This window comes from Lutjanus erythropterus, chromosome 16 (assembly GCF_056507025.1).
Source record: "Lutjanus erythropterus isolate fLutEry1 chromosome 16, fLutEry1.hap2, whole genome shotgun sequence".
NCBI classification, from domain to species: domain Eukaryota; kingdom Metazoa; phylum Chordata; class Actinopteri; order Lutjaniformes; family Lutjanidae; genus Lutjanus; species Lutjanus erythropterus.
Genome location: NC_139332.1, coordinates 35,345,080 through 35,477,132, shown reverse-complemented (window position 1 = coordinate 35,477,132; position 132,053 = coordinate 35,345,080). Strand labels below are relative to the sequence as shown.

General features: G+C 40.2%; 4 protein-coding genes across 10 annotated transcripts in view; all 4 read left to right on the top strand.

Annotated features, from left to right (window-relative positions):
• Positions 1-16,507: 16,507 nt before the first annotated feature.
• On the top strand, positions 16,508-58,136 carry carmil1 (capping protein regulator and myosin 1 linker 1). 3 transcript variants are annotated; one of them, XM_084738683.1, is made up of 38 exons: positions 16,508-16,927; positions 23,607-23,704; positions 32,540-32,590; positions 39,837-39,896; positions 41,383-41,504; positions 41,622-41,719; positions 41,802-41,872; positions 42,299-42,372; positions 42,620-42,695; positions 42,929-43,017; positions 43,219-43,313; positions 44,256-44,342; positions 44,438-44,541; positions 44,857-44,934; positions 45,725-45,801; positions 46,174-46,278; positions 46,520-46,589; positions 46,700-46,781; positions 46,862-46,961; positions 47,688-47,742; positions 47,908-48,080; positions 48,425-48,493; positions 48,832-48,925; positions 49,062-49,160; positions 49,255-49,383; positions 49,502-49,624; positions 49,737-49,912; positions 51,052-51,139; positions 51,245-51,391; positions 51,521-51,587; positions 51,720-51,976; positions 52,195-52,310; positions 52,560-53,052; positions 54,022-54,064; positions 54,164-54,340; positions 54,495-54,635; positions 56,219-56,374; positions 57,384-58,136. In XM_084738683.1, exons 1-38 carry the CDS (start codon positions 16,888-16,890, stop codon positions 57,506-57,508), a joined length of 4,305 nt encoding a protein of 1,434 aa, XP_084594809.1. In that variant the 5' UTR covers positions 16,508-16,887; the 3' UTR covers positions 57,509-58,136. The 3 variants fall into 3 exon arrangements, with proteins under 3 accessions (XP_084594809.1, XP_084594811.1, XP_084594812.1); XM_084738685.1 differs by having other exon boundaries at positions 16,509-16,927; positions 54,167-54,340; XM_084738686.1 differs by lacking the exons at positions 16,508-16,927; positions 23,607-23,704; positions 32,540-32,590; positions 39,837-39,896 and having other exon boundaries at positions 41,379-41,504; positions 41,618-41,719.
• Positions 58,137-59,960: 1,824 nt separating this feature from the next.
• LOC146313542 (secretagogin-like) lies at positions 59,961-67,466 on the top strand. Of its 2 annotated transcripts, XM_084739114.1 has the most exons (11): positions 59,961-60,085; positions 61,810-61,880; positions 62,152-62,247; positions 63,280-63,369; positions 63,658-63,714; positions 64,881-64,958; positions 65,051-65,106; positions 65,208-65,253; positions 65,420-65,479; positions 65,606-65,674; positions 66,931-67,466. In XM_084739114.1, exons 1-11 carry the CDS (start codon positions 60,016-60,018, stop codon positions 67,054-67,056), a joined length of 819 nt encoding a protein of 272 aa, XP_084595240.1. In that variant the 5' UTR covers positions 59,961-60,015; the 3' UTR covers positions 67,057-67,466. The 2 variants fall into 2 exon arrangements, with proteins under 2 accessions (XP_084595240.1, XP_084595241.1); XM_084739115.1 differs by lacking the exon at positions 64,881-64,958.
• A 425-nt stretch (positions 67,467-67,891) lies between these two features.
• LOC146313541 (uncharacterized) lies at positions 67,892-71,936 on the top strand. The gene is made up of 3 exons (XM_084739491.1): positions 67,892-67,970; positions 69,262-71,783; positions 71,866-71,936. Exons 1-2 carry the CDS (start codon positions 67,892-67,894, stop codon positions 71,781-71,783), a joined length of 2,601 nt encoding a protein of 866 aa, XP_084595617.1. The 3' UTR covers positions 71,866-71,936.
• A 6,280-nt stretch (positions 71,937-78,216) lies between these two features.
• LOC146313540 (protein MTSS 1-like) overlaps positions 78,217-132,053 on the top strand; it is an 82,768-nt gene continuing 28,931 nt past the window's right edge. For 2 of the 4 annotated variants that reach the window (XM_084738958.1, XM_084738955.1), the window contains exons 1-7: positions 78,221-78,626; positions 89,053-89,114; positions 92,260-92,333; positions 120,498-120,582; positions 122,905-122,996; positions 123,896-123,970; positions 124,302-124,313. In XM_084738958.1, coding sequence (XP_084595084.1) covers positions 78,555-78,626; positions 89,053-89,114; positions 92,260-92,333; positions 120,498-120,582; positions 122,905-122,996; positions 123,896-123,970; positions 124,302-124,313 — 472 coding nt within the window. In that variant the 5' untranslated portion in view covers positions 78,221-78,554. Of the gene's footprint in view, positions 78,627-89,052; positions 89,115-92,259; positions 92,334-120,497; positions 120,583-122,904; positions 122,997-123,895; positions 123,971-124,301; positions 124,314-132,053 lie in introns of all 4 variants that reach the window. The other 2 variants (XM_084738959.1, XM_084738956.1) reach the window with 2 other exon arrangements.

Here is a 132,053-nt window from a genome sequence, read left to right as displayed (position 1 = left end):
GGGTCTTGTGGTCGTAAAAGTAATTGACATAGCATTGGAAAAGCCTAGGAATCATTTAAAATCAGTATTACAGTGTTATTAAATACTCAATTCTGATTGGTGAATTGCAGCTTTCTAAGGTCTGTTACTTCTGTATAGCTGACCATTGCTTTTTTCATAATTTTTTACCTTAATATCTTTGTGTCAAATGTTGCATTTCTTTTATAAGCAGAAAGATGAGCGTGTCATTATCACTTTGCAAAATCAATCAAAATCAAGGGGCCATTTCATTCTCATTTACGTAGCATGCACTATGACACTATGATTATGACTAAGTATATTTGTGCAAACAATAGACTTAGCAAACTTTTAATGAGCTGTAATGTCATAATAAATGTACATGTCCCTCTGGTGACACACAAGAGACGTCAGCGGTTGCTGAAATAAAAGTCACAAACAACAAACATGCAAATTAATATAAACTTAGATGTACTGGAAACTTACTGTGACTGATTAGAACACAAACTTCAACCACACAAACCTGGAGACTGAACGGATGTCACTGTGTTCTAACAAACAAGGTTTGATTCAGAAAATAAGTTACTATTTATAAGCATTCAAATACAAGGACAACATTACGTACTCTAGTCACAAACAGATGGTTTTCCCATGAAAACCACAGGACACATGGAGCACGGAAACATGTAAAGCAGGTCTGTCCTCCATCTCACCTGTAGATATGATCAATGTCATGTTTTATTTTTTGTTCCTACAAGAAACTGCATAACCAGAAAGGCAGTAGTAAAAGAAATAATATGAAAACCAACCTTCATCACTCTGCCAATATTTCCGCATCTTCTCACTGATATAATAGGTTTGTCTGTGCTTTTTCAAAACTTCACAGTGCTGCTTCATAATAAAAGCTTCTAGATGACAAAATAACAAGGGACTTTTCTCATGCAGAATTTATAGGAAAATAAAACTTTAATTCACCAAAATTTTACAGCCACTTGACAGCCCCATTATAAAAGAGATACCTGCAAAATGTTATGGTAAGACACACAAAATAGCCACAAAGGCACAAAATGATCTCAAAGAAACACAAAATTAATACAAAGAGACTGTGAAGAGACTCAGAATAACTACAGTCTGGTAGTAGGAGCAGGAGGCCCTTTATATGTCTGTTCCCAGGGGCTCACTGTCTCATGATCTGTCCATGCCAAGCTGTTGGTGGGTTATGGTGCACAACTCACTGTAATCTGTAAATCAAAAATTTCAAACACTTCTTTGAACTGAAGCACAATGGAAAAGTCATGTTTCACAACAGTTTACCCTTCAAGCCAAGTCAACAGACACATGACAGCAGATGTTTATCAGATGCCTGGGACTCTCCACCAGCCAGTAGTACTGATGAAGCCATATGGAGGAGTTGCACAACATTTGACAACAATACTTACACAGCAAGTACAGTTGTTTTTTTTTAATTAAGTTTATCTGGTTCATTGGAGTTCACCCTCTGAGGCATTTATGTGTAGCTTGATTTACTTGGTTTGGACCAGATAAGATAAAATAAGGTCTTGTCAGATCTTGTCTGGACATGCAAAGTCTTGTCAGGGCATGTAAGGTCTTGTCAGATCTTGTCTGGACACGCAAAGTCTTGTCAGGGCATGTAAGGTCTTGTCAGGTCTTGTTAGGTAGGATAAGGTAAGATATAACTGTCAATGTGCCTAAACATACATGTGTAATGTACCAAATGTTCATTCACTTCGTTCAGTCATACAGACTGTTTATATGCATGTGCAATATATCATGCAAATAAAATATGGATTTATTCTGCAAAATGTCAGTGAAATAAAGATTTAAATAGCAACTCTATTTCATACATGTGCAATATGTCAGTGAAGTGTAGACTGTTCAGGTCAACCACTGTAGCTTGGTCAGTGCCCCTCTAGTGTTACTTTGTGATTTGTTGTTGTCAGGTGATGTCATATAAAGAGCAAGGAAATCTGCACATGAAGGTAGGACTGGTCAGGCAAACACTGGACTTTCACCCAGTGGGTTGTACACCGATCAAGCATAACATTATGACCACCTGCCTAATATTGTGTTGGCCCCCTTTTGCTGTCAAAACAGCCCTGACCCGTCGAGGCATAGACTCCACTAGACCCCTGAAGGTGTGCTGTGGCATCTGGCACCAAGATGTTAGCATCAGATCCTTTAAGTCCTGTAAATTGCATTTGGATTGAGATCTGAGGAATATGGAGGCCAAGTCAACACCTCAGACTCATTGTTGTGCTCCTCAAACCATTCCTGATCCATTTTTGCTTTGTGGCACGGAGCATTATCCTGCTGAAAGAGGCCACAGCCATCAGGGAATACTGTTTCCATGAAAGGGTGTACATGGTCTGCAACAATGTTTAGGTCGGTGGTACGATGGTAGGACCCAAGGTTTCCCAGCAGAACATTGCCCAAAGCATCACACTGCCTCTGCTGGCTTTCCTTCTTCCCATAGTGCATCCTGGTGCCATGTGTTCCCCAGGTAAGGGACGCGCATGCACCCGGCCATCCACGTGATGTAAAAGAAAACTTGATTCATCAGACCAGGCCACCTTCTTCCATTGCTCCGTGGTCCAGTTCTGATGCTCAGGTGCCAATTGTTGGCGCTTTCGGTGGTGAACAGGAGTCAGCATGGGCATCCTGACTGGTCTGTGGCTATGCAGCCCCATACGCAACAAACTGTGATGCACTGTGTATTCTGACACCTTTCTATCAGAACCAGCATTAACTTCTTCAGCAGTTTGAGCAACAGTAGCTCGTCTGTTGGATCGGACCACATGGGCCAACCTTCGCTCCCCATGTGCATCAATGAGCCTTGACCGCTCACGACCCTGTCGGCGGTTCACCGTTCCTTCCTTGGACCACTTTTGATAGATACTGACCACTGCAGACCAGGAACACCCCACAAGAGCTGCAGTTTTGGGGATGCTCTGACCCAGTCGTCTAGCCATCACAATTTGGCCCTTGTCAAACTCGCTCAAATCCTTATGCTTGTCTATTTTTCCTGCGTCTAACACATCAACTTTGAGGACAAAATGTTCACTTGCTGCTTAATATGTCCCACCCACTAACAGGTGCCATGATGAAGAGATAATCAGTGTTATTCACTTATTCACTGTGTCAGAATTGTATAGGGCAGTGTTTCCCAATCCTGTCCTCAGGTCCCACTGACCTGCATGTTTTAGCTGTTTCACTGGTCCAAAACACCTGATTCAAATGATCAGGCTTCTGCAGAGGCTTGAAGATGAGCTGATTATTTAAATCAGGTGGCAGGGTCCTGTGCACCAGGACTGGGAAACATTGGTACAGGGTTTGATGTTTCTGCTTACGCTGAAGTGTCCGTTAGCAAGTCATAGAAGAGCGCCATCAAGACTTTGGTTCTCTATAAGCACCACTCAGGAGACAGTTCTGCATACAGCATGTGTAAATTTAATGGTATTTTAACCTGTCTGACTCTGTATGGAGGCCTCTCCTTCCTGCAGCCTGGTGGGCGGAGTCAGGTCATCAGGGAGATTCAGCTCACCTGGTCTGGCTATAAGGAAGAAGACCTGTGGCTGGTTCACCATGTGTTTGTATAAAGAAACCACACATGCATGGAAACATGCTGATGCCCCCTCTTTCTAGTATTCTTAGTTTGGTCTACACCACAATAACAATGTTGAGACAACCTAAATGAATTGAACCAAAAGGGTAAATTCCCCAGAGTTTATTTGATCAAGTGAGGCAGGGCACTTGGGCCAGATTGCTTAAAAGCTCCTTTCGTAAACCGCAAGCAAACTCTAGCTTCCTAAATGTGGTGCCTCTGAATATTATATTCCTCATACAACATTTTCCTGAAAAAACAATGACTCATATAAACACAGTGCCTTGCTACAAAAACGATCTGCATTGTGCTGCATTGTGCAACTCTCAACAAAGATGAGAAGAAAGCCAGATGGCTCACTCGTTCATTACTTCCATGCAGTGTGTTACTTATTTTGTCATCGCAGATGTATTCAAAAATCCCAAAAACTCCAAGGCACCCTCTTTCACAACATTTAAAATGCATTTATCGTCACAGTGTAGTCATATTAGACCACAAACTTTGATACATTTCTGCATCAAGTCTTTGTTGGGGTGATGCTGAATGTGTCAGAGTTTGTTTTAAGGTCTAACATGACAATATTATGGCAGTAAAGGTTTTTTTAAAAGCACTTTTTTGTGATTTTTGAGTTCACACGTGTCCCTATCCAAAGAGCCCCTCAGACAAATGCATTTTGAGTCCAGGAGGCGCTCCTGGCCTAATGTTTTTCCAGCGACTGCTTTATGTGTCCCACTGTCAAGCGGCTCTTCCATTACAGCAGTGACACATCGTGTCCGTCAGTCTCTGAGTCTGCTGGTTGTGTCACAAAGGGAAACCAAAATCTGTGATAATAATAATTGACCCTTCACTAAGCCCCGCCTCCAAACAGCAACTGTCCAAACACAGGTTAGCAACCATAACTAGAATTGACAAACTTTCCATTTCTCTGCATGTTGAAGGTGTGCAGGAGGCTCCGAGAAGAGCAACTGTCTGGACGGTGATGTCTTTTTTATAGTCTCTCAAAAATGTGAAACACGAGAGCACACGTGTGTGGAATGGATTAAACTCTGTCTTTATCTGCTCTAACATAAGCTGTGAACATTAGTATGTCCGACTAACTAACACTAGCTTGCTAGCTGCAGCAACTTTACCTCCAGACAAACTTGTTAGATACCACAGCATCTGTGTTTGCTGTGTGGGGGTTTGAGGAGGAGGATGTGGGCTGATGCAGAATCAAACTGGGACGACGACAATGCATCTCTCTCCAGCTCGCTGTTTCATGTCTAAGCAGAGTTAGCTTAGCTCTTATCCCGCCTCTCTTCCATGATCACGATCCAGCTGCTCTGGCTGGGTGACCGATCTCAAAGTCTGCTGCACTGATCGAGTCCCTGCGCTTCCTTTTCCCACATTAATTAGTGAATTTCTGTCATCTATCACATAGATATACCTGCTGTATTTCACCATCTGACCAGTGTTTGCTAAGTTAGCTTAAGCCTCAGTGTTTTTGCGTAAATGTTATATCATGTACGCAGCTGTTTGCTAACTTTAATACACTTTCACAGGGTTCTTGTTTTAAAACGTGTCAGATGGAAACATTAAAACATCAGTTTTAGACTTCTCAGCAGACTCAAGTTGAGTCATCTCTAGGCATACATCAGTCAGCTACACTTATGAAATCTGCTTGTGAGTCATTATTTTATCCGACAAAATCCACTGTCATCAGCTAGAAATGAGAGGCTGTTTTTGTTTAAGTCTCTAAGGACTCAAATACCTCACGTTTCAACGATGACTCCAAATTTCGATGTTAAATCTGCCAGTGTTATCACTGTAAGCTGCATAAAGGCAGTGTGAGAATGGGAAGTTTGGCAGGCTTAGCAACTAAGGAGGGCGGTGCTTACCGAAGGGTCAGTTAGACTGACGATTTTGGACTTCAGTAACTGATGAATGTACCTTTTAGGATGACAATATTAATGATCTTCAAATTAGTGACAGATTTAGTTGTGGTAGTGGCCAGAAATAGATCAGTTTCAGTTAAATGTTCAGTTTATTTAACATATTAAAATAATACAAAATAAAATATATAAGCAACCAAAACATGAGATCATCACTAACATATAAGCAACAACTGTGCAACTAAAATAATACTATTCCTGTTCAGAGGAGATAGGAGGAAGTTTCTTTTCTAGTCCTGCTCCTCTCACACTTCATACACTGATAACAGAAAAATAAAAGTTCAATCTACAGCCATATATATATATATATATACATATATATATATATATATATATATATATATATATATATATATATATGTAGGTATGCAAGATTTTCAGGGACAAAGTTTCTGTCTGTTAATATTCTTCATCCACATCTGACGAACATCGTGGCCCTGTGTACGCTCAGTGAACCTCTGTAGAGCGTTTGGTCTCAGACAGTGGCACTATTCATGAATTTAAGGCTTGTGTGTTTTGCATCTTGTTTTTTTTCCACAGCTGAGGATTGACACGACTGTTGGAGCAGCCGACCTGTCAAAAGTAACTTAAAAAAAAGTAAAGCTAAAAATAGAAAATTGTAATGGCAGCAATGGCAGCTGGTTAACCTCTGCTAACCTCGGATTCGTCTGTGAGACTTTGTGTTTGCCTGCTCTGAGGTTTCTGTGGCTATATGTTAAATACTCCAGGAAAAAATTGTGAGAACACCTTGAGGCATTTTAGAACAAAAACTAAAACCCTGAAGAAGGGAACCGGCATCCAAAATGATCAGAGTTATGAGCCTGCAGCCTTACACACCTTTCTTTTATATCTACTTGTGAGCCAACACCTCACAACAATAGATCTTCCTTTTTTCCAGTAGAACTGAAACTACCTGCAGAAAAACCAAATATGTGCAGTAACGTCCTCCCAAACTTGCTCATGCTGCTGTCTCTTTTTAAATATATCTACTTTTTTTTATATATTTTGCTCATATCTGTCATTCATGAGTCAAGAGGAAAATTAATACTCTTATCTTCTCGGTTGAGGCCAGTGTGGTAAAACGGTAACAGAGTCTGCCATTGTGTTCTCACAGCTGCATAAAGAACATGCAAACATGATAAGGACCCAGGGAGCGCAGTCAGATACATGTTAATAATCCGATAGTGTTCTGTTGAAGAGCCTGTGTGTGTCAATGCTGCATTCTGTTTGCAGCAGCTGCAAGTGTCACCATGATTAGGAACCCAATTTTTTTTGTTTTTTTTGGTTTATAGTCAAATGGAAACTGAACTTTCAACTGAAGCTGAATGTTTGGCTTTCTGGTTGGTTTTATTAGATAACTATTCATGCAAACAAGCATGTTAAATATAGATGCATTTGCTTACATTTCTTTAATGGTTAACAGCGCTGTCTTACACAGCTTGTGTGCTGCATATCAGACATAAACCCTGGGTCAAACGTTATCAGAGCTGCAGATAAGCAGATAGCAGATGAAAGCAGATAGGAAGTCAGTGTTTGCGATGTGTTGTTGGCTCAGGCTGACACACTGGCAGGTGTAAAAAATGAGTTCCAACTTGTGCAACTGTCAAATTCACTGGAAATTTAAAGAGTCACTTGGCCATCAGGCACAGACAATAGAGAATGTCATCATGAGGACATTGTTATTTTGTGAGTTAAATGTGAGTTGCACAGTGAATCAGCCGCTGACCTAATCACAGATATGGCACAGTGATGTGTTATAATGATGCTGCATGGTAGCTCCACAGTAGCTGAGGTTTAGTTTAAGTAAAACATCCTGCCAGTCAATGCTTTCTTCATATTCAGCAGCAGCTGTAGTCATCTTGAAAAGATTCCAGTGGTCACTCAGTTTCACAGTGAAAACAGTATTGTGGGCTACATACAAAATTCCAAATAGTTTAGCTTTGTTGCATGAGACTTTATTTGCTTATGCACTACCAATATAACAAACCCAAACTTCAAGTTTAAACAGAATCCAGATAATTTGCAGATGTGTACAGTAGACCTCAAATTTCACTGAAACAATCATGATGCAGAGGGATGGTTTTGATGTTTTAGCAATGTTTACAATGACCCAGTTTCCACTGAACTGAAGCAAAACACGACAGCAAAAGATTAAACTTACGACTTGTGTTGTCACAATACTAGGGAGAAAAAACTGACACAGCCAGAATTCTTGTCTTTCCAGGGCTGAGCACTGTGGAGAGAAGTCTGGCTCCAAGCCAGGGCCATTTCTAGCTTTTTAGAAACTAAAGTGGGGGGATTCCCAACCCTCTAAAGTGGTCCATGGGCATGCATTTAGCATTTCAGGCATTGCATCTCGAGAACTTTAAACGGAAAGGAGATTAGAACCATGAAAAGAAATTCAGAAAACAGCTCACACATCCAAAAACGAGAAGTACTGGGTGCTGGACAGAAATGCAAATATAAAGGTATAAATGAGCAGCCTGTGTTGTGCAGACTCAGTTTTATATTTTTAGATCAGTGGAAAAACATTAATTTAGTCTCGGATTCAAATCACAGTTCTCAAGCTGACCCCAGCAATTTAAATGTAGAAAATGCTAATAAATGGGAATAAAGAAAATGATGAAACCTTACTGCAGGTTTACAGAATCTGCAGTGTAACATCTGCCAACCACAGAACAAATAATAATAAACTAATTATATATAAAAAAATATCCCACGTAGCTGCTAGCATACACAGTGACGTGACATGTAACTTAATAAAGTTTCCCAGCTGATCTCTGGACAGTCTTCCTTTGAATGGCAGTGGGGTTTGAGGGCCCCATAAACCTGTAGGTAACCCTTGACACAAAGATACAGTGAAATAGATGTCAGTTTGGAGACTTTAAATTGGACTTAAGTTAGTCAGTCAGGAGGGTTAGAGGAAGAGATGGCCTGCAGCACTAAAGAGGAATTCTATTTATTAAAGGCAGGTTGGAATTTACTGTGATCGTATGAGGCTGCAGATGTTCCAGACTAACACAGAACAGACCTGTGATTCTGACTGTCTGATACTGAGCGTACTTTTCCTTTCATTTTATGATTTATTTTGCAAAACAGAAAGTGCAGATGGGTTTCATTTTGCCTCCATGAAAGTTTCACCAGATTAAAACAAAAGAGAAAGAACGTACTGTTGCCAACAACCCAGATTTCTGAAGCAGTGATGAGGCAGCGCAGCTTCGAGTGCAAAACGTCCCCATTGAAAGTGTTGATTCATGGGGGCTGTTGGCAGAACATCTAGAAAAGATAAGATATAGTCGGTACCTTTATGCAAGAAAAATGTTCCCAGTATGTGTCAGTTTTCTTGTCTGTCTGATAACTATGGCACTAAAGCCCTGAGGTGATTAGCTCAGCATGAAGGCAGGCGCATTGCTGAGATGTACAGTGCCTCCCACTGACTGTAAATAAAGATGGACGCCACGGCTCCACTTCCTTCCACTGTGCAGAAATTAAGCCATAATATCCCAGACCATTTGGAGCCAGAGTCTGTGCAGCAGGAATCACGGTTGGAGCCGTGATTTCCCGCCCACAAAGCCGGCCGACTCGATGGCGAGCAGAGCTCAGCTGTCAATCATGACATGAAACCCCATTGAATAACTGATTAAAACCAAACTGATGAGAAAAATGAACACTTGAACAAACATCAGCGTGATAAGAACTATCTAAAATGACAGAAACATTTATTTGACATATACCTGAAAGCCTTTCAGGTGGTTCTGCCCAGAACCCAACATAAAGAGGTGTACCTCAAAACATCCGTCAAGCTTCCACCCATATCAGAGGTTCTACAGAGAACCTTCTACAGGTGTTATGATACCACCCATAAGTCTTTCTTAGGGTTCTGTCCTGAAGCTTTACACTTTTTAAGGGTGCCAACAAGAACCAAGAATTCTTATATTCCAGTGGTTTCATCTAGAACCCACATAAATTATATTCCAAGAGTTTCATCTGGAAGCGATTCAGTACATTCTAACAAAAGCCCTCTTACATTTCAGTGGTTTAATCTAGAACGCAGCTGGGAGATTAAACCAAACATCCGATTTTAAGTTAATAAATTTGGTTTCGAAGCAGCAGCACAGCATGAAACAAGGTTAAAGAATTTTCCAGTGAAACTGACTCTCTGACAGTGGAAGAGTGACTTTATTCATCTGTGTCAGAGGGCAGACAAAGCGTGTTTGTTAACCTTTGCATGGAGAAACACTGATTCATATTATGTCAGCACATTATGTCACAAACAGCTTGGGGATCACAGGTTTTTTGTCAAGGACTAGATGCAGATTATTGTGAAATGAACTTGTCAACCACGTTCTACATTTTAAAAACATTTTTATTTGTCCATGTTTCTGTGAAAGAAAAGACATTTCAGTTGATCGTTACAGTTTCTGTTAAATAGGCATAATTTCAGTTAATTGTTCTTATGCCTAAAAGTAAATTATGTTACTGAATTACGCTCTTTTTGTACTCAAGGTGCTCCACCTTCCTAAACTTCATCTTTCTGTCTTTAGTGTCTATAGTTGATTGTACATTCACAATGCCCACTTGAAGAAAAGGTACAAATGTCACATAGAGGACTGCTGTCTGAGGAGATAAGCTTAAGCTTGAATGATATGTTTGTACTCCTGACACTTTACAATAATTAATTTTTGTTCTTCACCAGTGAAGTACGCCACTCAACTGTCAGACCTCTCCATGTTTTACGATTGAACAGATGCTGTAAAACGCCTTCCCTTTAATGTGGACACAGTGATAACTAGATTAGAATAACTTGGACTGACTTACCGAGGTGATAACCAGCCTCGTGTGACCACTTATCCTTGATTGCCTTTGTTAGGTTCAGTGAAGCCAGATCACCTAAAGATACCCTGAGTATGTTGAACCTGCTTTGTAGTACAGGCCCCTGCTTTCAGAAACCTGGATAAGATCTTAACTCCAGTTTTGAGAAGCCTGGATATACTATCTGACCTGGAGTTCTTTGATTAAGGATCCTGTGGCAGTTAAACACCTGATACAGGTTTCTGAAGCATCTCATAGTGACGAGATGATGAGAAATTAAGACAACTGCAGGCAGATGATCAGAAACATGAATACAGAGATATGAATAACTAGGTTTTTCATGTTCTATATGTGTGTCATATTCCAAATATAATCAAAAATAGGACAAGGCTCAAAACCTGGATACTACTGCACATGGAAAGATGGATAGATTTGATCGATTTTTCTTTTTTGTTGTTGTTTTCTTAGATTTTCTGTGGTCTGACTCTTATGTTTAGATTCAAAATCATAATCAGTTGTTGCATTTTCATTTGTTCCAGTGTATAAGTGAGGGAGACCCTTGTAGAGAGCCTTGTAGATTTTTGGCCTCCCTTGCATATTCTTATTATTTATATTTTTGCTTGTCTTTTTTTAAATATGTGCTAAATAAATCAAATCTGTTTTAAGTAGCTTTTTTCGTCAGCACTATGCACATGAATGATTTGTGAGTGAGCGGTGCCTTTAAAAGGAATCCCTTTGAGGATGAACGCCCTGTTGCCAACAGAAGTCTGAATCCAGCTGCAGACACGTAGAAACAGCTGCGGAGGTCAGCTGGGGTTATTTCAGCACCTTGGACAGACTGTCTCCCACCAAACCCACAATCTAACTAAATACTGTAATCTAGAATTTTTTAATTAACAGTTCAGACTTTGCAGTTCACATTTTTTCCCAACAAACTAGGAAAGATGCTTGTCTGAAGTAAGATAGGACTGTGGCTCCACCTTTGGGCAACTTAAGCACTGCAACTTTTAAGGTAAATTGAGGATTAACAAGGTAAAATTGCCAGAGAATCGCAAAAGCATTTAAAATATATGTAAAAAAAAAAAAAAATATTTAATCATTATTTATTCTGGGCTCATCACATCAGAAATGTTTTTCTGAACACAAAATCATGACAGAATCTCAAGGAGTGACTTCTAATTTGGACAAATACTGTAACTTTCCCTTTCTATGACTTCACTGACCTCTTGCACCAATTTATTTTTTTCAAATGTGTGTCAGAGGACTCACTCTATTTCTGCATGTGTTCATATTGAAATTAATATCTATATCCACATAAGCAGGAACATTAATATGCATATATCTGACTACTTTGGAGTTTGTTGCAAACTTGCAATTAATAACAGAAGTCAATGAAGGTCATCAAAAGCAGTTAAATAACAGGGGACCTGATACTTGATCCTTGTAGGACGCCTTTATCATAATTTCAAGGGTTTTTTTAAAAAACAAAATATTGTCATCAGCAGTATGAAGAGATCTAAAACAGTGCAGCAGAACAACAACAACAAAAGCATTTGCAGCAGTAATTGTACAATGACAGCGCCTGTGGCTGAAGGAGATTTTTTTTCCTCCAGAAAGGAGGAATAGTGGTGAATATAAACCTGACGTGCATATAATAAAAAATAAATATAATTGTCCTGGGTCAAAATATACACTGAGACAATATGTTTGGTTCAGGACTAAATCCAGGTCCATTAAACCAGCAGCTGGTCTACTGACTGTACCAGTTTGAGTGCTGGTATCAACACTGATGGCTGTTTGTCTCCCTCTAGTGACTGAATCAGATTGACACACTGAATGTCAACTGCTGCAAGACAGCATGAGAGCAAACTTTCATTATGACAACATATTAAAGCCCTGACTATACTAGTGGAATAAGTTGACAGATCAGTGAAATAATCAAACTTTTCACCGCATACATTTACTAAAGCTACAGATTTGGCCCATAATGAAGAAAACTGCCCTTTTTTATATATAGATTTTCATCTTAATCTCATATCAAACATATGTGACTTAGGATATATTATATATTATTTTTCATGTTGTAATTCGTCAATGTGCAGCCAATCAGAGATACTTTGTACAACTGTACATTATATTTCTGGGTAGATTAGTTAGTATCATACTGGATCATAGCATAAAATGATGACTCCTTTGTTAAAAAAAAATAAATAAATAAAAACTGACTATTTAAAGTGCCTTCACTTAGTCCAGGATGGTATAGAGACATTTTTCTTATTGCGATATGTGATATATTGTGGCGTGGAAGTACAAAGCGTCATAAAATGCAAATATTCAATTAAAATTCAAATATGTCAAACCTACTGCACAGTACTTATTTACCTTTCACCGCTGCCTTCACTACAAATCAGAAACTTCTCACAACATTTTTGAGACTGAACAAACATGTTAAATTTTCACCTCGAGAGAGCAGAGCTGGTTACTTGGCTGTAAACCTTCTTCATTCCTCACGCCTGCACACATTAATACACAAACTCATTTGGTTCCCCACAATTAGTATATTTCAACAAATCTTGTGAACATTTTGATTTTCACTCGGGTCCGACCGATATAGCTGCCTATATCAGCATCTGCACATATGCTGTCTGATATACGCCTGTGTGCTTTATAGGCAGGATTTAACAGAGGACATAGAGGACTTTCAACATGTACCGACTGCATCTGTATGAGTCATATCATCGATGAGTGATGAGTCGGGAATGAGACTGGTTTGGGAGTCAATCACCTCATTCTGTCAAATCTTAGAACTGTTCCTTTATTTTAATCCACATGCACTTTAAAAATAGAGAGGGTGCAATAATCTTATTGAGTGTATGATTAAAGTCAGTTTAATCCAACAACAATAGTTACAGATTCCTGACAGATCATGTCAAAATCAAATTTTCCCAAAAGGTTTGAATTCCAGAGAAATTATTCATGTTAGGTTAGGGTTAGGGTTAGTCAGTCTGTCTGTGATTTGACAGATGTACAACAGGACACTACAGACAGCGCTGTCAGTCTTTGTGATATCAACGCTCACCTCACCTCTACAGTTCTTTGGAACTCGAGTCACACTAACGGTAACATAACAAACTTTATGTGCCCAGTGCACACCAAAGTCCAAGCCAAAAATCTCAAGCTACACCTGTATTCACATCTGTGCAAAACAGCATAAAAACAACAGTTTCTGTTGACTAATGCTAAATAACAGGACGGCTTTATTACTCATGAAATATTTATCAACAAAACAATTGAAGAATTCATTAAAAACTGTAAAATTACATAAGCAGTGCAACACCGAGTCAAACCAAACAGGTAACAAATTAGAAATGAATTATGAAGCAAAAAAGATGAAGAGACATTGGATGTATGAAGTCCAAGGGCATGTCTGGACTTGCCTTACAGTGCAGCATGTGTGAAGAAGACATAATGAGACAAAAAAAAGTATGTAAAAGATGCAACAAGTCTGAGTAGGACATAACAATATGAAAAACAACGTAAAAGACATAAAATGGCATAAGACCAAAAAGATGCAATCAGACTAAATAAGATAACAATACAAAAACTAAAGACATAAAAAGACAAAAAACCAGAAGACATTCAATGAAAAACGACAAAACGAGACAAAAAACTATGTAAGAGACACCAACAAGACAAAAACAACCTAACAAAACAAAAAATGCTGTAAAAGACCCAACAAGACGAAAACCTATCAAGATGAAAGATCAAGAGGTTCAGTAGCTTTGCACAGAAACAATCAGTAGAAATGTCTTTTAGAGGACGACTTTCTGCTTTTATACTTCGTGTGCAATTCAGAGCCTGTACTCTTTTACTTTTACTGCAGTAAAGAAGTTGGATCAGTACTTCTACATTTACCAGAGTCTTTTACACACAACTATCTGTGCTTCTCAAATTATCTCATTTTTAGTGGGCTTATTTCAAAACTTAAGAGTTTGACTTAAAACTCAAAAAAATAAATAAATAGAGCAGATAGATGCCTTTAAATCATGAGTTTGTATATAAATACATGGAAAAATATAAAGAGAACCACGAGTGTGTCACACCTGCAGCAGGTTACTCACAGCACAATCCAAATGATCCATCTGCTCCTGAAAATTCTGGAGATTCTTGTCTTGTCTTTTTTAACAAAATACTATAAAATACCAAATGACCAAATGTAGCTCCACATGTGACCTCCAGTAGATGCACTCCAGTCATGTTCCATAAAAAATAACATCTGAGGATTCAGATGTCTCCCTGACCTGTAGTCACACGTCTGCATCACGTCTGCATTATCAAGTTGTGTTACTGTAGCTGCAGCTCCGCCTGTCTGTGTGTCTGTCTGTGTATCAGGAGGGCGGCGCTCTGCTCTCACCACTCACTCTCTTAGCTTTATGTATTATGATGTGGCACTGATGCAAGAACCGATGGAGTGAGACAGAAAGCAGTGAAACAGAAAGTATGTGAGACAGAAGTAGCATCATATGGGGGTGAAGTTAGGATGATTCTAAGGGCCCGTGGCTGATGGAAGCCCTAAAAATACTAGAGCATTAGTTTTTTTGGGTTTTTTTTCCAATATTTATTCATTGATTCCATTTTGACTCCTTTGATTTCAGCTTCTTAAATGTGAATATTTTCTTACGTGAACAGAGCTTCCTCTGCTCAGCCAGTCTCAAGGATCAGGTGCTGGTCGGCCGCAGGAGCATCTCGGATAAAATCACCAACATAAAGCACCTGAGTCTGTTATTTTATTAAGAGCGCTCTTAATAAGATCACAGTAATTCAGGTCAATGTGTGGTGCTTTATGTTGGTGAATATTTTCTTGTTTCTTTACTCCTCTCTGACAGTAAACTGAATGTTACTGGGTTTTGGAAATTTCAGGATATTGTCTTGGATTTTGGGAAACACTGATCAACAATTTTCAAAATGTTCTAACATTTTACAGAATAAACAGTAAATTAATTAATGGAGAAAATGGTCAACTGATTCATAGTTAATGAAAATATTTGTTTGACCAAAGACTTTGAAAAGTAGGACCAAACATGCGAAGCATGCGTACATCTGTGTGCTCCACATGTTTGGATCTGTTCCTCAAGTGACAAGACTGTGACAGGATTACTTAATCAGTTCATCATGTTTTTAAGAACATTTGATCACAAAGTAGTCTAGATGGTACACACTGATTTTTAAGTTATGTTGAAATCAAGTTTTGAAGATTTGTACAATGTTTTGCTCAGCTGAGAAAATCAAATGTCTGCAAACATTTTGTGTTTGAGTTTGTCTTTTTCACAACCGCAGCACTCTTCACAACAACAACAACAACAACAACAACAACAACAACAACACAGTTTGTTTAAGATTTATCACTGTCCTCTTAGTCTGTTTTGTTTTACAGGTTTGAAACCTTGTAAATGATTATCTGAAATCTGTTGCACAGATGCAGTCTGTGTAGCTAACATTAGCGGTTTGTGTGTGTAGCTAACATTAGCGGTTTGTGTGTGTAGCTAACATTAGCGGTTTGTCTGTGTAGCTAACATTAGCAGTTTGTCTGTGTAGCTAACATTAGTGTTTAGTCTGTGCTATTAATGTTAGCAGTTGGGCAGTGTAGCTAACATTAGCAGTTGTTCCTTGGTGCTAACGTTAGCGGTTGCTATGTGTAGCTAACATTAGCACTTGGTCTTGGCTGAAACTAACCATAAAACCCACTTTTTTAAAACCTTCTTTCCCATAACATTTTCAACAAATAATGTCTAATTTCAAATGGTTACTAATGACACGAGACATTTTCCTGTTTGGGGAAAAATTGGAATTATATGGATTAAAATTGTAATCCTGCTAATAATCCAGATTGATACTAAACGTATCTGCTTTTCTGTAACTGTAAAATGGAATATAGTTACCTTGTATTGTATCCTGATTACGTAATCTTGTTTCACGTTACTCCCCAGGCCTCGTTACAGTGTACCACTGTACACCCAGACAATTAGTTACACTACGCTGTAATGAGTGTATCTGACCACCAGGTGTCGCAGTTCTCCAATTTTTCTCAGCAAAAACAAACTTTTTTTGTTTTTTCCTCTGGAGTTGTGAAGGAGAGGAGGGATCACTGAACTGAGGAGTGTGTGTGAGTGAAGAAATGTGTTTCATGATTTGTTGTCAAACACACACTGACTGTCTTGACTTTAGGATCATCCTGAAACCGCTTATAATCACATTTAACACCCGTCCGGACACTTATAACCAGTGTAATGCGGCGGTAACGTGTGTGCACAGACATGTAGGAATGGATACAGACAGTAACAGTTAGTTCAGCAGCTGGGTGTCGACAGGTAACCGACGTTAACTGAACTAAACGGGACTACACCTTCACCTTCACCGTGTTGTGTCGCTCCCTCCGGAGGAAACAGCGGCTTCTCTCCTCGGGTCTCCCCGCTCCAAGTGTCCTCCCCACCGGACTGCACCTCGGTGTTCACCTCGGCAGGAGAAATGTCGGAGGAAAAGACGGATATTCCCAACGAACTATTCGGTAAAAAATAACTTTAACTAGTTTTTGTTTAACCCAACTAGTCTAAGTAACTAATTTAAGAAGTTAGTTAAACTTTTGTATCGAGTAAAATAAACGTCTTTTACTGTAGAAAATCACTGAAAACTCGAGATGAACTCATTAATCACTCAACCTCTATTATAAGACACAGTTAATACTTAAAAACATGATTAAATTATCACAAAGTCACTTTTAATGTTAAACTACAAGTAAATTTAGGAATATGATGCATCGAAATTAAATTTATAGACACTTTAAAAAGAATAGAGACACATTTGAGGTTTAAATGCCATAAAATCATCATTCCTTATTAAACTAAATAATTTCTCATTAGAAGATTGTAGAAATGTTAAAATGATACGACAAAAGGTAAAAACTACCATAAAGTTAAATTAAATATGTATACTAGCTATCTGCAGGAACTACTGACTATTATAGGAGCATACTAGTGATTTTTCCTTGTATTAACTGCTGAAACGATCTTTTTTTTTTCTACATTTCTGTCGCAGTATTTCAGTAAAAAGCTAGTCTGTTTCTATATATAACCAGTTAAACAACACAGTTTCTCGACTGAATATTACAAAAGACCCAAAGTGATACCACAGAAGAAAAATAACTACTATAAAGTTCAATAAAGTGTATATACTAGTCTTTTGCACACTATCTTGGCTATTATAGGAACATACTAGTGATTTTTCCCTGTCTTAACTGGTGAAACTATCATGTTTTTCTGTCTTTCTGTTGGAGTATTTCAGTAAAAAGTCAGGTCTGTTTTCATGCCCTGAGGGCTAGGCTGGCTACCTGAGAGTTTCTCCTCTGCCACCACTTCCTTATCTGAAGTGGGGGGGAGAGAGAAAGCTCTGGGAGAGGGGTGTGTCCCTGTGAAATTCCTTTGGATTGTGAGATATTATCAACACAGACTGCCTGGATGACTGAGTGTCAAAAAGAAACTGTAAATCACTGCAATTATGCCGGAGAAAGTAGCCTAAACTGTTGACTTTGAATTAAACATGGCACTGACTGCTGAAAGTCTGTGCATTCTTGGTGAGTTAAAGGGATAGTTGGGATTTTTTACAGGGGGTTGTATGACGTACGTAGCCATATTAACTACAGTAGATGGCAGCTGACACGCTCCTAGTTTGTAAAAGCAGGACTACCAGTGTAGAAAGTTAAGTGACGTGCTACTGTAGACAGGGTCAACAGCAAAATATATTTTAGATGAGGGGTGTTCCTGGTCACTAATTAAACTGAAATATTATTTTAGACTAGTTGACTAGTCTAAAGGCAAGAAAACACAAGAAAATTGTTAAAATTGAGCATAATTTATCAACCAATATTGTTAAACATTGACCAAAAAATAGAGCCATTTGAAACTGTTAATCACATTCTTCAATAACGCAGTCGTCAGCGTTGGGTTAACTTTTCAGACTGAGTGGGATCACAGCATCTGTAAACATCTGGAGCTGACGTTAGCTGCCACACAGTGTGGCTAACATTAGCAGCCTGCTCTCCTTGAACGTGGTCACACATTGCTTTGTTCAAGTGATTGTATGCCAGTTTATTCTGGCACAGAATAAATATAACTTTATTTTCGTTTTTTAGATCAAAATACAGGCGAACCTTGTTGTTTTATGAGCTGTCATCTGTCCCGCTTTGCAGAATACATCCTGGCCACTGGGGTATTTGCACAGTGAGAAAGAGGGAGCTGCTGTCTGCTGGAGCTGCAGTGCCCGTTAGATGCGGGTAGCTGTGTAACATGTTAGAGCCAACAGTTAACTGGTGTTGTACATTGATAAAAATATTAATAATTAGAATAACCAACTAGTATTTCCGGTCCCAGCCAGCGAGGGTGGCAACGTTTAATCAACAAGACGATTAGTTGCACGCCTCTCCCACTATTTCATACACTTCAAAAAAAAAAGTTTGAGTGTGCACTACATTTAGAATATTTTCACCACTTAATCTTGCTACCAAGCATTACTTTCAGCAGCAAACCAGACTCCTTTGGCAAAATCAGTAATTTTACCTCACAGAACAAAGGCATTGCCTGTCTACTGCTGCCTTGATGTGTTAGTTTGCATGTGTTATTGTGTGATTTTGGTGTTTTAACAGGTTAGCTAGGATTCACCAAAGTCACCCAGTAAGAGAAAGAGTAATTTTACCCAACAGAATATGGGGGTTGCTGGTCTACTGATTTTACAAGAGGAGTCTGGTGGCTTTGGAGAGATATTTGGCTCATATTAACGGTGATTTTCCCATCAGAAGAGTCTGTCTGACAGTAAGGTAAAGCAGTGAAAATATTATAAATATAACAAACACTTGAACTGATATTCATATTTTAGGTGTCTAAAATACATTTCGTGGCTGACCCTGTCCTCAGCAGGACATTGCTTAGCTTCCTACACTGGTACTCCTGCTGCTTCTCCAAACTGTCAGCCATCATCTGTTACTGGTAACACACTGACTGTGGATAAGAACCTCCTCATACAACCACACTTCCAAAAAATCCAAACAATCCCTTTAAGGCTACACTGACGTTTGAATTCAATTGACTTGAAGGGTGATATTTTTGGACTTGGTATTTTGGGCCGATGCGTTGATATTTGACTCTTTTAATGGACCCAGTAGGTAAAATACCTGTGTAGCTTGATGAAAGAGCCCTGAAAACTTCCTTTAAAGGTAAAAGAAAGGGCCTGTTGGTTTAATTGGGCTCCTGTGTTCACACAGACTACTTTTTATCAGCCTGTCATTAGGAATCAGAAGTGAGCTGAGCTCTGCTGGGTGGCGGCGGTGGGGCTGACTCACAACCCCGTGCTCTCTGTTACAGTGTCTGCAGCCCGGTCTCACGCTGTATGTCACTGGACTGACTGATGAATGGGGCTTTTTGTTGCCAGCTCCTGCTGTTGGTTTTAATAGGACAGACCGACCTGACGGTGCTCATCAGCAGCGTGTGGAAACTAAAGGAAGAGGTTATCAGGGCTCGGAGGCCCAAGCTGAGAATGAAAAGTGAGGATGGTCAGAGAGGGGCGTGTCTTTGAGTCTGACCTTTGGCAGATATTGAACAAAGGGCCAGAGACTCAACAGTGACATGCCAAAGCAAAGTGATTTATTATTATTATTATTTGATAAAGGTCAGCAATGATAAAGCCAACACGCAAGATTTAAACAATCTGTTACAGATACCAATAGAGCTTCAACGATGAATCGATTATTACATTAATCACTGACTGTTTTGATAATTGATTAATCTTTTTCACCATTTTATGACATTTTAAAACAAACAGCGATTAGCCGATTAATCGAGAAAATGGATTGATTGACTAGGAAAATAATCGTTAGTTGTAGCCTGAGATATCAGTCATAAGTCCCAAGAGCCCGAGGTGACATCTTTAAATTACAGCAGCAACTAATGATTAGTTTAGTTGTAAATTAATCTGCTGCTGATCCTGTTCCAGGGCTTTTTCTGGCTCAAAATGAGGCTGAGGTGTTGCCATCCTCGCCACGTGCTCATCACCTGGGTCAAGCAAACATTTTTTATCAGCAACATATTGTAAGAGATCTAATATTTATGATGGAAGGAAATGACACTTATGACATTATTAAGCATCAAAGCAGTTTAAAAAATAAAGTGTCCTGTTACATATCTGATTTTTATGGCAGTTAAAAACAAATAATGCGTGTTATTTAAAAGATGCAAGTGCTGTGCGATTAATCGGATTCTCATCTTCATCACAGTATCAACAGTCTTGATAAATATATTGCAAAAAAAATAATTTCATATATATATATAAAGTGGATTGAAAGGAAAAAAGTAGTGAACTATTTTGATGATCGATAAAGCGTTTCATTCATGCAGTTTCATTTTTCAAACATAAATGTCAAATATTTGCTGGTTCCAACTTCTTAAATGTGAAAATTTGCTGCTTTTCTAAATAAAGAGTTTTGGACTGTTGGTTGGACAAAACTTAGAAATGTCACTTTCGGCTCTGGGAAAATCTGATGAACTTTTTCAAAAAATTTTCACATTTGATGGATAAAATTATTAATTGAGAAAGGTTAATCAATAACGACAAGTACCTGTTACTTACAGGCCCGATACACACGCCATGCATTCACACCATTTGGCCAATCAGATTAATTTTTGACTGCGAGGTTAGTTAGTACGACATCTCAGGGAGGAAGGAGAAAAAAAGGGAGAGGGAAACGTGGTGAAAAAACAGCATTTAATATTTCACCCAGTTAAATCAAATGGAAAGTGGTTGAGCAGTCATAAAAGAGGAACAGACTTTTGTTAATATTGAACATGTCGCAGGCTATAGCTGAAGTAATTATCCGGTTGGGAACTCCTTGTTTTTACATGAGTGAGTTGGACGGAGGGAGAGGTCCATGTGTTTCTGATCAGCCTGCACGCTGCTGCTTCGTGCTGTAATGTTTTCATCCTCCTCATGACCTCATCATGTGTCTGGGCACATAGAGAGGAGGAGGAGGAGGAGGAGGAAGAGGAGGAGGGCGGCATGATGTCATGAAGGCGGGCCCGAGCTCTCATTAATGCTCTGTCTCTCTGCCCTGCACACACACACTCACACTCTTAAGTTCTATATTTTACCTCCATTTTAATGCGCTCTCGTTTTCCATCTCTCCTTCTCTCTGTCTCTTACCTCATCCTCATGACTCTCATTTCTTCACCCTCCTCTTCTTTCTTTTTTTACGGTCCCTGGGTTTTCCCACCCCTGCTTCAAAAAGTGAAAAAACAGCTGAGGTAAACCTCCACCTGACCATTAGCTCAGAGTAAAAACTGAGATAAATGAGTGAAGGAAGAATCAAATCTGTCAGGGCAGAAATACAGAATGTTTAAAGTTTCATGTTAGTATTTCTGTGTGAAACGGGGGGATATCCCAACAATACAAGAGGCTGCACAATGTAAGAAACTCTACGGACTGTAGACTTTACTTTTCAGGCTCTAATTTCTGGACAATACAGAGGATTTACAGTTCTATGTCAAACTGAGGAACAACAGATATTTCCAGTTAATAATGTGTGAGTCAGTGTAATCAACATCAGCAGGTTCATTTGTTTTTTTTGTTTTCTTTGGAACTGCTTTTCTTTTCTTTTAACAGTTACAGACTCATGCCCAAAGACACAACAAGGCCATAAATGTCTTTAGGAGACAGCCTGTGAGTTTCAGCGTCCCCTCAATGTCCAAACATAGTTCCAGTAAGTAGGAATGAATAATAATTTCTGTCCATGAGCCCAAAAAACCCCCCAGATAAATACACAGGAACAAAAAATAACATGTTTGTTCACACTTATATTAGGGGCAAAGAAAAAAAGAAGTAAATAAACAAGTGAAAAAAACTACATAAAAATAATAAAATAAAATAAAAATAAGAAAAAACAACAGTAATGAAAGAAAAAGAAGGAAAGAAAAACCCACACGTTGTTACACTTTCATTAGCTCATCAGAATTTGAGAATTTGGGTTTTTTCATGTTTTATCAGTGGACACATTTTTAAACATGAAACGTTGTTGTGTTTTCTTTAATTTGTCTCCCTGCTGTAGAAGTCTGTCGTCAAACATGATTTTGGTTCTTTACAGCACAATGACATCTAAAACGTTTGGAGAATGTATACATATATATATAATTATGTCATTTACCAGCTGTACTGTGCTGGAAAACCTTGAAAAGTGCTTGAATTTGACTTTGGAAAAAATGAAGGAGCCCCTGTGCGTATTAATTAAAAAAATTCAATATCATAACAACTAACATCCAGAAGCTGAAAAAAGCATTTTATACTAAATTAAAGTGAGCAGTAGAAGACCTACCAGCTCATAATAATGATGACTGTTGTCATGGTAACTGAAATATGGTTGTTGTGTGAAGGAATTTTAGCCTGTGATGATTTATGTTAAATCAACAGCATAATATGTCGTGTTAGTGCTGTTTTTTTGTTTTTTTGTTTGTTTGTTTTGTTTCTTTTTGGCAAACATATATTGCATATGTAAAAATCCTTAAAGAAATTATTATTTATAATTAAAATTTTTACCCAGAAGGTTTTTTGGTAGTACATGTTTTGTCCCAATTCTCAAAAATGGCAACTGCTGAGTGGTCATAAGAAAGATACGTACTTGCTGTACACAGTTTTCCTAAGTAAAAAAAACATTTTGGAAATCCCCAGATTTCCATCTCATCTCACTGTTAATGTTTGTTGTTTTTGTTCCCAGTGCAATAATAGAAATTCATTTTAATACCATTCTGAGGAACAAGTACACCAACCTACTGTAAAGAGCAGCCAGAAATAATTACCCTCATTAAACTGGGAAAAGGCTGGTTGTTTATATAGATCTATACTAATCAACAAAAGTAAACATGCCCCCGTTTTAAGGCAACAGGAAACTCCACATCATTTCCACTTTAATTAACCCCCATGGTTAGAATAAGAGGCGTGGCGACCAGTTCTGTTTCTGGTGCAGCCAGCTGAGTTCTGCAGGAATGTTAAGCGGGACTGAAACGGTCCCTCAGGCGATCAAATCTGCCATCTGGAGCTCCTGTACCTGTTGTTGTGTAATGTGCTGTGATTTGATCCATCCAGCTGTTGTGGTGTTAATTGTCGGGTGTCGTGTGACCTTGTTTCCACCCCCACCCCCCCTCTGTCTGTTGCAGAGAGCGTGCGGGAGGCGGTGGGCCGGAGGGTGAAGCTCACCCTGAGGCGCAAAGTCCAGCTGGAGGTCAAAGGTGACAAGGTGGAGAACAGAGTGCTGGTGAGTGACAGATGTGCTCTTCTTTTTCAAAATGAAGCAAATCAGAGGTGTGGACTCGAGTCACATGACTCAGCCAACTTGATGACTTCAGACTCGACTTTAGCACCAATAACACGTGACGTCACTTGGGCTTGAGCCTTTTGCAGGACTCACTGTTAACACTTACCCAGAAAATCTTTTTATTAGTGGTCATTAAAGAACAACAAAGACTAAAATTAATTTTCATTTTTAATCTAAGGCTGTAACTCATATAAAATGTCAGAAAATAGTGAAAAATCCTAGTGTTTTTTCTCAGGCCAACATGATGCCAGGAATGTATTCAGATTATTATGACAATAAAACATAGAAAAATCAGAAATTTCCATATAATAAGAGGCTGAAAACTGTGTTTTCTGCCATTGTACATGAAAAATTACTTAAAAGATTAATGCATGATCGAAGAAGTTAGATGGTTTAATTCTTTTTCCAGCACTTTCCTGATCAAAACACTCATTTCAGAACGCAAAAAGTGTGGGTCAAAAATTACAGATGGAGACAAAACAACTTCAAACTTTGTTCGACATTTGAAGTTGCATGAAGAACAGTAAGTCAAGGCTAGTATAGTTAGCAAACTAATGTTTAGCTAGTGTTAGTGTTAGTAACAGCTAAGTAGCTTTGTAAGTCAAGGCTAGAAACTGTTTCTCAAAAAAGAATCATGAGGAAATAGGCAGCCAATGGCAATGTTTGAAATACAGTCATTCATTCATTCATTCATTCATTCATTCATTCATCCTGTGACTCAGACTGGTTCATTTGTTACCTGAATAAATAATTTAGTTGCTCCTCAAGGGAAAAGAAATCTGGGACGCGGCAGTGGTGTGGGCGTGTTGCTGCAGGTACAGGTGAGAAAGTCAAAATGAGACAGGAAGTGAAGTTTTATCAGTTGAGATATCAGACTCCACAGAACAGAGTGTGCTTATTTGATTTGGATATGCTGAGAATTATCACTGCTTCTCTGCTCTCAGCTACTTAAATGTGAATGTTTTTAGGTTCTTTTACTCTGTTATGACAGTAAACTGAATATTTTTAGGTTGTGGACAAAACAAGACATTTCAGGACGTCATCTTGGGCTTTAGAAAACACTGATCAACATTTTTCACCATTTTCTCACATTTTATGGACCAAACAACTAATCGATTAATGAAAAAAAAATATTAATCAACAATGAAAACAATCATTAGTTGCAGCTTCAGAGCTCAGCGTTGTTTCCTGGAGGCTTGATGGATCCCAACTAGTCCAGAGACATACAGTAAAGCTCAGTCCTGCACAACAAATTTAATTTCATATAAAAGTAAAATCAATAGGATTTATCCTGAGCTGTTTGCAAAATGCACCAGAAAGATACTTGATTGCTGATTTTGGTTCCCAAGACGTCAAATACAGATGTTTTGGGTTGGTACAGCGTCCCAAGCAGCAAAATAATGAGGAAAAAAAAGGAAATACAGGCAGAGAGCTGCAGGGTCTCTGCAGATACAGTCACCAGCACACACTGCTAGTGAGTCATAAGTGATGATTGAAAAGGACAAAGTTTTGGGGGGTTTTTTGTTTTGTTTTTTTTAAGACAATGTTGCATATTCTGCCTGTAAAGAGGTTTGTTTTCTCTAAAACAACTTGTGAAGAATGTTCTGCAGAAGGACAGCAGTATTCGAGTTTGTGGTCGACCCGCAGAAAGGCTGCATGTGGTTGTTAAATATTTTGAGTGACTGCGGTTACAGTAGCTCAGTCTGAGAGGAGCTGCTGCTGCTGTGAGTCATGATCTGATGGTCAGTGTCTGTCTGTGTGTGCAAACACAAAACAAACTGACAAATCAGAGTTTTCACTGAGTTTTGAACCTGCTGCAGGTGTTTTCTCACATACTTGCTGTTGTTGTTGTTGCCTTTACTGCCCTCCCGACTCGTCGCCTGATGCTTCTGGGGTAGAAGCAGTCCGCCCCGCCCTCAGTCTCCCACTGGATTATAGATGTGCTGTTATAACAATTCTGTTACAATGAGGAGATGTTTTTTGACATTTTTGACGAATCTTCCACACAAGTGCAGGAATAAATAATGGCACACACCAGGATATTAGGGCTGTATATCAGCAAGAATAAAAAATGCTCCATCATATGTATAAAATCTGAGTTAAAAAAGTTTACTTTATTATGCAATCAGAACATTTGTATTTGTAACATCCAGCATCATAGCACGACTTTTTGTGCAATCTGAGAAAAGGAAAGATATGTTCTGACTTCCTGTTTCACTTTACATTGTTACATTAAAGTCAAATGTCTGAAGATGGATTACATCACTGCCACAAACACAGTACAGTGTTTTTAGGCTCTGCACGCTGCAGGGCTGAGGACAGAACGAGGCATTTGAGGACATCACCTTGAACTTTTGGAAACTGTGATCAACATTTTTCACCATTATCTGACATGTTACGGACCAAACAACTGAAAGATTAATCAAGAAAATAATCGATTATGAAAATATGTTAGTTGCAGCCCTACTATACTTTAAGCTGAACAGCACTTTATAACTCTGTCAGTTGTCTGTCGATGTGAAGTTCAGCTGGATATCCTGAAAACAAAAACCCACTGCTCTGAAAATACACTCTGGTCTCACTGCCTGCCAAACTCCATTGACATTTTGTTCAGTTTAACCGTAATAAACTTCTCCCTGCTCCTTCTAAAAGATTATTAATGATTCCTTACGACTCAGAGACAGACACTTACTCATTACACATTAATTTGAACTCTAATTAACATGAAACAGGCAAACTAAACCACAAGTTACAGCCCCAGTAGAAATTTTAAAGGGGGGCACTGCAGCTGTGGTGTTGTTGTAAGAGAAGTGAGTATTTCAACTTCTCTTAATCTCAGACGACATCTAATCGTGATTTTATGATTTATTACAGTAAATATATTACAGATTTCTCCTTTAAGTACGTCATTATTTTGTGACATCCCTTATTAAACATGGCTTTTGATATCCAGGCCTGGATGTGCTGCTTCTGCTTGACCTTTCATTTTAACTCAAATGCTTTTCATTTCTCATTTTCACTTCTTGTTATTGAGTGCATTAAATTATAGACACATTCAGAGATATGCATGTATCTATAGTTGTTGTTCCTTCCTCTATAAAGTGGACCAAGTTTAACTTTACAAGTCACAGCAAAGAGTTTTAATGATATTTTAAAGTGTGGTTGTATTAGATACATATTCAGCGTATTGACGTATTGCACAGTATAAAGGAACATTACACCTGAGTAAGTAACATTGTGTAGAATGTAATTAAATACAGAATGCAAGGATTTGCAAAACCTTTTCAGCCTTTATTCAACTGAATTCAGATAAAAGACGAAGTATTAAATGCTCATACTGATTAACCTTATAGTTTTTTTTTATAAATATACACTCATTCTGAATTTGATGCCTGCAACATGTTCCAAAAAACCTGTGACAGGAACATATTTACTGCTGTGATGCATCAACTTTTCTTTTAACAACACTCAGCCAGTGTTTATTAACTTAGGACACTAACTGTTGAAGTTGCAGGCAGGTCAGTCTAGTGTGTCTTGGCATCGTCTCGTAAGCAGGGACGTCTCTGAAAAAGACGTCTGGATGGCAGCATAAGTCGCTCCAAACCCTTACGTGTTAATGGTCAAATTCAGGAAAACATTTGCAAATCATTGCATTCTGTTTTTAGTCATGTTATACACAGTGTCCCAACTGTTTTGAAGTCCAATATAATATATTTTCACTGCTTTGCTTTGCAGTCAGACAGCTTTTTCCTACGGGAAACGACTATAACAGCTACGGATGTAAAGTGCAAAATAGTTTGCAGACAGAGGTAGGGATGAAATAATAATCTGTTTCAAGATTTCAAGAAGGCAATTAGTAATATTGTTTCAGATTTTAATTATCATAATAGCTGTGTTTTATTACCACACTTTGGAGGGCTCATTTATTTGTCATTTCCACATACAGAGTACATGGAAACAAAATTGTGTCAGAAAATGCTGAAAAATGTCTTACAGTGTTCCTTAAAGCTCAACCTGACGTCCTCAAGTGTCTTGTTTTGTCCACAACTCAAAGATACTCAGTTTACTGTCAGAGAGGAGCAAAGAAACCAGAAAATATTCACATTTAAGAAGCTAAAAATCAGAGAATGTTCAACTCAAACAGTTTAATTAATTATCAAAATAGTGATTATAAGTAGCGATTAATTTTATAACTGATTAATAACCAATGAATATTTGCAGGTCTGATACAGAATATAGAAATATAAAAATATAGAAAAGTCGCAGCCCACTGGTCCAAGAGGGGTGCGACAGACGTTACAACATACATTAAAACAAAAACCAGCAGATCATTTCAAATCATTAAAAGGTTTTTAATATAAAACTGAAATCATTTCAGCTTGTGTGAGAAAACTCTGATCATATTGATAACCAGGATAGTTTTGGTCACTATAATCATGAAATGAAATTTTCACACCGTTTCATATGTAGACAGAGGTTTTCACAATCACAGTGAATCTGGAAGCTTTCCAGATCTGAACTTCCAACTAATGCTTCAACTTTATCTCTCCTCTGTGTTCTTTGTGTGTGAATCATGAACAACAGAACGCACTGAGTCAGACTTACTGTACTGAAGCAGGAAGTGATGTGTAAACGTGGGCTGATCACTTGACTTTTCAGGGTCCTGCCAAGACGAGAATCATCCTGTTAGACTAAAATTTTTAATGTAATTTCAACACAACATTGCAGATGTAATTGAATATATTTATGTACATCTTCCATGAGTTGTTCTAAGACACTGCAGTGCATACTGAGGCACAGAGTTGAGAAAGAGTTGGGTGTTTCTGTGGCAGGTATCTGGTTTCATGTAACTGCAGGTATGTGAACTCACCTCAGCTCTCTGTGTGTGAGTGTCTGCATAAAACTTATTTCTTAAAAAAAAAAGGGCTTATACACGTCTGCTTGTACTCTTTACAGCAACACACTCCACCATCCTGACCGCCTTAAACCAGGAAGTGCATTAAAGACATTTTATGTTTCATTTTTTCACATTTCTCTCCCTTTGACCACATACCACAACTCTGCAGAATGATACTGCAACTCCTGTCAGGACTTGACTGAACCCACACACAGCCACGGGGTGTTGGGACACACACACACACACACACACACACACACACACACACACACACACACACACACACACACACACACACACACACACACACACACACACACACCACATTCCACAGCTGTACACCAGCAGATTAGAAACCCATGCTGTAATTTCTTGAAATGAGGCAAAACACGCTAAATGCTTCATGGTAATGTTTCAGGCAGATTTGTTTTCATTTGTTTAAAGAAAATTAAGAGCAGATTGTTTCCTGAAACACATCACAAGAAAAATAAGCCAGTGAGTCTGGGAGGCAAACCGCATCTCTGAGCCAAAAACAAGAGCAAACTCAGCTGACACCTTCTTTAAATTAAAGAAAAGAGATTTATCCTGATGTGGCCCTGTTTATCTGATCCAAGCAGCAAAAACCACACCTGAGTGAAAAAAAAAGCTAGAGATGAAGCACCTAAACAGAGGGAGAGAAAAGACCCAAATAACACTGTTTCAGGCTAATAGGTCTAATAGTTTGAATGTTTATTTTTATTTCAAATATTTGTGGGTTGTTGAGAAACAGAACTTTGATATCATATTTGCGTTTTACTCTTAAAGTCCACGTCTCCAGAGGCTTTAAATAAGATGTCAGTTCTTGGATTATGACTGTGTTTTCAGCAGTTTTTCCTGCTGTGATAAGTCACGTCCAGTCTGAGGAACTAAAGAGAGTCAAACTGTTTCATCCCTGTTTGAAATACTCCCACGCTTACATGACCGCGGTGAGTCTTGCTCTCTGCAGCTTGTTCTGTGGGTGAATCCATGCTCTGACCAGGTGCAACAGTCCATCACAACGTGTCAATGCATCATATGCAAAATCGACGTATTTTCATAATTGATGACGTTGATTATGTTGATTAATTGCCCCAGCCCTAAAACAAAACAAAACATAACATATGCATCACATGTTGTGAGACTTGTAGTGATGTGTGTGTAGTGTGTATGCACTGCGCTTGATAGTGCACCTCTAATGTTCTTTATTTTAAAATGCATTATCAAATTGTCATCCTGCCATTTACCGATCACCATTTCCTGACTGTATCTTGTATCTTGATTATGCAATCCCATTACAGGCAAACCTGTACACAAACCTTCTACACAACGTTCGTGATTCCACCTGCAGCTTTGCAGCATGTCTCAGAAGCGTCTCTCTGCTCCGCTCCCCTTCAAATATACACAGAGTCTATTTTTGACAGATGCGATGTCAACGTACACAGAGCAGATCGAGCGGGCAGGAAGTCAGACACAAATACACCAAAGAGAATCCAGACCCAGACCCAAAAACCTGTGCAGAATCACAATCGTGAAACTACACAGCCTTCTTATTCATGATAGAAGCACAAAAATTGAGGAAAGTCAGCTTCTGGAACGCTGCTGGTGTTCTTGCATCAAAACCGTGGCACAGACGTCCCATGCCCCGTGGAATCAGTGTGTCAGTTGTGACAAATTTCAAGTTGTGACAGCGAACACTTTCATGCAAATGTACTGAACAACAGAATACTCACTTTTATGTCTGAATGCATCCAACAACGGTTTGGCAATACTGGAGCTCTGTATAATTGCCCTTCCAGTGGATTTCAGTCTGTACAACCACATCCAGTTATCAAGCAACCTCAGACTGTGATTAGACTACAGCGTTAGATTTGAAATCTGACTCCTGCTGCTCTGAGCTGTGACTCTGCGGCTGCTGTTGAATGGAGCAGACACTCAGTTTGTAATTGCAGTGTCCATCGTATGATTAGGTATTTATAACTTGCTTAGATGGTGGAGGCAGCGGGCGAGTCATGTAACCAGTGTATGCCCAAACACCGGTAGCAGCTCCTACCACAGCAAGCCTACCAGCAGTGCATCATTTCTCTCATCCATCTGTTTTCTATTACATCGTCTGCCTATGTGGACTCACCTGCTCACTCACACGAATTAACCTGCACTCACATCTGTAAAACACCTGAACCAGGACTTCTGCAGACTTTATAAACTGAAAACAGGTTGTTCAGATTCCTCTCAGGCGGCTTTATATCTGAGACTCCTGTCAGACAGAGAGGCCCTGGTGTCTGATTGGTTAGAAATGACCTGGAGTGGGCGCCCCTATAGCTCAGTCGGTAGGGTGTGCGCACCATGTATTGAGGCTGTTAGTCCTCTGCAGCGGCCGCCGGTTCAAATCCTGCTTGCGGCTCATTTGCTGCATGTCATCCCCTCTCTCTTCACCCCCCTTTCCTGTCATACCTTCAGCTGTCACTATCAATAAAGGCAAAAAAGCCCAAAAAATATCCTTAAAAAAAAAAAAAAAGAAATGACCTGGAGTGACCTCTGTCCTCTGCAGAGAGTTACTGTACAAACCACAGCTGACTCAGCCTCCTGTTAACTGCTGCTCAGGTCACCTCCATCCGCGCCCCTCTTCCTCTTTCTTAAAATCTCAATTCAGTGAAAACATGCCGACATGGACGGTTTAACTCGCACCGTCTCAAACCATAACTCAAACAAACGCAGCGTGCACTTGAGTCGAAAGTAAGGTACTAATTTTGTCAGTTAGAAACAGACTGGCATGAGTTGACCGTGCAGCCAAAATGTGCACTCAGTCTCTGCCAGGACAGAAGTTCAACACGTGGTGGAGGATAACATATAGTATTATCCCAGTCGCAGAAAAACCTCTCCAGAGGCCTCGGCCAGCTGTTCTCAAAGTGAAGCTATTTGCATGTGAAACCTTCTGACCTCACTGCCTTTCAGTCTGGCTGTAAAAATGCATAGTTTTTTAAAATGTCTTCAAACCCATTGAATCCCAGGGATAAAATATTGTCTTTATATTACAATGTCTTATAGACACAAAGGCATGACTCTCATTTTATCAAGAACGTACAGATTTATTATCAATGCTGTTTTCTATTCAACAAAAAATTAGCTAAGATGGCGACTGGAATCAGCCAGTTTTTTTGGCTTGATTGGCCGTGATCAGAGACCAACAAGTGTCAAATATATGTGATTATCTGCCAGTCAGATTTACACACGTGTGTAACACGATGGTTCATATCGCACGCAGAACAACACAGACAGGAACGTCACAGCCACATTCAGCAGTGCTGGTCACAGCCGTGCACTCACATGCTCACATGTTGTTGATGCAGGTGCAGTTTCAACTTAAAGGTTCGGTGTTTACAAAAAAAGCATTAGAGCTTTCGTTTATACAAAAATTATAATCAGGATCCCACCAGGAACATTTTTATATCCTGAGGGGGGATTAATATTCTTCCTGAAAAGGAGACATTTTCTATCCAAGAAAAGAAGCTCCTTTTCCTGGGAATCCTGGTAAATCACCTGTTTTTTAAGGTATGATTTCAGCTACTGCCAGTACACGTTGGTCATATTAAGTTAAGTAAATTACATATGAACAATAATCTAAAATATTGGAAAATACTGATCTTTTTTGATCACTAAAAGCAGATTTTGCAGATAAATAATTGAATAAGGAGGGGAAACTAATGAACTACTGATGTGTAGCAACACTACACAGCTCAATATAAAAGTTTTCAATGTGTATGAGTCACAACGTCAAGTCTCAAGTCAATCGAGTCTCAAGTGAAAGCCTCAGAGGCTCCAGTCTGTCTCTCTGTCTCATGTGTCTCTGTCTCTGTCCTCAGGCCCTGGCATCACATCGAGCCTATCTGCTGACAGCACGGGTGCCCTCCAAGGTTAGTAAAGCTTTGAGTGTGTGTGTGTGTGTGTGTGTGTGTGTGTAAAGCTATAAAAAGTGACTTTTTGTTAATTTCCACACGTTAACTCGTCTGTCATATCTGTTCCTCTCATCCTCTGGCTTTCCCGTTTCTTTTCATTCTCACTTCTGCTCATTCCACCTCTTCCTCTTCCTCATTCCCTCTCTACACCTGATCTTCATCTTCATTCTTTGTCCTCTCATCCAGAAAGAAGAGTTTCTGTGTCTGTGTCCCTGATCTGTATGTTTCTACTCTCCTCTCTTATCAGTCCCTCCCTCCTCCTCGTCTTTCTCCTTCTTGGGAATGTTTCTTATTTGGTCATTACAGACGTGCTGCTGCTTGTTCCTCCAGTAGTTTGAGTGGAGTAGTTTGTTGTTTTCCAGTTTTTTCTTGTTTTAAATTCTGCATAGAGCCCACAACAAGTCCAGACACTTTAACTCTCTCTCTCTCTCTCACACACACACACACACACACACACACACACACACACACACACACACACAGGTAGAATGAGGTGAGGAGCTCTGGTCAAATATTACTCAACTACAAGTAAAAGTTGCTCAGGCAAAATCTTACTCCAGTTAAAGTACTAGAGTACTTGCTTTTAAACATACTGAAGTATTCAAAAGTACAAATTACAAAGTACATTTTCTAACATCAGTACATTGCTGTATTGTTTTCATGATGCGTTTACAGAACCTTGTAACTCTCTGAAACCACCTAATGATGCTCTGACCTGTTTGTAGAACCACTCTGCTACACAAAGCCTGTAGAAACACCTATAAAAACTTCAGCATGGAAATACAATCAAAAACAAAAAGGACAGCTGTTGTAATTTTCTGATGTAACTGTATTGAAATCACAGCATATAATTAGACTGAAGCCGACTGTAAGGATTTCTCCAAGTCTGTTAAAGAACTGAGATTTCTGTCTGGTTTCGGGGGCAGTATTTACATTAATTATGTGGTATTATTCACCCCAATAAAAACATTAAATCCTACCTGGAATTATTTCTCTTTTTCTGATTCTAATAACATCTTGAGATTTAATTTTATCTTTAGTCACCATTACCAAGAAAGGGGGTAGAGAGAGAGGGGATGACATGCAGCAAATGGGCTGCAGGTGGGAATTGAACCGGCAGCCGCTGCAGAGGACTGACAGCCTCAATACATGGTGCACACACCCCACCAACTGAGCTATAGGGGCACCCAGAATATGCAAAACACAGTACCTGGTTTCATAGGACTATACGATATAATATCGAGGAATTTGCCCAACCCTGTACCCGACCCCTGTCTGATGGTGTCAAATTGTAAAGTTTGCATCACTAACTCAGTATATTTTAAAATGTAAGTACATTTATTGCTAAATTTTCATGTCATTTGATTGTTAAAATGTGAGGTGGTGTTATCGTTTATTCTTTTCTTATTGTGAACAAATCCCACGATAAAACCAAAACCAGTGATGTGAGTCCGTCTCTTAGTACCTTTAGATTAATAAATATATAATTATGAATTAATGAAGGAACGTGTGTGGAGGAAGAAGATATATCAGACTTTTCAAGGGATTTGTTCACAATAAAAATATAGCATATCGACAGACTTCAGCCTTTTGACCTCCCTTTTGTTCTCACGATGCTTTTTCCTTTTGCTCTTCATGAGTGCACATTAGTGCTGCGACTGCATTAATCCTGCACTTCTCCTTCCCAGTTCTCTATTTATCTGACTGGATATCGTAGTATCTCTTTCCCCTTCTCTCTCCCGCTCGCTCTCTCTCTGTGTCTCTCTACCCACCATATGGAGACATCTGATAGTTTTACCCACAATGCAGCTGTGAGAACACAGCCTGTGGGAAAGGAAAACAGAGAGAGGAAGAAAAGTTCAACCTGGAGGGCGACAGACGGACAGAGAAAAAAAAAATGCATCGAAACAGTAACAAAAAGTAAAGATAAACTATGAAGAGTGTTTTAATAAGAGTAGTGAGTTTTTTTCCAGAACAAAAACACTTTAGAGTAACTTCTGTCATATTTTTACGGGGTGATTTTTAGAATGGGCTCGCGATTTCAAGTTATAGATGAGCAAACTTCAGATAAAACTAATCACAAGCACCTCAGATTATCAGTCAAAAATCAATTTTCACTGAAGCCTGAACTCCTGAACTTCCTAGTCTTCAGGTTTATGAACTGCTGTAGACATTATGGGGCACCAGAGTCGAGTATTATTAAAAGAGAAGTAAACCCATGGTTAAACACAGTTCTAAAATTACTGATGCTCTTTCCTTTTTCTCAGCCTCTCTCTGGTAACCCTCCAGGGTTTTTTTTGGCTTCTTCCTAATGAGTGTGTGAATCAGACTGGTCACCAGACAACAATGAATAAGTGGAAAAGTGTGATGCAGAGTTAAAACTGGGCTCTGGAGTTTGTTGACATTGAAACTAAGTTTGGATGTTGTACAGTGGGGTTGGGACAGGGCGTCCCCCGTCCTGCGAAGAGTCTCTGAGCAAAAACAGAATCAAAACACATCGTGATCTCTTCCATCTTGGCATCATTTCCTGGCAGCGTCGTATGATAATAGTCATTTTAATTTTTTTTTAAAGGTACAACCATCTCAGCTCTGGACTGACCCCTTGTGGCAGTGAAAAGTAACTGCTGAGCCACATCGCAAAACAATAGAAGAAAGTTTGAAAGGCTGGGATAAGAAGACGATGGTTGTGATTGGTTCTGAATGATGAGGGAAAACAAGTCTGAATTGTTTGCTTAACCCCAAATTATACTTTCTGCATCTCTGTGGCCACCAGGGTTGATGCGACAAAAAAATTCTCTGTCTATGTCTTAGTTCTTTGCAGACCACCTGTGTGTGTGCATCCCAAAATTTATGACTGTGTGTACCGATAAATGTTTTAAATTATTTATAATTTTGTGCTGTTTTGACTGAGTTTAAGCACCAGAATGATTTTGCCTCTTTGTGGAATATCCCTCAGGTGCACTTTACAAATAAAACATACTTTGTTAGAATTTTTGTAATCCTGAGGCTTTCTGATAAGGTCACAGAGACACAGAGTACAGTTTTGTTCTCACCTGAACAAGTTGCCTTTGATTTTTAATGAATTATACAAAAAAACTTTTGAAACTTTCACAGTCTCATTGCAGAAAACACCTAAATTCATGGCAACCTGCGTCATAATTTTGTTTTGGAAAATTTGCCAGGAAATAAGCCTGCAACAATTAAAAAGAAGGCTGTGAAATCCTGGAGGGACCTTTATTTATTTTTATTTCAGGCATCTAACCAAAAACTTTGAGACAAAGGAAACGAAAGTGCTAATATGCCAACTCCTTTGCAGGTTTTTGGACTCATTCCTGCAGGAATCTGTAGGAAGAATGATTGTTTAACTTTAACTGTTCAAGTCTGTGAGTTCATCTACCATCCTACAGTATGTTTAAAATAGTTTGAGGTAATAAATACACTTCAAAAACAGCGAAACTCGTGCATGAAACCGAGATAACCTCTGAATAAAATCTGCTGAACTCGCTCTGCCAGCTGACCCCTGATCTGTTGTTCCAGAGCGGGCCAGTGGTTTGTCTAACTGTGTGTGTGTGTGTGTGTGTGTGTGTGTGTGTGTGTGTGTGTGTGTGTGTGTGTGTGTGTGTGTGTGAGCGAAACAGAGGGTGGTTTGTTCCTCAGTGTCCCGGCAGAGAGAGGCAGCAGAGGGAGAAAAAAAAAGACAATGGAGGAATTTAACAGCTGGCAAGGAAAGGAGGGGAGGGGGCACTGTGTCTCTGTGCCCCTCGTCCTCTTTTCCTCTCTTTCTCTTTCATTCTCTTCCTGTTACTTTAATTTTCTCACTTACATTTCTTATTATTTTTCTGTTTCACCCTCACATTTTCTCCATATCTCTCTCTCTTTATCTTTCTCCCACCTTTGTCGTCTCTTTCTGTCTTCTTTTACTTTTTTATCCTGTTCTTACATTGTGACTCTTAATTTTATCTGTAATCTTTTATTCCTCCCCTCTTGTGATCCATCTTTCACTTTCTTTTTAATAATTCCCCCTCCCTCCGCTGCCTCTGTCTCTGTTTTTCTCCCTCTTTTCCTCCCTTTCACTTGCTTTCTTGGCAGCGAGTTAAGAATCCACTTTTATTTTTACTTTTTGTCTCTCTGGACTCAAAGGGAAGTGTGTGTGTGTGTGTGTGTGTGTGTGTGAGGTTGGGACTCTGCTCCAGACATTTGTTCTGCAGACTATTTGTAGCTGTGTGTTTTTACATTCCTATTGTCTATGTGATTTTTTTCCTATCCCCGGGGTTCGTTCGAGCTCTTAAAGTAAGAATGTCCAGCTTCATATCAACATATATCTCAGTTTCTGATGCATTTAATAAAAAGGACTCTGATCTGCACAGGCAGATCTCAGCCTTCGTCTGACATGGAGAAGCATTGGAGGGATTTCTGATCAAAGTATTATTGATAATATGTACCGAAGATCTTTACATTAAAGTGTGTAAAGTCAGTGCTCTGCTAAGGAAGACTAGTTTCCACATGGAGGTCATTGTGATACAGTCAGCTATCTTCTTGTCTTAAGTTGCAAAACTCCAAAACAAGTTGGAGCCTGACGAGCATCAGCTCAGTCAACCTGAACAGTGTTCTACTTAACTAGCTGGCAGCAGGCTGATTCAGCAAAGATGTTAATGTTAAAGGGACTGTTTGTTTGGGATTTTTGAAGTGTGGTTGTATGGGATACTTACATAGTCAGTGTTTTACCTACAGTAGATGGCGGTCGACACGCCCCCAGTTTGGGAAAAAGCAGGAAAGCCAGTGTAGGAAGCTAAGCAACGTGCTGCCGTGGACAGGGGCAGTAAAAACATGCGTTTTAGACAGCTGTAAGCTTTATTTAGAATATTTTCATCTCTTTACTGTGCCTTCAGACAGACTTTTCTGACAGGAAACCACTGTTATATAAGCTAAATATTGCTCTCTTCATTGGCAAAAACAGTCATTTTACCTCGCTGCTGGTCTACTACTGCTTCGATCTGTTCGTTTGTTTGTGTGGCTTTCATGAATCCAAACTAACCCTTTCACTTCTTTTTAAACCCACGAGTATCTGTACCTCTACGTCAGTAAAGAATGTGTGTACTGGTGTCGTCACAATACTGGAATTTCACATTTTGGAACATTGTCTTGAAAAGTTTTTACTCAATACCATTTTCAACACCAGGGGAAAAATTTACTCATACAGAATTTTAAAATACTTGTTTGTACTTTTGCCACTTCGGACAGCATGTCAGAAGTCGGGTCATGCAACTGCATTATTCTGTACTTTATAGCACAATTTATATTTAATCCAAGCCAGTAACAGTTATAGATCAGATTTGCTGTCATCTAGGATGGAGAAGCATTTTAACATGCAGAGAAAAAAAAAGGTGACTGAGGGCATTTAGACAAAAGTTCACAGCCGGATGACTGAGAGTTATAGTCCAGGTCCCAAAATGAACTTTTTCACCACCTTCTCAAAACCCTCACAAATAAGCGCTAACATCGTTCCACAGCGACGGCGCTGACAAGGCCGCCTGCCGTGTTGGATGGGGTTGAGGTCAGGGTTCTGCACAGGCCAGGCAAGTTCTCTTCATCAAACTGGGAACGCCATTTTTTTAAGCAGCTTTGTGCACGGGGGCATTGTCATTGTTGTTGAAACAGGAAAAGGCAAAACACAAAGTGTTGCCACAAAAGGAAGCACACTATTATCTAAAGGATCGTGAAGTCTGTTGTAGCATTAAGCATAAGAAACAGACCAAAAGTGCACAGAAATCTGTTTTTATCCACAAACACTCTGACATTCACACTGTATTTTGTATTTTAGATGTTGTGGCCATTCACATGTGCTAATAAAGCAGTCATGGCTGGCTGAGACCTTCAGCTCCCATCTGTTAAATTCAGTTGTTGTGCTGAAAAACAGCTGTGGACTCAAACATCTAATCTCTATCACATGTCATCCTCCTCTCTCTCTGTCTGCCTCTCCAATTTTTATTTCCTCCTTCTGCTTTGATCTGTGCAGTGAAGCCATGAACCTCGAAATCTAATCAAAAATTGTGGCTCAGTGGACAAATTATGGAAACTTCCTATTTTATGCCTGAGATAGAAAGACAGAAGGTTAAAAGATAGAAAGTCTAAGATAGGTTTTTGTTTTCTCAATTTGGTATTAAAGAAGCAAACAACATCAGGAGTTTTACTTTATCTTACTTCATCCTATCTTGTATCTCAGATTAGGAAATCCTAAATACTCAATTCAGCATCGCTTATCAACTGTTATGTCTGTTACCTAGCAACAAACAGTGCCTTTCTCAACTCACTGAGCTGAAACATACAACCCCAGTTCCATAAAAGCTGGGATGTTGTGTAAAACATCAATAAAAAACATGTCCATGTGGTGTTTTTCGTGTGTTACAAGACACATCAGGAGCAAAACAAGCAGTAAAACCACGTCTGAGCATTTCTTGCTTTGTGACTCCAGTGAGCAAGAGCAGTCTCAAAAAAAAAAAACCTCAGGAACCAATGCTTTTAACCAGGGGGGCGGTGCTATGTATATCGTTAGTGACGATGCCCCGCCCTCAGGAGAAGTGGGATGTAGCTGGTTACCGTGATTAGCGAGCAAATTAGCAAAGATTTTCCCAACAAAAACGTGCGAGTCACAACGTTGAGGCAGGCAGCCATGTTAGATTTTGCACTTAGACGCCGGCTGCTGATGATCCACTGATGATCCACCAGAGGGCAGAAGACACGTCTCAGATTACATAGAACAGTTTTTTCAGGAAAGTATTGATCATATTGATGTTGCAGAGGTCTCAGAAACTCATGTATCAAGTTTGATGATCAAATGGCGTTAAAGGGTTAAAAGAAGACGACTGAAGTCTGTGCAGACACTTAATGAGGGATTTCTCACACTGTTTGTGTTTGGTGAACATTTCCTGGGAAAATCCTTCCAGTTCTCAGGACGAGGCAAATGAACCAGTTTAGGTTTTTTTTTTCCTGAGAAGTTTTCATATTGTGGTAAAAATCTGTTCTCCTTTGGGACTCATAACTTTCCATTTGTGATTTCTTGAAACAAAACATCACAAAAACCCAACAGGAAGTTTGTGTGTTCTCCCAAATCTCAACATGTTGTAATGCACCTATAAATGAGATGTTGAAATAATGTCTTTACTGTTGCGTTTCACAGTCTGTCTCCTCTGGATTATTATTTTAGGTTGAACACTCATTCAGCTACTTGGATATCCAGGGAATCAGCAGCAACAAGCCCACGCAGGTACACAAACACACACAAACACACACACTGAAGGCAGTAATGCACAACAAGAGTTGCATTATTGTTTATTACATTTATGACATACAAACACACCTGACCACACCTGAAGTGCAGCTTTAAAGTTACACACACACAGATAAGAAAACCACTGACGTCTTTCAACACCTCCTACGTCTCAGGGAGGATAAGGAGGACGCTGAAGACTGATTTACTGACTAATGTTGTGCACAAGTGTTCAAGGAGTTGGCTTTTTGATACACATTCAAACAAAATGTGTAAAATATTAACCAGGTTGGAGAAGCAGCAGGAGTACTTGTGTAGGAAGCTAAACAATGTATTGCTGTGGACAGGGTCAAAAGCAAAATGTATTTTAGTCTAGTTTAAGTGTACGCTATATTTAGAATATCTGGCGTGGGAACACCTTGGAATCCTCTTGGAGGAACTGGAAAGACAGACTTCTGGAATACCCTGCTTAGCCAAGGTGACCTGACCCTGGATAATCATAAGAAAATGGATGGATGGATGAATATATGTAGAATATTTTCACTGTTATATCCCTGTAGGTCAGACCAGGGAAAAATGCGTCCAGATGCAGCCCGCTTAAAGGTTTCATGTGACCCTCAGGCCCATCATGGAAATACCAAAAATTAAAAGTCTAGCAAAGACAGTCAATAATACTTTGCTTACCATTAAACCATTATCAGACCTTTATTTTGAAAGGGGTCAGATGGTAATGATAATTTAACTTTATCTTTTATATTAAACTATCTTCAGTGCTGCACATCCGTGTTGTTTATGTTGTTGTTCTTCTACTTTTGGTGCCACTATTGTTGCAGCCTGTATGCAGCCTGCAGGGCACACTGTAAAAAAATCAAGTTTTGGTCTAAATTATCCCACAATTCATCACATGGCAAGTCAGAAAGGACGACCAACAGTAGAAGTCCCCCATGCATAACACTTCTGACCATTTCATTATGAGAGATTTGGTCATGATTTGGATCACATATGATTTGTGTCTCGTCAAAGCCACCAGATTACTTTGACAAAACCAGTAACTTTACCTCACAGAACACAGGAGTTGTTGCTCTGCTGCTGCAGATATCTGTAGAGTCAGATTTGTAGGCCAGAGCATCTCTTCAGAACTACACTACTTCATGATGCTCATAATAATGCCACTACTTCTGTCTTCTTTCTGTCTCCTCCAAACATCTGCTGCAGGTAATACATTCAATATGAATAAGTACCTCATACACACTCACAAAATTGGAAGGTTTAAAGATTCAAACACTGTTATCGTCTCTGTTTCTCCTTCATGGTGGACGTCTTTTAAAACAAGTCAAATCAATAAGGATTCTTGGTTTCAGCTTCGCTCACCTGCTCGCTTTATTTCCTGGAAATCACAATGACTGTTTGGATGCATTTAATCCCCTCAGCAGCAGTTTGAGTCGTCCGTCTCACGTTCTCTTGTGTGTGTCGCCCCCTGCAGTTGGTGTTGGAGTACGAACGCGGTCCATGGAACCTCCGGCTGGGCTCGGTGGAGGAAGTGGACGAGGTGATCGCTCACATCGGCAACTGTCTGCACCGGATCTGCCCCGCCGGCTCGCCTGTGTAGGTACCACCGAGAGGAGAAGGCATCCGGTTTGCCTGCCTGAGATTTGGATGAAGTTTTAATGTTTCTCTTGTTTCTTCTTCACCCCTCTTTCTCCTCCTCTGTCCGTAAGGAAGGAAGGTGATGAAGAAGTTGAGTCTGAAGCCTCCAGAGAGGACGGCGGCTCTGCAGGCCATCTGGGACGAACAGGGCGCGATGGATCTGGGACCCTGCGGTAAATCTGCCTCAAACTGTGAAAAATAGATCCCGCCAAATATTCACAGTGTCTGTATTTAAGTTGTTTTGGCTTTTTACAGGCGGTTTCTCTCATCAGTACTGGTGTGTGTGTGATTACCTGGGTCTGCCGTACAGAGAGGAGGTCCAGTGGGTCGGTGCTGTTTTTGTTTTCTTTCCATTTCCTCTTTTCTTCAGATACTTTATTCTGTTTCCTTTAGTAAGCTTTATCTGCTTTCATACACTGTTTCTGACTCTCTTCAGGGGCTTATTCTTCTTTTTACCACACTTAATACAACTCAATTTTGTTTGTTTTATTTGTTTTTCTGCTTCTTGTTTTATCCTCCACTTCTTCATCTACCACTTCTGTTTTTTTTTCTACTTATGTTTCTTTTTTGTTTTTCGTCTTTCTTCTCCTGCTGCTTCTTCGTCATGTTGCACCTCCTCTTCTTTTCAAGCTGCACCAGTTTGCGTCTCCCCTGTGTGTGTCTTTGCTTCTCTGCTGCTGTTGAGTTAAGCTCTGTGCTGTACCTGAACGCACCATCATGAAGCCGTGTCCTCTCTCGTTCGCCTCCTCCAGGACGTGGACACCATCTATCTCACTCAGGACACCAGAGAGCTCAACCTGCAGGACTTCATCCACCTGGAGAACAGGTCTGCGCAGCGCTCAGCGGGTTCATCACGTATAGTTTGTGTGACTTTGACCGCCAGAATTTCACGGGGGGTTGCAAGTAGTGCAAATTTAAAGATTTTGAGTTGAAGCTGAGCTGAGAAAGTTTTGGATTTGACATTACTTAGTAACATAAATGTTTAGTTCATTATTGTTATTATGACTCCACAGAACGTACTGCGTGTCTGACATCTGCATTTGAAAGATTTTTCTTTTCTTTTTCTCCTGCAGGGATCTGGTGGCGATCATCGCAGCTCTGGAGCACAACCAGTGGTTCACTAAACTCTCCACCAAAGACTACAAACTGGTAACAGTCACACAAACAGCTTTACACCAGATTGTCTGTTTTGTTTTCTTTTTATTTTTGACAAAAACAGTAGAAGTCAAGTCATATGGGCAGGCAGGAAGGAAAAAAATCATCTGTCGTGTTAAAAATCACCAGCAGGACATTAAACATGAAACTAATTCTGTTATTGCTTCTTTGAAATCTCACTGAGATCAAATGAAATGAAATGAAAAGCTGGTGTGTGTTTGTGTCAGTCGACAGACGTGTGCGACCAGATCCTCAGAGTGGTGTCTCGATCCAGCCGGCTGGAGGAGCTGGTCCTGGACAACGCTGGACTGAGAAGGTCAGAGGTCAACTTAAAGATCGAATGATACCTGATTGAACTCTTACAGTCAGCTGATCGGGACATTTTTATTGTTTTATTTCTTCTTATCTGATTCCCAATACAAATAAAAGTAAATAAACTGTTTAGAGATCATCAGGTTTGTGTTTTACCAGCTGAAGCTGCTCGCCGACTTTGACACTTTGTGTTTCTCCTCCTCAGTGATTTTGCTCAGAAACTGGCCGGCGCTCTGTCACACAACCCCGCCTCCACGCTGCACACACTCAACCTGAGCAACAACTCACTGGAGGACAAAGGTTAAAACATCTGCCCACACACACACACACACACACACACACACACACACACACACACACACACACACATCCTGTACACCAGGCCTATTGAACTGGCGTCACGTTGGCTGAATTCAGCCCTTTGATCATTCTTGAATACAGGGAAAAAGTGTATTGGTGTGATTTTTTTAAATTACCTGCCAAAACTTTTAAGTTTATGCGTGTTAATGTTGTTTATTAGAAGATTGTTGTCTTAATTAATAGGCTAATAAGTCCATCCATTGCTTATGTCTGTTGTTAAGCACAGAGACTTATTATTTTAAGAAGTTTGAACTAATCTAATCTAACTAATTAATTTGTTCTAATCATGAAAACTAATAAAGTAAAATAAATATAAAACACTTGCTCCTTATCACTTTACTTTTTCAAACCTTTTTTAAAAAAGTAATTGAGTCAGCCTGTTTTGGTGTCCAAATATGTCCTTAAAAGAAAAGGATGTTCCTCTTGATACGGCACATTAAAGATTTGTATTCATTTTTAATGTTTGCAAAATATTTTATTCTCATTCACATCCATTTTACTAAAGTTAGACATGAACAAAAAGTTCTTGTTGGAGAATTTGCACTAAAATGATCTCTGATGGTTTCAAATGTGGCTGAAACGGGCAGATACTCACAGAGGGCTCTCAGGTGAAGTCACGCGCCCTCTGGTGGCCATCTGTCCTTTGATGTTTGATTCAGATAAGGAAAAACGTCCCCATAAAAACATTTTAACAGGGAAGAAAAGGAAGAAACCTCATGAAGATCAAAAGAGGAGGGATCTTTCTACCAAGATGGACAGACTGTGTCCTGCAGAAACATAATTTTATGAGTTTCAAACAAACTAGTGAGAGGAGGAGGAGGAGGAGGAGGAAGAGGAGGAGAAGAGAGACATCCCTGATTGGATGTGTGTCTCATTCTGCAGGTGTTTCTGCTCTCAGTGCTCAACTCGCCAAACTGCCCATGGGTCTGAAGCACCTGAACCTGTCCAGGACCTCCATGTCTCCTAAAGGTGAACACACAGAGAAAACAAATATGTAATAATACTTCTTGGTTGTCCTAAATATTATTTTTTCAAGACACAGTGTTTGTCTTTTTCTTCCGCAGGAGTGAACAGCCTCTGTCAGGCTCTCTGTGCCAACCCGGCCGTCGCCTCCACCCTCACACACCTCGAGCTGTCGGGAAACTCGCTCAGAGGAGACGACCTGCAGGTACGCAGAAAAATCCGACCTCAAGACTAACTCTGAAACCCCACAATTTATCAAAGCTTTTCAGAAAACACCGGACAGAATTATAGATAAAGATATTAAGACAAAAATTGTGATTTTATAATAAACTTTATTTGCACAGCACCTTTCATAGAAGAGGTGTAACTGTGTTCTATGATGAAATGAAGAGACGAGAATAAAATCCAGTCTCCTTGAAATGCAGCGAAAAAGGATGCACAAGTTTTTCAGTGTGAAAATGATTAAATGACAGTTGTGATGGGTTTGTGTGGATTTCTAATGTGTGTTTTTTCTGTACAGAACCTGCACAGCTTCCTGAGTCACCCAAACTGTCTGGAGACTCTGGACCTGTCCAACAGTGACTGCTCTCTGGAGCAGGTAAGCTGATTGATTGATTGCTTGCTTGCTTGCTTTCATTTTTGTGTCATGTACACAAAGTGCCCGACCTTCATGTCTGTACGAGACACCAGAAGTTTAGTTGCAGCGTTCAAACATTTTGCTTCATTACAAAATTCATTAATTAATTTGTTAATTTGTTAATTCACTCAACCACGGCCTCTGTGAAGGAGGAATTCAGATTTACAGTTCAGTCTTAAACAAAATATTCTGCTTTCTTGGGAATTCTGCCACAAGAAAAGGTTCCCTTCCTAAAGCACGACTCAAGTTTCTCACATCATCCAGCCAGAGATAATCAACGTAAAGACAGCAAACAGCATTTCAGTAAAAAGTTCGTCCCTTACGTCCTCGTAAACGGGACAAAACAAAGCCTGTCCTCTTCTGGTGTGGCGTTAAACCTGATGGTCTCTGGGGTTAATGGTAATTCCACAGCAGCTCCTGAACGCAGCTGTGCACACAGGGATCTTTGTCTTCTGTTTAAATTAATCTTCACATTTACACTATATTCTTTATAAGGCAGCAAGTGCATAATTTTTCTTTAGATCACATCTCAACAGAAAAACATTTTGCTCTTAATCTCCTGAACATCACAAAGTAATCAGGTGTAAATCAGCTCTCACTTTTGAAAGTAAAGTAAATAAAACTATGTTTATATTCCTCACAGTGATGGTCTGCATGTTCTGTCAGAGGTTCGTTTGAGTCGATTTTAGTTTTGTGGAGGATTTTTTTTTCTTTTTTTTCAGTCTCTAAAGTTCAGTTTTGTGTTTTTTAGGTGTGTTCGTCTCTGCTCAGAGGATCTTTGAAGCATCTTTCTGTCCTCAACATGTCGAAGACAGTTTTCTCTCACAGGTCAGATATTAAACTCACAGTATATCCAAATGAAACAGGAAATTACATTTGAACTTGTCACAAACCATTTTCAACACGTGGAAATTCATGATTTTTATTACTAATGAAAAAGGAATTACTGATTTACTTTGACGAGTCAGAATGTTATGTCTGCATGTTAAAATCTGTTTGTCAAAATAGAAACACAGATATCATAAATAAATATTTTCACTTGTGAAAACTACTAGTGAGTCCTGCCATGTTAAACAGGCTCGCCATAATATACCAACATTTAAAAAATGTCAGTATTAAAAATAGTTTAAATGTCGTCCTGAATGTATTTCTGCTCTCTGCCGTGTTGATTTTATCGTGTCTGTCCTCACATTCTCACAGGAAGTGTAAAGAAATCCCTCCGTCCTTTAAGCAGTTCTTCAGCTGTGCTCAGGCTCTGAGTTCAGTCAGTCTGTCAGGAACCAGACTGCCAGTGGACGCGCTCAAGTAAGAAAATATCCAACGAAACATGAATTATTTTACTGAGACACACAGCAGTGCTGCTAAGGATTATTTTCATTATGGAATAATTTGTTGATGCTGATGCTAACTTCTCAGTGATGGAGAAAGAGTTGATGTGCATTTTTTTTTTTTTACTTTTTGTGAGGGGAAACGTGTTAAACGATTATTAATCATACCAGATGTGTAAGTGGTTGTTAAATTGTCAGTGTGATGATTCTCTCTGCAGAGCGCTGTTGTTGGGACTCGGCTGCAACCCAAACCTCAGTGACGTGTCTCTGGACCTCAGCTGCTGTGAGGTAAATCCTCGACACGCTGTTTAAACGCACTTTAACGCTGCTTAAAGTCATACAAAGGTAGAAAATGAAGGAAATATTTATACTGAGATCCGATCCTCTTGTGCTCTCAGCTGCGTTCAGCGGGCTCTCAGATCCTGGAGGGTTGTGTCGCTGAGATTCCCAACATCACCAGTCTGGACATTTCTGACAACGGTGAGGACCGTTTACTTTTGAATCATGTATGATGATGGATATGTACTGACACTGAATCGCTTCTGTGCTGCTTTGCTCAGGTCTGGACATGGATCTGACCACCCTGCTGGTCTGGCTCGCCAAGAACCGCTCCATCAGACACCTGTCACTGGGAAAAAACTTCAACAACATCAAGTCCAAGTGGGTGAAACACTGGCAGCAAAATACTCTTCATGGAAAATACATATGTTTATTATTAATAATGAATGTAATTATCAATAAAATCAGTTAGCATGCTAACCAGCTAGCTTCAGCCCAGCCTGTCTCATAATGCTGCTGCGTCTCAAGAGGCAGTAGTCCGATAGCACAGCTCAGGCCTCCTCCTGCAGTTTCACTTTCCCAATTTTTAAGTCTAATAAATCAGCAAAATGACAAGAAAGGAAATATTTTTTACACTACTCTCATCATTTTTAAAGTCAGCCTTTTGTCTGTATAGTTTGACTTCCATCAGCTCCCCGTTTCCCTTCCAAACCTTAACTTTTTTGAGGATATCTCTGTAAAGACAGTGCCGCTTCTCAATGTCGTAAATTAGTCTCTTGACGCCCGTATTGCCTGCTGACTGAAGAGGTAACAGAAACGCCAAGAACGGCAGCGTCCATTTTGACCAAAGAAAATCATATGGTGGAAAAGTAAGTGTGCAAAACTTGGCAAACATGGAACCAGGCTGAGCATTTTGTCAAACAAGTGACACAGAGAGCATGTGAGGAAAAACTGAAATAATCTGACGTTCGCCTGCTCGTTCATTTGCCTTTGCTCACAGAAAACTAAAACCGTATACCTTCTGAATTCAGTATTCTCTCATGAGCTTAAGAATTTGACAGTTTTGCATTTCTGACATATCGCTAATCTACTTTGTTTTTTTTTTAGGAATGTGGCTCAGGTTCTGGACAACCTGGTTCACATGATCCAAGAGGAGGACTCAGTGAGTGAATCTTTAAAACATCACATCATGTCTAAATATTTTTATTTTAAGGTCTTGTCATTCATACCAGTCTATTTTTTTGTGTCTGCAAAGTTTATTTTTCTTCACACTTTAGTTAAAATGATCCAGTAAACAACCTGCCTGTAAAAATCTTCTCTCCTGCAGACGCTGACCTCGCTGTCCCTGGCTGACTCCAAGCTGAAGGCCGACCTGTCCATCGTCCTCAACGCTCTGGGCAGCAACACGTCTCTGACCAAACTGGACATCAGTGGAAACGGCATGGGAGACATGGGGGCCAAGATGCTGGCCAAGGCCCTGCAGATCAACACCAAACTCAGGTGAGCAAAGAAACAGGATCATGGGGTGGAAGGAGGACTAAAATAAAAAGTGTGAGCTGATTTAAAGCATAAACAAGCCAAAAGTAGGAATGCTGAGCCTTATATGAATAAAATAAAAAAAGAATCAGCAGGTGCTCCCCCTGCAGGTCAGAGACGATCTTAAAAGTAGTGATGGTCTTTTCCTTTTTAAAAAGTTTCTCACAGCTTTAAGGAAGTAGAGCAAACTCTTTTATTCAAATGGTTTCTGTGTTTGTTTTGATTTTCTTCTTGGTTTTTCTCTGTGTGTGTGTGTATATGTGTGTGTGTGTGTGTGTGTGTGTGTGTGTGTGTGTGTGTGTGTGCAGGACAGTAGTGTGGGACAGAAACAACGTCAGTCCTCAGGGTCTGCAGGACGTCGCTGCTGCTTTGGAGAAGTAAGTATGAAGCAGTCTGTCAAAGAAAAATGTCTCATTTGAACAAAATCAGAGTAAAAGAAACGCCGCCCTGAATTTATACGCCTATTTTGGAAAAACATGGCATTTAAACAACTCTGAAATTATGCAAAAAAATTTTGGTGAGTGACTTCCCAAGTTGCTGTCTGATGACATCATATGCACAGAAACATGGCAAAGAAGATAAAATTTTATAAATTCACATGCTGCATATTCAGTTTTTGTGAATTCAAATTGTCAAATGATTTTCCAACTCGAGAAATGGGATCATCTGAGGAGAACATAAGTCATATTAATTGATTGTTTTGTCTTCCTGTCAGGAACTACACCATTCGTTTCATGCCCGTCCCCATCATGGACGCTGCTCAGGCACTGAAGGGGAGTCCAGAGAAGACAGAGGACGCCTTACTGAAGGTTGTTGGCCTATTTTGTTTTTTTTTTTAAAACAGCTCAATGTAGATGCATCCATAGAATCCAAATATCACTCTACAGTCTCCACTGTGTTGTTTTGAGAGTATTAAAATGTGACCTGAAAGTAACTGTTTTGCAGATGGAGCAGTACCTGCTGAGGAACCACGAGACGCGTAAATACCTCCAGGAGCAGGCGTACAGGCTGCAGCAGGGAATCGTCACCACAACCACACAACAGGCAGGACAGCAACACACACACACACACACACACACAGAGAGACACACACCATATTACTGTTGGTTGTCTGACCTCTGACCTCTGTGTGATGCAGATGATGGACATGATGTGCGTGAAGGTTCAGGACCACCTGAACTCTCTGAGGTTCTCAGAGACAAACGTGGTCCAGGAGGACATGAAGGTGGCCGAGAACCTCATGAAAGACGCCAGAAACTCCAAGACAGTAAGAAGACATGACTTACTGAAACAAGACTGAGTTTAACACCTCGATCCAGCAACTAGGCACACGCACGAGTGTAAAATCAGCTCCTTGATCTCTGTGATCTCTCACTTTCCTCCAGCTGCTCCCCAACCTGTACCACCTGAGGGGTGGGGGGTCCAAGGGAGCGTGTGTCGGAGCGATTCAGGACAAACTGGAGTCGATGGCTGGAGAAGTGGCCAGAGTGATGGACGAACAGCTGCAGGTACTGAGCGGCTGTTTCTACCTCTTCTTTCTGAACACTGTTGGATGTCATCTTATATGTGTGATTATCTGTTAAACCTGGAGGTCAAACTGTGTTAACTCACCCTCTGCAGACGATGCTGGTGTCCATGGTGGACGCCGCTGAGGGTCTGTGTCCTCATGTGATGAAGAGGAGCAGCCTTCGCCAGGAGCTGCTGAAGGCCGGAGCTGGAAGGATGACCGTCCCACGCAGCTTCATCACCACCACGCTGCTGGAGCAGTCCGGGGTCGACATCATCAACAAGATCAGGTCTGATCTGCCGTGGATTTGCACAATTAATCAAATATTAATCTCGATCGATTTCAGCTTACCATAATAAAATTAACATGATCGATTGTGAGATTGATTTTTTTAAATGCATGCTCTGCTCATAGAAAACTCAGCTGCATATCAAATCAAATGCTTCTTAAACTAATAGCGAGCCACAGTGCAGCAGCAGGCCGTGCAAAATGTCCTGGATGTTGCAGCCGCAGAAGTTAAATCTTTGAATCCTCGTCCCGGTCCAGCATCGACTCAGACATGCAGAGCAGTGATGCTGCGCAGCACTTTGTCATATGATTGCAGCATAAAGTGGAAGTGAAATCTGTTTTTTTTTTCAACATTGGCGAAAAATAATCTTATTCTTGCTAGCTTATCTTAAGCTTCATCAGGTCTTTAGTTACTGAGTTGTGAAGTCTTGCCCCAATTTTACGGTTATCAGGAACTCCATGACGGGTATTTCCAGGAGAACAAGTCCAGTATTTATCAGAGTTACTGCAGCTGATGTGTGATTTTAAGGTATTAAATACATTTTTCCTCCAGATGTCTGTCATGTGCCTCCATAACAATTTGGTTTTCTGTGACGCCTGTGTACTAATTCTAATTGTACAACCTGAATGTGGGCGATGGCGGTGATGAGGAGACATCTTCACCTAAAAAGCGACCATTGGAGGATTCCAGAAAACGTTGGGCGTCTTTACAACAGGTCAAAAAATTAAACAAAGAGTCTTTGGGTTTTGGACTGTTGGTCCAACAAAAGAAGCACAACGTCACTCTGGGCTCTGTGAAACTGTGATGAGCATTTTTCACAATTTTTGACACTTTACAGACTAAATGTTTTATCAATTAAAATAAAAAATGTTAATTATAGAAGTTTATACTACATTCTGAGGTACTTTTTAAAAAGATGCAACATGGAGGCTCATAATACAAGACAAAAAAGTGAGGGATATTAATGTTCAGAGAAATATTGGTTCCCAAATTACCTTTGAGAAACTGGCGTCAGGCCCACAGTGGACAGAGACTCTAAAGTCAGGACCTGCGTCTGAGTCACAAAAACTAGTGTGATTTTATGTTCTGTGTCGTGTTTTATTTATTTCTGTGTGTTTTGTTTCTTCTGTGTGAAACAGTGAAGTGAAGCTGAGCATGGCCTCATTTCTGTCTGATCGCATCGTGGACGAGATCCTGGAGTCTCTGTCCAGATCACAGCACACTCTGGTCAGTGTCAGTGTCTGTCTCTCTGTCCGTCTGTCTGTCTGTGTTCTTGTCTATTTTTGTGTTGTTCATTCATCCCTCTCTCCCCCTCCCTCCTCCCGTCTCCAGGCCGACCACCTGATCAGGAAGTCTCAGCCTCTGCTGCGTCACGACCCGCAGATGGAGACAGAGGTTCTAGATGAGGTGGTTCTGCAGCCAGAGAACCACAACCAGGACCAGAAACATGCAGGGCTGGAGGACATGGACACCTGCATGGTTAGAAAAAACAAAACAACACAAACTCTTACACCAGTCACTAAATATCTAAAAATGGGTCATGAAAAGTCTGAACAGACAGGGGGACTTTCTAAAGTCTTGTTCTTTTTAAATTTATTTTCTCATTAGATGACTCCTAAATCCAAAAGGAAGAGTATTCTGGTGAGGATGCTGCGGCCCGTCTCTGTGGCGTTTGGTGAGTGATGGAAATCTCAAAGTTTACTTCGTTCCTGTGCACGATATGATTTTATATGATGTGATAAATAGTGTAATGACCTATGAGAATGGTAATTTTCCTGCACGTCTTTGTCTTCTGTTTGTCCAACAGAGATGGAGTTCGACCTGGACAAGGCTCTGGAGGAGGTTCCTATCCACGTTGAGGACCCCCCTCTTCCTCCTCCTCCTGTTTCACAGCCATCAGACAGAATGTCTGCCTACTGTGGAGACCTCCCCCCTCCCCCGACTCCACTGGACACAAAGCCCGTCTGTCTGGGCGAGCTGCCACCTGTGGAGCATGTGACGCTGGAGCATCGCACCAAATTCAGACCGAAACCGAAGAAGAGGACAAAACCCAGCAGAGCACCTGTAGGTCTCCGTCAGGGTGCAAATCATCCCAAAATGATTAATTAAATTAATTTGAGTCCTCAGCAGTGGGTTTGATTCCAGTCTGCGGTCCTTAACTGCATGTCTTCCACCCTCTCATCCTATTTCTTGTCTACCTCTAAGGTGTCCTGTGAAAAAAGTCTAATAAACCCGGGAAAAAATGTGTATATCACTCTTTATTCCTGCCGTTTGTCTTTCAGCGGGAGGCCACCCACAGTGTGGCACCACAAGAGACAGAGCAGAACAGCATCATGGGAAAGCTGGACGAGGGCCTGGAGGACTTCTTCTCCAAGAAAGTTATTAAACTCAGCTTCAAGTGAGAGTCATTCTTAACACAAAAACTGTTTTCTGCAGTTTCTTAAAGAAGAAGGGCACACAGCAACAACATACCTGTTCTTCTATGTCATTTGTGTAAAAAACAACTTTGTAAAATAGATAAACAGTTTGAGTCGTCAGTTGTGTGTCATTAGTATAGAATAGTAACTAAGGAAAACCTTTGAGCTTTGAGTAAGTATGTTGTTTTCTAATTATTTCTGTGTAATTCTTTATTTTTAAATGTTTCTAGACTTCCCTCTGTGAGAGGTTCGTCCCCTAACACGCAAGAAGCAGCAGATAAAAAACGTGAATCCAGGAAGAGCGGTTTCTTTAACCTCATCAAATCGCGGACGTCCCGTTCAGAGAAGAGCCACGGAGCTGCCTCTATCACTCCACCCCAGCCTTCCCCCGCCACCGCTGCTCCTCCCACTTCCACTATTAGCCCAGTGACTGAGGAAATACCACCAACATCCCCCGCTCTGCCCGCGAAAAACCCCAGCACTGCGGCGGAGCCCCATCAGGAGCTCCACAGGGCTCCGTCCTCGGACCACGCAGAGTCTGAGGTGGAGGCCCCTCCGACTGCCGCTGAACCTGCTGAGGAGGAGAAGAAGGAGGAGGAGAACGTGGAGAAGGAGACTGTGGAGAAGAAGGAGAACCCCCACATCCCCCGTCATATTGGGGTTCCTGTGATGGGCATGGACCTGCTGGCTGAGATGAAGGCCAGACAGGAGAAGATGAAGAAGGTGGGCGGAGCCAATGGGTCAACACTATCAACATGCAAATATGTTGGTGTCAGTGACATATGTAGAAATGGACAGCATGAGAAATCCCCAAACGTGAAGCCACTTTTGCTTTAAAGCATCTCAGGTGCCCCCTGGTGGCTGGTTGCAGTATAGGTCAGAAATTCTGCCTCTCCAGTGTTAATATATAGGACACAGGCCAAAACATAACATGTTTCTCAGAGATGGTGTCAGAGACAAACCAGCTTTTGTGCAGCAGCAGTGCTAATGCTAGCTGAGCTAAACGTAAGCGTAAATGTGCTGCAGTTTTAATATCCACTAAAACCAATAGGAAAACAGTCGGGGGCTTAAGAACATGCCAATGCCAAGTTCAGCAAATTTAAAGCACCATCATACAGTTTGAATAGCTTTTCAATCCTAATATTTTGGTGTCTTCTCTGTCATTTCCACACAAATCTAACAAGAGTGGTGCTGCCATTTTAGAGTTTGCCGTCCTAACTTTGGATTTTTAACTTAGGAAGTTTTTAATTAATTAATAGTATATAATTTATCCTAAGTTAAGATTTTTATTATAAATGCAGTTGGGAAACATGTTTCTGTAATACCAAAAACATGAAATGTCGTCCTAAACTGAGATAAAATAGGATTTCACACTGTAATGTTCTGTGACGTGGCTCCAGGCTTTTCAGCCTTTTAGAACAAGCGAGGACATTTAAAAAAAAACACAATTAGCCAAATAAGAGGAGTCCTTTATTACCATGATGTAAATTTCAGAACAAATTCACAGCACAGCAACCAGAGACATAAACTTAAAGCAAGAAACAACCATCACACTTTGAAATAGGTTTTTGAATAACTAATTAATTAACAAGAATTACAGTTAAGTGCTGATGATAACTGCACTGAATTAAATTGAGAAGAATATGTGACATTTCCTTTATTATAATGAAAACTTTGTCTCTTTGTTTACAGTCTGAGTCACTGTCTGTGTTGGACAAGGTGGACAGTGACAAAGGTGAGTTTCTGTAATATTGTATGTTTGATTATTTACAAGGATAAATGTTGCAGTTTCATTATATGAATCTTGAGTTGGACGTCCCTCCTGTTGCTCCAGCAGACGCTGATGAGTCCAAACCAGAGCCGGCTCCCAGGTCAAAACCACCCACCATCACCCCCAAACCTCCCCCGCAGGCCACCAAACCCCTGCTGGGGCCCCGCAACTCTGGGCCCCTCAGTCCCACCAGTCCAACCAGTCCAACCAGTCCCAGGCCCAGCAGCACCTACGTCCTCGGTATAGAAAAACCATCAGTTGCTCTCAGATTCTTTGGTGTCAGCTGTGTGGCATCAGACAGACATGAGCAGCTTTTATTGTTCCAGATATCTTTTAATCATTTGAACTGAAAATCAATCCATTCCGATCCATTTTATTGATATCTGTTTCCCAGATGACTCTGCCGAGGCTTCAGCAGGAAGCTCGCCTGCCAAAGGTCCACTTCCTGCTCCTCGCCTGAAGAGGGCGCCATCAGAGCAGGAGAGAGAGAGCACCAGCAGCAACCCTGCTGCAGGACCGCCGTCTCCTCCGGACGGTGGGTGTCTAGTTAAACACTGGCTCATTTAAAAGGGCCGATCATTTTATATGCTGGAACATTTTTAGTAGGCGAGTTTTGAGCATTGATATGAATCCTTCTGGTTTCCTCCCAAGTCCTGGTTTTATCTCTCTGTATCAGTCCCAACAACACAGAACAGTTGCTCTTCAGTCTGATATTGTCTGTAAATGTTCAACAGTAATATTGATTATTTCCTACAATTCATGTTGAGGCGATTCTGATCCCAAGAATGATTAATTACTTAATCGTTTAGTCTATAAAATGTCACAATTTGGGAAAAAGGTTCATCACAGTTTCCCAGAATCCAAAGTGATGTCTTCAAATTGCTTCTTTTGACCCACAAACAGTCCAAAACCCAAAGAATTTTCCAAAGATCTTCTCTCGTATATGACAAATCTTTGACATTTTGCTCTAAAAAAACATCATTATTTATGTGACACACAGTAAGCATGGGAGAGACTCGAGTGGTCTGTCCATTATTGTACGATTTCTTCTGTAACTCTGTGTTGACGTGTTAAAGCACAATGAACTAAAAACAAACTGGTTCGCAGCAGCAGATTTTTAAAAACGGTGGCTGAAATAAAATGCCCCGAGTTCTGGACTAATCAGAAATGTTTAGCACTGCAAGCCCCACCCCCAAAGTTCTTGTACGTTTGGAAAGTGCTACCCTGAAGCGGGGACATTAGGGTTTCAAACCCTGGTCCCTCCCTCAGAGGTTCCTGATCCCCAGAGAAAGTTCCTGCAATAGAAACACAGCTTTAGCCACATTTAGCTTAGCATTCCAGTATTGCACTGAGAACACAACAATTCTGTTATTGCATTATTCCACCTGTTTTATATACAAATTAAAAAACCCAAAACAAAAAGACAAAGGGAAGATGCATCTGCAAAGAATTTACAAGCACTGAGAGGATGAAAACACAGAGGTTTGGTTGCCGGGATATTTCCCTCTTAGCTTTTCTGTTCTGTCTAAATGATGAAGGCTGCATGACTCAGCGCTCAGAATGAGCTCAAAATATAACACTCAATTTAACAGGTGACAGTTTGTTTAATGAATGCTCTCAAGGCCATATTTGACGCCTCCACACACCAGACACAGTACATCTGAAGTAAAGGTCCTAGTCTGTACTTGACATCTGTGTCTGTGTGTCTGTGTGTGTGTGTGTGTGTGTGTGTGTGTGTGTGTGTGTGTGTGTGTGTGATGTTGTAGTTTAACGCTTGACTTGTGTAATTAACGTTCACAGGAACTCTATTTTTCCTTAAAGCAGAGTTTCTTGTATATAATTAAAAAGGCGAGTTGTCTTTTGTGGTTTTTGTCCACAAAATAAAATAGACAAGAAGAAAAGGTCATTTACTCATTTCAAGACGTGTTCATTACACGCTTCACGCTGACAAACTGTGACTAAGTCTATTTTCGGTTTATAAATTGTTAAGAATGTCCTCCACAAAGTCACAGGGAACAAACTGTTTAGAATAAAGTCTTAACTGTTGGATGACATATTTCTTAAGGATGTTGGCGTGACAGTTTTTTGTTTTTTTTTTTGTTTCGTCTTTGCCTGCAGTTGAGTCTCCCGTCGACGGCGATGCATTCGAGCCACCCAGTCCAGCGGTTGAACCCGGCGCTGGTGGCAGACAGTGGTCGTCTCTGAAGAGTTCAGCCAGTCCTCCTGCTGCGAGGGAGGACGACCGAGAGCGGGCCAAGTCCCTCCCCGCCTACGGTCAGATATCTCTTATGTTACTTTATATACTTGTGATGTTACAGTTGGATCATTAGTACTCCACTTTGAAAATCAGGCCAGTTTCATCCTACATTTGAAAATACGAGTACGGGCAGAGAAAGAAAGACAACAGCTGTGATTAACTAGTTTTAAAATCATCTTAAAGGGATCGTTGGTTCACCTGCAGTTTGGAGAAGTAGCAGGAGTACCGGTGTAGGAAGCTAAGCGATGTCCTGCAGTGGACAGGGTCAGCAGTAAAATGTATTTTAGACACCTAAATCTTGAGTTAACACGTACATTATATTTCAGATATTTTCACTGCTTTACCTTATTTTCAGACAACCTTTTCTGACAGGAAACCGCTGTTACAGGCCAAATATCGCTCTCTCCAGAGCCACCAGACTTCCTTGACAAAAACAGTAATAAAAAACATGAAAGTGGACGTACAGAAGTGCATTATTTGAGACACTGCAAATATTCTCATTAAGCTCTTATGGCTAAAGAAAATGAATATTTGTGCTGTTTGTTGGTAGCAGGAGCTGTGGACACGTCACTGGTGCTTCTTAAGTCGCCGCTAGCACTCAGTTCACTGTCAACATAGAAATATTCAGTTGCAGTCTCTACATTTTACCTCTGCTTGCTGTCCTGTCACCACAGTTCAGCTCGTAACTGTTGGTAATCATGGATGACGTATGCATGACTGACACTACCTAACAGGTGAAATGTGAAATGTGGCATTAACTTTTGTGCATGAATCTCTCCTCTGCAGATTGTTGACTCATTGGTTTGTTTGCGAGTGTCACAAACTGCAGTAGAAACTCCAGATGAGATGCATATTCTCAGTGTGCTGTGTACATGTCCAATGAATGCTCCTAAAACCTAAAACATATGTGTGAGGAATATCCAAACAGAATGTGCAGAATATTGTCATATTCAGAATAAGAGTTAAAAAGCATGTGTATCTGTTTTAGTCCATGTTTCATGTTTTATTTTCTGTCTCTCTCTTCAGTGAGCCCTCCATCTCTGGCAGAAACAGATCTGAGTCCAGCTGAGGAGGAGGCTCAGTCTCCAGTCCCTGATCTCAAGTCTGACAGCAAGTCAGAGGACGAGTCCGACGACACTCCTTCAGTCTGATACCAACGACGTGTTTACAGCCCATCAGATCCTGCTCGACTGTCGGAGGTCGATCACACACATACAGTCAGAAGCAGAGACAGTGGACGGATGATTTCTTTTTCTTTGTTTTTATAATTCCTGATGAGAGGAGTGGAGTAAAGTATTTTGTCCTGACCGTGGGTCACTCCCAGCTGTCCAGTCAAACGGACGCCCCGACAGCTCCATTAACGTCTCTGCGAGCAGCTCTAATAGGACCATAAAGAGCAGAGCAGATGGGTTTTATCTGGTGCAGAGACAATCTGTTGTTACTTAGATAACCAGGTCCAGCTATAAAAAGCTCTGTTAGTCCAAATCACTGAGGAGAATGAGTTTAAGTCGGTCCAGACTGAAGCAGTTTGCTTTTATTCTGTTTCTGTTCTGCAGGTTAAAACTGTAGCCGGGAAGTCAGTGACCTTTACCAGATATGAGCCTGTGAGTTTTTTAATCATTCAAACATTTCCCACAAATTAGATGATGCTAAAATAATCAGCGAGAGAGTGGAAGAGGAGCGAGAAAGTGTCAGAAATCAAAGAGAATTCAATCTCTCAGCTGCTGCAGCTTCAGTTAAAACATAAAGACTCAAACTGATACACGTTTTATTTTACCAAAACTGTCTTTAAGTTAAACTGCTGAAGGTTTTAGTCCATTTCGAGGAAATAGAGATGATATGGAACCTCACCCTTTGGAAGTGGCTGTATGATAACAAAAAAATAGATATAAGAAGTTTAAAGGGATAGTTCAAATTATGTAAAGGGAAATTTGTGTGAGTTACTTCTCCATAGTCGGTGTGTCACCTACAGTAGGCAGCGGTCGACATGGTCAGCAGCAACACATATTTCAGCCAAATAAAAAAGACCCACCTAAAAAAAAGAGACCATGTATTTAGAATTTTATTTTCTTATTATTATTTTTAACAAAAAACTGTGCAAATCCAACAGACTCCTGTGACAAAATCAGCAACTTAACCTCTCAGAGCTCAGGAGCTGCAGGTCTGCCGCTGCCTCGATTGATTTGATTGTTTGTGTTAATGTGTGATTTTGGGGTTTCAAATTTTCCTTTTTATTTTTATTTTTGTTTATTTTTTTCACCAGTTTACCTCACTGTCAGACAGCCTTTTCCAACTGGAGATTGACACTGTTAAAGCCACATTTTGCTCTCTCTCGCTCAACCAAACTCCTTATGCCTCACAGAAAACAGGAGGTGCTGCTCTACTGCTGCCTGGATCTGTTCGTTTGTTTTATTATGTGATTTTGGTGAATCTGAATTAACCTTTCAAAGTACCAGAGTTACACAATAACACAAACAAACTCACAGATCGAGGCAGCAGTAGACCAGGAACTCCTGTTTTCTGTGAGGTAAAGTTACTGTTTTTTTCAGTGGAGTCTGGTTGGTTTGGACAGAGTGATAAATGCCTTATATAAAGTTGGTTTCCCATCAGAAAAGGCTGTTTAACAGCAAGATAAAGTCATAAAAATATTCTAAATATAGTGCACACTTAAATTGATTTTTTTTAAATACATGTTGCTGCTGACCCCGTCCACAGCAGTACGTTGCTCAGCTTCCTACACCGGTTCTCCTGCTATTTTTCCAAACTGTGGGCGTGTCTACTGTAGGAAATACACTGACTATGGTGAAGCACCTCATACAAACACTTCAAATAATCTGAACTGTTCCTTTATGGTGATTAAATATCATGAGTCAGGGTTTCCAGTGAAATGATTTCTGCCAAAAGCTAAAACCTGCAATAAAATACTGTAGTTTTCTTTCCACAGATGGTTTTTGTGTCATAATGTCTCCTGTTAGATGATCAGCTGTTAATATAAAAAATAACCTGTAACTCCGCTCATCAACACTGCTGCTGTATCCTCATCATATCACATGGCTTCTTCTTCATGGCTACAAACTGATGTTTTATGTATTGGTGTAAATATGTAAATATGTACTAACATTCCTCTGAGTTTAAGGTTCTGTTTATAAAATAAATGGGGTTTATTATATCAGTTATATATTGTATTATTATGAGCAGAAAATCTGATTTATTATCAATGAAACGTGCTGTTGAATCTGCATGGATTTATGATACGTGGTGATGGTTTTCATTTTATTGGGAAATATTTTCTTTTTAAAAATTTTAAAATGTATGCCAGTGGACCTACACGCCTGGAAGTGTGACATAAAGCTGTCGAATATTTCTGTATTTGTATGTTTATACCAATAAATACTCTTTTATTGTTCAGACTCTCCTCCTCCTCCTCCTCCTCCTCCTCCTCCTCCTCTGGTTCTTCCTCCTCCCTCCTTCATATACAAGCTGCCGTGTCCCTCTTTTGTCTCATTTCACTGAACTCAGGAGACGCCTGGAGGTGAAATCAGACTAAATTAAATTTCAGTGGATAACAGATCATTTCTCTCGAGAGGAAGAAGCTTTTTTTTCCTTGTCTTCCTGTTTTGTTGTCCCCAGCTCAACCTCTGGACTGGTCTTCAGCACCATGGACAGCGCCTTGGACAGCCTGGACGCTGCTGCTTTCTTACAGATCTGGCAACATTTCGACGTCGATGGTAAGAACAGTTTTAATGACTCTGATGTCAAAGTTTTGGTCAGTTTATTCAGTGTATAAACTAAGTAATTAATATGATTTAATGGACCTTTAATTATGTCACAAGCAGCTGTGGGTTCATAGCGGACATGTAACGGATGGTGTAATAATTTTGCCAATAATAATACAAATGTATGTTATCAAATAACATGAAATATGTATATTTTATCTGGCCACATTATTGAAAACCTTATACACATGTTAAATACCGTATAAATGAGAAATAAGTAAATATAGGCTGCGTTAACAGGCCGTCTAATTGTTTTTATCTTCTCTCATCTGGAAAATTATTTAGTACATTTTAGCCTGCTTCATAAATGAGACAAAAATAAGTTAATTTAGGAGGAATTAACAGACTGGTGTTTTTTCCTCTCACCAGTAAAACAATATAGCATTTTAAATCTTAATTTTGCAGAGTTTTTCCCACAGCCTTCTTTTTTAAATCTGTCGACCCAGATAAAATCTTCCTGTGACCCACCTGTGGGTCCCGGCCCAGTCTGTAGGAGTGACTGCTGTAGAGGATGCAGGATTATTATTTTCAACCCTCTGTGAGGAACATTTCATAATATTATCCTACATTGTCAGTTGCCTCTGTTAATAATAATGTAAAAAAAATTATTTAACAGTTCATATTTAAAGCTACTGCAATGTACTTTCATGTTGTGTTGATTTTGGAGCCCCCTGTGGACAAAAGCGGTACTGTTTCCACCATAATACCATACATAAATAAAATTATCAAAATTAAAATATCTTTTGTTTCGTTGCATCTGATTTCGAGGAAAATCCGACCTGGTAGCAGACATTAAAAATGACTATATAGAAATCAGGTGGAAGTAATTAATAACAAGTACTCAGATTACTGTAATTAAGTAGTTTTTTTGGGTACTTGTGCTTTGAGGAGTAGATTTTCAAGTCTGTCCTTTTACTCGTACTTAAGTATGCATTACATTATGTAATCAACTTAGTTACTTTTTAATATCATAATTGAGTGCTGAGTACAAGTGGAATCATTTCAGTAGCCAATCAGGTGATCTGATCACAAACAGGCCGATTAAATATGCATTGATGGATACTAAATCAGTATTCATGGCTGTAACTGCACCTCATTTAACATTATTTTGTCTGGTGGAGACATTTGTTGAATAAGGAACTTAACCTTACACTTAATATGAGAAAAAAAGACAAGTCCAAATTATGAACGATTAATAGATCTTTAGAATTTACAACTATCAGCTAAAGAAAATACACAAAATCTGCATTTCCCTATTAATAATGCATTAAACAACAACACTTTCACTCTGAGTAGTTATTGAAACAAACTCCAGCTTTAAAGTAGAAATCAGTAATATATTTACCGATTTACTGACTCATTTACTCATAAATAAGTTGAAATACTCGCTTTTCTGACAACAACGCTGCAGTCGTCGTGTCCTACTGTTACAGGGTGGAGCTGTAGAGTTCAAATTATAACAGTTAAATGGAGCAGTGTGTTAACGGAGTCTGACAGGCAGCTGCTCAGAGGCAAAACAACTGGTGTGGGATTTTTTTTTACATTATTATTTTATTTTCTATTATTTAAAAAACAAAACTTTCTAATTTCACAAAAATAAAACCTTCTCCTCCCGTTACACTTTGATCAGCAGCAGTTTGGATAAGATTTGACAAGAAGTCTGGTTGTGTTTTTAGATAACGGTTACATCGAAGGAAAAGAGCTGGACACCTTCTTTAAACACCTGCTGGGAAAAGCCGGGATGAAGGTAAACAGATAAAACATTTATTGTAAAAAAATGTATTTAACCTTCAGCCTTTTATTTCCAGTGTCCTCACATCGATCTGTATCTACATGCATTCCTCTCTGTCATAGTGTTTGATTCATGATTCAAAGTCAGAAAGTGTTAAAATGTGCTGAAAGTGACTTAAAAACAATCACTGAGGGATTTTTTTAATGTTAACAGATGACACACAGCTTAAGTAGAGAGGAAATCACTGTTAAATTAAAGTGACAGCTGGAGTCCATCTTGTTTTCAGAGGGAGGAGATAACTGAAGACAGAATCAGAAGACTGAGAGAAAGATTCATGTCTTCTCATGACGCTGCAGCTGACGGACGTCTGAAGATAGAAGAGGTACAGTTAAATAAAAAAAAGACAAACCCGTCCAAAATCTCTGATTCCAGCTTCTCAGATGTCGATGTTTTCTGGTCTCTTTAGTCCTCTGTGACAACAAACTGAATATCTTTTGGTTTCGGGCAAAAAGACACACGTCATCTTTTTATTTCATCATAAATTTAATTTCATAAACGTGTCATTGTCAGTCAGCTGGCTAGTTTTCAACTGATATCCTTTGACAAGATGTTTTGAAAAGTATAAAATGATCAGATTCGCAGAACAAAGACAACAGGACACCATAAAGACAACAACAAGAGCAACAAGTAAACAAGAAATCTCAAGACAGAACACAAGTCATGTAGAGCAACAAGAAGCAGAACATCAGAACAAGAACAAGAACACAGAAACGACAAACAACAGGAAGCAACAGCACACAGCTGAGCAGCACATGCAGACATGCAGAGCAGTCAGAGAAAGCAGACATAAAGAGAACAAAACAGTCATTTTGTTGATCTCGATGATTTTAAAAGATGCAGGTTAGAAAAAATGTCATTTTTACATCATTCTCATTTAAATTGAAAAACACATTATGACGTGTTATTTTTTTCAGGGATCTGAACTAAACAAAGACTTATTTTGAAGTCTAGAGAATAATGTGTCGGTCATGACTCCTCTGCAGCAGCACAGTATTTCATCTAAAATGGTATTTTGACACATATTAGCTTTTAACAAATATAGCACATCCTGTGATTGGAAAATTGCAGTAAACTAAATTGCGTCATAAGCATGACAGGAAGTAGAGTGATTTGTGACCTCTGTGTGATGCTGAGGTGATTTATTTCTGATCGTACTTGTGTCATCTTCATTTTCAGAACATGGAGCAGGAAAATCTTGTTTTTTGTTAATTTAATAGAAAATTTCACATAAGACACTTCTGCCGTTTACAGATTTGCCTTTTATGATTGTGAATTAAAACTGATGTATCATGTTAAAGAGAATAAATAAGACTGAGTTCTTACAGTAGATGTAAATATTGTTTGTTTTTTTCAGCTGGCCACCATGATGCTGCCGGAGGACGAGAACTTCCTGCTTCTGTTTCGCAGGGAGACGCCGCTGGACAACAGCGTGGAGTTCATGAGGGTGAGGGTCAAAGGTCGAGAAGACGTGAATGTAGGAGGACAATCAATAGGGTGTTTGAAATGAAGTAAAACTACATGATGATAAAGGTCTGATGCTTTTCTTTATCAATGTGACGACAGTCACATGAGCTGACTCATTAAATTTGCTGAGAAAGATTCCTACATGCACAAAAGAAATATTATGAAATAATATCTGTTGATTAACTTTTTCCAGTTTGGATTTTGAAAGAACTGTATCTTTATCTTGTCTTTATTATATTTCCGTTGATTCTTGCGTGTGTCTGTGTAGATCTGGAGGAACTATGACACCGACAGCAGCGGCTACATCTCAGCGATTGAGCTCAAGGTAATTTTAGACGGGCACGAAGCAGAGCTGACACGCAGACAAGAAAACTATTCTGATTCACTCTGTCCTCAGGTCCTCAGGACAGAGAATAATTCAATCACAGTGCAGATCTGGACCCTGGATGTGATGATGGTTGTGTTATTGCCACAAGTTTGAAATATGAACGTATGTTTATAGTCAAGATATCAAATTAATATCAAATTTCAATGGTGTAAACTGATTTCTTCTTTTTTTGTTTGTTTGCCTTTTTAGAACTTTTTTTTATATATATTTAAGAGTCAGTTGATTGAAAATTCAGTGAAATAATAATAAATAATAATACTTATCACAGAAAATGAAAATGTCAGTGTTTGTTTTGTCTGCTAGTGTGGAAAAGAGGAATTGGTCAGGTTGTTGGTGTAATTATGCAGCTCATAGGAGTGAGACGTACCTGGAATAAAGTTGAATTTACACACAGGAGCTTCAATAAAAAGGCCACAACATTCAGAGTGTGTTAACTGCCATAACCAGCTGTTTATTAAAGGGACAGTTTGGGTCTTTTGAAGTGAGGTTGTATGAGGTCAGTGTATTACTGCTGCAGCACTCACTGCTTTACCTTCCTGTCAGACACCTATTTCTGACAGGAAAGTGTTGATATACAAGTCAAATATCACTCTGTCCAAAGCCACCAAACTCCTTTGGCAAAATCAGTAATTTTACGTCACGGAACGCAGGAGTTGTCGGTCTACTGCTGCCTCGATCGGTTAGTTTGTTTGTGTTCTTGTGTGACTTTGGAGTTTTAAAGGGTTAGTTCAGATTCACCAAAGTCACACAAGAACACAAACAAATTAACCCGTCAATCTGAAACTCCTGTGAACTGTGAGGTAAAATTACTGTTTTTGTCTAAGGAGTTTGGTTGGTGTAGAGAGAGTGATATTTGTCATATATAACAGCAGTTTCCCATCAGAAAATTCGGTCTGACAGCAAGGTGCAGTGGTGAAAATATTCTATGTATAGCTTACATTTAGTAAAATTGATTTCCTTCCTGCACTGTCACTGCATACTTCATACAACCACACTTGAAAAAATCTGAACTGGCGACCTGAACAGTGAATCTGATCAGTGCCATCGCCTATTTTTGGCCGTTTCAGTTGTGTCTCCCTGCTGTGTCTCTTTTGTCCCTTCAGGGCTTCCTCCACGACCTCTTCCTCCAGCACAGGAAGTCCATCACCCCGGACAAACTGGAGGCGTACACTGACACCATGGTAACAGGCAGCTGGTCACATGTCAGCGCTGCTCTGCCTCCTTCTTGTTATTAACAAAGTTTTAACTCCATTCTTATTTGTTTCTTCTGTAGATGAAGATGTTTGACAAAAACAGGGACGGCAGACTGGATCTAAACGACCTGGCCAGGTACTGTTGACCTGTGTCAATAAGATAAGAAATAATTTTAGGCCATCTGGCATCTTTTACAATGACATTTTTATTTATTCTGTCTGTCTTGTTGTCTGAAGAATCTTGGCCCTGAAAGAAAACTTCTTACTGAAGTTTAAAATGGACGTAAGTTTATTTAGATGTTTTTATTTCAATTTTTTGTTGAATCTCTACAACAAAAAAAACTTACACACTCATTCCACCACCTCAATCTTTCTCTTTGTGGATTATCTTAATATCTTGTATAAATATCTAATGTTTCATTATTTTTACACGCTGTATTTGGTGTCAGGCCTGCAGTCAGGAGGACAGGAAGAGAGACTTTGAGAAGATATTTGCTCACTATGATGTTGTAAGTTTGAATTTAGGCTTTTCTTTGAAGTTGAGTTTTGTTCTTGTTTCCTGCTAATTGTGACTTGTGTTAAGAGACTGCTCACAGTGTGTGTGTGTGTGTGTGTGTGTGTGTGTGTGTGTTTAGAGTAAGACAGGAGCGCTGGAAGGCCCTGAAGTGGATGGATTTGTCAAAGACATGATGGAGCTGGTGAAGGTAAAACACTTCATATTTATGAATATACTCCTGTTACATGATTTCTGATACACTGACCAATATTTAATCGATCAGATATCTGATAACTTCTCTCCAGTATAATGGGACTAAATGATGCTCAGCTTATGGAACTAAAAGTGCCAAAAAATATGTTTGAAAAACTCAACAGCAGTGTCTCTTTCTAGAAATCATGACATGTTTACTGATTTTCACAGACCACAACGCTGACTTATATTTGAGACTGAGTTTGTATTATATTTTACTTTCAGTACAAGAATCAAACATATTTTGTTCCTGTTCATTTCCTATCATTTGTTTTTTGTTTTGTTTGGGGTTTTTTTTTTTTGTACTGTTCTGTATTTTTGAGTGCTTAATAAAATTATTAAGCACTCAAAAATACAGAACATTTTTTCAAATAAGCCTTTTTTGTGTTTTAATTGTGCAAAATAAAATAAAATAAAACGAAAAACTGAAAATCTGAGAATCAGAAATACTTTACTAATCCACAGGGGAAGAATTGAAAATATATGTAAGCATGGAGAATTATAAGAATAGAAAACTAGCAATAGGTAAAAAAAAAAAAAAAAAAGAAAGAAAAGAAAAAGTAATGTAAAGGGGCATGTGCCTTATCTACAATATTTAACAGCAATATATAAATCTAAAACTGCAATATATGGAAAATAAACAATGAATAGAAACACAAGAATGGATTTAAATTCTGTACCATAAGGGACAGAATCAAGCTGCAATCTTTATTTCAGTTTTATTTATTGAGAGTTTCAAGGTATACATGAAACAGTATATAATAATAATATAGATGATGATGATGATGGTGATGATGATGATGATGATGATGATGATGGCAGTCCTAACAATAAAAATAATAGCAGCAATAATATTAGCAGAAATAAAAAAAACTGCAAGTATTAAAAGGAAAGAAGAAAAATATAAGTTAGGTAAGAAAGGATGTAATGACGATACATAATGAAAAAAACAAGTACAAAACAAATAGATAAAAAATAAATAAAAATTACTAAATAAAGATAAATAAATAATAGTAAATAGTATTATAGCTTCTGTCAGGGGTGAAATATGTCCAGGAAACTAAAATTATGTGTCTGTGTCTTTCTGACAGTTTTAGCATTAAACACAGAATGAGTCACTTTACTCTTCCTGTCCCTTCACTGTGAGACATTCCTCGACCTTTGACCTCTGTGTTAACTCTCCCTGACCTCCGTCCCTCTCGTCTCCTTCAGCCCAGCATCAGCGGCACAGACCTGGACAAGTTCAGGAAAGCCCTGATGGGTCACTGCGACATCAACAGAGACGGAAAGATCCAGAAGAACGAGCTGGCTCTCTGCCTCGGCCTCAAACTCAGCTAGCGTCGCTTTTCTTCTCACTCTTCTTCTTTTCTCTCTTTAATGTGCATCTTTCACTCTGTCCTCCTTCCTCCTCCCGTGATCCTCATTTCTGCAAGTATATCTTCTCCCTCTGTGGCTCCCAAGACCAATAAATCTACACATTTTATGCTCAGCACACTTAATTCCCATAATTTTATATATTTTTCTGCACTAAAATTCTGAGCAGAGGTTGAAATAATGTGTTTTAAATGTGGATTCATGATTTAAATGTAGCTTTGTGTTCTGAGATTTAAAAAGAAATCTATCTGGTGTTTATATGACTGCATGGCTCGTTGCTTCTTTGTAATGTGGTTACATATGAAACTGTTTGCATGGCTTTATTGTGAAACCAGTAACATGAATGATGGTTAATAAAATCTGTTTAATCTTTAGTCTGCTGTGTCTTTCTTCTCTGAGACAATATGAGAGGGGAAATTAATCACAAACAACAAGACAGGAACCAAAGTCTGCCAGTAGAATCAGGAGACCAACTGTAATTTTGTATTTACATGTTTTTATTTACTGTAGGAAGAAGTTCATGAGACCTGAATGAACCTCCCACGCCATTATCTTCAAGTATGATTGGCTATTTGTCCAGAGAGAGGCGGGGCCTTAATTTGAACCAACTGTTTGATGTTTTTTTTTTTTTTTAAATGTGCATTGTTTTCATTTTTAATTAGATTATTTTATTTTATGGATCATTCTACAACACAGGGTTGTATAATGAGATGTTAGTGTTTTTTGTTTTTCTGAGTAATATAAAGTGAAGTTAAATCTAACGCAAATGACTGATTAACTATAAATACATTTATTAGAAATGGTAAACCCCTGCAGAAATCAGTGCCTCACTTGGGCCACCAGTCTGGATACGGATACGATTCCTGCTGTGAAGAGACGTAAATACTGAATATTCACTGCATTACACTGACTTTAGATCAGTATCGTAAAGGGCTGAAAGTGAGTTAAAAATGTCACACATAATATTCACATACAACAACAACAAAAAAACATATTGCACTAAGTTTATTTAGAATTAAACGTAACAAAGTTAATTTGAACAATTTAAAAAAAATACTCATGAAAAGCTGTATGAACTCTATTTAAAGTAAGTATAAAGTGGCTCTTCAGGCCTTGTTAAACAGAGCAGGAGACCCCACAGCACCTCAGTGAAAAAATACAAAATGCAAACTGCAGCTGTATCTAATATGTAATTGGCAGCAACATCCCTATATAACTTTTTTTTTTTTTTATCTCACATAAACAACCAACTGAGCGTATATTTTCTCATGCACAACAAAACACAGAGTTTGAAACTCTGTATTAAAATAAACTTTACAAATTTTTAAAATGCTAGAGTTTGTCATTTCATGGTTTTGTTTTCAGATAAAGTCATAAATAAGACTTCAAACAAGTCTTTTGGTGGTTTTCCAGTTACAGTATCTTTCTGAAGAAATAGTCCATATGAAAAGGGTTGTATTTATGTTCATTTTCAATTCATTGTGCACCACAAATAAAATTAAATGTGTGTTTGTGGATGTGGAAATATCCTCAAATTCAACTTTAATGTGCCTCAAGGGAAATTTGTCCAACACAGTTCTGAATACAAAACACAAAAAATACAAAACACATAATATGTTAAACAAATACTTTTTTATCCACACAAACTTACATAAAACAATGTTCATCAATAACAGCAAACACACGAGTGAGAGACTGAGTAGTTCTCAGCTGAGAGAAGGTGAATGTGGCCCATTAGCTGAAGTACAAACACCTGTCCAGGTACCGGAGCTGAGATCTCCCACCTGATTCTCATCACCTCATCACACTGAGAGGCTCAGGCACCAACGCTTAAAAGGAGCCACTGAGGGAGCAGCAGTCAGGAAGCTGAAACGATAGTTTCTCAGTTTGTTGTTTGTCTACTAGCAGCACGAGTTGGACAGACTGCTTGGCTTCAGCTTTAAAAGATGGCTTCTGGATTTTGTGTGAGGTAAGATGACTTTTCCCTGTTTTGGCAAATTTATCACTCTACTAACCTGCTTTTGTTTCACTGAGGTTTTCTTATTTTTCAGGGTGCTGTTGCTCTCACTGTTAGCATTTGGGCATCATGCTAAGGGTAAGAATTAATGCTACACAGACTGCATCTTATTTTAGTAATGTTTTCTCTAACCTCAAATGTTTTCTGTCCAGCACTCAGCTACAGAAGTGGAGGTTACAACTTCCCGAGGAGCTCCAAACCTGCTTCAGCTCCTTCCAGTTATGAGAGCTCTGCACAGCCTGGAGGTCCTGTGGGTGGTTATGAACCCAGACATGCTGAAAGTGCCTCATCTGAGTACCTGAGTCCTACTGCTGCCCCTGGTGCAGAAAGTTTCAGTGGTTCTTATGGTAGGCAAGTAGATGGTTACAGTCCAGAGGGAAGTGTTTCTGCTTACAGGCCTGACTCCCTGCCTGAGAAACCAAGACAAAACCCACAGAAGCCAGATTATCAGCCTAACCCAAATGTAGATGGTGTCTTTCAAACCAAAGCTGGAATGTGGGACTTTGCTCTCCCAGAGAGTGGAAATGAATTTGAGTCGGGTATTGCTTCAAGTTATGGAATTGAGATGCATTCTGGGCCCAGCTACCCATCCAAGCCCCAGCCCCAGCAGCCTAGCTACCCGTCCAAGCCCCAGCCTCGGCCCCAGCAGCCTGGCTACCCGTCCAAGCCCCAGCCTCAGCCCCGGCCCCAGAAGCCTGGCTACCCGCCCCAGCCTCAGCCCCGGCCCCAGCAGCCTGGCTACCCGCCCCAGCCTCAGCCCCGGCCCCAGCAGCCTGGCTACCCGTCCAAGCCCCAGCCCCAGCCCCAGCCTCAGCCCCGGCCCCAGCAGCCTGGCTACCCGTCCAAGCCCCAGCCCCAGCCTCAGCCCCGGCCCCAGCAGCCTGGCTACCCGTCCAAGCCCCAGCCTCAGCCCCGGCCCCAGCAGCCTGGCTACCCGTCCAAGCCCCAGCCCCAGCCCCAGCCTCAGCCCCGGCCCCAGCAGCCTGGCTACCCGTCCAAGCCCCAGCCCCAGCCTCAGCCCCGGCCCCAGCAGCCTGGCTACCCGTCCAAGCCCCAGCCCCAGCCTCAGCCCCGGCCCCAGCAGCCTGGCTACCCGTCCAAGCCCCAGCCCCAGCCTCAGCCTCAGCCCCGGCCCCAGCAGCCTGGCTACCCGTCCAAGCCCCAGCCCCAGCCTCAGCCCCGGCCCCAGCAGCCTGGCTACCCGTCCAAGCCCCAGCCCCAGCCTCAGCCCCGGCCCCAGCAGCCTGGCTACCCGTCCAAGCCCCAGCCCCAGCCTCAGCCCCGGCCCCAGCAGCCTGGCTACCCGTCCAAGCCTCAGCCCCAGCAGCCTAGCTACCTGTCCAAGTCCCAGCCTCAGCCCCAGACCCCTAGCTACCCACCCCAGCCACAGCCCCCTAGCTACCCGTCCAAGCCCCAGCAGCCTAGCTACCCGTCCAAGCCTCAGCCCCAGCCCCAGCAGCCTAGCTACCCGTCCAAGCCCCAGCAGCCTAGCTACAGGCCCCAGCAGCCTAGCTACCCATCCAAGCCTCAGCCTCGGCCCCAGCAGCCTAGCTACCCGTCCAAGCCTCAGCCTCGGCCCCAGCCCCCTAGCTACCCGTCCAAGCCCCAGCCTCGGCCCCAGACCCCTAGCTACCTGCCCCAGCCTCAGCCCCCTAGCTACCCATCCAAGTCCCAGCCTCAGCCCCGGCCCCAGCAGCCTAGCTACCCGTCCAAGCCCCAGCCTCAGCCCCAGCAGCCTAGCTACAGGCCCCAGCAGCCTAGCTACCCGTCCAAGCCCCAGCCTCAGCCCCAGCAGCCTAGCTACAGGCCCCAGCAGCCTAGCTACCCGTCCAAGCCCCAGCCCCAGCAGCCTAGCTACCCGTCCAAGCCCCAGCCCCAGCAGCCTAGCTACCCGTCCAAGCCCCAGCCCCAGCAGCCTAGCTACCCGTCCAAGCCCCAGCCCCAGCAGCCTAGCTACCCGTCCAAGCCCCAGCAGCCTAGCTACCCGTCCAAGCCCCAGCAGCCTAGCTACCCGTCCAAGCCCCAGCCCCAGCAGCCTAGCTACCCGTCCAAGCCCCAGCCCCAGCAGCCTAGCTACCCGTCCAAGCCCCAGCCCCAGCAGCCTAGCTACCCGTCCAAGCCCCAGCCCCAGCAGCCTAGCTACCCGTCCAAGCCCCAGCCTCAGCCCCAGCAGCCTAGCTACCCGTCCAAGCCCCAGCCTCAGCCCCAGCAGCCTAGCTACCCGTCCAAGCCTCAGCCCCAGCAGCCTAGCTACCCGTCCAAGCCTCAGCCCCAGCAGCCTAGCTACCCGTCCAAGCCCCAGCCTCAGCCCCAGCAGCCTAGCTACAGGCCCCAGCAGCCTAGCTACCCGTCCAAGCCCCAGCCCCAGCAGCCTAGCTACCCGTCCAAGCCCCAGCCCCAGCAGCCTAGCTACCCGTCCAAGCCCCAGCCTCAGCAGCCTAGCTACCCGTCCAAGCCCCAGCCTCAGCAGCCTAGCTACCCGTCCAAGCCCCAGCCCCAGCCCCAGCAGCCTAGCTCTGGTGTGCCTCAAACTAAAGCTGGCATGTGGGACTTTAAACTTCCGCAGGAAGAAGTTGCTCCAAGAGGTTATGGACGCCTTCCAATGGCTCCAGTGCACCATAACAGGTGGCAGCAGCAACTGGTACCTGCATACAATGGGTTTCATCAACCTTAGGTAAGTTCACTTTCTCATCATGAGCATGAATCATTAATGTGGAAAATGTTCAAACTGACTAAAATGGTGTTTGTGTTCTCAGGTTCCTGACTGTTTCCTGGAAGCTGTATGTCCTGGCATCAACTTTTGTGAAATTCAATAAAGCATGTTAAACTTTACTCCCTGTTTATGGCTCATTCAAAACTTCCAAGACTGTTTGAGCAACACTCCTGCAGTCTTTAAACGTGTTCTGTACTACAGATCAGATTAATTCTGGGGTACTTGGTTGAGTTATATTGTATAAAGCTAGTTACTACAGTTGTACCAGCTTGGGTTTTTTTTTTAAACCATCCTCCAAATGTCTTAAACTTAAAACCCATTTGGATTGTTTAATGCTCCTAGCTCTGAGTGTTTGGGTACTCAACCCAAAGCTTGAGTTTGGCACTAAACCTTGATGGAACTTATCTGTGATTTGACTGGGTCTCCATACATCTTTTGTATGCAACTTTTTTGCCTTAATGTCCCAAACAACAAGGCTTGTTCAAATGTGTGAAGGTCACTTAATCTTTCACCTCCAGAACAGAAACATGAGGGTTTCATTCCTCCTCCCCAGCTGCAATTGAATTGCAACTAAAACCAACTGGAGATGAGGCAGTTTGCCAAGCAGGTGGTTGCTCTCAGGAAAATTACAGAGGATGGGCATCAAGAGTCAAGACGGAGTCTGCTGAATCTCTGCCATGATCTGAAATTCACAGCCGTGGGCTGCAAACAGCTGCTTGTAACCACAGTCAGTCAGGATGCTTTCTGTTTACAGATTGAGGTTTTTTTACTTTCTGAGGGTTTTCTACACTGCTGCCATTGTTTAGTTTAGTTGGAGTTATGAGGTACCAACATTGCCAGGTTTGCACTGCACAGCTAAAAAGGAAGAACTAAGCTGCTACAAAACAGTACTTGAATTTTGGCAAATGTGAACCCAAAGAATCCTCAATTTTCAAAATGGTCTTTTATGTGAAATGCATAATAATTTAAATTGAGAGTCATTGTGCTTGATTGGAAGTAAATTGTGAAAAAATCTAAGATTTTTATTATGAAAGCCATTTGAAAGCAAAGATCTGGTATTTTCTGTCAGAGATACAGTGGAGGCAGAAGAATATCTTGACTGCATCTGGCTGTTTGTATATGATGGTTCATTCATTAGACAAACATTCAACACATCAGATTTAAACATTAGTTAAAACAGTAAAACAGCGGTTCCCAAAGTGGGGGGTAGAGCCACTGCAGGGGGTTGGCATGGATGTTAAGATGGTGAACTTGGTAAACATTATAAATGCTGGCCATCAGCATGTTAGCTTTGTCTTTGTGAGCATGTTAGCATGCTGATGTTAGCATTTAGCTCAAAGCACCACCGTACTTACATAGAGCTGTTAGCATGGTTGTAGAGTCTGAGCCCTGTCATGTAGAGGTTCTGCCGAAAAATGAACCAAGAACAAGAAACACTGATGCAGCACTTTCTCTGCAGAGTCACATACAAATGAAATATGAATTTTGGGCTCAGTGTCACCAAAACACCCAGACCTTAACTTTTAAAAGATGAAAGTGACATGTACCTTCATTCATTTGACCAAGTCATTGTTTTGAAAGTCACAGGTAAATCTCAAGTCAACCCTGGCAAGTCCCAAGTCCTAAACTCTGAGTCCTGAAGAAGTAACCATGGGTTCGCAGCCTCATTGATCTACAAAGTTACTCAGCTGTTCAGGGAGTTTTAGCTATGCATTAGCTTGCTAACTATGTTATTATTGGCCTTTGCTAAGCATTATTTGTGCAACTTTAAAAGGCAAACAAATTCAGAAGTTATTGTATCTCCATCTCAGCACGTTTTGGATACTGAAATTTATTTTGGGCGACCACCTCATTTTTTTTTCCATCTGGAGGACATTAATGTAGCTTTAGTTCTTCATGGTTCTCTGCTGCAGCTTGATTGGATGTTATTGGGCTGGTTTAAAACAAAGTGGAGCTGGGGATTGTGGGGAATTAATGCTGTGTTCCAGGCAGTTCAGACCTCACACATTTCCGACCTCCTTCTGGAGAAAATACAATGGAACGCCACTCTTTGGGCAAATCCATCTACCCAGAATTCATGAAGAAGTTGTTGTGTGATGTCACAAAACAATGACATCACCCATCGAAGCTTAAAATAATAGATACTATCATATAATGAAACCTGTTCTGCATGTAAGTTGATGTATTAATATATCATCAGTCTTATTAAATGGCATAAAATAAAATGTATCATGGTATCCATTAGCCTACACATTCATCCTTTGTGTTTTTTATGTAAGGAGGCTGCACTTCTGAGGGTTCACTTGTGTGTGCACTCGAACGCAGCATAAGTGTCAACTTGCAGAAAACGGATAATGTTAGTCAAGTATTTTCAAGTCAAAGGGCTGAAGTCCAAGTGAAGTTGCGAGTCACTGGTGTTTAAGCTGAATTCTATTTGCAATCCTTTTTTGATTTTGTCAGGTCGAGTCTTAAGTCATAAAACATTGTGACTTGAGTCCACACACTTCACTACAGCAACCAGTTTTGCATATCAGGTCACTGTTTTTCACATTTTTTAAAAAGATTTATTCTCTTCTGTTTTATCTCATGTTCTCCTTTTTATTCATATTTTATGAGCTATAACTTCAGGCCACACCTCCACCAGTGATGTCTCAGCAGATATTTTGCCTTTGGCAGTATCAGAGGCTCTCTGATCAGGACCTTATTATCACTCTAAGAGACTCTTTTATGATCCTTTCAGGCAGAGATAAGCTACTGATGAAATATTCTGTCCTTCATGCTGATTGAAAATGTTGGTTTCTCTGTCTGTGTGTGAATGTAAGTGATTAAAAAAATGAATGGAAATGCAGAGTCATAATCTCTAATGACGAGACTCATAAAATACCTTCTGAACTGGATTTAAGATGCTGTGAATCATGAGTCTCCGGCTCCTCGTCTTTTCTTTCTCCTCCCACTTCTTCTGTTTCTCTTTTTTCTCCCCCTCTCCCCCTCTTTCCCTCTGATAGCTGTTATTAGTTTAGTCCTCTCCTCTTTGGGGGAGATAATAACACAGAGCGCTGCTTTTTGTGCGCTGACTATCAATATGTGTGTGTTGTTGCTCCCTGTCATTAAGCAGCGAGTGTGTGTGGTTAAAATGACACAGCTTTGACTGTTTGAAGCTCTGCCAGCTTCACCATCTGATCCCACATCTTCCTCCAGCGAGCCGTTCGGCCCCGCTGGCTTCAGACCAGCTTCCAGAGCCTCGGTTCAGGGCCAAAAGTCTGCAGGTTTTCCTTCTCAGCCGCTGGAGTGGAAACGTGGTTGTTAACTGCTGCTACTGTCTCAGTGAAACGGCATTTTGGGAGCATGTAGTTTGTTTGATTTGATGCGATGTTGTGTATCTGTAAAGAGCGAACAACCCTCTAATTTTGTGTTTACACATTTTTAATCTACACTTGCATTCAAATAAATGGAGGTGGAACCAAGTATTTGTTTTGCAAGTTACAAGTCTTTCTTTGCAGTCAAGTCTCGAGTCCTAAATTTTGAGTTTCAAGCCCCAAACAAGTCATAATGTGCTCTTCTACACTAGTTTTCCACTGATATTCAGAATATGGCAGTGCAGGTCATGTTAGCAGCATATTCCTGATGGAGATTCTGGATTAAGCTTTATTCAGAATGCAGTATATTCTGTTTAGAATATGTGGGAAATGCTGCTGTTATTCTGGTTTTAGAAGCATTCTTTGGACATGTAAACAGCAAATTCAGAATATGCATCTCAGTTGGGGTTTTTCACAGCAGTTTGTGACACACAGCCTCTTCCCATTATGCTGAAAATATACCAAACAGTTTGCAGGAGTGTGTGCACAAAAGAAAATCTCAAACTTATATATATACATGTTTTTGGATATGTGCAAATATTGCATTTCAAGACGGTGATTAAATGAATTAAAAAGGGAGGCTGGGTTTGCACAGTCAAGCAAATCCATCACCTCGGAAAACTGAAAGTACTATTTTGACAGAAAGAAGCAGCCATAATCAGAGTGTGCATGGCTGCAGGTAAACAGGAATATCAGAGGAATATTCATTTTCATTAGGCATGCAGACAGCTTAGTAGGAATGTTGTCTTTTTCAGCATAAGGGCAAAAACCAGAATCTTGTGTTGCACGTAAACGTAGCCACTGAAGTGACTCCCGACATTAAAGTCAGATGCACATACTGTCATGTGCCTTACAGCTTTTAATAAGGAGGAGACATGCTTAATTAATCCCAAGAGGAGATATCATTTTTCACTGTTGTAATCATATGCACACAATGGCCCAAAATACAAACACGCACAAATAGGGCCTACTGACACGCATGAACCGGCACCTCTCCAGATACCAGTCCACGCTCTAAAACGCAGGATACTCTCAATAAAATATCTGTAAAACAGAGTAAGGATGGAGAAGACGTGGTATGAAGAGGGTGTGAATGAGAAGATTTCTCTCAGGATACAACCAGATGTTCACTGTTTCACCACAAGGTGTCTCCAACTGACATGAAGGTCAGAATCAAATTCATGGTGAAGTTCATGTGAATTCAGACGCTGACGGGCAAATTATCACAATGAGACAGACAAGGATTCATTTAAAGGGGTAATGCGAGCATTTTCTAAATGTTTAAATCCTACTATAAACTTATTCTGTTTGAGAAATAAAAAGCTGCAACTTTTCTCCATTCAGGATTTAGTTCAAAAGCTTTTATACCTCTTGAAAAGGAAAAACTGAAATAAGTGATTTTATTTTCTTTTTGAAATAATCTTTTCATAGATTTTGGGCTCTTGATGAATGTGAACGGCACAGACATCTGTGTGTGTTGCATTGGAATAAAATCCACATCATGGAGAGATGTGACGTGACCAAAGACGTAAAACTCACAGAATTTCACATGAAAAATACAGAAGATTCTGAAAATGAATCCAAATTTATACAGCAGAACCATATAAACAGATTTTTTTTTTACTTCTGCCCTTCCTCATCAGTTATCTGATGACCCCTCAGGTTTATCTGGTGACCTTTGGAGGGGTCTGGCCCCTATTTTGGGAACCACTGAATTAAAACTGCATATAAAACCAGCTCCAGCTCCACCGTGACCAGCTATGACAGTGTTTTTTACATCTCTTTATGCCTCATCCTCAACTTTTTGATCTTTTCCAAACAGTTCAGTGAAATTCTCACTAGGTGGCGACGTAGTTTTAAATATCTGAGAGATCAGAGACGCTTATATCAGATTGGTAATGATGAAAATTTATGTCCAGCAGTCATCTACATCTACATCATATGTATCTGTATAAGTGAAACAAACAACATTTTATCTTAATTTTATTTATATATATCACTCAATCACTGTTTTCTGCCTCTCTTGACTCTTGAGCTGCTGAAAATTAAAAAGTAATTTCCTGTGTGAGGTCAATAAAGTTGAATAATTTCTGTAAAAATATAAACTATCCTGAAAGATCCTAACTTTACCTTTCTTAGATATTCAACTGTATTATTCATTGATGAGTTTACTGAGTTTGTAAAATACTGTTTCATGTCAAAAAGTTTTTGTGTATTTTAAATTATTCTATACTTTTGTTTTTACTTTAGATCATAATTTTGGTCCTTGTTTTCCTTTTTCCTTGTGTTATTTTTAAAAACTTTTTTTTAACATTATATTTGTTGTTATTTGATGACATTTTACTGATTTTGAGAAATCTGTAGTCTTAAGTTTTCTATAGACTCTTTTTTGTATTCCTTTCCTCTATTTTATGACTTGTTTTTAACCTTACTATTATTTTGATTTGTGTTTTCTATCTTATATCATTCAATGCCATTTTATTTTTATAAATTATTTTTTTTTTTTAATTCAATTTTTAATTTCATTTATTTTTTTTATTACCTTTTTAAAACCATTTTTACTTTTATAACTTTCATGACTCCTTCTTTTATGTCCAAAACTTTGTTTTCAATTTCATTTTATTTTTTCACAGTTAGAAATTTGTTGACATTTGACGATGTTTTATTTATTTTAAGACATTTGTGATCATAGACTCGATTCCTGATCATACTATTTATTTATTTTTAATGCTCTATCTTACATAAATCACAACTTATTTTGATCTATTTTTATTTGATTTTTTAGATGTTTGCAAGTGTTTTACTGGTATAGATGAATCTTTTATTTTATTTTATTTTTATATATTTTTTTATTTTCATTTTTCTTTTATGAATATCTTGTAGATTCCTTTTATATTTCCATAACTTTTATTTTATTTTATTTTATCATTATTTTTATTTTTTATTTATTATCGCTCCAGCCTCATTAACAGAAAGCTTCCTCAGCTGAGGGCGGGGACAGGCGGACGCGCGCTCACGTCCTTCCAGGCGCGCTCCCGGGCCGCGTCTCCACAGAGCAGAGTCAGTGTGGAGGTGCTGCAGCTCCGTGTGTCTCTGTGAGTGTAAAGTTGAGCGTCCCTGCTGTGAGTCTGTCCTCTCCGCTTCAACATGCGTGTCGTCGGGCTGCAGACATGGGATTTATCCGCTGTGAGAGGACACTAACCCCGGGCTCTGCCGCTGCTTCCGTCCGTGTTCTGGGAAACCCTGCAGCCGCAGCGCGGCTCTGAGCGTCTTTATCCGCACCGAGAGGCTTTGATTCACCGTCTGCCGCCGCTTCATTTATGGAGCTCCGGAGCTCCGAGTGACCGCGTTTAGTTTCCGTTGATCCCCGCTGAAGATGGAGACAGTGATGGAGAGGGAGTGCAGCGCGCTGGGGGGGCTCTTCCAGACTGTCATCGGAGACATGAAGGTAACATGAAGAGACATTATTATCCATCTGATCTGTGATTTAAATCAATGTCACACACGAGGGGAAAAAAGGATTTCTCTGTAGATCCTGTTGCATCAATCTAACAGAGAGCAGACATTTTATTGGAGGTTTCTTTCCAGGCGTCATCATTAATTTGTTAATTATCCAGCGGGGGGTGGGGGGGCAGGGGGGGTAAAGTGGGTGTGTTCAGGTTTCCGGAGCCTCATTTTCAGGATGTGACCGCCTGCAGCTTCTCCAAAAAAATCAGAGCAGCTTCATCTACAGGTCAGGAGAGCAGAGACAGACAGAGACACAGACAGAGACACAGACAGGCAGATAAAAACACAATTCAGTATAATGTCCTCACACAAAAACTGTCATGTTTCACAGGGTTTAAATTATGACAAAGGCTGGACTGACTGACTGTATGACTGAGGAAAATCTGGACTTGATATATGAAAAACATGAAATGTGCTACAATTAAATATGAACTTGTCTGTAAATACATAATTTCTTGGTCAAGTTCAACAGTCTGAACAAACATAAATGTGACTTTCAGGAGCAAATGACATCAGATGAAATGATCAGTAGAAAACATGATAAAATGAGAGCATTGGCTGCTTTTCTTTGTCTTACAGGACAGTAAACTGAACATTTCTGGGGTTGTGGATCAGAGCTGAATGATTTTTGAAGAAATATCTACTTGCACTGATTCTGACTGATATTACAGTTGTGATATTTGAGGAAATAATCATTTTACATCATTTATTCTCATTTTCATTGAAAAACACATTAAAATGATGATGTGTGTTATTTTTTTCAGGGATCTGAACTAAACAAAGATGTTTTCTGAAGCCTGGAGAATGACGATGTTGGTCAGGTCACTTCTGCAGCACCACAATATTTATTTTAAAATGCTATTCAGGTTCAGACCTCAATAAATATCAAATCATCACCATTTTAATAGTTTTTTGTCAGTGAACATTACAATTGTAGTGCAAAACTGAATCGTACTCCAAATTTCAGTCAGAATAATTGCAATATGACCGTATTACTAAATCTTGCAGCTCTGATCGCCGCTATTTTTGTTTGGTCAAAACCGACCTGTGAACAAATACAAACGGGGAGCTGTGTTTCTTTTCTGGATAAAAAGAACCACGACAGTTATGTCAATGGTTCGTGATCTAAATGGATTTATGTAGATCATAAACCCTCCAGTATAACAGGACTAAATGTTCCTCAGCTCATGATGCTCAAAGTGCCAAAAAAGTACATTTGAACACATCAACATCAGTGTTTCTTTCCAAAAATCACAACCTGGTTACTCAAGATAATCACAGAACTTGTTGTGAGCAGTTTCATGTAGGAACTATTTTCTGTCTACTGAATTACACCTGCCAAATGTGTCGCTGCACAGAAGCAAGTAGGGTTTGGCGATGTTGACATGTGACGACGTCTGCAGTGAAACATTGTCATGGACGATGATATGGTTGCTGGATCTAAAAGCGTCCCCGTCTCTGCACCACATCTAATAAACACGAGAAGTTGATGTAGTTGAGTGAACAGCAGCAACAGCTTCTTTTTATTTTCCCTCCCACATGTCAAACATGGAACTTTGGCAAAAACTCTGAGGAGACACAACCTCAAATACAGATTATTAAATCACGATGTCATGCTGGTAGAGGACTCGGTGGTCGATGACTCTCAGCCCGACCCGAGAAGGAAGTGTGCATCTTCTCACGGAGGAGAGGTCACAGCTCAGCTGAGGAGGACATCGGTTTTGTTTACATCCTGCGCTGTGGCGAGCACAAGCCTCTTGTTCATGAGTAGATGCACACATCCTCAGCGTGCATGAAACCGATGGCGATAAGGTGTGCGGATTATCTTGAGTGAACTGTCCCTTTAAATACAGATTTTGTTTGGGTCAGTTTTGACTGTTTTCTTGTTTCAGTGGCAGGCTGGTTGTTGTCTTCAGGTTTTGCTTGTGTGTGTGAGTGTTTGTGAGGTTGTGAGGACAGATCTTCAGTGTCTCTTGTCCCATATGTGGACAAAAAACCACGAGGCTCAGACTGATTTTAGGCTGAACGTTGAGCTCCGTCTTAAGTTTAGGTTTGAGTTTGATGCAGGTGCAGGTTGTGGTGAAGACTGAAGGTCTGCCCGCAGGGTCCTCACAGGTAACACTGAGGGTGCGTTGTTGGGGGAGGGGCACTTTATGACCAAACACCTGTTTCCGTAGTGACGTAATGACAGACAGGTGGTTTCTAACAGGTGTAGTGTGGCTGCTTCACAAAGGGAGGTCTGGCTGATCTGCCACACCCTCGACCTCTTTTCTTCTTCTTCACACTCCTCTTCCTTCTGTCAGCCTCTTTTTTTTCCCTTCAGCAGCGAACCACACCTCCTCTTCTTCCTCTTCCTCATGTCGCCTTCCCATCCTCCCGCTCGTCTCTTTTTTCTTATTCCCCTGCGTCTCCATTTTGTCCTCCTCCTCCCTCATTTTCTTTCTTTCTCTTCAGTATTTTCAGCATCCATCTTTGCCGTTGTTCTGTCCCCTTTCATTCCTCCTGTTTCCTGTTTCTTCTTTTTCTTTCTCCTCCTCTTCTTCCTCTTCCTTCTCCCGCCTCTCCTCCATCCTTTCTCTCCTTCTCCTTTTTCTATCTCACGTTTCAGCGTCAGTGTTTTTTGTTTTATCTCTTTATCCTCTAGTGGTGAAAACACTGAAACATGCTCATAATGATGCAGGTCAATAACACATTAAAGATTCACACCTTCTTTCTAACCTGTTGTCTTCACAAACATGGCTGCTGCTGCAGATTTGAGGGGAGCCCTGCAGAGCTGGAGAGCCTCCCTGAGTTCTAGACCAGAAGATCCCAAACTTTTTCATGTCAGGGTCCTTCAAATAGCATTAGCTTACGTCTGGGGCCCCCATTTTGTAAAATATCTTTTGTTTCAAGTGACGCTGAAGTTTAGACAGTTTTAAACACTCGTTTGTGAGGTTCTCGAAGCAGAGGGCGCATATGGGGCGCTCAAATCTTAATCCGATCTCACATGATCTTTACTTTTGGCAATAAATCCACACTATGTATGTTGAGTTTTACACGCTGCTAAGACTTTTTCAGAAAAGTGCATTTGTGGGGGACTATTTTCAGCTGCGGATTAAACCATGTTTGGTGCTTTAGTGAATTTTTCGAGAAGTAGGACGGTGTGTGTTGTTGGACACACTAAGTGTGTGTGTGTTCATGTTAATGAGGGAACATGTCAGCCAACAGTGTGGCTCACTGATGTGTTTTTAATAGTTTATGGGTGAAAATGCAGCACAGAGACAGAAAATCTATAACAGGCTCTGATGATCACACAGTATTCACTCAGAACAACAAACAAGAAATGAGTGTAAGTCTTATTTTCACGTGGAATTGCTGAATAATCTAAATTGAATATAGAGCGTGTGATGTTTAATTCATTCTCGTGAGTCACAGACAGCCAGGCGCAGGTTTTCTCTTGTTAGCACAAACATGTGTGGGTGGAGGGATTTCACTGTGTCACTGTGGAGGAGACTCCACTGCACTGCTTCTCATTGTGTTTTACATGCACGGGTTTAATCTGAGTGTGTTTGTGTATTCAGAGTCAGGTGACACACTCCTTATTTCCCCTCCATAATCCTTCTGTTTAATTAAAGGAAAACAGTGACGGTGTTTTACAACCGCCGGGTTAATTAAGTCAAAATGTCAGCCTGTCTGCCACTAACAGTAAAGATGTTTTTTTGTTGTTTTTTTTTTACCTCGAACAAAGTTTGGCGTTTAGAGATGTGAGGTGAAGCAGTAACAGGTTAGAAACCCTTTTACACTGCAGCAACCTGTAACATGTGACTTTGGTACATGGTTTTTACTTGTTTTCACTGTATTTTACAACCTACTGTTCCACCAGTAGAAACCAGAGTCCGACCATTTCTGGCACTTTTATGTGTCGTTTGGTAGCAAGTAATGAAGTGATATAAGTTTTGTGTCTACGTTTAGAGGAAGTGGTTAAAAATAACCAGTATATCATACTTCATCATGCCACATTTTTTCACACCCATAAATATTTAAACGCTGTGTGAGTAAAAATTCATGGGTGTGTAAAACAAGCCTCGCATCATACTTAAAGCAGGTGCACTACACTTCATGCTGTCTGTATGTGAAGGGTTGGTGACGTCTACCAAATTGGAGGATGATGATGTCCATAGTTAAACATCGTGATCGCTCTCTTTCAGGTCCTCATCAGCACATGTGCAGCTGAGTGTAACTGAGAAATGTTTTTCTTAGGAAGACCGGAAAGTGAAGCATTAAAATAGTCAATTCTGGAGGTAATAAAAGCATCAGTGTCTCTGTGTCGGCAGTGCGAGTGGGATGGTTGCACTCTGGAGATGATTAAAAACTGTTTTCTAATATGTGCTTCAAAACTAAGTTTTGAATCAAAGATAACGCCAAGGTTTTTCCGTGTTGACAGGGTTTTAGTGCTAGTTCTTGTAGTTTTGCATTAAGTTTCTCTCTCTGAGCTTCAGGACCAATAATTAAGACCACGGTTTTGTCCTGGTTGAGCTGTAGAAAGTTTTCTGCCATCCAGGACTTGATGTCTAAAATAGAGCTAAAAAGGGCATCAACTGTCCTCGAGTCATCAGGACACACAAAGATCTACAACTGAGTATCTTCAACATAACCATGGAAACTGATGCTGTGCCTCCTGATGACGTTTCCAAGTGGCAGCACGTAAAGATTAAATTATTTTTTTTTCTTTCTACTTGTCAAAAACACTGTGGCACCTCTGAGGGGACACAACCTCAAATACAGAACGCTTTTAAATCATGATGTTAAGATGGTGGAGGGCTCAGTGGTGGATGACGGACAATGCCGTCGTCCATCGGCCCAACGCCGTTCACCGCCAAATCCACATTTCCTGTGATCAGTCTGTTGTATATTTATATGCGTTCATGTAGTGTTTAAACATGTGCGCTTGTGTGCTGCTGTTTGTCATCCTCACATAATTGTGCTGCTTAAATTGAAGCAGACACATTACTGTTGATCCGTTTAAGTGGAACCGATCTGCATGTTTTTCCCTGGAGGAGAAACTGGCTCAGCCTCTTCTGCTGCTGCTGCTGCGTGCTCAGCTCCACATCTGCCTCCAAACTGACTTTTATAGTGTTTTTCTCCAGCTGGACTGAATGTTCACTGCTGCTGCTGTGGACTTGGAACAAGCCCACAACAGCATCTTTATCATGTTTAATTGGTTTTGGATCAGAAACGCTCCCAGACAGACTCAGAAACAGACACTTTTGACGTAACATCACCATATGAAGGTTTTACAGTGAATCTGTTAATGTACAGCTGCTGTTTTGATTTAGTTAATGGTGTGGATCCTGCAAAATGAAATGAAAAGTATTCTATTAGCATGCAATTCCCTGTTCGAGTTGTGCTTGTCTCCAATATTCACTCTCTTTTTAGCTGTGGTTTGGTCTCCACCAACTCCTGAGAAGAGTATCTGGCGTTTTAGCTGTTCTTTCTGCAGCCAGTCGTTAACTTTGACTTTTCGCTGTTTGGTGCTCAGCAGGTTGGGAACAGTGGGTTTATCAGAGCTTGTCTAACAGTGGAAACTGCTGCCTGTGGGGCAGATCGAGGAGACTCAACCATCTGCCTGTTTATGAGATTCTGAGTGGATATAAAGATATCCAAATGTCTGAGTGTGTCCCAAAATTCATGACCGCTCTGACATGTGCTGGGAGGTGGGTCAGCCCCCCCACAAAACTGCAAACACTAAGTGGGAACAGATAATGCATGGAGGAATAGATGAACTAAACATTAAACACTTTTCTGTGTTGCAGCTGTGATTCAAACTTAAATATAAGTTGGAACTTTTTAACCTTGTCAGAGTTCAAGGCTGTGTGTGTGTGTGTGTGTGTGTGTGTGTGTGTGTGTGTGTGTGTGTGTGTGTGTGTATGTGTATGTGTGTGTGTGTGTGTGTATGTGTGTGTGTGTGTGTGTGTGTGTGTGTTTTAAAGTAATGCAGTTGAGCGTATTAGCTGAATGCTAATCACCATTTATCTTTGTCTCAATCACCTCTGAGCTAAAATAATCCTGCTCTCTTTTTGGGGAGGTCGGATGGGGGGGGGGGTGGCTGCTGTGCATCAGTATCGAGATCGTCATGGAAACCTCACGGGCGGAGCTGCTGCTGCATTGGCTTTGGTGCCAAATGGGTCACTTTGGTTTTATTGTTGTCAGCCTGTTTGTTGGCCTTGACTCTCATCAGTGTGAGAGTGAGTGAGTGTTTCTGCTCAGCTGTTCAGTGCTGTGGGTTGGATTTTGTGAATATATTAATATTCCAAACATTTCAGTATCTGTATGGTGAGCTCAGGAAAATATTGCCCTTTTTTTTTGCAAATAGACGAGGGCACGACCATAACAATAATTCTTAACATGTTCATGTAAAGTTTTGAAGGGTATTAATTGTCATTTTAAAGGTTAAAGACTCTCAAACCCAATCAACCCTCCTTTTCCATGATTCTGCTAAAGTGATGATGCTCATCGACAGGCAGTATTTAAATTTTTTTTTCTGAACTACGAAATCAATTAGAAGTGCAATTGAGTGTTTATCAATTAAACCACAGTCTGATCATAAGTAAACCCACAATTTCAACACAGTTCATATAACTACAAAGTAATTCAAAGTATATTTATAGTTCTACACTGACACCACTTTCTTGTCTGTATGTTAATTATGAACATACAGCTAGCAGCTGTTAGCTTAGCTTAACATCAGTAATGAAGACAATGGTAAACAGTTAGCCTGGCTCTGTCCAAAGGTAACAAAATCTGCCAGCACCTTTTAAGTTCTCTAATTAACACATTCTGTACAAAAACCGAGGCATAAAAAACAACAGTTCAGTGGTTTATGGGGGGGTAATGTGCTGGGCTGTTTCTTGGCTGTGAGCGGTACCTGTCTGACATCTCAGCTGGTTGCCTGGCAACCTCTCTTGGCTGATGCTCGGTCACATAACTCACTAAAAAAAACCACAACTTGACATTTTTACACTTCAGCTTTTGTACAGTTTAAACAAAAAAAGACAAATTGTTTCAATTAGTCAGCTGTTTCCCACTTTTTCCAGCGTCCAACTAGGCTACAAGCTAAGCTATGAGAGTGATATCATCAGTCTTCTCATCTAACTCTCAGGAAGAACGTGAATGCAGTTTGTCCTGCAAGCTTGGAGAAGGAGGATGATGCAAGGTGTTTGAAATCTGCTGAACACTAGATGCCACTAAATTCTACACACTGGACCAGGACAGGGTGTTACAGTCCCTGAAGAGTCAGTGTTATACTTGCCTCAGTGCGTTTGTTCTTGGAAGTAACCGCTAGCAGCCACCAGTGTGACACATCATCAGGTGTTCTGACCTGTCTCATGGAAGCCCAGATCTCTTCTCTTCATTCACAGCTACATCACAGTCCATGTTGTCACCAGGATTTTTTTTTTTAAATAAGTGCATCAGCTAATATAAAAAAATCTACCTCCAGATGTGGTCTGACAGATCAGATCATGTGCATTTACAACTTGCATGAACATGTGTTTTTCACTTATTTGGATAGAGATGGCATTTTAATTCCAGGTGCAAATGGGGTGTAAAATGACCACAAACCACATGATGAAAGCGGAGAAAAGTGATAGAAACGGAGCACAGTTTCACATGTTGGACGCTGTTATTGGCTGTGGGCTACACTCCTACTGCCCGATTGATGAGGTCCATTCTGTCCAGTCAAATGACAAAACAAGGCAGCAGTTTCCCTCCATCTATAGTACCTGTCTGACATTCCTCCAGTGATAAATCCACAAAGTCGTACATTGTAAGGTTGTTCTGGTGGTCGAGGGTGTTAGGATGCTGCTCGTGTCTGAACAACGTCCCCAGTTCGAGCCAACCAGGGGACCTTTAGAGAGAAGGTCTCCTCTGATTTGTGTTATTATGTTGATCAGGGATAAAGAAGAAACAAACAGGGATTTTTCGTTTTAAAGCCTGTGCAGTCGCTCACAGAGCCAAACATACAGAGCAGAGGATTCCTGAAGGACCAGCAGGCTGCTTCTGCTGCTGCTGCTGCTCCTGCCTCCGGTTGTTGCCACGGTGACAATTTATGTCCTCAGTGACTGATTGATGCAGCGGCCCTGCCCTCGCCTTGGTACGTGTCCGAGAGTGAGAGACAGGGAGAGAGGATGTAATGAGATGTTGGTTTATATATACAGTGTAACAGAGAGGAAATGATGAACGAGTTAATAAAGAGCAGGAACATGAAACGAGAGCATGAGACAAATGGAGAGATTGTGTGTGTGTGAATGAAAGAAAGGGGAAAAAAGAGAACAAAATATGTGTGTTGAATATGAAGGAGAGAAACAAAGAAAGCAAATGTGTCACAAAAAAAAAAATGTGTGTGTTTGGGTGAGGGTGCATGCACGTGTGCCTCTCCCCTCCCCACAAATCCTTCTGTCTGAAGCCCCTCTGCAGCTGCAGCAGCAGCAGCAGCAGCGTTACCATAGCGACGGTAGCCAGGCAGTGACGCTGGGCGTCACTCTCACAACCAGAGCAAGGCTGCTGAACACACCCAGATCAGCTCAGCTCAGCTCAGTTCATCTGGGCTGTTAGAGAGGGATGATGAGGATGACGCTGACAAAAGGCGACGCCCACAAAGTGCAGCACAGACAAGCTGAAGTCTGTCTTAATCTAAAACTCATATGCTGTGTTCTGTGTCCTTCCTTTTTATACAGGTTGTGAGAGAAATCCTCTAAGCTCTGAGTTAGACGAATCAAGTCTGTGAGCATCTTTGTCCTGGTAGTCACATTTAGGTTTATTTCTAGTTTTGTGGCCTGTGTCGGCCGGTCTCTACAGCCAGGCTGCGATCACAGAGTCTGTACATAGTTAATGTCATCCTCAGTTTGTGATCAGTCGCGGTGCTCAGATAGTTTTGAGTCAAATAATAATAAATATCTCCTCTTACTGAGATATTGTACAGCTGGAGCTTTCTACAGCATTATTACATTACACCAATATACAGAATATAATTTGCTGGTCAAAGCTATTATAGTAAATTAGTGTTTTATTCTAAATATTTGTAGTTGACTGTCTCCCTTAGGTATGTTTTCATGTGGTTGCTTTCTTATTTGTTCATAATAATTATATGTACATTCTTTGGTTCTCTTGGCTGATTCTGTGGATATTTTCACTGATGATGGAGGCAGTTGGCATCTAATTGAATTGAATTTTGTTGCGTTATGTCCTTAATGGTCATGGATGGGGTTGACCAAAAGATGCGGCTGAGACACCTTCAGGGCTCAACGATGAGGATCACCTGCGTACCCAGGGTGGGTTAATAAATCTAGCAGCTCACTCGCCTGACTGGGCAAGCGGTAAAAAATAATTAAACTATTAAACTTTTTTGATAACAATAATGTATAATGTTCAATTTCATCTTTGTCAGAGAGCTGTTGATTCATGTTGTCTTGTGTTGTATTATATTGTGAAGTAATCTCATCCTTCCCCTGTGTATTTTATAGAATCTGTACAAAAGTAATCATGTAGATCAAATTCCCTCTTCTGTTTTCATGCACAAGACATAAAAGTTGATTATTTAAAGTGTTTTTAATTTAAAATTCTTGTACTATTTTGGAATCTGGGTGTAAAGTGTTTAATTTAAACGAGTGACACAGTTTTTGTGTCTACAGTACAGAATCCAGCGAGCGAGGATGCCTCTGATGTTCCTCTGCAGTAGAAAAGCCCCACCCGCCCCAGAAACATCAGGGGACTCCCGCTGACTTTAGAAGCGTACCCCAGTTTCTCCTGTCTTTGTGTGTTAGTCTGCGGCGGCTCAGTGTTTGTGTGTGAACACACATCAGCAGTACCGCACTGCAGCGTTTCTGTCTGTCTCATATTAAAGCCACTCGCTGGACCCAAACTGTATTTGCATGCCCGGGGGGCGCTTGTTTGGCTTCCTGTAGTCGGGCTGGGGTGGGTGGGGCGTATGGATCGGAGGTATTGATCCGTCTCCCCTGTTGTCTGACGGTTCACTGCTGCGTGAACCGTGTGATGCTCAGTCAGGGTTTATGTGTTTTGGTTGAGCCTGATGATCGATACACGAGTGAACTTTTTGTGTGGAAGAGTTTGTTTGCTTGTTTTGTTGTTAAGTGTGAAACTATTTAACTTAAACTGATATGAAAAGAGCCCAAACTGTGAGCCTCATACTGACCTTATTCAAGAGTATTTAATCCTTTGGTCAAAGCAACATTAAACTTTTTATAATTTTATAAACTGTCATTAATGATAAGATTGTTCATCCACGTGTGTTCATTCTTAGGCTGCAAAGGAAACGGCTGTCTTGATGTAAATCCCATCATTCTGATATATCTTTCTCTTCCTGTTTTCAGGGCAGTTACCCTGTCTGGGACGACTTCATCAGCAAGGCCAGCAAACTACAGTCACAGCTCAGGTAACACACAACAACACCGACGACAAAGAAACACGTCACGAATACGGGAAACACAAGTCTTTGTTGGAGATGATGTATTTAATGTTGAGGTAAAAGACTAATGCCATACTAATGCTAATACTAATACTAACAGTCAGCCGCAGAAACTGTGTGGAAAAGTGCACTTTCAAATAACACTTGGCAGGTGATTGGATGAATCGTCCGTCTATTGCTGTCGTAGCTGCCAGTAGTTCCTCCTAAGATGCTGATTGGCTCGCGGCACTTTTGGCGTGGATACAAACAGATAAGTTGGCGAGGTGGATTCTCATGTGATCAAGTGAATCCAGCTGCCTCGCGAGGTAAAATTCTGCTCACAGCTTCACACTTGACACCGCGCTTCCTTGAGTACTGAGCAGCGCACCTGCTATGACATAGTTGCAGCCCTTACCAATGCTAAAATATACACGTCATTAAAGTACAAAAGCTCAAATGATCAGTGTATGAGCTCAATGAAGTTAAAGCCTCATTCAGTGTCTGTGGATAAGATCCAGATTTCACATAACTCAGTAGTGCAACAGGACACAAGTTGGGATGGGTATCACAGGTAAAAATAACATTGATGAGATAATCAACAGCAATAAGCCAAGTGTGAAGTCAGTCGAATAAACGGCTATCGAGAAAATCAAAGGACAGACGTGTAGACACAGATTCTGTCCATTTTAGTAAGTTATTCATCAGATTTTTTCTGTCTCTGTATTTTCTTGTATCTTAACTTGCAGTGTGTTAATCTTTCTCTGTCACTTTTCTGAACACACAGTTCTTATTTATTCTACATGTGTAACATCTTGTGCAATCAGCCCCGACTGTCACACAAATTATAGCAAACTAATGTATTCAAATCACACATTTCCATTAGCTTTGGTTGCTAATGATGAAAAGAAAGACTAAACATTTTTTTTGTGATATTTCTGCTTGTTTACCCGTCCTCAGCGCCACCAAACTTTTTCTGTCATGCTCCAACAAAATGTCTTGTTTCTTCATTGGTTTGAAAAAAAATGACCTGATTTGTGTTCACGGGAAAAGCACGTGGGGAAATAAGAACATTACAATAGTTCTGATCCAATTAATTTGAGGGTTCAAAGCAGCTCTTTATAAACCTGCAGGTGATGTTTTAGGTGCTATGTTCAAGTTTTTCTGCAGAAAAACACCAACACTCTCTGTCACTGATGTTAAAAAGGGAGACGTGTGCACAGGTTGTATACACAAAGACACACACACACACACACACACACACACACACGCAAGCCTGAGAGTGTGTCTAACCTGAGCTCATGAAAATCCATTCAGTCCATATCATTAAGTGTTTAAATGTCAGGCTCACCTCTCCTGTTCTGTCGCCTCGTCCCCGACTGACACTTTGCTGCACCGGCTCTGCACACACACGCACACACACACACACACACACACACACACACACACACACACACACACACACACACACAGACACACAACTGAAGGTCATGTACACACAAAAACAGAAGAGAAACGTGCACACACACAAACATACACTTTAACATTAGTTCATCTTGAGCAATACCTCCACACTAACTCACACACAAACACACACACACACACACACACACACACACACACACACACACACACACACACACACACACACACACACACACAGATCTTTCCAGCCATTAACCACCCACCTCCACACACACACAATGCATGCACACACACACACACACACACACACACACACACACACACACACACACACACACACACACACACGTGCACAACTCAATTAACCTTGCGTGGCTGGCAGAGATTAATGATGCCACCATAAAGTCATTATCAGTGAGATGGATCAGCAGCAGCCTCCAGAGATTCTGCACCGGGCCGGAGGTCACCAGAGGTCAAAGCTGATTACAAACACTCTGACTGCATCCTTCCTCCTCCTCCTCTTCATCCTCACCACAACACATCCTGGCATTTTAACACTCAAGTATCTGGGATTAAAGGACCATATCAGTGCTTTTGCCTGTTTTATCCTGTTCTCTCCAAAACAAATACACTTTCCTGTGCTGCAGATCGTCTGCCATGTTTAGTTTGATTTACCACCGGTCAGGCAGCCACTGGTTTCAGTTCAGTACAACATCGAAAATCAAATTGCAGAGACCTGAAACTTTCAAAATGTTTTACTTTCGGCATTCAGAGCTGCATATCAAGACCAAGATAAACTTCTTAAGTTGTGTGTTCAGTGAGATATTAAAACAGGGTCTGATGACAAGAAACATTTGGAAACAGATTAAAAAATGAATTTAACTTATATTAAACATTAGGAGAAGTTAAAGGTATGGTTTGGATTATTTGAAGAGGAGTTTTTTACTTATGGATGGTGTGTTACCTACAGTAGATGGAGGTTGACACACCAGTTTGGAGAAGCAGCAGGAGTACTGGTGCAGGAAGTTAAGCGAGTTTACCTTATATTTAGGATATTTTCACTGCTTAGCATTTCTGTCAGACAGCTGTTTTGATGGGAAACTGCTGTTATATAAGCCAAAAAGCATCCTCTCGCTCTCAACCAGACACCATTTGCAAAAATACTAATTTTACCTGGCAAAACACAGGAGTCGCTGGTCTGCTGCTGCCTTGATCTGTTAGTTTGTTTGTGTTCGTGTGACTTCAGTGAATCCAAAGTAACCTTTTAAAACACTGAAGTCACACAGTAACACAAACACACTAACCAACCGAGGCAGCGGTAGATCAGCAACTCCTGTGTTCTCTGTGAGGTAAAATGACTGAGTTTACCAGTGGAGTTTGATAGGTTTGAAAAGAGTGGTATTTGGCTTGTATAAAGATGGTTTCTGGTCAAAAAAAGGCCGTCTCAGCAACGTAAAACAGTTAAAATATTTGTAATCTCTCCAAACTGGGAGCTTGTTGACCGCCATCTACTGTAGGTAGATGGTACCAGCAGTACCATACACAATCCCACTTCAAATAATGCGAAATGTCCCTTTAGATGTGTAATATTTTACTCTTCCTGAATATGACACAATCCTGCAACAAGTTAGTGGACCTAAAACTAGAATTTTAAAGTATATATAGAAACTGATAATTGATAATCCAAACTGTCCTCTGTTGTGTCTCCCAGGACGACGGTCGTCGCGGTAGCAGCCTTCCTGGATGCCTTTCAGAAGGTGGCCGACCTTGCGACCAACAGCAGAGGTACGTGTCAACATGTGTGTCTGATGGTGTGGATGTTTCTGTGTGTTTCTTTGGTTTGTAAAGACTGGAAGCTGCTGTTTGTGTTTTTTTAATGAAATGAAAACTTTTGGTGATGAAGCTGAATGAATGATGAAGGTCGGGGGATTTGTTGGACCTGGTGAGACGTGATGATTTGTTTTTCAGTCTGCTTTTTGTTGTTCTGTAGGTATGATATGGATTATGACGTGCTGGTGTTTAGATTATATGATGCAGACTGAAGGGAATATAAGACTTGTTGTGAAATGAACCCTGAAGTGTTCATCCATTCGCTGTGCAACGAAAGATTATTTTCACGGTTGAAGGTGCAGAAAGGGGTTCTGGGAAAACTTCATTGTGGAGTCTCATTCCCAGAAAATAAACGTTGACATTTTGGGTTTGTGGTCTGAAAGTGGTTGATATTTGAGTCTGAGCCTTAAAGTGGAGCCAAGAGGAGGAGCAGAAATCTGTTTTTCTCTCAGACTAATTGAATTATAATATGCTGAAAGCTTATTATGGAATTTATGTCTAATAATACCAAAACGTGCCAATCCCAGTTTTGGCTGATTCATCTTTTACTCTTTAAAATGTCAGAAAAATGTAAAAAAAAATGCTTATCACAGTTTCCCAGAGTCCAAAATGACGTCTTTAGAGTCTCTTTCTACTTTCAGAAATGACAAAGAAAATCACAGAAGCCGCATGGAAGCAGCAAATGTTTGACAGTTTTGTTTAAGAAATGACTGAAATGATAAATCAATTCAATTAATATTCTGTTGATTGGCTAATCGATAATCAATCTGTCCTACTGAAAAACATTTGAGACTAATTCACTGAACACGTCTGCTGCAGAATGAAAGAAAAACATTATTTTGCCCTCAAACAACAAAACAATCAGTGTAAAATTTGAACACAACCCAAATCGGGCTGCAAGTAATGACCCGTCAATCATTTTCTCAATCAATCAATTATTTGTTGGTCCAGAAAATGGTAAAAAAAAAAAAACCATGTTGATCACTGTCCAGGATGATGTCCTCAAATGTCTTGTTTTGTCCACAACTCAAAGATATTCAGTTTATTGTCAGAGGAGTAAAGAAACCAGAAAATATTCACATTTAAGAAGCTGAAATCTGAGAATTTGGGCATTTTTTCTTCTCTTAAAATGATTTATTAATTATCAAAATAATTGCTGATTAGTTGAGAACTTATCAATTAATTGACTAATTGTTGCAGCACTAAACCCAAATGATCGTTGTTCACTGATCTGATCTGTAGGCAGAGATCTTATTTATGTTGCATAGTTTCCTAAAACTTTTGGAAAATGTGTTTTTTCATCGCTTTTAGTTGTATTAGACGTTCTTTAAATTGATGCTAATAAACTAATTCATTTGCTAACAGCATCTCAGAATCAACAGCCTCAAAGTCGATCTGTGATTCTTTAATGTCAGTCACATATAACTGATATTCAGCTCATTAAAAATATCATCCGGACTTTATCCTGACAGACGACCTTGACATCAAACCAGTGCACAGATGGCCACGCCCACAGGAAGTGATGTATCCCTCAAAGCAACATGGCGTGTTTGTGAAGCCTGTCTGAACACTTGGACTGATGATCGACTCCGTTTTTGTGATTTGTGTGTCTGCAGTCACAGAAGCAGCAGGAGGTGTCAGTGTTCACTGTTGTTATTGTCGTGAGGCCGTTTGCACGTTTTCTATTGATTTTGTACTTTTCCATTATTGATTAATGATCAGAGGTGGCTGTCTTGCCGATCACTGGACCGGAGCGTCAATACAGGTCGCCTGCTGGATTGATTAGACGAAGCAGGAAGACTTGATGGACAGCTCGCCGCAGCGAAGCGTGTTTGTGTTTGATGTTGTTGTTCCAGCAGCACAGTTTTTTTTTTATCTCTGGCCACCTTTATAGATAACTTATGGATTCTGTGTGTTTTGTTATGGAGAAACAGCATCTTTAGGGTCGACTGAGTGTGTATTTCTGTGTGCGTTTGCGCGTGTGTCCACGGCGGGATGTAGGCCAGCTTCCTGTCGAGGCGACTCGCTGTCACAATGACAACAGTCGCAGAGGAAACAATCAGTCAACGCTGCGATGATTCTAGGGCTGTGGGTCACAGTCGCTCTGTAATCGACTCTGTGTGAGTGTGGTGCATTAGCTGTTACACCTGGAGCAGTGTGTGTGTGTGTGTGTGTGTGTGTGTGTGTGTGTGTGTGTGTGTGTGTGTGTGTGTGTGTGTAGAATTATTGGTTTCTTTCAGTAACTGTTGGGACAAATTAGAGGTTTGCGGAGCCACACCCCGACTTCCTCCACCGAGCTCCTCCAGCCCCGTCTCTTGGAACAGTTACTAAGCTTTACATAAGCACTAATTGTTTTCCCAATTATGTTGTGCTGACGTGTGTAATCGTTGCATAAATTATTCGACCTGGATTGTTATTCAAGCTACATTCATCTGGAGTGGTAGTGAGCAGGAGGTTCACATCCTGAGACGTGTCTGCTGCGTCCAAAATGAGTACAACAGTCCAAATAGTGAGTTGGACCCATAAACAGGTACATTAAATAGGTTAAAATCATATTTAATGCACAATCTATGATTGAAGTGAGTTGTTTCCTGCTGCCACTTCCTCTCTAGACTTGAGGGACCAGTCCTCCGCTGTCAGCTGATCAGCTGTTTATAACACTGAGGCTGTCAGAGAGGCAAGATTTTCAATTTAACATGTTTCCTTGGTCTCTGGTGGTCATTTTATGATTTATTACAGTAAATGTAGAGATTACAGAGATTTTAGTTATCTTCATGTCTGGATAAGAAAATGATAAAAGAAAAATCAGCATGTATACACAGTAGGGCTGAAAACTGTAAGCACTTTCTTAATCTTGAGGCAAATAATCACATATTCAAACAACATAAACCTTTTTTTCTGATAATAAGGCACCTTGCACTCATTGTAGCTGAGTTGTCTCTTTGTGCCTCGAGCTTTAATCGTGTTCGACCTGCGGACCGTGAGTCAACTCTGACTGATGTGTTGAATTATTGAATTGGAGAGTTCCTACCAGTGCGCCCAGTCTGTTCAATTTCAGCCTCACATTTCATCGTTGCATTTCTGCAGGCATGAAGAGACATGGGAGGGTGGAGGAACAGAGGAGGAGGGGTAAAAAAAAAAAAAAAAGGAGGAACCGGAGAGAAGAGGTGTTAGAAATGGGGCCGATAGCGTGTGAAATTTTAGGCCAAAAGAGTAAAATTAGATGAGACTAGAAGAGAGGATGATGTGCAGTGGAGGAATGGAGAGGAGGAAGAGCAGGTAGAGGAGGAAGATAGAGGGCAGATGGTGATGGGGAGAGAAAGATGGATGGAGGGGGGAGGAGGCTGTTGGCTGTCATGTCCAGCCGGCTGCTGCTGGTGCTCATGGCAACAAGATGGAAATCACTGCAGGATCCAGCCTCAACTAAAGAAAGCTTAGCTTATCTTATCTCTTATTTTATCTTATCTTGTACTTGTACATGCAATGTTTCTTAATTCCAGTTACAATGACTGAAACACAGAGCCTGTTGTATGCTTTTTGGAAAGGCTGTAAGTCTGTGCTGCCTTCTGACGTGCAGACCTCATCTTTGAAATCTTACCTGTTTTACCATCATGTCAGTTTTGGAAAATACAAACCCGTTCTATATTCCCAGTTTTGAATTCTTTTAAGGAACTAATACCCTTGCGTTGTTATCCATGCTACCACCTTGCAAGGGGAGAGAAGAAGAGCACAAGGCACTACCTACTATTATTGGTACATTGTTGTGACATGGACCAGCAAAGCGTGACTTGAAACTCAGCTAAGAAATAACTTTCTGTATGAGCCGTAGAACTGCAGTTGATAGAATACACACTATAGCATCAAAAAATCAAAAAGTTAATTAATCCACAGAAACCCGGCGTCTCTGTCACATTACACTTGAGTAAATTTTACTGTAAACATGTTTGAAATATGTTAAAGGAAAATTTTTGCAACTAATGAGTCATTTTCTCATACATCTGCATATTAAATAATTCATCAGCTCGGCTGAAAAATGATTTTATAGTTATTATGAATTGTAGAAGTTAACAGTTCAGGTACACGTGTTCTCAAACTGCCCAACAAACAGCTTCCATTTTCTGAAAGGAAAAGCAGAAAAATTAGATTTTACTTTCACTTGAGCACAAAAGACAAGAGGCTGAAACGCAGAGAGGCTCCAGGAGGGTTTGCCTCAGATTATATTTACAGGTTTTTGACCACAGAAACGTTTCTCACCGAGTGTTGACAGTTTGATGTTTCTAAAGTGGAGGAGTCACCATCTTATCAGATCCAACACACAAAACATTATGGAGATGAGACACAGCGGGCGTCCTCCGCTCTCTACCTGTTATTGTGTGTGTGTGTGTGTGTGTGGTGGTCTGTGGTTACCATAGCAACCCACTGCCGGGGAGGTTTTCGTCCTTAAAGGGCCGGAGAGTGCCGCCGTTGCTTTGTCAGGGGCCACGTCAATATGTCAGCACCTGGTAACTGGGTCGGACAGAAGGAGCAGGAGGAGGAGGAGGAAGGAGAGGGTGAGGAGACAGGAGGTGATAAAAGGGTGAGATAGAGAGTGAAAGTGAAAGGAAAGGGAGGACAGGAAGTTCAGAGAAGAAGGTGTGAGAGAAGAAGAGGAGGAGGAGGAGGAGGAGGAGGAGAAGAAGAAAATGGAAAGAGGAGACGAGAAAAGACGAAATGTAAATGAGAAAATGAGGAAGAAGAAGGAAAACAAGGAGAAAAAAAATGAAGAAAAAGAGAAGAGTTTGAGAGAAGAGAGAGAATGAGGGAAGAAAAACATGCAGGATGTGGAAGGCAAGGAGCGAGAAGAGAAGTGGAAGAAGAAGAGTTGGTGAAGGAATTATGACAAAATTTCACACAAATTTCTTAATTGAATAAAATGAGTTGAAGACAATTTATATTCTAAAGGTCAAAGGTCAGCTTCACTGTTTCAGCGCTCTATCCATCCTCTGTCCTCCTCTGTAAAAATACTCTGCATGTTTCTACCTGGAAATTATTCATTGGAATCACACGTCAAAACTTTTGCCAGAAAAAACCCACTTCATACATTTTATTAAATTCCTTCACTACATATATTTTATGAGTCTGGACAGACGTGAGGTGGTGGTTCAAGTTCAAGTCTAATATTTTATAGAGCAAAGCGATAATAAAATCAGTAGATTAATCAATAATGAGGCGGCTGTGACTCAGCAGTTACAGCCACTTGTCTATTAATTTCAGAGCTGGCAGTCTGATCAGCGGCTCCTCCTGTCCACGTGTCCAAGTGTCCTTGATGGACAAGTTAACACCTGGCATTGCACCTGGATCGGCATCAGTGTGAGCCTGTGAATGGATAAATGAGAAGAAGATTGTAAATCTTTGTTTGTTAAGGTAATGAAAGTGATGGTTACATCCTGGTCTACTGTTTGAGTTTGTTGTTTCACCTTGAAGAGTCCTGGAGTTTTATCAAACAACATCTGGAAGAATCCTTGAGTTTGACATCCAGATGAGAGTGGAAACAGTTTTTCTACGCGTCGATCCATCTGTTCAGAGCCTGCAGGCTGTTGACTGCAGTAAACTGAAGCGGACCTTTAATATTCCCACTTTAGTCTCATGTCATCACAGCTTCCGTATCACATCGGGAGTCCGACCGCCGGCTGTAAAAAACGTAGCAGCTTAGGAGCCACAGAAGCCTTTAAAGGCCAGATGTTGTTTTGGGGCTGAAACATGTTGTGGTGGTCGAGGTTAAACACATGGAGCTGATCTGAAGCTGCAGGATAAAAACTCCTGCTGGTCCTCTTCTGAGCTGACGTCCGGACCTCTGCGGCTCCCAGTGAGCATCATCTCCAACAGCAAACTTTAAGATTAATCAATCGTAACTTCTTTTAACTGTGACAAAAACAAATCCTGGTCATCAACAGCCTGCGCTCCTCTGGTTTCAGTCTTTCTCCAGATGTTGAACCTGCTGCAGCGACTCACACCAAAGAGCTTCACTTAGGTCCACAGTTGGTGTTCCAGGTTGGATTAAGGTCAAAACTCTGTGCGGACCTGTCCTCCACACCAAACAAGGGGAAAAAAACATTTCTTTATGGAGCTGCTTTGTGCACAGAGACTTTTTCATGTTCAAGCAGGAAAGACACAAACACAAACTGTTTCTCATCAGCTGATCTGAACCGGAGCTAAAGACTAAAGGTGTGAAAACGCCCTCTGTCTGTTGTGCGCCGAACAACCAGACCACGACTTCTTGAAACTGTGGGTCTCAGTCGGCCCTCGGTGGAACTCTGGGTTTGTTTTTCAGCGTGAAAGTGAAGCAAACCAATCATATAATTTTGTGATCATTCAAAACCTAAACTGCTATTAAATCCAGCTGCTGGTCGTGGGAACTTTTCAGAAAGTGATCTGGTTAATTGATCAAGATCACTTGGCAACTGAACGAGGTGAAGTCCGAGTCCCAGAGTGCACTGCGGTCAGAAACACCCTGCTGGACCACTAATGACAGAGGGGAGTCAGAGGCTGAGCATAAATTCAGGAATTTTATTTGGATTTTGGGTCAGACTTGGATGAATGTTGGATGTGGTGATTTATAACTCGTAACAGCTCGGCTTTTAGTGCAGATGCTGAGGCTCATGGGTACTGTAGTGCCATTCAATACACAAAATACATTGAAATTATGTGACAACTCAAGACTGAAACATGTAGGAGACCTGTATGTGTCTGTGCTCTTATATTCATCTGTGCCAGTTTATGTGTTGAGGTTTTTAAACAGGCTGTAGTGAAGTGAATCCCTGTGGATGCTGCTGCAGTCAGTATCCGCAGTGGCAGTCTGTGTGTGTGTGTGTGTGTGTGTGTGTGTGTGTGTGTGCGCGTGTGTGTGTGTTGGTGGGGTTGAGTCCTCAGTAGCTCACAGATGGCCTCCTTTGGCAGCTCCTCATTTAATGATATCATCTCAGTCGCAGGTGAGTGATGTCATATCTGCAGTGTCCACACGCCGGCTCATCGAGGCTCCATGTTCAGATATAAACACCACAAGAACTACATCTTCAGCTGTTTTTAGATTTTTTAAAATGCAGGAAAACACAAATTCTTTTGGCCATGATAATCATGTAGTAAAAGTCTGATATTGTGACATTTTGAATGTGTAAAACATAAAACAGTGATTTGGAAAAATCTTTCAACCTATATTCAATTGAATTCCAGTACGAGGCTGAGATATTTAATATTCAGACTGATAAACTTAATTGTTTTTTTTGTGAATATACATTCATTCTGAATTTGATGCCTGCAAAAAACAGCAGCATCTTTACCTCTTTACCTCTCCAGCTTTTCTTTTAACAACACTCAAAGTCAAAGGTCACAGACATTCTGTGTTGGTTTTCAGTCTTGCTCTTTACGTGCAGAGATTTCTCTGGTTTCTCTGAATCTTTTAATGATATTATGGATTGTAGATGGTCAAATCTATAAATTCCTGCAGTTTTGTGTTGACAAATGATCTTAAACTGTTGGACTGTTTGCAGTTTTTCTCAAAGTGGTGAACCTCACCCCGTCCATGCTTGTGAATGGGATGACGCCCCTCTAATATCCAATCATGTGCTGTATTCAATCAAATACAAATGGAAAATGATTTGCAAATTATTGCATTCTCTTTTTATTGACATTTCACACAACATCCTGACTTTTTTGGAATCAGGGTTTTACTTCTGCATCTGCATTCATTGTACAGTAGCAGCATGACAGTTCTGACATGGACAGAAATCTAACGTGCTCTGTTGCAGCGCTGCTGCTTTAAACATGATAACATAGTTTTCACCTGACAGTGATGAAAAATGGCCGCCCCAGCTGTGTGTGAGCAGCTGTAAAACTGCTGGATTATCTTCCTCAGTACATGTTCTGATCCACCAGTCACCTGCATTAATTGGCTGTACAGTAAGTCTACATGTCTGTCTGTGTTCACTCTGTATGCTCACTGACTGTGTGTCTGTGTGTCACACAGTCTGTGACGTCAAACCAGGCAGCTGCTGCTGTTGCCGTGGTGATGCCATACCATAATGAGGCCCTTTAAGACCACACACTGCCGCTGCTGCAGTTGGGTCACTTCTGCTCTCACATAAAACAGCACCTGAGGCCTCATTTATAAATCTGACTTATGATCAGTTTTATCTTCAGTGAATCTTGCCGAAAACATCCTGAGACGTGTTCGAGGCCAAAACCACCGGAGGGACGTCTTAAATCGTTTCTAGTCTGGTGTGGTGTCCGACAGCCAGGCGTCCTCACTGAAGACATTTGGTAGTTTTATGCACTTCAGATCTTTTCTATTATTGATCTGATCTTATATTATTTTGAGGAGTTTTATATTATTTCTAATTGTCTGATTTGCAGTCCTGCATGTGTGAATGTTCAGCCTCAGTGTAAACAGTAGGATAGATGAGATGGCTGTGGGACTGCTGATTCCAGGTCAGTTTAAGCTCCTGACATCATCTCACTGTGGATAATAATTGATGTCTGCTGATTAAAGTCTGGTCCTGATACAACTTTAACTTCTCCTCTGAGAGTTTTTGAGCCTCATGATACGATTTTTAACGCTATTTTGGACTTTTTGATGGTGATGTTACTGAACTGTGACATGAATCAAATGAATTAGATGTTGGCTGATATTCTTTTTGTTGTTGTTGTTGTTGTTGCTGCTGCTGCTCAGTTGGTCGAGTCTGCAGCTCATGTACAGGCCGTCCTCATCAGTGGCCTGGGTTTGATTCCAGTCTGAGGCCTTTTGCTGCAGGTTTCCTTCATTTCCTGACCATCTATAAACTGTCCTGCCAAATAAACGCTAAAAAATCCCCCAAATAATCCAGAAATAACCCTTCATTTTTTTTTTACCACTGCTTTTTCCTTCCACTGCTGGAAACTGCTGGCAGGTCATAGTTTCATCCTGCATATTATTTTAATTTCTTTCTGTTTTTTTACTTCTTGTTATTTGGAACTAATGTAAAATAGAGACCAGTTTAAATGATATACTTTTAATGTATTGGTTACAATTATTCAATTAACTTTTCTAATCGTAAAAATCTTGTTTTTTTCCCTTGAATATAACTGTTTTACACTCAGCACAGTTACCTAAATTAGCTAAAACTTTAGCCAAACTTTTCACATAACTGGAACAGAGTTTGCTTTAAAGAAATTTGTAAATTGGTGGGAAATAATCTGTAAAATAAAAGGTTGCATGTTTGTCTTTCAGTGCTTTCAGCCCAAAATATCCAGGGTGCATCTCAACTTCAAAATTATTTAAAAAACATTCAAAACTGTTTTAATATAGATGTATTATAGATTATTTTATATATTCTAGATGGATATCTAATAGTACACAAATACAAGAACACAAAACCAAACAAGAAAACATCAGAATACACAGATTCACTGATCTACAGGAGAATCACATTAACGTGTGAATATTATAAAAACTCAACACATAAAATATGAACAAAGTGAAAGTGCAAGTTGACTCTTCATTTTTAATTTTCAAAGATATTCATGATCTGGTCCTGAACTCTGTTAATTATTGATCCTATAGGTTTGATTTGATCTTTGATCAGTGAGTTCTGATTATAAAAATTTAAATGTAAGACATCTGTCTCTGATTTCTGTGTCTTTGGTCTCGTCTTTTTGTCTCATAAGAACATTTGCAGGTTAAAGAAATATGAAGACTGTGCTGTGACCTCTGACCCCTGTCCTCTTTATTACAGACTGATTTTCACTTAAAATGCCGTGAAATTTATTCATGATGCCGCTGCAGATCCTATAGAGCAGCAGAGCTGAATGCAAAACATGTCAAACATGATCATCCTGTACTGTATGTTCAGTGAAGAACTCAGGAAGGAAACACGAGACTTTTTTAAATGAAGCAGCAGAGCTCAGATTTCCTACTGGACCCTGAAGTATGAGAGCACATAGCTGCTGTGCGACTGCTGGACAGTAAAGAGACGACGTTAACGTTGGGAAAGGAAGGTAAACAGCTTCATAAACATGACAGAGCAGAGGGATGTTTACTTCATTTCATATTTACATCACAAACTGAACATACAAGCCTCTAAATCTCCAGCTGTGTTTATGTTCGACCCAGAAAGAGAGACTTTGAAGTCGGGTCACAAACCTCAGCTGGCGCCACCATGGAGGTCAGCTGGATTACAGTATATTTGACTAAAGTATGTCTGTGAGTTTACAATAAATAATGTTTTACTATCAACCAACCAGGCTGGAAGCAGAAAAACATGTTTAATATGTTCAGCAGTAGAGGATGGTGGTAAAAAAAAAAAAAACCTGCCAGGAAGAAGCTCAGAACAAAAAGTTTACTCATCAACAACTTAATATCACCTTCATGTTGCTGTGATACTTTTACAAAGTCGTACAAGTTTTTGAAAGTTTTTGGTTATCATACATACTCATTAACAACTGTTTATCTTTACGAGGCTTTCATGAGCACAGACTAAGAAAACCCTAAAAAATTGTTTCTTAAAAGTGGATTACTTTCTTTTAGTTGGATAATAAAGAGAACTTAATTTTCTTCCTTTTAAATTTGGCAAGTTAGGACACAAAATATTGCAAAGCAAAACAAGAAATAAACAATATTATACAGTGTTTTACTGTAGAACAAAAAATAAATTCTTGATTTCCAGAAATTAATAAAAATTTTGCTCATGGATAATCATGTATTTCTATATGAAACCACTGAATCTGGATAATCTTTTATTTGTCTTAATCGTGTGTCTCCGTGTTGCTGCCGTCTCATATTGTCCCCCAGCAGGAATAAAGCTGCTGTATGTCTGTGAGTCAGCCAGAGGGTGCGTTTGAATTATTAACCAGGGGCGCCCAGCAGGTGAGGCTGTGTGTGTATCTTTTCATCTGCTGCACAAACTGCTTCTAATTAGTTATGAGGCCCCACCCGTCTGAGGGAGCATGAGAAAGAATAATTGAGCGCTCCCTCTGCAGGCCTGGACTCGGGCTGTGTGCAGGTCTCTGAGGAGACAGACGAGGAAGGAGGGACGGATTTTATTTTATCGTCCAACGAGACGTTGTTCTTTAGTCTTTATTTTCACACTTCTGTTGAGACAAATGAAAGTGATGGTGAGAAAGAAAAGGATGTAAAAATGAGAGGAAATAGAAAAGAGAAACTGCTTTGTCTGATTTCTGTTGCAGTGAAAAAATAAACCCCAGTCACACGAGACGTGGACCGTCTGTCCTCCTGAGAGCGGTGCTGGTGGTTGTGGTTGTTGTTGTGGTGGTGGAGACCCACCAGCAGGAGGTCAGAACCATTTGTAAAGGTTGAACGCTTGTTAAATAATTCACAGCTACACCGTCACACTGCAGAGACGAACTGTGTGCAGCTTCTTTATTCACTTTCACCTCATCCTCCAGCTGAATTTGTAGTGTTTGTCCTTTACGTTGACGTATGGACACTCTCAGCTCACACTCGCAGACGGACATAGCCAACTGAAGACAGAGGAACATTTACAGATATTTTTTCTCAAGAGTTGGAGGAGACCAAACCAGAGCTAAAAGGAGAGTAAATATTGGAATTAAATCCATCAGGTGTGTTGCTCTGTGTCACCTGGATAAGTAAATATGGGAAGCCACCTTTAAAAGCTTTTTGGCAAAGTGTTTCAGCTTGTTTTTTTGGTCACCGTAAATGATAACTCTGGTATTTTTAAACCTGGTCCCTATTTCTTACATATTTTGTGATCCAAATGACTGAAAGCTTCATGCCATGCAAATAAACGGCATGAAATTACAAATAATTTAGAGGCAAATTTGGACACGCCTGACTATTCATATCAAACATGAATGTAACAAGACGAGTTTTAATAAATTATTGTACTTCTAAAAAACATTGTGCAGAAGCAAAAAAGATGCCGCTTTTACTTTAAAGGGATAGTTCACCCAAAAATGAAAATTTAGTCAGTATCTACTCAACTCAATGCTGATTGAGGGTTGGGTTTCTTTTGTTAGTCCCCAAAACTGCTGGAGTTTCAAAGGAAAACAGTGTTGCAGAATCAAACCAAACAATGGAAGTGAATGGTGACCAGTTTTCAAATGTAAGAAATGTCTGGGTGTGTGTGGTGTGACGGTGTGCGTGTGCAAGTTTTTTCTGTTTTCCAATAAGTGTTTGGGTGTAAAAATACATTACCAACGGTATCAGAGTCGTATCAGAACTCACTGGGGTGATGGTTTACATCCTGGCAGAAAAATAGAGGGGTGTGTGTGTGTGTGTGTGTGTGTGTGTGTGTGTGTGTGTGTGTGTGTGTGTGTGTGTGTGTGTGTGTGTTCCATCTCCAGGGAGAGATTGGAGGATCAAAGAGTGTCTGGCTTAACAAACAACAGCCAATCAGAGATGAGAGAGAGCTGCCTGAACAGGCTTTCGGTAGTTAAAATACACACACACACACCTGAGTACACTGGCAGAAACACTTCTGTCAACACAGACCTCCCACAGTTCATTACTGACACAACACACACACACACACACACACACACACACACACACACACACACAGATGAAGCCCCAGCATCATTAAGTTCATATTCAGGTCCTCGATGTGCAGCTGCTGAGCAGTTTTATATTAAAGAGTCATTTTTTTGTCTTCAGGAGTTATTGATAAGAAATTGGCATTTTTGGCATCATATTTGTGAAAGTGTGTGTTTGTGTTCATGCCAATTGGCTAAAAGAGGGTGTGTCAGTGGGCGTGGCCTATCACCGTTACTTAGTTACTTAGTTACTTTTTCATCGGTGTGAGCTGTTCTGCCTCCTCTATTTTAGCCATGGAGATCAAGTGTGTGTGTGTGTGTGTGTGAATGCATGTGTGGATACATGTGTGCACCTGCTCGCAGCTATCACAAATTTACACTCGTTTAAAACCTGAAAGTGAAGAAGAGGCTGACAGACTGTTGCTTTTCTCCAGTGAGTCTTTGATAGGACAGAGTAATCAGAAGAGTGTGTGTGTGTGTGTGTGTGTGTGTGTGTGTGTGTGTGTGTGTGTGTGTGTGTGTGTGTGTGTGTGTGTGTGTGTGTGTCAAACTGCTTCAGGGTCTTTTGAATAGATTACAGCTCATTAAATAGCAGACGACCAACACAAGTTGGACTCTGTGTGTGTGTGTGTGTGTAATTAATGTTAAGTGCTTTGTATTGTGTGTGTGTGTGTGTGTGTGTGTGTGTGTGTGTGTGTGTGTGTGTGTGTGTGTGTGTGTGTGTGTGTAGATAAGGTAGAGCTACAAAGAGACACTTCACCTCCTCTCACAACACTCTGTTATTATCTCAGTCTGTGTGAATCTCTTCCTCTTTCTTTCTTCTCGGCTCTACAGGCTGCTGTTTACTGTCAACATGTTGTCCTGTTTCACTGCTGCTGCTGCTCATAATTACAGTTTTAAACAGTCACACTTTGTGTTTCGTACAAAATACTGCATGATGACTTCATGAAGTGGAGGAGCTGTGAGTTTGGACGAATTAAACTCTGTATAAGAATCTCAAACATGCTGAAAAAGTTTTTGTCTGTAACGTAAAGCTACCTGCCTGCCTGAGCACAAAAATAAGACTCCCAAAAGACTGCTGGTTACTTAGAAACAGCTTAAATGTCTCTCTGGATCAGAGGGTCATGTGACCTGCAGTTCAGGTTTTGACCACTAGGCTGAGGTTGCTGCACAGTCCAGTTCTGTCAGTGGGAGATTTGACAAGAAGTGATCTCCTCACTGGGGACGATTGCTGATCATTTATCCACTTTTCATTGAAATGATGCAGACTAAGAACTGGTCAGTGTCATTCAGCATAATTTCATTTGTTTCTGCACGCTCATGGATTTGGGGCATTCAGCTGGGAGGAGTTCAGGACCCGTGTGCATAACAGGCAGCAGTGGGAGGGTCAAATGGGACGTTTCTTTCAGCAGAAGAGAGCACATAAATAATAACAGAATCGTTTTTTTTTGCTCAATAGAAATGATTTTTTGCTTGCATATAATTTTTCTTCAAAATAATATTTATGTTCCCTTGCAAGGCAGCTGGATTCACGTGATCACCTGAGAATCCGTCTTGCAAAATTAGTTATCCGTTTGTGTCTGCACCAAAAGTGGTGCAGCCAATCAGTGTCCTTGGAGGGATTTCAGAAGTGATGACAGCAAGAAGCGTCCGTGGAAGAGGTGACCTCAGATACTGTGATGGCATCAGTTATATCAGAACTGGAGAGAATTTCTTCATGGAAAGAAGAGCAAAGAATGACACAGAAGGAGTTTTTTGAAAGCAGCAACAGTTTCTAATGACGACCTCCTGGATTGTTCGGTGTAACAAACCATCTGATGTGTCACTTTATAATTTATGTACTTGCAAAATGCATGTTTTCGGTGCTCCAGATCTCCCATTGCTCCCTCAGAAATGAGGCACAAACATAACAGCATACCCAACTTTTGTCAGACTGCAATGAGGCATCATCCAGAAAGATGCTGTGGAGGCTAATCAGATAAATATATTACTTTCTAACGTTAATACTGTTTCCACCATTTCTACAATTGTCACGAGGAAACTTGGCTTTTTGTTTTTTTGAGGGCATAAAGGTAAAACAATGATTTTAAGTACACAGGAGTAATAAGTTGAATTTAAAGGTATAATCTGCAATATTTTCTTTAAAAACAATGTGTAGACTAGGGATCCACAGTTAATTACAATATTTAGAGACCATAAAAGAATGGGATTAAGCAGTGTTTGGTGAATGCGACACCTATAGTGGAAAAGTAGAATAATAACCCTACTCTAGTATGGTCTTGTATACTTCAGGTGACTGCAGATGTGTTGGATTTTACGCTACTCTAATTGTAGTGCAGAGTGTGTCCTCTGTCTCACTCTGCAAACATTCAGACTGCAGCAATCTGAGCAGCATCAGCGTCTTTGCAGGCGAGGTCGAACTGTGAAGTGACACAAGCTTTTAGTATTCAGATACAGCTCCCTGACACACACACACACACACACACACGCGCTCTCACAGAGGGCAGTGGGTGTACACCGTCAGCCTGCCAACGTTTTCAGACTACAGATTAGCGGTGAAATAAGAGCTCTGGTTTCGCTCGGAGGGCTGGCAGCAGCTCGGGTCAAACAAATCAAACGCTCACTTTACTTTGTTTTAGTCTCAGTTCAAAGACTGTGTGTGTGCGTGTGTGAGAGAGAGAGTGTGTGTGTTGGCTGAAAACCGCCAAGGCTGCGGACGATAGCGTTGGACGTTGTTTTAAAACGTTTGGATTAAAGAGTGTCTGATATCAGTGGGATCTTGTTTCTGCATTCCAGTTTCTCTGTATATCCAAACGTGTTTCCACCCGCCCGCCCCGTGTGTGTGTGTGTGTGTGTGTGTGTGTGTGTGTGTGTGTGTGTGTGTGTGTGTGTGTGTGTGTGTGTGTGCGGTCAGTGTGTGTGGTGCGTGTTGCAGGCCTGATGGCTGTCAGGTTGGTGCGTCCCCTCTCGTGTCCTCTGAGCTGCTCGCTTGTTGGTTGTTTTCTCAGCTGCCAGAGGAGGAGGAATATCTGTGCACAGATTCACCCCGAGCTCCAGAGAGGCTGATAAATCTGCTGCCGTGTGTGTGAAGGTTCAAGGAATCATGGGAGAGATAACAAGACAAGTGATACAGCGCTGATACAGCTAAAATATTTACAACACATGACAGGAGAGTACATGCAAAACTATAAGTTTACTTCAGTTAAATATTTTTCTTGGCCGTGCTGCTCTCAGGATTTTGCATCAAACCTTCTGATTTGTTGCTTTTCTCAGTTTTGCATCAATATATATTTAATATCTCTGGGTTTTGGGCTGCTGGATGAAAAAAACAAGTTAATTTTTCAAGATATTACCCTGGATTTATGGGATATCATTGGCATTTAATTTTCATGAGCTAATCGTATCTTTTATTAAGGTGTCAAGGTAATTTATTAGCCATTACACAACACAGACAAAACACTATGTTTACACTTATTTATGTACAACCCCAGATCCAAAAAAGTTGTGTGCATGTTGTGTAAAGCAGAGTGCAGTGATTTGCATGAAAACCAACACTGAATGTCTGTGACCTTTGACCCCTCATAAAAACCCACATTGTATAAAGGATACTACATGGGCTCAGGAACACTTTGGAAAACCGTTGTCAGTAAACACAGTTTGTCTCTGCATCTACAAATGCAAGTTAAGACTCTACCATGCAAAGAGAAAGACATATATCAACAACATCCAGGTATGGAGGTGTGTTAGTGCCCATGGCATTATGGGTAACTGTCACATCTGTGAAGGCCCCATTAATGCTGAAAGGTACTGCAGGTTTTTGGAGCGACACATGCTGCCATCCAGACGACGTCTTTTTCAGATATGAATATTTTTTGGTTTCTTTACTCTGATAGTAAACTGAATGTCTGTGGGTTGTGGACAAAACAAAATCTTCATCTTGGCCTTTGGAAAACACTGATCAAAAATATTTCACCATTTTCTGACATTTTATCCACCAAAGAGCTAAAATTACCCTCAAAAATTCTTCTGTAGCCGTTTGCTACACACAAAAATATATCTTTAGGTGTCTTTTTTTTTTTCCTGCTCTGCGTTCCTGCAGCCGTTCACTGAGTCGAAGTCGCAGCAGCTGACAGGACAGCAGCTGTCCTCCTGCTCATGATTGACAGTTATCACTGTCCGTGACAACCCCGCTGTCCGTCCCAGCAGGACACAGGTCAGCAGATATGAAGACAAAATGTTCAGTAACTGTCCACTGAGACCAGACTGAGTGTCGGTGATCCACCACACCCGATAAACTGGGATACTGAGGCTCGGAAACCAAACTTTAATTTATAAATGCAGCGATAAAAAGTTTTAAATGAAAGAAATCCTAAAATGTGTGAGTTGACTGAGGGTCATCCATCATATCAGACTGTCTGATACATGAGAGCAAAATCTCCACAGCAGCAAACTGATCCAACAGTTCAAGTCCAGGAGTAATCAGAGAGGGCAGATATTCCCAGGACACCTATTTAAAGAATCCAAAGACTCTACTGTAACCCCCCCCCCCCCCTCACACACACACACACACACACACACACACACACACACACACACACCCACACCCCTGCAGAAGGCATCCTAAGACTGCAGCCTGCACTGCCAGGCATCTCAGTCCTGCTCCCCTCCCGGTCCGTGTGTGGTATTCGAGGACTGTATGACCCGGTCACCCCCGGAGGAGCTGAGAGGAATTCTGTTTACTCCTCCGACGGGAGTCGCCAGAAACTCCCTCCTCACTGTACTCTAACCCAGTTAAAGGAGAACGCCAACAAGTTTTTTTTTTTTTTTTTCTAACAGGGTTTGGAAATCTGAAAGCTGAAGGATGATGATGTGATCAGGATATAAAGTTTGGAATGAGGCCGCTTTGGCCTTTGCTGTAACTGTTCTTTAGATTCATTTTACAATTTTATATTAATCTAGAAAATGACAAATTAAGGTTAAATTTAAGGATGATACAATAGTCTGATTGGTGGTCTCTTTGAAGGCTGATCAGATGATGAAACGGTCTGAAATCAGCCCCCACTGAGCGCCAAACGCAGGTAGATTTTCCATTTGGCGAGTGGATCTCAGAAGGCTCTCCGCCACACTGACGCGTGAATGTTTCATCATAAAAAAAAAACTATGCTGAGAGTCTCTACTGTGTTTTGGTGTCATTGTCACTTCTGTCCACTGCTGTGTGGGATGTGGACTTCATGGTGCATTCAGGTACACCTTGTAAACTCAGAAATCTATAGTCAAATGGCCACGAAGGGAAATTTTCTCATTTCCTTTGTTGCAATACACAGACCTTCATCTACATACATTACTCTCTTGTTCTGTCACTTCAACATTTTTGATCTTTAGCTGCTAAAATCATAAAGTAGCAAATAAATAGTGCCTGCAGTCTCTCTTTCAGGGCACAAACAAGCCTCACAACCACCATGAATTCTTTTATGATACAGTCTAATTTTGTCTTAATCTTTTTCTTTTTTATAATCATTATTTTTTAGCACTAATTGGAGTTTATAGGTGTCCCATCAGAAAGTAAAAATCCGTAAAACAAAAGAAAAATGAAAGTGAAAATATATTTCACTTCATTTACTTCTCTATGTATTATTTGTGTATGTTTTGCATATAAATAGTTCTATTTTCCTTTATGTTTTAAAAATATTTTTATATGATGTCATTTGTTTTCAGCCTTTTATTTTTCCTCACAGTTTCACCCTTCATGGGACGGCAGAAACAACGGGGAAACACAAAAGCATTCTGAAAAATAAATGGATAAATGTCTCTTTGAACCTTGCATGAAGCCTGTGAGGTGAAACTCAGGGCAGAAAGATCTTCACACGGCGCTCAGTTCTGCTCAGAAATCCGTCTGCTGTGACGTTCAGCGAGAACCGAAGCTGCAGGACAATCGTTTTAGTATCCAGAGGTTTATAAATGTCTGGACGTGTTAAAACTGGTGGCGTTCTCTTCATTAAAGTGTTGCATTTTCTGTTCAAACAGAATGTGGGTGAACCAGGCGTTTTGATTGGATGGGAGGGCATGAGAGGCGGGATTTATCAAAAAATGAGAGGGTTGTGGTTTGATTTAATGGACTTTAAGTTTTTTTCACAGAAAGTTTCAGTTGTTTGTGAATCTGATCGATAAAAAGTCGTAAAGAAACAGTTTGTGAGTTTTATGTTCTTGTGAAATTTCAGTCGCAGCTTCTCACATTCAGTCGTCTCCCCTCGTCTCAGTGTGACCTTTCCGTCGTGTTGCTAATTAGCCGTAGCATTTGGAGCCATTTCGTGCCTCTGCATTAAACAGATTGACAGCGGCGGCACGGCGACACTTCTGCTGCTTGTTGACATGTGAGACGTGTTGAAGTGGTAAAGTGACCTTGGCTGTATGAACACAGGGAGAGAGAGAGAGAGAGAGAGAGAGAGAGAGACAGGGAGAGAGAGAAAGATGCTGACTGATGCAACCAGGAGGCAACACCATGCAGCTGCTCTAACATCCGCCAGCACCTGATTGGTTTCTTCTGCCTCCTGTTCAGCCAATCAGATTGTAGTGCACTAAGACAACAAAAGTTTTTGTGTGAGTTTGACATGTTTTCCTTCTTCTTCATTGGTTTTGTGCTGTTGTTTGATTGGTTTACAGTGATGACGGTGAGGCCATGTGATCATAACTCGGCCTTCACAGCGGTAACACTGACACGTAATAAGGAGAATGGATTTATGAGTAGATTATGACATGATTTTTAATTATCATTAAAAAAAGAAGTGAATATAAATCTAAAGTTTCCAGCACCTGGATCTTTTACTTTTCACCTGCTGTTTTATTATTCGCCTTTACCCATTTCGTAGGACAGCAACTAATTATTTTGGATTATATTCATAGTCAATAAATGGGTATTTTCTCGATTCTTCTATCTATAGTTGTTTGTTTTCAAATGTCAGAAAATTGTGAAAAATGTCAGTGTTTCCTAAAGTCCAAAACGTGATGTTTTCCTCCCAACTCAAAGATAAATGTTCAAATTAGTCACTAATGTATGAAAAGGTGACTCCTCCAAGGACAAGGAACCTTTGGAGGAAAAAGGAGTTTCTGCCACAAGGATCAGGTCTAATTAAGTCCCTGCTAATATATTCTAAAGTACAGGAACCTTCGTGGTGGGGCCTGTGAACGCTGAACATTTTGGATTAATACGTACTTGACGCATTTTATTTCAGCCTCCATTTTTAAAAATCTGCAGCCCAAAACCAGTTTGTGTTTTTTGTTTGGACACTAAATAAAAGATTTTTATTTTTTTCTGTATCCTTCACCATCTCGTCCGTCCTCTGGCTTTCCTGTCTTCTTCTGCCTCTTAGTAAGTCTGATTTCATCTCTTCTACTTCTTCTTCTGTTCTCCTTCATCTTCTTCTTCTACTCTCCTCCTCCTTTGTGCTCCAGTTCTCAAAAATAGCTCTCCACTCGTTACCTCCCTGTAGCAACACGACAAGAAATATAGTCTCATACTACAGGACGGTGATTTACTGCCCGTCCTGCTGGCTCACAGTGTGTGTGTGTGTGTTTCTGTGTGTGTGTGTGTGTGTGTGTGTGTCTTCAGCTGCTCCGGTTCCTCAGCCCAGTTCCAGTTCCAGCGTGTCGAGCGCGCGGCTCCTGTAGGGATGATGTGACGGCTGAGTTCACATCCCAGTCGGGTTTAAATTCCGGTCTGAGATTCCAGGTCACCACTGTTCAACAGCGTCCCGCCGGTCACACAGTCGAGAGCTGTGAGGTTATCGTCTCGGAATAATCGGTCAGGATCCCCTGAGCGGGTTTTAAATTAAGGTTACATTCAGTCTGTGTCTGCTGGATTGTATTTGCTGCCTGTTAGTCCAGTTTCTGTGCTGAAGTCACTGATGCAGTCAGACTTTTACACGAATCTGACAGATCCTGTTCTCAGGGTCACTCAGGATTGTGGAGTAACTTGGTGTTTTGTTCATTTTTAATGTGAACTTCCACTGGTTTTACTCATCAGTAGTTGTGCCTAAATCAACATATTTTTGTGCACATTTTGAAGTAGAGCTGCAACGATTAATTTAATAATCAATTATTAGATTAATCACCAGCTTTTTTGATAATCTAATTGTTTTTAGCAGAAAAGGAAAAAATCTCTGATTTCAGCTTCTGAATATTTTTTAAATTCTTCACTGACTGTAAACTGAATATTTATGGGTTGTGAGCAAAACAAGACATTTGAGGACGTCATCTTGGACTTTGAGAAACACTGATCAACATTTTATTTATTTTATAATCTACCGATTAATCCACTATGAAAATGAACGTTAGTTGCAGCCCTGTGTCACATTAGAAAAGCTTCATTACTTTTTCTGTGTATTTATGTACACAGATCTGATGCAGCCTTCCTCACATTCATGCATGAATCGAACAGAAATGTCAGATTTACATTCTGTTTTCTGTGTTTGAATTGGCGCCACACCTGTTATCTCCTTAACAAGCATTCATTCATATTTTCTCAAGTTGGTTCAATTAACATTTGGTTAAAACTTGTGGGACATTTGGATGGAAACATATCTGATAAATGTCCTCGAGATGTCAGTTGTCAGCATCAGTCGAGGCTGAAGACTGCAAGTTTGGAAATAGAAAAAAAATCTGTTGGTTTGGAGTTTAAGAGACGTCTGTAGCTGCTCCTCATCTCTGAATGCTGAGCTGTCAAAGGCCGAGCGTTGCATTGCATTGTGGGTAATGTAGGCAGCAGGTTGTGACAAGGAGGAAGAATGTGTGGAATACAAGAGATGATATCTCTGGTTCACCTGACAGTGCTGCAGGAGTGTGATGTTACATGTTTAAACTCCCAAACCAAAACCCGCACATACGATCATATGTAGGTGTTTCATCAAGCTGGGATACAATTATTTCAGCACTTATCACCTCCTAAGTGCACCTCTCAACACCATGGATGCCACGAGTGCAGCATTTTCATTGCTGGGTAATTTGCACAGAAAGGAGTGAACCTCCCGGAGCTTTTTAGAAAAGGAAACTTTCTCCTCAGCGTGACTGAAACTGACAGGTTCTGTCAGAAGGAGCTGCAGGCGTCAGAGCCTGACTCACAGGTTAGCAACAGCTTTGATAACGACACATTGATTGATTGACAGTTGATGATTTGGTGTTGAATTCACACATGTGGTGCAGTTTCTGTTTTTACATTGAGTTAGGTAAAAATGAGTGGGACACAACATCAGATTATTATTGTTTTAATTGTGGTGAAAGAACAGTTTGACAGTAAATGTTAGAAACTTTTACAGATATCTGACAGGCCTCAGGGAACCTCGCTTGAAAACTTGAACTTGAAGGTAATCCCTTTTTTAAAGATTGAGCTCCAAGTGAATTCCAAAGGCAGTACAGTTGGATGAAAGTCAATGGAAACATGTAAACTGTCACTAATGTGAGACATTTATGCTTCTCTCAAACTTTCATAAACATACAGAAAGAAAACTGAGATGTTCTGGAAGGAAATAAAAGATGGTTTATTCAAATAGATGTCACAAACACACACACACACACGGCTGTAAGGTATTAACAGCAACAAATTTGTGAAGTAAAACTTTGCATGAAACCTTCATGTGGGAGCTGCTGATGGTCATGAGTCTGTTCAGACTGTCCGGTCAAATTTTTAGTCCTGTTTATTTGTTTTTTATTCATGATTTAAATCAATATTTTGACAGTTTTATTTAGATGAAGTTCTTACTCAGCTGCTTGACTTTAGAGAACTTTTAACATTTCAGTACTTTGGTTTCTTTTGTTCAATGAAAAGTTTTTTTTTGTTGAAAACATCTTTATATTCTACGAATGTTGACTTTTGAAAAGTATCTCCCTGATATCAGTACACTTCTAATTTTCTATATTTTTTTAACGCGGTTTCCGTTTCGTCTTTGACTAATGGCGTCTTCCTGCACGGTGCCGTGATCATCAGGACTTCCTGTGGTCGTGTTTGTTCTCGCATGCAGATGAGGAGCCTCGAGGCCGTTCAGTCTGAACCGGCTGCAGGTCAGACAGAGACGCTGCTCTGTCCCAGTGAATTGGGTCAACTGGGTCTCAATGCAAGTCTCACACACACACACACACACGCACACACACACACACACACACACACACACACACACACACACACACACACACACACACACACACGCTGTGTGAGAAGTCCACAGTCAGGTCAATCAGCTGAATTGACCAGAAACTAATTGACTGACTGTGACCCTGCAGAAACTGGACTGGTCTGATAAAACCAGGATGGAAACATTAAAATGAGCCCTTTTTAATCCTTTGTCTCTCAAAATATTTAATTAGCTGTAGTCGCACTTTTAATTTTGATGAAAAACAAAACTTTCAAAACTTTTTGGTGCATTCAGGTTTTGTTATTTCAGAAGCAGCTTACTGGCCTCTGCAGGTGGAAGTGACAGTGAAGTTGCGTTAACACCAGGGTTTAAAAGAACGAGAGAGAATTTATGAAGTAAATAAAGGAGTTGGAATTGCTGTGACTAAAGTAAATTTGTGCAACTCGAAGTTAAATTCCAAGTGAATTTTTGGTAATCTTTGATTATTGACCAATAGAGTCCAAACCAGAGGAAGTTATCGTAGCTGATAAGTTGTGTTGTTGTCCCTGGTTTACTGCCTCGTTAGCAGTTAGATTACCAAACAGTAATTCAGCTACGAGCCCTGAGATCAGTCTCTTAGTCAGTGAGCTTCTTACACTGAGTAACTCTCCAGGATGTGAGGATGAACTTCAGTCCCTTTGTGGCTCAACTGTTCCAGATTTTAGGGACTGTAACATGATTGAATCATGAAAGTCATGTCTTTCTCTTGACGTGCATCTTTTGCATTTTTTTTTTGTGATATGTGATATAATTTCATTTTCCCATCTTTTATTTATGAAGACAGACAAAGATAAGATATTTTTCTTACACATTTTGCTCTTGAATTTAAGTTTTGACTCCTGCACAGTTCACCCTGTCAGCTGCTGATGCCAAAAAAAACAAAGTATGATTTAAACTGACTGCTGCAAATTTTCCAAATCTGTTGCAGTCAGAGACACTTTTCCCGTCTCCTCCAGCCATGTTTAGTGACTTAGACTGAAAACTAAAATGCAGCTTCATGTATTTGTGAAGGACTTGTCCAGGCAGCTTCTTGGCAGAGAGAATAATACCATCATGTTGAATCACATCAGGTTACCTTTTACACTTCACTCAGCAGTTTTGTTGAAATGATCTTCTCCTCTTTGTTCCACTCTGCATCTTTGCTCTGTTTAAAGCTCAAGTTCCCAACTCGAGGCTGAGGTGCATCAAACACAGAAACGGTCAGAGGAGAGACATAACATTGGCAGTGTGGAATAAAATTAACTTTAAATACGATCACTGTAAAACTCATTAGTAGTTAAAATGATGAGTGGATGAGATTTTATATCCATAAATATATCAATATATGTTCAGCTTTCCATCAGTCCTCTGTCCTCCTCTGTAAAAATAGTCTCTGAGTGAAGACAGTATGTTTCTCACTGGGAATCAATCACTGTCAGTATATTTTCACCAAAAAATACACTGAATTCATTCAAAGTCTTGACTAAATACTGGACAGACATGGATGTAAACTGCAGCTCGACTGGATGGTGGAAGCACACAAGCGTGAGGCAGTAATTCTAGTTAACTGTGACTCTTGGCCTGAATGTGAATTGTAACGCTTAAAATTAGTGGCAGCGAGTCCTAAAAATAAGAGAAATAAAATCCTGTGGCACTGCAGAATTATTCACACTCTGTCTAACTGCTGTCCTGGACTGTAACCTTGACGTGGTGGAGAGACTCGTGCACTCGACTGACCCCAAGAGCTCAGACAGATGGGGTTTTATACCCCTGGTGGGTTATAAAAAACTAACAGGAATGGTGAGGAGGCAGAAGAAGCTGTCTCTGGTCCTCCAGGTTGGGGTTGGGCATGGAGGTAACTACCCCATCCTGTAAAAAAAAGTGAGTTATACTGTTTTTAGTGCATATATGCTGTTTTATAAAAGTAGGTAATTGACTCCTTCCCCGTTGCCAGTAGATGAGTTTGCCTTTCTGTTTTATTCTGTTTCTGATGTGGTGTTGTGAAAGCTGAATCTCAACTCTTGTCTGTGCTGGAGAGCAGAGAGAAAGATGTTTTTAAGTTCAGCTCTTAACACTTTTGTCGCTTCTAACTGAATCTCTGTGGTTTGTAGTTTAGTTTCTCTCCTGCGTTGCTGTTTGTACCTTCAGGTATCTGCTTTATTTTATGGTTTTATGTTCACTTTTAGCTGATAGGAGTCATGCTGTATGTCCCGATGTTGCTGCTTCATAATAAAAGTTTTTGTATAACAAAATGATGTGTGACTTTTACTGTAAAGAATTCATAGGAAATACTGTGTTTACCAACCATTTTACAGCTATCTGACTCAAGATAAACGTGTATCAGTTAAAAGATGCGTCTTCAAGCAGGTAGTCATGCATAGCCAGTCGTCTCTCCACAGCGTTCAGAGCTGGAGACATGTCTGGCTCCACACATAAACATTCTGCTATAAGGGGAAAAAACGCCCTGCCTTGTTTGCATTTCTTTAAACCAGTCGCAAACGTCTTGGGTAGAGCTACGCCCAGGTTGTATTGATTGTGCTGCTGCAAAATAGTGTCAAGAGGGAACTTGTTCTGGTCGAACATTTGCATGTCAGGAGGTGTGCTCTGCAAAAGAAAAGGTAGCAACTGCTAGCTTGTTTACGCTTCTACCATTAGCATCCCAGGAGCTAATATGCTATTTTCAGCGTGCAGGTTGCAGCTCAGAAGTTTTCTGTTGTTTCTAGGGGACTTTGAAAACATAGACAGACTAAGCAGTGCTGCTTGGAACAACCAGTGGCAGGACTTAAACCAGCAGTGTGCATCTGGTGAGTCAAACTATCAGGCAGGTAGTGATGTTGATTGACCGATTGATTTTCAGTTTGATATTGTAATTGTGACCCCGCTACTACAGAGTCATTTGACCCGAAAATGAATGCTGATTGTATCCTCTCTCACCAAAGACAAAAGACAGATGTTATTGGGTTTTAGTGGGTTTTTTGTCCAGTGTAAAAGGGGGCTTTACAGAAACTTTGAAGAATCGAAACCAAATCAGATGGAGGACATTTGGCCTAGTTTCCCTGGAGGAGTGAAGGGCTTCGGTCAAGTGAGTCTCTAACTGCTGTGGTAAAACAGGGCAGTGAAAGGTCAAGAAACTTTGGCTTCCAGCCTCTGTGGAGACCTGCCCAGGAAACACTGGGGCCAAAATGTTTGAATCATACAGGTCTGGGAAATTCATTTTCTTCTTCTCCATGCCAGGGTGCAACTTCAGAGCATGTTTGACTCATAGAAACCTTCGAAATCAAGCTCATTTGGATGTCTGCTATTCGACTTTTACCATATTTATGTAGATGAAACAGTTTCTTGCCACTAAGATCACAAATACAGCTTTAAAAAGCTGTGCGATGCCTCAGTGAAATCATGTGTTTCTCACTGCCCTGCTGGCTGATGGGAATTCAGCCTTCAGGCTCATACAGAAGTATAACACCTTGTTTCTCAAAGGAGCACTGCAGAGGGGAGGAGACGAGGTGAGAAGAGCGGAGGTAACACCTCGTCTGGAGGCGAGAAGAGGACAAGGAGCGGAGTGGAAAGAGGAAGAGGAGAGAGGAGGGTCTGTGGGGCGAGAGATGTTGGGGGGGAGAGAGAGAGAGGAGGATGATGTGTGAAGAGAGAGAGGAGTGGGAATGGTGCAGAGGAGACGGCGTTTGGAGTGAGAAGAGGCGATGCTGTAGACGCTCAGCTGACAAATTGCTTGATGCACTGCGCGCGGGCTGCAGGACAGAGGGCCCGAAGGATCAGGGGCCAAAAAAAAAACCTCAGTAGATCGTGTCACTGTGAACGAGAAATGTCCCTGTGAAAATTATAAGCAGAAGCTGCAGAAGCTCGAACGTGAAACTTAATTTATTTGAGTTGCAGACAAAACAAGACATTTGAGGACATTGTCTCAGACTTTTTGAAGTACTGATCAATATTTTCTGACATTTTATGGACCAAACAACTAATAGATTAGTGGAAAATTATTGCCAGATTGATCACTAGTTGAAAAATGGGTCCAAACATCTGAAAACAGGTGGAGTTTTCACATGTTTGGACCTACTTTTCAATTGACAAGATTGTGACAGGATTCATTTGTGGACCAAGCAACTAATCAACACAATAATTTTACAAACAAAAAATGGGTTTTGTCAAAAATTGCAGGCTGGAGAGATAAGATGAAGAGGAGGAAGGAAGGAAGGAAGGAGGACATGTGGAGAGAGGGAAGAGCAGAGGAGAGAGTGAGGTGTCAGTGGTGCAATGCAGTGCTCACTACCCCACCCCACACACACACACACACACACACACACACACACATACACACACTCGCTTCTATACTATACTTATCCTTATGTGGACCCCTCATCGACATAATAACTCCGCAGCCCTGAAATACTGGGTCGAAGCTGAAAAATGAACGTGTTGTTGTTTTAGACATTAGCGTGTTGGAGGAGTTGTTGGACCTCCAGGCTGACAGGCTGAGGTGTGCTGAACTTTCCCCCCCAGGAGGGAGCGCTCTGTCTGGGGGGAGAGAGATGACGACCATCTGCTCCCTCTGGGTGCCTGTGGAGCTTCTGCTGCTCAAACAGACTTCGTCTCCTCCAGCCTGCTGGAGTGTCCTTGAGCAAGAGACACGTTCAGAGTCCATGTCAGAGGACGGGGCTGCTTCTCTGGAGACGACCTCTGACCTTCTCTGGTCCTCCGTCGTCTACATCCTTGCAATTTTTTTCAATCACTGCAACTTTTCTGCAAATTTGACGAATCATTGTAGCTTCCTGCGAGTTCCAGCTCTGAAAAGTTTTGTTATCAGCGCTTTACCTCCAAAAACATTTGCTTCTTTGTGCACTTCTTCATTTACAGATGAAACAGATTTTGCTAGATTTTTTGTAATCCTGAGCCTTTTTGGTAAGGTATAGAACAGAGTGCAGTTTTATTCCTTTGATTTTTAATTTTTAATTTTTTAATTTAATTAACTTTTTTTCAATTTTCACTTGCTCCCACAATTTCATTGCAAAAAAATATATAAACCATTGCAACATGTATCGCAACTTTTTGTGAAAAATTGCCGTGAAATCAAGCATTTAGAAATGTCAGTGGGTTTGTGACCTTGTGACTTTTGGGGACCAGTCAGTCAGTCAGTCAGTCACGTGATTCTTCTTCTCACAGTCACATCAGTGCTTCATGAACAGTTGTGCTGGTTGGTTGTGGCCGGAGCTTCATCTGAAGAGTCGTGTGTTTGTCTCGTTTGTTCATTTTTCGCCCTCGATGTTTACATGTGAATTTGCTCACCAGATTTCAGACCAAAGAATACAAACAAAACTGTATTTTTAGTTGTGGAATTTTATTTCTGAGGTGTCTGAATCCGTTTTGAAGAGCTTCAGTGATCTGTGTTGAGTGTTGAATTTCATGACTGACAGATTGTCCTCTCCGTCTCTGTGTTTGTGTCCAGGAGGGACGAGGGACATCGGTTCAGCCCTCACCAGGATGTGCATGAGGCACCGCAGCATCGAGGCCAAACTCCGACAGTTCTCCATGTGAGTACATCTGTGTGTGTCTGTGTGTGTGTGGAACAGGTGTAGCATCTCCTCCCAGCTCTCCATGGCAACCTGCTCCTCCTCCTCCTCCTCCTGCTTCAGCTCTCTGTCCTCCATCTTGCTCTCTCCCTGTTCAGTCATTGATTCATTTAACCACATTATTATCATGGCTGAAAATAATCATCCTGATCAGATTTTATTATTTATTTATCTGTTGCCTCAATTATTTAAAGAATAGAATCATTTCATGGCTTCATCTTCTCCTTTTTGCCGCCATCTTTTCATTTTCGCCACATTTTCTGCCTCCTAAGAAGCTCTCATTCATCGTCTCGTCCTTCACTTCCTCCTCTTACTGCTCCTGCTGTAACGGCTTCCTCATCTGTCCTCCGTCCCCTCTGTTCTCCTCCGCTTCCTTGTTCACCTCGTCTCCTCCTGACTGAACTCCTTCCTTCATCTTCCTCTCTCTGCGTGAGTCCATTAACTGTTCCAGTGTGGAGGGAGACGGTCAGTCAGACAGAAATGAGAAGATGAGACCTCCAGCTGACTCAGTAATCACAGATACAGTGTAGATGGACGATGAAAACGTGAACCAGTTTGGTTATATGATGCATCTTCACATCCTTCTGAAAGGATTCCTCATTTGAGTAATTTTTCAATGAAAAATACCACAAATGTGCTCGTGCTCTTTTGAGTTTTGGACAGATGATTGGACAAAACAAGACATTTGAAGACATCATCTTCTGTTGTGAAAAACTTTGATGGGCATTTTGTGGAGAGCCGATATATCTGTATTAATAGCCTGATATTCACAGCTATATCGGTCTGTATCGGTGTCAACATCTGTAAGGAACCCGGAGTAGAGCCGCAGCTTCTGTCCATAGAAAGGAGCCAGTTGAGGTGGTTCATGCATCTCATAAGGATCCCACCTGGTCACCTACCTAGGGAGGTGTTCCAGGCACGTCCAGCTGGGAGGAGGCCACTGGGCAGACCGAGGACCAGGTGGAGGGATTATATCTCCACCCTGACCTGGAAACGCCTCGGGATCGGGATCACAGCTGGTTAATGTAGCCGAGGAAAGGGAAGTCTGGGGTCCCCTGCTGGAACTGTTACCTCGGCAACCCGATTTCAGATGAGCAGTTAAAGATGGATGGATGGTGTCGACATACGTGTTGCCTGATAGGTGCCTATATGAAAATTTTATGCAGATATGAGCTGATATTTGGATATCTGAATTTTTATTTTACTCCTCCTGGTACTAACTGGTCGATGAATTGCTAAATGAAAATAATTGTTAATTGCAGCCTTAATTCTGACCGTCTCACAAGACATGTTTTGTGTGACCTGAGCAGAAAAAACAGCTCAGAAACCTTGATAATAAATCTCATTTTGTCCTCCATCCTCTCTGTTCTCCTCCGCTTCCTTGTTCACCTCGTCTCCTCCTTGTTCACCTCGTCTCCTCCATTTTGGCTCCTTGTATCTGTTATCACACTCTTTCTGTTAGAACAGAGAGCTCCTGACTACAGCTGAGATTTGATGCATGAGCAGACGGTTAAATCTAAAGCTTCGCCTTCTCAGTATTCAGGGTTGAAGGTTTGGGTTGTGAAGTCTGGTGTATCTCTCACCCTGCTAAAATTAATTCTTCTGATACGTTCTATCTTTCCTAGAAAGGACACTGAGCTCAGCTGGCTTATCACTAATGTTTAATCTGAGCATCTTTTCAGGAGAATATTAACTATGATTAAGAATATAGATTAGATGATTTTCAGCTTGTAGTAGAGTCTGGATTTTTGAGTTGATTCTTTTGAGATCATGATAATAACTCAGATGAGTGCATCAACATTTTTATCAACTCATATCTTGTCTCACATGGACTCTGGTGGTTGGACAGCAAAAGGACAATATTCAGAGAAATGCTGAAAAATCATCCTGAATCAATAAAAGGTGGGGGAGAAACGTTCCCCCCATAACCAGGATTATTCTCACAGTGCTGAACCATGCACAGATCTCCCCCAACGTTGCACCAATCTGCCCCTCGGTCTCATGCTCCATCTTACCCTCATAAACCCACCCCAGAATGGACGGAGGTGATCCACCGTTTTCATGCAGTTTGCACTTATGAATCCGGTTTGCAGGTTTCTTGCATGCACACAACTTGTTTCCATGATTTAAGGGAACAAGAGCTCTTACTTAAACCTTAAACCAAATCTAAATTCTAAAACTTCATCCCCACAGCTCTAACTGTGCGTGTGTATGTGTGTGTGTGTGTGTGTGTGTGTGTGTGTGTGTGTGTGTGTGTGTGTGTGTGTGTGTGTGTGTTGGCAGGGTGTTTCTGGACTGTCTCATCAACCCTCTACAGGAGCAGATGGAGGAGTGGAAGAGAGTCGCCAACACTCTGGACAAAGACCACGCCAAAGGTACACAGAGACAGACACTAAACACAGTAAAAAGGAATGAGGACAGACACCTGCAGTTGATACTGTCCTACAAAGGCAGGCAAATATTTTGAAAGTTTTGAAAATGCTTGAAATTGAATATACTCCTTGAAAAAGTGTTTGATTTTCAACATAATCTGTTGTTTCATGGACACAATCACCAAAAATAAACCAAAAATCTTTTGATATTTGAAATGAAATGATCCAATCGTCATATTTGTTTGTTCTCTTCAGTTAAATAATCATGATGTGATGAGAAATTCTTTGAGAGCCTGCAAATTTTTGGTGAAGGTAACTTGGAAGTACTTTACAAATTCCTGAATTTTACTCTTAAAAAACTGTATGAACCCTGCAGGGAGTTTTTGTCCCACCCCCCTGTAAATAAATCATGATTGGTTAATTCACCTGTCACTTTCGAAACAAACACTAGTCTGACTCACTGGGTGCACGCTGCTGATTCAAGGCAGAGTGTTTTTCCCTTATAGCAGAAGGTGCATATGTGGAGACTTTTCTCAAGTGCCAAGTGCTGTGGAGAGACTTTTGGCAATGTGAGACTAAACAAACACTGTCCCAGTGATGAAGTCCTGACCAATGAGTTCTAATCTCTGCCTAGAGACAACAACAAAAAAATCTGACTGGATAACTCTAGTTTATTGTTTTTAGCTTAATAGCCTTATCAAATATTATATATTTAAATATAACATTTGAAATGCCTTCTTCTAGGCCCTAAAGGTTCCCCTGTGATACACAGTACAGTAGGTGGTTTTGAGAGTTTCTTCGCCTGCTTCACAGTGTGTATTCATCTGTGCGTGTGTGTGTGTGTGTGTGTGTGTGTGTGTGTGTGTGTGTGTGTGTGTGTGTGTGTGTGTGTTTCTCCTCAGAGTATAAGAAGGCCCGTCAGGAGATCAAGAAGAGATCTTCAGACACTCTGAAGCTGCAGAAGAAAGCAAAGAAAGGTTTGAAATCTCTGTCACTTACAAACAATTATTATAAAGTGGTGTCATTTAGGTCTGGTTGTGAAATGTGACAGAAAAATGCTTTGAAATCACTCTGACATCTGTAATAACACACTCTGCTGAAAGAGTGGGAAAGCTGGGATGGTTCGGGATGAGAGAGCCATAATTAAATGATTAGTGGTAATCATGAGATAATTAAGTGGTATTTAAAGAGAAGTGTATGAAAAGAAATAAGGATTTAAAAGTTAATTTCATAGTTCTTTTTCTTTTTCTTTTTCTTTTTCCAACAATCTTCCTCCTGTGGTGTCCCATGATGCTCCGCTCCGTCCAGCCGATGTATTTGGTAAGTTTTGTGGTTTTGTTTCGTCCTTCTGCTCTGCATGTCAGACACTTTCCTTTCCTCTGACACCTTCAGCTCTCTGTCTCACATCTGCGTTTCCACATCACGTCCCGCCCGCCCTGGTCGGCTAACATCTGTTCCCACGTTGTTTGGATGTTTGTGTGACTCACAGAGCCGAAGCCCGAACACAACAAAGAGCGGCGTCGCACCACACGACGAGAGTCCTCAAAGAAAAGACTTCCCTCGACTGGTTTCATAAAACATGACACAGCAGGAGCCAATGTGACTCAATCCAACCACAACAAAACACAACAGAACAACTGACACACTACGCTGCAATTTATCTCTGTAACACAAACATCAGTGATGTTGTATGAGTCAGTTCAGGAAACGCTGAAGAAATATGTCTTTATTACAAAGTTTGTTCACCAGAGAGCTCTGACAAGTTGAGTTTTTAACTTTAAACTCATAGATATTTCATTTACAATCATATAAGACATAAAAACAGTAAAAACTTTCACGTTTGATGATAACCAAAGAAAATTACTTAATTTTATCCACATTAGCAGGGATGGCAGTGTCGGTTTGGTCCAGACTGAAATATCTCAACATCTTTTGGATGTATTGCCATGAAATTAAGTTCAGACATTCACGGTTCCCTGAGGGTGAATCCTGCTGAGTTTGGTGATTCTCTGACTTTTCCTCTTGCTCCACGATGATGTTGACTTTTGTGTTTTTAAGTGAAACGGCTTGACGACCGTTTGATGGCTCGCTGTGAAATGTGATACAAACAGGATTAAATATAGTAACCTGGTGATTCCTTCACTTTTCATCTTGTGCCGGTAACTGATGGATCTCTATAAACAGATTTCTGTATATGCGTGCAGAATCTGTGGACAAGAGACAAGACTTTGGTTTCTGTTTGAAGTTGGAGTTGTACTGATCCATCATGTTGCAGCTGGCTTTGGTTCCATGCATTCATATGCAGATATCTGTGCATAGATGTTACCTTCCAGCTGAATTCTCGCGGTTCAAGTTGCACTAAAGAGAAAGTCTGGGCTCAGATATCTGCTGAGTATCCCCCTAGAGTCTAAATTCATTTAATTTCATTTTCATGTATTTATTGTTATACAGTAAAGATTAAAAGTAACATAATAAAATTGGTTAAAACTGGTTTACAGCAGGTTCCTGTTCTGCAGCACATAAAAGACAAAATCACATCACAAAACAGAGACAACAAGTCAACAAGAATCAAAAAGGCAAACGGCAACACTAATGCTCATGAGGGTATGATATTTTATTCAGACAGAGGGGGTTGTAAGGAATCAAGAAAAGTTGGGACACCTGAAGGAATTGGTAGCACCAACTTTCAAGGCTTGATCAACCTCCATTGCTGCAGAACACCTTTAAGTTGTTAACTCCCTGAAAAAGGCCTTTTTGTATAATTCTGAAATGTACATTATTTTTCAGTTTCAGGTAGCCTTACCATTTTTTAACCTCTGGCAGTTCACCACTTACTTTCAATTAAAAAAAAAAAAAAAAAAGGAAAACTTGGGGTGTTTTGACCGGTACGTACATACATACATACATACATACATACATACATACATACATACATACATACATACAAACAAACATACATACATACGTACGCACATACACTAAATTAGTTTGGAACATACATACATACATACATACATACATACATACATACATACATACATACATACATACATATGCTTAAATGGTTTGGTACATAAATACATACATACATACATACATACATACATATACTAAAATTGTTTGGTACATACATACATACATACATACATACATACATACATATACTAAAATGGTTTGATACATACATGCATACATACATACATACATACATATACTAAAATTGTTTGGTACATACATACATACATACATACATACATACATACATACATACATACATGCATGCATACATACATACATACATACATACACTAAATTGGTTTGGTACATACATACATACATACATACATACATACATACACTAAGTTGGTTTGGTACATACATACATGCATATAATTAAATGGTTTGGAGCATACATACATACATACATACACTAAATTGGTTTGGTACATACATACATATAATTAAATGGTTTGGTGCATACATACATATATACATACATACATACATACATACATACATACATACATACATACATATATAAATGGTTTGGTACATACATACATACATACACTAAATTGGTTTGGTACATACATACATACATACATACATACATACATACATACATATACTAAAATGTTTGGTACATACATACATACATACATTCATTCAATAAATTGGTTTGGTACATTCATACATTCATACATACATACATACATACATACATACATACATATACTAAAATGTTTGGTACATACATACATACATATACAAAAATGTTTGGTACATACATACATACATACATACATACATACATACATACATACATACATATACTAAAATGTTTGGTACATACATACATACATACATACATACATACATACACTAAATTGGTTTGGTACATACATACATACATATACTTAAATGGTTGGCACATACATACATACATACATACATACATACATACATACATACATACATACATACATACACACACTAAATTGGTTTGGTACATACATACATACACTAAATTGGTTTGGTACATACATACATACATACATAAATGGTTTGGTACATACATACATACATGGTTTGGTACATACATACATACATACATACATACATACATACATGGTTTGGTACATACATACATACATACATACATAAATAAATGGTTTGGCACATACATACATACATATATACACTAAATTGGTTTGGTACATACATACATACATACATAAATGGTTTGGTACATACATACATACATACATACATACATACGTACATACATACATACATACATACATACATAAAATTTTCTGCAGCACATAAAAGACAAAATCAGATCACAAAACAGAGACAACAAGTCAACAAGAATCAAAAAGGCAAACGGCAACACAGACAGTTGCGGTCAGATTGGTAGCTGACTAATCACTTAATCAACCAGTTATGTATCGGCAAGTCTGTGCACTGATCTGATACAAAATCATTTGTTAACTCCGAAATGGGACGCTGCTACTACGCCAAAGTTAATGGACGGTAGAAGATAATTATCTGGAGGAGGAATAATCTGCTGGATTGTGTATTTAAATGCAGCTTTTCTAAGAAGTCTGATTTCTAGGGGTGTGTATCTCACTGACTGAGACGATTCGATACATATCTCGAGACATCTTCAACGATCCGATATATTTTAGAAATCTTTAAGTGGACAACGATTCGGTTCGATACGATTCAGCTCTGTCATGATGCGATACATTACAATACAATAAGATGCAATACAAGACAATGCAATGTGTCAGTCTTTACATTTTGATTCAACTAATGCTACATTTGTAGAGTGCTGTTAGTTGCCAAAAAATCCTGATAGTTTTACTAAATATAGTAACAGTAGAGACAGAGAAAAGGAGACATTACAGTGATGTTTATATCTTTTTATGAGTCTTGTGTAAATGAGATGAGATAAATGAGAAAATTTTAAACTATTTAAAATATAAGTATTTTTGCAGTAAGATGATCTGCTGCTCTGTTTCATATGAAGAGTGCTGTGGTTTTGATCAGTGTGGAGGAACAGTGAAGTGTTAGCTGCTCTCACAGTGACATGACGTCTCTGGGGGTCAGACTTTTGTCTCTGTACTCTACTGTCTGACACGTTTTGCATAAATGATCTGCAGCAGTGTTTCTCACCTTTCTTATGAAACCCAAACTTAGTCTACACTTAAGCGTTATGAAAGTTTGGTGGTGCGACGTGGTACAATGTCACTTCTGTCGCTGTTTTTAGCGCTGTCTGTTTTAAATAAATGAAGATGAGACACAGGAGAGGGAGGAGGGAGCGCTTGTTTTGTGAGCGCGGCAGCGGGCGTCCAGCGTGAGCGGTGCAGGCAGAGACAGCAGGAGAGAAGATGGAGGAGAGTTACAGTGGCAGCTCACTGATCCCAAAATTAAACGTATGCGCATTCTAATGAGATGTATCGATACGCTAGTGCTGCATCGATTTGTTTCCGATTCATGTTCAGCTTTTTACCGACACAGGGCCGTCCGAACCGGTGCACTCGTATCTAAGACATTAAAGTCCGATGCATCGGACGTATGAATGAATTGTTACACTCTTAGTATGTATGTATGTATGTATGTATGTATGTATGTACCAAACCATTTAAGTATACATATGTATGTATTTATGTATGTATGTACCAAACCAGTTTAGTATATGTATGTATGTATGTATGAATGTATGTATGCATGTATGCGTTTATGTTTATATGTGTGTATGTATGTATGTATGTACCAAACCAGTTTAGTATATGTATGTATGTATGTATGTATGTATGTATGTATGTATGTATGTATGCATGTATGTTTATGTTTATATGTATGTACCAAATCAGTTTAGTATATGTATGAATGTATGTATGTATGTATGTATGTATGAATGAATGTATCTATGCATGTATGTTTATGTTTATATGTATGTATGTATGTATGTACCAGACCAGTTTAGTATATGTATGTTTGTATGTATGTATGTATATATGTATGAATGTATGTATGCATGTATGTGTTTATGTTTATATGTATGTATGTATGTATGTATGTATGTATGTATATATGAATGTATGTATGAATGTATGTATGAATGTATGTATGCATGTGGGTGTATGTTTATGTGTATGTATGTATGTATGTACCAAACCAGTTTAGTATATGTACGTATGTATGAATGTATGTATGTGTTTATGTTCATATGTATGTATGTATGTATGTACCAGACCAGTTTAGTATATGTATGTTTGTATGTATGTATGTATATATGTATGAATGTATGTATGCATATATGTGTTTGTTTTTATGTATGTATGTATGCATGTACCAAACCAGTTTAGTATATGTATGTATGTATGTATATATGTATGAATGTATGTATGCATGTATGTGTTTGTTTATATGTATGTATGTATGCATGTACCAAACCAGTTTAGTATATGTATGTATGTATGTATTTGTTTATATGTATGTATGTACCAAACCTGTTTAGTATATGTATGTATGTATGTATGTATGTATGTATGTATGTATGTATGCATGTATGTATATATGTATGAATGTATGTATGCATGTATGTATATATGTATGAATGTATGTATGCATGTATGTGTTTATGTTTATATGTATGTATGTACCAAACCAGTTTAGTATATGTATGTATGTATGTATGTATGTATGTATATATATATATGTATGTATGTATGTATGCATGTGTTTATGTTTATATGTGTGTGTGTATGTATGTATGTATGTATGTATGTACCAAACCAGTTTAGTATATGTATGTATGTATGTATGTATGTATGTATGTATGTGTTTATGTTTATATATATATGTATGTATGTATGTATGTACCAGACCAGTTTAGTATATGTATGTATGTATGAATGTATGTATGGATGTATGTGTTTGTTTATATGTATGTATGTATTCATGTGTTTATGTTTATATGTGTGTATGTATGTATGTATGTATGTATGTATGTATGTATGTGTTTATGTTTATATATATGTATGTATGTATGTATGTATGTATGTATGTATGTATGTATGTACCAGACCAGTTTAGTATATGTATGTTTGTATGTATGTATCTATGAATGTATGTATGCATGTATGTGTTTGTTTATATGTATGTATGTATGTATGTATGTACCAAACCACTTCAGTATATGTATGTATGTATGAATGTATGAATGTATGTATGCATGTATGCATGTGTGTTTATGTTTATGTGTATGTATGTATGTATGTATGTACCAAACCAGTTTAGTATATGTATGTATGTATGTATGTATGCATGTGTGTTTATGTTTATGTGTATGTATGTATGTATGTATGTACCAAACCAGTTTAGTATATGTATGTATGTATGAATGTATGTATGTGTTTATGTTTATATGTATGTATGTATTTACCAAACCAGTTTAGTAGATCTATGTATGTATGTTCCAAAACATTTAAATATATTCATGTATATATGTATGTATGTACACTACTGGTCAAAAGTTTTAGAACACCCCAGTTTTTCCAGTTTTTTTTTAATTGAAATTCAAGCAGTTCATGTCCAATGAATAGCTTGAAATGGTACAAAGGTAGGTGGTGAACTGCCAGAGGTAAAAAACACAGTTGAAGCTGAAGCTGTTGTCCTGTGAGCCGCCTATCAAACAAGCTGTTGACTCTCAGAAACTTGTCTTCTGATTCTGTTTTGGCTTTGGGTCTGCCAGACCTCTTCCTGTCAGAGTTTGCCCCCGTTTCTGAGTGCCTTTTGATGGTGAAGAAAACTGTACTCACTGACGCCTTGACTTTCTTCGCTATTTCTCTGTAGGAAAGACCTACATTTTAAAGTATTATGATGGTCTGTCTCTCTTCCATTGTTAATTGCATTTTTCTTGCCATTTTGTTTTGGTTGTTTGTGTTTTGGTACATACATACATGTGTGCGTATATACATATACTAAAATAGTTTCATACAGACATACATACATACACATATACATATACTGAAATGGTTTGGTACATACATACATACATACATACATAGATATACTTAAAGGGTTTGGTTCATACATACATACATAGGCAGGGCAATTTTATTTATATAGCACCATTCATACACAAGGCTATTCAATGTGCTTTACAGAACTTGAAAATGCATTAAAATACAAACATAAAAAAAAAACATTAAAATTGGTACATACATACATACATACATACAAACATACATACATACATACATACATATACTTAAATGGTTTGGTACATTAATACATACATACATACACACATATACTGATATGTTTTGGTACATACATACATACATATACTTAAATGGTTTGGTTCATACATACATACATACATACAAACATACATACATAGGCAGGGCAATTTTATTCATATAGCACCATTCATACACAAGGCCATTCAATGTGCTTTACAGAACTTGAAAATGCATTAAAATAGAAACATAAAAAAAAACATTAAAATTGGTACATACATACATACATACATACATATACTTAAATGGTTTGGTACATACATACATACATACATACATACATACACTAAATTGGTTTGATACATACATACATACATACATACATACATACATACATACATACATACACATATACTGATATGTTTTGGTACATACATACATACATACATACATACATACATACATACATACATATACTTGAATGTTTGGTACATACATACATACATACATACATACATATATATACTTAAATGGTTTGGTACATAAATACATACATACATACATACATACATACATACATACATACATACATACATACATAGGCAGGGCAATTTTATTTATATAGCACTATTCATACACAAGGCCATTCAATATGCTTTACAGAACTTGAAAATGCATTAAAATAGAAACATAAAAAAAACCATTTAAATTGGTACATACATACATACATACATACATACATACATATACTGATATGTTTTGGTACGTACATACATACATACATACATACATACATACATACATA

What these genes read in the sequence shown, in the direction of transcription:
- carmil1 (XM_084738683.1), top strand. Translation starts at nt 16,888, where the DNA reads ATGTCGGAGGAAAAGACGGATATTCCCAACGAACTATTCG. An exon ending in CAACTCACTGGAGGACAAAG is followed by an intron (nt 43,314 to 44,255) that starts GTTAAAACATCT and finishes CTCATTCTGCAG; the next exon opens with GTGTTTCTGCTCTCAGTGCT. An exon ending in GACAGGAGAAGATGAAGAAG is followed by an intron (nt 53,053 to 54,021) that starts GTGGGCGGAGCC and finishes CTTTGTTTACAG; the next exon opens with TCTGAGTCACTGTCTGTGTT.
- LOC146313542 (XM_084739114.1), top strand. Translation starts at nt 60,016, where the DNA reads ATGGACAGCGCCTTGGACAGCCTGGACGCTGCTGCTTTCTTACAGATC. An exon ending in GCAACATTTCGACGTCGATG is followed by an intron (nt 60,086 to 61,809) that starts GTAAGAACAGTT and finishes TTGTGTTTTTAG; the next exon opens with ATAACGGTTACATCGAAGGA. An exon ending in ACATGATGGAGCTGGTGAAG is followed by an intron (nt 65,675 to 66,930) that starts GTAAAACACTTC and finishes CGTCTCCTTCAG; the next exon opens with CCCAGCATCAGCGGCACAGA.
- LOC146313541 (XM_084739491.1), top strand. Translation starts at nt 67,892, where the DNA reads ATGGTAAACCCCTGCAGAAATCAGTGCCTCACTTGGGCCACCAGTCTG. An exon ending in GATTCCTGCTGTGAAGAGAC is followed by an intron (nt 67,971 to 69,261) that starts GTAAATACTGAA and finishes TTTTCTGTCCAG; the next exon opens with CACTCAGCTACAGAAGTGGA.